Source organism: Ornithorhynchus anatinus, chromosome 18, assembly GCF_004115215.2.
Source record: "Ornithorhynchus anatinus isolate Pmale09 chromosome 18, mOrnAna1.pri.v4, whole genome shotgun sequence".
Classification (NCBI taxonomy): Eukaryota; Metazoa; Chordata; class Mammalia; order Monotremata; family Ornithorhynchidae; genus Ornithorhynchus; species Ornithorhynchus anatinus.
Genome location: NC_041745.1, coordinates 8,293,086 through 8,437,264, shown reverse-complemented (window position 1 = coordinate 8,437,264; position 144,179 = coordinate 8,293,086). Strand labels below are relative to the sequence as shown.

Below are 144,179 nucleotides of genomic sequence, written 5' to 3'. Positions count from 1 at the left end.
CTCTGTGCCAAACACTGTGCTGAACTGCACTAAGTGCTCAGCAGAATTAGTAGACAGGATTCCTGCCCTAAAGTAGCTTGCATTCTAGCAGAAGAGACAGACACAAGCAACTAAATTTGAATTAGTGCCTTTTAATCATTCCAGGAAATTGTAATGACTGTGCATATGTCTGCTAATTCTGTTGTACTCTCCGAAGCGCTTGTTTTCTGCACGTAGTAAGCGCTAAATAAATGTCATTGACTGATTGATTGGCACTCCAAATTTTCATTTTTAAAACCCTCTGATGCAAGCAGCACTAGCTGGAGAATAGTCTCAGAATAAATCACATATCGAATTATGGACCAATCCAATTGACTATCTGCCTTGGAAGTGAAGCCTGAAGTGATCCATTTATTGTTCCCTCCTCCAATAACCAACTTTTTCCAGCATCAAGGGAGCATGATTTCTGTTTCCTTATATTTCTTTTGTGGCTCTCTACTCAGGAGGCAGTTGCTCAATTAATGCCCTGCTTTTTTTTTCCTTCCAAAGGCATGTGAACCTTCTGTGGAAATTAAAATCAAGGGGAAATTTTTCAAAGGATAGCTAGAGGCAGCTGCATCACATATACTAAATGATACTCCACTCTACCACTTTCAAGGTGCAATTCCACAGCAGTGACCCTCTTATCAAGAACGGGCTTTACAATGAAGCCTTGTAGTAACAGATCAAAGAACTCCATTTATTGACCCATATCTGTATTTAATTGTTCAGCAATTTCTCCCCACATACATCCACAGATCAACTTCTTGTTTCCTCTGTCTCCCCTGCTTCTGCTAGAGCAATCGTTTATCTGACCTAGAAACTATGCCTTGCTGCGAGGAAATTCTACTAAAGAAACACATACCTTTGTTACTAGTATTTAACAGGGGGTTTGCTCAAGAAAATTATTTTTTGGTTTATTAGATGGGAAGGCCAGAACAGATTTGATGGTCTTATAAAAAAGAAATATTGCCTAAAGAAAACATGTTAAAAAATGATAAGGTGTCCTGTAGATTGTAAGCTCTTTGTGGGCAAGGTACAGGTCTACCAATTCTGTTATACTGTACTCTCTCAAGCGCTTAGTACCATGCTGTGCACATAGTTCATGCTCAATAAATACGACTGACTGATTGATAATAGCTGATTGTGCATGTCTGCTCTGCTGCTGTTGTTTTCACAGCTAGCAAAGGATGAAAGGAAGCATATCTTCATGTATGCTCCTTGCTGAACTTCTCTGATGGATGTTTCATCTATCTTTTGGGGCTTATAGTGTTTTGAGGGAAAATTCTGAAACCATTGAAAGGTGTTGTACTCCTAGAAGCTTTAGGAACCTAGGAGCTGCCAGGTGGTTTAGGTGTCCCGAGATATGCAGACCAAATGGCAAGAACACAGCTCTGCAGCTGAAAATGCAACCAGAACATCAGCTTCAATTCCTCATTAAACAAGACAGAAAATAGGATGGAGTATCACCGTGAAGAATGACAGGATAATTGGGGAAACCTTTGAAATGAGAAGCAGGATGGCCTACTGGGTAGAGCACGGGTGAGGGAGTCAGAAGGACCTGGGTTCTAATAGCAGCTCTGCCACTTTTCTGCTGAGTAACCTTGGGCAGCTTGTCTATCTCGCTCCCGACCTCGCACCCGCATCCTTCTTCTGGCCTGGAACGCCCAGCCTCTTCAGATCTGACAGACAATTATTCTCCTCCCCTTCGAAGCCTTATTCAAAGCACATCTCCTCCAAGAGGCCTTCCCTCTCTAAGCCTTCGTTTCCCCTTTTCCCATTCCCTTCTGTGTCACCCTGATTTGCTCCCTTTATTCACCCCTCCCTCAGCCCCAAAGCTCCTAAGTATATATCTGTAATTTATTTATATTAATGTCTGTCTTCCTCTCTAGACTGTGAGTTCGATGTGGGCAGAGACTGTGTCTACCAATTCTGTTCATTGACTCATTCAATCATATTTGAGTGGTTACTGTGTGCAGAGCACTGTACTAAGCACTTGGGAGAGTACACTATCAAAATAGACACACTGCTTGCCCACAGTGAGCTTACAATCTAGAAGAGGAAAGGAAAGTTTAGTCAGGGAAGGTCTCTTGGAAGAGATGTGCCTTTAATATGGCTTTGAAGGTGAGGAGAGTAATTATCTGACGGATTTGAGGAGGGAGGGCATTCCAGGCCAGAAGTAGGACATAGATGAGAGGTCGGTGGTGAGGTAGATGAGATTGAGGTACAATGAAAGGGTTGGCATTAGAAGAACAAAGTGCGCGGGCTGGGTTGTAGTGAGAGAGTAGCGAGGTCAGATAGGAGCCGGCAAGGTAATTGAGTGCTTAACAAATACTATAAAAAAAATTTAAAAACAGTTCAAGAAGGAAAGAGAGCCACCTTGAACAGAGACAACCTAGAGTTGCCTAATGAACCCTGGATAAAATGTGAGCCAGAGAGGCTCAACCTGGAACAGCCACCACGTGGGACTCACTCAAATACCAATAAAAAAAATTAGGTTACCCAGATTTCTACAACCCGTAACAGACGTACAGACTTCAGGTTTTCAGCAAAAGGACAAAGCCCTGGAGCATGTGTAACTCCAATTTGTTTGCCTGCGTGTATTAATACACATATGCAGAACTGAAGACCTATCTATGTTAACCGTTAGATAAATGAGAACAAGTGCTGCATTTTTTTTTTTAATTCCTAGATTTGGGGTGGGGGTGGGAGGGGAGGTCAATAAATCCCTGTTCACTAAGCCAAATAAAGTTGGAGGTGGCAAGAACGGGACACAGTGAATATGTTTGTTCGGTCAGAGGGTGGAACCGACTGGCTTCTGCTTTGAAGTGCCGATTTTGGAGGCATCAAAGTGCACGTGGGAAATGGTCCCGCTGATTACCTTGGGCTCCAGAGTGCATCCCGAGAACCTGGCAGCCTCTGCCCTCCCTTATCTGATAGCGCTCTCCCATTCCCCCTCTTCCCCCCCCCAACAATGTCCGTAAATTAAATAGACTTCCTGAAGAGCTTGCTGTGGGCAGGGAACTTGCCTACCAATTCTGTTATATAATAATAATAATAATTTTGGTATTTGTTAAGCGCTTACTATGGGCCGAGCACTGTTCTAAGCGCTGGGGTAGACACAGGGGAATCAGGTTGTCCCACGTGGGGTTCACAGTCTTAATCCCCATTTTACAGATGAGGGAACTGAGGCACAGAGAAGTTAAGTGACTTGTCCACAGTCACACAGCCGACAAGTGGCAGAGCTGGGATTCGAACTCATGAGCCCTGACTCCAAAGCCCATGCTCTTTCCACTGAGCCACTCTGCTTCTTCACACATATTGTAGTGTGGCCTAGTGGATAGAGCCTTGGCCTGGAAGTCAGAAGGGCCTGGGTTCTAATCCCGACTCCACCACATGCCTGCTGCGTGACCTTGGGGAAGTCACTTCACTTCTCGGTGCCTCAGTTACCTCATCTGTAAAATGGGATTGAGACAGCAAGTCCCTTGTGGGACATGGACCGTGTCCAACCCAATTTGCTTGTACCCATCACAGGGCTTAGTACAGTACCTGACATATGGTAAAGGCTTAACAAATACCACAGTTACTATTATTATTATTTAGTCTTCCAAGTGTTTAGTACAGTGCTCTGCACACAGGAAGTGCTCAATAAATACAATTGATTGATATAGATGGAGCCAACTTTGTAGGTGCAGGAATAAATGCCTGGGCAGTTGGGCTAGTCAACTGAGCATGGAGAAGCTGGAAATTAATCCACCCATCAGTAGTATTTATTGAGCATTGACTTTCAATCTCATGTGAGCAGCTCCGCTGTTCATCTTTCTTAAAGTGATTTCATTGATCGTCGGTGAGCCATTTGGCTCTTTGAAGACAAAATGACTGTAAGCTCCTTGAGGGCAGGGATGTGTCTACTTCCTCTACTGCACACCCCTAAGCGATGCTTACAGTACTCTGCACTCAGTAAGTGCTTAATAAATACCATCAATTAATCGAAAAGCAAATCATAAATTGGAATCAATTTTTCCCAAATCCCCACCATCCTCTGACTACAAAAGTTTATGATTATGGAATTTTGCCTGTGCATCTGATAGGGACAATCCCAGAATTTGAGTCATAAAAACATGTGGCACTCAGGGCTTTTTACTTTTCCCCGTTAAATCGGGGTAAGAAAAAGAGGCAATCTGTGAAGTACTTCTAAATTAAAGCAATCACCTCAAATTGTCAATGCCCATGAATATCTGCCAGTAATTTTTCATTGCTCTTAAGAAATTTATTTCAAATGGACACCAGAGGAAGGTCTTTCGCTACTCTCTCTCCTACTTTCCCTGGATCCTGGTGTTCCATCTTGATCCATGAAATTTGGGGGTGGGGGGGTTACTAGATAGGAGTAGGCGGGGGGAGGGGTGCTCACCTTTGAATTAAGTGGAGTGCCTCTGAAGTTACTCTCTCTGGGAGAGAAAGTGGGCTAACGCATTCATATCAGGTGAAAGGAATGGAAAATCATTTTTGCAAGAGAAAGTTATTTCAAAATTCTGCAACGTTGCTACTTTTAAAACCTTTAAAGATAACTCAAGGGGAATTTCCCAGCCTTTTCTTGGGAAGTAGATTGTGATCTTGTATGTTTCTAGATGCATTTTTTAAAGAAATGCCATATGAAAGTTTGATTAGTCATCAAACAATTGGAGAGCGCAATAGACACAATGAATCACTTTAAAGTCCAACAGAATTAGAGAATTATGTACCAACAGGTATTTCCTCAAGCACTGAGCCATGTGCCATTTTACTCTTAGGATATTATCTATAATTGCCCATCCAAAAGAAACCCTGTTTGTTCTTTCAAGACAAGAAATCTGTTTGCTACTGCCCAGTTCCTCTTGGTCATGAAAAGCAGTGTGGCTTTAGTGGAAAGATCACAGGACAGGGATTCAGGAGACCTAGGTACGAGTCTCAGCTCTACCACTTGCCTGCTGAGTGATCTTGGGCAAGTCCCTTCACTTCTCTGGGCTTCAGTTTTCCCATCTGTAAATGGGGACACAATACCCATTCTTCTTCCTTCCCAGAGTTGGAGGGAGCGACTGTTGAGTACATCAGTGCTCCATACACAATAAACTGTGAATTGCAATAGTTAACACGTGCCCTTTTATAGACTCATTCTTTGATTCTGAACTTGAGACTACTGTGCATTAATAGAAGTTCCTCTCTAGATTGTAGAGTCCTTGTGGGAAAGAAACATGCCTACCAACTCTGTTGTATTATACATTCTCCCAAGTGCTCAGTACAGCGCTCTGCACACTGTAAGCGCTCAATAAATACCACTGATTGATTGATTGGGCCACCCCTCATTTATGGAAGCTGCAGAGGCATTTTCCATCTGGGAATTTTCCAGTGAAAGGAAGCATGTGACATAGGACGTGAAGCTTAGGCATTCATCCTCCCTGAGCGTCCTGATTCAGAAGCCCAAACCTTCTTCCGCTGGAAAAGGAGAGAGTAGCAATTTAAAGGAAAGGAAACTTCTTCCTTTCAAAATCCTCACCGAACAGCGAGCAAGAGGGCCACCCCCATGGTGCCCGACCTACAAGTTCCAAACAGGGCGTTCCTCCCCATCCCCCCCCAAAAAAGACTCTTCCCCTGCAACCCCCAACCAGAAAAGCTGGAGTCTGAGTTTGGAGGAAGCAACCGTGTTGCCCTAAATGTACACTCTTCCTCCCCTCCCCCCGCCCCACCCTCCTCTCAGGTTTAACACGCTGTTCAGACCGCAGGAATTCCATCACCTTTCCGAGAAGGCCACTTTCCCATTTTAGAAGGAATTTACTCTTTCAGGGGCCGCCGGCCTCCTTTCCCACGCTTGCGGCTCGCCGGTTCGGAGGCGCGTGGGTGTGCTGCAGTTTCGGTCAAGTAGGTAGGCCGGGTTTCTACCTTTGAGCCCGCTCGACACACAATGCTCAGCGGGATTCCCGGCATTCCTGGCATAGCAGCAGAACCACAGCTCTAGCACAGCGGATGCCAGGGACCCGCTAGCCCGGTGGGGCTCTGCCCCGGCCTTTGATTTCCCAGCCAGAGGTTAGGACCTATTTATGTAAATCCTCCACCGGCTGGGGGAGGTGAGGGGGAAACGAAGCCATCTTGACCTCCCGGTTTTCTCTGTCCTAATGGGCTCAGGTATTTTTCCCTGAAAAGCTCCGGTCACAAAGAATTTGGCTCAAGAAGAGGGCAGGCGGGAGGTTTTGTTTGAAAGAGGCTCCATCCCTTTGGAGACCACCCGGTCGTCCATGGAGGAAAAACCGTGACCTGACCGGCCTGTTTGTAGTGTAGACAACGAGCCCCCAATCTCCACCTTTCGGAGGGAGGGTGCCAACGGGAATGGGAGATCCCTACTTTTTACAGCAGACATTAACAAGCGTAAACACAGGAGCAACAGCTGTGTGAGACCCTTAGGGATATTTCATTTCTATTAACACCAGTTAGAACAAGATCTTCGTCTCGAGGCACCCTGCCAACATACGGAAGAAGAGCAGGAGTCTTTACATAACAAGAAAAGCGACGCTTAGGACAGGCACAAGAAATAGGGCTGGCTTTTCACTCTGTTTGGGGAGCCGTGTGGACGGCCGTGGCCTTATTCTAGGAGCCCACTTCTGGATTGAATAAAATTTGGCAATCTCCCCGCCTTGGGGAAAGACTCAACTGAAACCGTTTTGGACCGACTGATCTAGAGTCTATTCTTCAAGAGGTTTCCTCCTATTAGAATGGAAGCTTCCTGTGGGCAGGTCTTGGGCTATTGTTGTCAGTCAATCATATTTATTGAGCGCTTACTGAATGCCAAACCCTATACTAAGAGCTTGGGAAGTACAATACAACAATAAACAGACATTCCCTGCCCACAGCAAGTTTCCAGTCTTGCGTAAGTCTGCATATGTGAATTCCCCAAATTCATGCATTAGGTTCATAAGTGCTTAGAGTGCATTGCATATAGCAGGAGCTCAAAAAATATCTTTATTTCTACTATTACTACTATTACAGACAGCACAGCTAAATACGACTGAAAGACGATCGAATGACTAAATGGAAAGAGTCCAGGCCTAGGAATCAGAGGACCTGGGCGCTAATCCCGGCTCTGTCATGTGTCAGCTGTGTGACACAGGGCAAGTCACTTCACCTCTCTGTGCCTCAGTTACCTCATCTGGAAAATAGGGATTAAATCTTACTCCTGCCTATTTAGACTGTGAGCCCCATGTGGGACTTGGACTGTGTCCAACCTGATTATCTTGCATCTACTTCAGTGTATAGAATAGTGCTCGACACACAGTAAGCGCTCAACACACAGTAAGCGCTCAATAAATACAAGTGAATGAACATAGTAAGCGCTTAACAAGTTCCGTAATTACTACTTCTACTGTCACTACTGCTCTGGCTAAACTGGCTTTGGCACAAGACCAAAGGCATGTATCCATCCTCAGCCCGAACAAAGAAAGACTCTTGAGAAGGTGGCACAAACACTTCAGTGATCTCCTGCATACATCTTCCGGCAACAAAAATAAAGCCCTGTAAAGCCTAGAACCTTGATCTTACCTGTGTATTTTATCCACATTGCTTAGTTTAGTGCTCTGCACACAGTAAGTGCTTATTAAATACCATTATTGCAACTACTACTACTAAAATGCAAAGCTATGGCCTTTCCTGTGGAGTCAGACCCTAAGTTCTGAGGAAGTCACCGTCCCAGGAATGTTTATATGGAGACTCTCAGAGTCTGTACCCTCTCCTGCCCCATCTGTACCCACTGTATGTCATTTCCTTCCTGGGTCACGCACGGAGAGGTCTTAAGGCCATCTGTTACAAGCTACTTATCCCTGAATTCCTTCCTGCCAAGAGCAAAATTGCACAAGTCTTGAGCCCCTCCCAATGTGGGAAAGAACTAATCGTTCTCTTCTGTTCCCTTTGGCATCTGTGAAGTTCTCACCTCTGCTGTGAGGGAAACCCAAATTACCAAGCACAAAAGAGGCACTTTAAGGGTAGAAGGCCTAAACACTATTACCTACTGAAGCGGTAGACACCACTTAAAATATTCTGACCAAGTGCTTCAAGGAGTCTTCAGAAGGTAAAAACAAGAATACCCCATTTTTCTAAGAGTAGGACAAGGACTATGAAGATTTACCCATCAGAGGCACCTCAGAAGTTATGTATTGGCTCCCTTTTTTGTTGGACTCCGGAAAGCTGCTTGGGTTAATCCCAAAACATTAGCCACCTGCTTTGGATTGGCACTTCCGGAATGGAGACCATTGGATACAAAAGAGAATAGATGCAGTTCGGGGTTAATGTTGAAAATTGGAAACGGGAATATGACGTCCACCATTTTCCTAGCCTAGTAAGTGAGCACGGAATAATCAAAATTATTGGGGTGCAGAATGGCCACACTTTCAGAGAGAAGCCCAAGAAATGGCAGATGGATACAAGAATGGGTCATTGTAGCAGGATGGAGCTGTGGTTAGAGAAAGAGGGAGGGGATGGGGAGAGTGGAAGGAGGGAGATTGAAGAGGGGAGGGGAAAAAGAGATGATAATAATAATGATAATAGTATTTGTTAATAACGATGGCATTTAACAGCCTACTTTGTGCCAAGCACTGTGCTAAGCACTGGGGTAGGTATAGGATCATCATGTCAGGCATAGTTCCCATCCGTATAGTCTGTAAAGTTATGTGGCCAGGGGGCATGTCTACCAACTCAGTTATAGTGTATAACATATATTATATTCATATATATTGCATATTGTAATACACAAATACATATTGTATTCATTCAATTGTATATATTGAGCTCTCACTGTGTGCAGATCACTGAACTAAGCACTTGCACGAGTAAAATACAATACTGAATAGGCACATTCCTTGCCCACAACGAGCTTACAGTCTCGAGGGACTCTCCCAAGCACTCAGTAGAGTGCTCTGCACACAGTAAGTGCTCAATAAATGCGATTGATTAATTGACTGTGCAGTGGGAATCACAAATAAGGGAAGAAATGGAAGAGTGGGAGAGGGGAAAAAGGAGAAAGAATCATTAGACAGAAAGAGAGGCAGAGGAGAGGGATATGGGGTGGGAGGAAGGGGAAGAGGAGAAGGGCAAAGAGGTCCATCCCATTTAATTAATTCAATAGAATACAAAAATTCTGAATACCCTATTCCCGGCATTCTCGAAGCGGCATCACGCTCGACAGGATTTCCAAATGCCAGCAAGCATCAGCTCATCTAAAATAAAACATCTACCTCTTCAGCACCGATCCCTCTAGTTTCTTCCCACGAGCTTTACTTCCAGGCTGCTGACACTCCAGAAGCAAAGGCAACCTAGCAGACGTTAGATGCCGGCAAGGGTGGCATGGTTCGTGGCAAGAGCTGGCGAGGCTGGCAGGTGGTGAAGGAGCAGCAGAAATCAAATCATAGGCCCAAAGCCAGGGATTTTCCATACGCCAGAGGCCTGGTAATCTTTGGGCTGCCATCAAGTGGCTCTCAAGTATCTGAGCCCCCAGGCTTTGCGCCTAAGAAGGAAATTCATAACCAAGGGTTTGCCTGCAAGATGAGTCAGGCAGGCAGGAATAGATGGCCAGATGTTCTCTCGTTCAAAGTGGAAAGGGGGCAGGAGCCAAGCCTGTGAGCAAGAGAAGGTGGATGGGGGAGTGAGTAGGGACAGAAATACAAAAAAGGAGACGGCCATCAATGGAGAGAGAGACAGAGAGGTGGAGAGATAGAAGAAGGGAGAGAGATAGAGATCGAGAGAAAGAGGAAACAAAGGGAGAGAGAGGTGGACAAAACCAGGTTTAAATTAGCTGGGCTCATATGTAGGGTTTTTATGTTTTTTTCTCTTGCCAGTTTTATTCAGGGCTTTCTTTGCCTTCCTAATCTCCTCCTTCTCTTTCTAGTTATTCCCCAGCCTTCCTCTCTCTTCCCACTCTCTTGTGCTCTATGCGATTTCCCTTTTGCTGTCTGGCTTTTCCACTCCGTTCGCGTCTACGTTTTTTCTGAGTTCCACGTACATGTGTATCTAAAAATGGATCAGGTATATGTCCAACTGGGGTGGGGTGAGGGGGAAGGGGAACAGGCACAGACCTCAGTAGAGGGGGCTAACGGAAACATCACAAGTCTGAGAGAAGGAGTCTTGGATTCTAAGACCAGTTCTGCCACCTGTCTGCTGTGGGATCTTGGGCCAGTCACTTAACTTCCTCATCTGTAAAATGGGGGATTCAGAGCATGTTCTCCCTCCACCTTAGACTGTGAACCTCTTGTTTGATCTGATTCCCTGCTGGGACTCTCCCTTGATCAATCAGTGGTACTTGTTGAGCGCTCAGTGTGTGCAGCAGAGCACCCTTGGAGGCACTTTCTTTGTTTTATAGTATTTGTTAAGTGCTTATTATGTGCCGGGAACTGTATTTAGCACCGGGGACACGAGCTAATCAGGTTGGACACAGTCCCTGTCCCACATGGGGCTCACAGTCATAACCCCCATTTTTCAGATGAGGTAACTGAGGCCCAGAAAAATTAAGTGACTTGCCTAAGGTTACACAGCAGACAAGTGGCAGATCTGGGATTAAAACCCGGGTCCTCCTGACTCCCAAGCCCGTGCTCTATCCCCTAGGCCATGCTGCTTCTCACAGGGCTAGGGAGAGTTCATTAGAACAGAGTTCTGGGTTCTTTCCACCAAGCCACTCTCCTGAATGTTTCAGAAGGTGGAAAGGCTGAATGAGAGCAGATTTGGTAGGAGATGTCACCCATAAATCTTACTGGAAGCAAGGGATTGGGGCAATGACCTCCTCACATCCCTTCCTGATCTCAGAGCAGAAGGTTAAGCAACTCAACCTTTCTGTTTAGCCTTCATAGGGCTCGGGCCACTCCTTTTCCTCTCAGGCTTAATGTTTAATAGTCCTCCCAGGAAGGTTGGGGGCAGGGAGGGTCAGAGGGGGAGATCCTTGCTCTGAAGTTAATCCATTAACCCTTCTGTGGGGAGGAAGCAGCCACCTGTAGCAGAAGCCTGTTCCGCCCCAGATTTCTCTTTTTTAAAAAAATATTTATTAAGCACTTACTACATGCCAGGCACTGTACTAAAAAGCTGGGGTAGATGGAACCTAAGAAGTTTGGACCCAATCTATATCCCAGATGGGGCTCACTGTCATAATCCCCATTTTTCAACCTCAGTTAACTGAGGCACAGAGAAGTGAAGGGACTTGCCCAAAGTCACAGAGCAGACAAGAGGCAGAGTGGGAATTAGAACCCGGGTCCTTCTCACTCCCAGACCTGTGCTCTAACCACTAGGTCACACCACAAACTCCCTCAACATTCCTTCCACAGAGGCACTGGGGTGTCACACAATCCCCTCCCAGAGTTCAGTGAGTTTTCCCTGGTTCTTCAGGCATTTCATGTTAACAAGTTGACTGTTGAAGTTTGGCCCCAGAGGCAAACAGTTGTCTTTTGTTTCTGATTCACTGGAAGAACAACTGTACCGAGATTTTTTTTTTCTCTCCAAATGGAGACATGAAAAGAAAAAAAAGTGTTATTTGTTCTCTTGAATTTCGATAGCTCTTCCCACAGGATCAATTTCATTAGAGGAGTCTATGCAAAGTAAAATCTGGCACAGATCTGAAACTCCCCCTGTTGGCATGCGCTGGGTTGGCAGACAAGGCCGGCTGGTAGAACCCAGCCCTCTCCCAAGGACGCTGATGCTCTCCAGTGGGTTTTCGGAGCTGGGCGGAGGGAAAAGAGAGTGGACGGGATGTACGGATCCAGGTGGATAAAAGAACGCCTAGAAGTTGGGTAGCGTTGAAACAGATTCACTTGAGGATTCAGGGGAGGTTGTTTGGCCAACAGTAAACCAGGCGAGGGAACTGAGGCACAGAGAGGTTAAGTGGATTGCCCCAGGTAACAGCAGGTCATTGGCAGAGCTGAGATTAGAATTCAGGCCTTCAGACTTCCGGGTCTGTGCTCCTTCCACGAGGCCACGGCCTTCCCATTTGTATCCCCACCCTGGCGGCCCTCCCGGCTCTCCACATCCACCTCACCCATTCTTAGCCCCTCCACTGATTGACGTGAACCCCAGGACGCCGGAGATTCTACCCAAACTGGACCCACTGCCTCGAGCCCTGCTCCCCCTAGAGACAAACTGCAAGGGAAATTGCTCAGTGAAGCTTCACCTAAAGGAATCCTCATAGAGAGAAGTAATATGGCCTAAGGGCTGGAGCACGGGGCTGGGAGTCAGAGGACCTGGGTTCTAATTCCTGCTCCACCACTTGTCTGCTGCTTGACCTTGGTCACGTCACTTAACTTCTCTGGGCCTCAGTTTCCCCATCTGTAAAAATGGGGGAATCAAATCCAACTCCCTTCAACCTAGACTGTGAGCTCCATTTGGGACAGGGATTGTATCCAAACTGACAGCCTTATATAATAATAATAATAATAATGTTGGTATTTGTTAAGCGCTTACTATGTGCCGAGCACTGTTCTAAGCGCTGGGGTAGACATAGGGGAATCAGGTTGTCCCACGTGGGGCTCACAGTCTTAATCCCCATTTTACAGATGAGGGAACTGAGGCACAGAGAAGTTAAGTGACTTGCCCACAGTCACACAGCCGACAAGTGGCAGAGCTGGGATTCGAACTCATGAGCCCTGACTCCTTATATCTAACCCAGTGCTTGACACATAGTAAGTACTTAACAAATATCACAAGTAATTTATTAATCAACTAGGCCACCCCATTCACGCTTCATTCACCGGCATCACAAATCCAGGAAGTATTTTGGAAAAGTCTTTGGAATGTGCTGGCTATCCCTAACCCTAAGCCCCACACACCATTTCCAGAAGAGCTGAGCTTTTCCCGTGTTAACAAAATAGCTCAGAAACACGGTGGACAGCCAGAATTAAGCCCAGTGTGGGTTTCTTCTTTCGGGGGAAGTATCAGAGAAAAGCTCACTGCATTGTGATGTGGACCTGGTTTGGCTGAGTCACTGGTATGACTGGCAAGAATACTCGTCTCCCAACCTGCTGTGTATACACAGGCAGGCCAAACCAAACAGAACAGAAGCTGGTGGTAGTTGGTTCCCACAGTAGTGCCGATCTAGGTCCTGGGCAGATTTGCTAGCATTCTTTCCAAACTGGAAGGCAGTGTGGCCTGCTGAATGGGGCTCAGCACTGGGAAGATGGGAAAGCTGGGTTCTCATCCCAACTGTCGCTGAGCTGCTGTGTGACCTTGGGCAAGATACTCAACCTTTCTGTGCTTGTTTCTTCATCTGTAAAATGGAGATATGATTCCTCTCTCTCTGCCCGCCTCCCCCCCTCCCCGCCCCATCCCATATTAGGACCTCCACATGGGTCAGGGATAGGGCTTGGTCCCTGAACACTCCTCTGAGCCCCATCCAATCCCTTTGTAGCTCCCCCAGCCCTATGTTTATATTTTAATGGTATTTGTTAAGCGTTTACTATATGTCAAACACTGTTCCAAGTGCTGAGGTAGATACAAGTTAATTAGGTTGTACACAGTTCCTGTCCCACATGAGGCTCACAGTCCAAGTAGGAAGGATAATAGGAGTACTGAAATAAGAAGAAGATATGTGACTTTCCCAGTCACACAGCAAGCATTTGGCAAAGCCAGGATTAGAATCCAGGTCCTCTGACACCCAGGCCTGTGCTCTTTCCACTAGGCCACCTGCTTTTCCACAGAACCACACAGAAAGCACTTAATAAATATCATTTTCTAGTGTCACTTCCTCCCCTCCAATGCCCCTCTCCCCACCACTACTGTACTGCTGCTATGAAATCAGCAGGTGCTAAGGCTTTTATGAAGCAATGGAGATCTAGGGCACGGGAGTTAAGAGGGTTCTCAGACCAAAGTGTCCACCCGCTCCCTTCTGCATGCTGCTGGAAATGCACTTTCCTCAGCCCCCCAGAAAAAAAAAAATCCGCACCTACATAGTTCTCCAGTTGTTAGTCATTCAAATAGGGTAAATATCCCACCCCCAAAAAGCTCATATTTGCCAGTGAGTGAGTCGGGGGTTGGGGGGAGGAATTGCAGCCAAAATCAGCAAGGGACAGGTGACACCCCAAAACCATCCACGCCCCACCCAGACGCCAGCCCCAGTCACTGTCTGGGGGAGCTGCGGAAGTGACTCCCCCTCCCCACCCCCCTCCCCGATGCTCCGGAATGGACTTCGTGGAGAAAACCCACTGGATCGGGTTGGGTGGGGGTTGCTGGTTGGAGGGGGGCTGACTGCCCTTTTACTTGGCCTAAGGAAAGTGCAGCCAGGGAGGGGGTGGTCACTTAACACTTCCCTAGTGCTTAGAACAGTGCTTGATTCATAGTCAGTGCTCAACAAATACCATAAAAAAGAAAACAGGGGATAACCGAGGCTCACATTTGGTCCTTTTCTGGCTAATGAATCGCACCTCTTCCAGAAGGTCTTCCCTGATTAATTCCTCACAGGTTATAGCCCCACCCACCCACCAATTACCACTTCAGCCCTTTTGCATCAGCTACCCACTCATGTACTTACAACCTCAAGAAGCACTTCTGTACATTTCTTACACACCCTACTCCCCAAGCAGTAATTTACCTACATATCCACTTTTTCTTCTTCCTCCAAACTGCAATGTTATTTGCATGTCTGTTTCTCCACAACTAGATTGTCAGGTCCTTGAAGGCAAAGATAGCATGAACTACTCCTGTGGTACTCTCCCAAAGACTCAGTGCAGTGCTCTGCACACAGTAGGTGTTCAATAAATATAACTGATTGATTAATTGATGAGAGACTCATATAAAAGTCTGCCTCCCCCTCTATACTGTAAACTCAATGTGGGCCAGGACCGTGTCAACATATGCTGTTATATTGTACTCTTCCAAGAGCTTAGTACACTGTTCTGCACACAGTAATCACTCAATGAATAAATAATAATAGTTATAATGGTATTTGTTAAGTGCTCACCATGTGACAGGCACTCTACTAAGGACTAGGGTGGACACAAGCAAATCGGGTTGATCACAGTCCCTGTCCCACATATGACTCACAGTCTCAATTCCCATTTTATTAATTCAATAGTATTCATGGAGCGCTTACTATGCGCAGAGCACTGTACTAAGCGCTTGGAATGTACAATTCGGCAACATTTAGAGACAATCCTGACCCAATGACGGACTCACTATCTAAACGGGGGAGACTGACAGCAAAGCAAGACAGAACAAAACAACATCATCAAGATAAATAGAATCAAGGAGATGTACACCTCATTAACAAAATAAATAGGGTAATAAATAATATATACAAATGAGCACAGAGCTGAGGGGAGGGGAAGGGGGAGGAGCAGAGGGTGGGAGGGAGGGGAAGGGGGAGGAGCAGAGGGTGGGAGGGAGGGGAAGGGGGAGGAGCAGAGGGTGGGAGGGAGGGGAAGGGGGAGAAGCAGAGGGTGGGAGGGAGGGGAAGGGGGAGGAGCAGAGGGAAGGTCGGGGGATGAGGTACAGACGAAGTAACCGAGGGACAGAGAAGTGAAGTGACTTGCCCAAGGTCACACGGCAGACAAGTGGCAGAGCTGGGAAGTAAATACGAATGATTGATCAATTGATTGATTGAACAGAGGGCTACGGGAATAAAGGCAGGTAACAAATATACCAGTAGATGGCAGTGCATATCTATAAATAATAACGTTGCTATTTGTTAAGCGCTTACTATGTGCAGAGCACTATTCTACGCGCTGGGGAGGATAGAAGGTGATCAGGATGTCCCACGTGGGGTTCACAGTCTTCATCCCCATTTTACAGATGAGGTAACTGAGGCACAGAGAAGTTAAGTGACTTGCCCACAGTCACACAGCTGACAAGTGGCAGAGGCGGGATTCGAACCCATGACCTCTGATCCCAAGCCCGGGCTCTTTCCACTGAGAAATGAGATCGACCTTTTCGGGATCAGAGTATTTTTGACTGATTTTTGAAGCTGTCACTTCAGTGGCAGTCAGGTTTCTGGGTCATCATGGGTCATCAGATTGGCTGTGTCACATTGGGGAGCATCTATAAGCAGTACGGCCTAATGAGTAGAACGTGGGCCTGGGAGTCGGAAGGACCTGGGTTCTAATCTTAGCTCTGTCACTAGTCTGCTTTGCGGCCTTGAGCAAGTCACTTCGCTTCTCCATTGCCTCTGTTAGCTCACCTGTAAAATGAAGATTAAGGCTGTGAGCCCCACATGGAACATCGACTGTGTTTACCACGATTAACTTGTATGTACCCCAGCACTCTGTTCGGTGCCTGGCAAATAGTAAGCACTTAAGAGACACCATAAAAAAGCAAACAAACACAAAACTCTGCTGATCTAAACAGGGCACGGGGTGTTATGGGCTAAGTACTCCCGGGGGTAGGCTTCCTCCCGCCATAAACTCGACAACATCCAAACTCTTTTCCCCTGGGCAATGAAAGAAGCAAATTGACAAATTTGAAAGCCAAAAGGAGAAGGAAGTACAAGGGGGGAAAAATGCACTTTGGAGTCATTTCTCCCATTTACCCAGAACAGTTTTAAAGACCAAAATCAAGATTCATTATAAAACAAATGAAAGCTTAATCGTTCCCAAATCCTTTCACTGATTAAGGCAAACTGCCACTGTCCAGAAATGGCCTTATCATTAGGCGAAACAAAGGGAGTTCTTTATAGTTTGTTATTAGGTGGACTTACAGGAAATATTTATTCAATAAATCAAAAAGAGCTAGAGTGTGGAAAAACCGTGAGGAAAGTTAGCCTACCTATGAATGTCGAAAACTACTTCTTTCCCGCTGCTGCTTTTCCCCTTTGATTCCTTCCCCTTTCCTTTTCCTGGGTCCTCCCTCCAGCTCTGGGCCACGCCCTTTCCCCTGCCTTGCCCCGACTCCACTAAAGTCAGTCAGCCAATCGTATGTATTGAGAGCTTACTGTGTGCAGAGCCCTGCACTAAACGCTTGGGAGAATACAATATGGCAATAAACAGATGCATTCCCTGCTCATCCGAGCTTACTATCTAGAGGGGTCCAAGTTTCTAGTCATCTTCGACTAGATCCTATCGTTTTGAAGTCTCACCTCACCTAGTATTCAGCATGCACAGCTTAACATCTCTGAAAGGTTGGAGATGCCGGCGGATGTGAGATCATTTTTGCTTGTGCACATGATTAGGTGCTGGAAACATTCAGCAGAAGCAAAAGATACAGGGTCCCCACCCTGGAGGGGCTTACAATCTAATGGTCTTTCTACCTTTCCTGGTTTGCCTCCCCCTGCTTGTCCCCCCAAAAATCTTGGTCTACTGTCCCCACCCCAGAGTAGCTCTGGCCGCTAAAATTACATCTGCAAAAAAGTAAGAAACATAAACAAATGAGGTTGCTAATTATTGACAAATAATGCACGTGTAATTTGCAGCTTTGCAAATTTGCAGCTTTGCAAATTACACGTGAGGCTCGGTTTCAATGCAAAGCTGGATTTGCAGGACATCGCCAACAATTAATTTGATATGGGAAAGTTCTAATTAGGGCCAATTACTTTTTACCTTTCCAACAATCCACTTATCCATTCATTTGACGATTCGGTTAAGGGGTAAACAACTAATATTTTCTGGCATGATTTCTTCTTTAAAAACCTCCAATGACCCTGTTCAGAGAATCTGCAAATTTCCCATTTCTTTCTACTTGGCTTCTACCTTTTGAGCCATATTGAGAGCTGAGAAACAGGACAAAGATATCCATAATGATTGACTATTTTCTAAAGACTAATGTCCACATTTTCTCCTTTCTAGACATTTTTTTCCCAAATAATGTTCCTTGGAAAACAGTTCACCCTAAGCCTCCAGAATTGCTTCTCTCCTGCTCACATATCTTATTGCACAAGGCTCTGTAAGTACCTTCACTCTGTAATTAGCTTGATTGTTTTAGAGTGTCTGTTTTTCAAAGCCACATTTGTTCCCTTTGTACAATTTTGGGGGTCTATTTTTTCCAAATGTGAAATTTGTAAATGGCTTCACTCTTGCTTTGAATTGCTTCTCTGGCTCAGAGTTTGACTCACATTCTAAATGAAGTGCTGATGGGAAAATAATGACGGGGGCCTGAGCATTTCTGGAACACTTCAAGTGCCTTAAAGTGGTGGGAACGTTTTAAAGTGTTTTAAGCACTAATGGTTGGAATTTCCTGAGCTTCTTCTGGCTATATGCACTCAAACTCCAGGGAAGTTAAGGTGGAAATAACAAGGCAGAAAACCTTTCTAATCAATAAATAAGTAAGAAAGAAAGAAGGAAAGAAGGAAAAAGGAAAGAAAAAAAGACAAGAAGGAAGGAAGAAAGGAAAAAAGAAAGGAAGGAAGAAAAGAAAAAAGAAAGAAAGGAAGGAAGGAGGAAGCCCGCTCTCATCTAAAACTAAAAGAGAGGGGAGGGGGTTCTAACCCAAATGCTCATTGGACACCTGATTTTTTTTTAACTGATAGAATCCCTATTCAGTATTTCACGTTGTGAATTTTTAAAATTTAGAAATGTTGTGTTCAGAAAGTGGTAAAACTGGTCATGAAGGAAACTAGATGGGAAGAAAAACCTATAAGAATAGACATCCATAAATTGAGTCTACCAACTCAAAGGGCTGGAAAGAAACCCAAAGGGTAAACTAGCCTCTCTCCTCAGGGTAACCTAGCTTGTCTCTCCCCAACCTTCAGACACAGGGCTCAGTGCATAATGGAGGCACCTAATAAATGCTACATAATGAATTAAGGAGAGGCCATTAAACTTTGGACTTCAAGAAGCAGCATGGCCTCCAATATGCAAAGCACTACACTAAATGCTTGGAAAAATACCCAGTTGGGAATTAGACATAGTTCCAGGCCTCCAAGGGGTCCTCAGGCTAAATATAAGAAATGTAGGGTGTTGACTACTGAGTATTGACTCCAAGGAAAAGGCTTGACACAGGGTTGGGGAAGGATTCTCTCCATTGTCCTTCCTGAGATCTGTATTAAATCTCTGTCATATTGTAAAATGCTCTGAACCAAGTAAGTGCTCAATAAATACCACTGATCGGTTGATCTGGAACCTAGAGGTTATACATGTGTCTCGTAGATAAACACCCTGCTGCTTTGTTTGTAATAATCAACCAGTCATATTTGTTGAGCACTTACTACCTACTACTATTGTGCTAAGTGCTTGGGAAAGTACAATACAAAAGAATTAGCAGACACATTCATAAGAGAGTTCCTTGTCAATAATGGCAAACTGGGATGATATAGGTTTCCATTACTTCTCCAAATACAGCAACTTCCTCCCCCCGTCCCCCAGAAATTCCACATGACTGCACATCTTAAATCTAAACAGTCTCAATCTTTTTCCCATGGGATCAGGGCAAGACAAAGGTGAGAAATGTGAAAATTCCTTTCTGGTCAATGATGGAAACCTCATTTTCCAAAAGGATTAAAAAAAAAAAAAGACAGGTTATTTATACATCAGTAATTGCTCGCCTGTCATGCGCACCCCTAATGAGAAGAGGAATTTGGTATCTGTGGCCACACACTTCAGTCAAGGTGCATTTATAACACTTCCGATGTGGGGCAGGGAACTCTTTGAAGATCCTCTTAAGAGGCAAGGTAAATAATCCTTGACAGCAGTGGTGGCAGAGGGGGAAACAAGCCATTTTGGTATTGGTTCAAAGCCCAATTGGATGAAGTCGTCCTGGGGACAAAGCCGGTGGGAGGTGGCCCAGACAGGGAGAGCACTGTAGGGCTCCCAGAGGCTGCACTGATGACGTGACTGGGTTTCTAAGAGCACTATCCGAACACGGAGAACTCTCCCCACCGGGCAGAAGTTCCTGATGTCCCCTGGTTTGAAAATAATGCAGTAGATAGTGAAACTGAATCCATAAGAGGGAAGTCTTTGAGAGACTCGCTTTCACTCTTTGTCCACTGAAATGCAGTCAGGCCCTTTTCTTCTGCTTTGCCAGTCTGGTGCTTATAGGCCTCTAGACTGTAAGCTCCTTGTAGGCAGGGAACATGTCTACCAATTCTGTTACATTGTACTCTCCCAAGTGCTTAGTACAATGCTCTGCACACAGTAGCTCAATAAATACCACTGACCAATTGGTGCGCATTGCTCAAATAACAATATTCAGGAGGGGTAAGATTCAGTCATCCCAGTAGGTCCTGAGAAGCCCCCTCCAACTTTGCCCCATGTGGGACAGGGACTGCGTCTGATTTGATGAACTTGTATCTACCCCAGAGCTTAGTAGAATGCTTGCCTAGGTAATAAGCATTTAACGGTTTGGACAAAAACTAACTCTCTTCCCCTCTTTAAAGCCCTACTGAGAGCTCACCTCCTCCAGGAGGCCTTCTCAGACTGGGTCCTCCCTTTCCCTCTGCCCCTCCTCCCCTTCCCATTCCCCCTACTCCCTCCGCTCTACCCCTTCCCCTCCCCTCAGCACTTGTGTATATTTGTATATATTATTTATTATTTTATTAACAATGTATATATATCTATGATTCTATTTATCTATTTTGATGGTATTGATGCCTGTCTACTTATTTTGTTTTGCTGTCTCCCCCTTTTAGACTGTGAGCCCATTGTTGGGTAGGGATTGTCTATCTGTTGCCGAATTATACATTCCAAACGCTTAGTACAGTGCTCTGCACACAGTAAGCACTCAATAAATATGATTGAATGAATGAATGAGAGACTGAAGCATCAGTCAATTAGTCAATCAATCAATGGTATTGACTGAGTGCTTACTTCGTTTAGAGGACAAAGTGCTATGGTAAGTGCTAAAGAGAGTCCAGTCAAATTGTTTGATCTGAGTTCTGCCCTGAAGGAGTTGCCAGTCTAGTGGACATCATTACAGTCTAGTAGAAGAGCTTACAATAGTCATTTTTAAGTGCTGCATCATAGAGGCAGTGGAACTGACTGAGCTATAGAACACCCACCAGAGAAGAACGTCACTTTGCCCTCCTCGTTCCGCACTACAGTTTTAGAGGAATCGATTTCTTTGCTCCAAGAGCAGCTTTCTGTCAGATTGTTAGCCAGGCGCTTACTACAGCACATGTGGAATTAATAATAGATCTGGTTGTTAAATGGGTAGAAAATGAATTATTATTCACTAATGGGAAAAAGCACTCTTGTTTTAGAGCAAATGAACTGAAATGTTCTGTTGAGTTAAACACAGTTTCAGGGAGTCTTACACAAAAGCCTTGGGAAAGTCAGAAAGCTTTCCTTGGGGATGCCGTCCTCCAAGAATGCTCTCGAGGAAAAAGATGCAAAGGAAATCAAGACATTGGAAGAGAAATTAAAATAACGAGAATTGCTACACTGCTCATCTCATGAAAGTCAAAGAACTCAGAAATTATCATTCATCCCCATAGGGAATACAAACTATGTCCAACCTGATTGGCTTGTACCTAACCCAGCGCTTAGTATAGTACCTGGCATATAGTAAGTGCTTAACAAATACCATATGCACAGTGAACCCAGGACTGTAGGTCCCGCAAATGGCCTTTCTAATCACTTGCCCACCTCTGGGATGAACTTCACTGTCGGCGGCACCTTCTTATAAAGACAATCACGCAAACAGCTTAAGCAACAGAGAATTGGTCTCATCATTATCTCCTGGAGTTTCTTTCTAAATGCCACACAGTTTCACCGCGGTTTTCATGGGCCATAACAGTGAATCACGTTAGGACAACATTCGCTGGGGAAATAATGATCAGTACAGAAAGTGATAAACTCGACTGCAATTAACTAGAGCCTCATAAAGTCATCAAAACATGTAATAATACCTTGCTTTTCACATGCTCCTTTCTCGAGGGAGCTCAGTGTTTGTCACTGGCATCTCATGAATTCTCAACATTGTAACGATGTAGGGAGAGAAGGGGTTATTTCTTCTCTCCCATTTTACGGATGGGTGGGGACTGTGGCTAGGAAAACTGATCCTCCTAACCTCTCTGGGCTTCAATTTCCTTATCTGTAAAAGTGGGGATAATTATACCTCACAGATAGCGAGTCCCTCCAAGAATAGGACTCGGGTAATGGAGTGCTCTTCCCCAGCATTTAGTAAGCTCACTGTGAGCAGGGAACATGTCTACCAAGTTTGTTATAATATCCAATGTACTCTCTAAGCCCTTAGTACAGTGCTGTATATACACTAAGCGCTTGTAAAATACAATTGTTTGATTGAATGGAACCCTGCACAGTAAACAATAAATACTATTGAATGAATAAACACTTACTGAGTAGAAAATCAAGGCACTTTTTGCCTACACTCCTGCCTCAGGGTGCAATCGATCCATTAATCCACGGTATTCATTGGGCACTGTATTGAGCACCTACTCGGAGCAGAGCACTGTACTGAGGGCTTGGGAGAGTGTAATAGAGTTAGACATGACCCCTCAAGGAGCTTACAGCCTAGTTGGGGAGACATTAAAATACATTCCAGCAAGTTTAATGTTAGGTCCATAAGTGCTGTGAAGAGGGAAGGTAATAATGTTGGTATTTGTTAAGCGCTTACTATGGGCCGAGCCTTGTTCTAAGCGCTGGGGTAGACAGAGGGGAATCAGGTTGTCCCACGTGGGGCTCACAGTCTTAATCCCCATTTTACAGATGAGGTCACTGAGGCACCGAGAAGTTAAGTGACTTGCCCACAGTCACACAGCTGACAAGTGGCCGAGCGGGGATTCGAACCCATGACCTCTGACTCCAAAGCCCGTGCTCTTTCCACTGAGCCACGCTGCTTCTCAAGGAAGGTGGGATTAGTACCCAAATGCTAAGTGTTCTGGAGGTGACTGGCTTAGAGGGTGATTGGGGTTGGCTATCAAGGTGTCATATGCAAATGAAAGGGAAATAAGAAAACAAAGACCCCCCCAACCAATGGACGTCTAGCTTTTTTTCTCTTTTTTTAATGATATTTGTTAAGCTCTTACTCTGTGCTAGGTAGACACAACGTTGCCAGGTTGGACACAGCCCCTGTCCTGCATGAGACTCACAGCCATAATCTCCATTTTATAGATGAGGTAACTGAGGCATAGCGAAGTCAAGTGACTTACCGAGGGTCACACAGCAGACAAGTGGCAGCGTCGGAATTAGAACCCAGATCCTTCTGCCTTCTAGGTTCATGCTCAATCCATTAGATCACAATGCTTCAGGCAGGTTGTCCAAAATGAGACCCCCACAGTACTTACGTACATATCAGTAATTTGTTTATATCATTGTCTGTCTCCCCCCTCTACACTGTATGCTCTTTATGGACAGGGAATGTGTCTGTTATATTGTTGTACTGTATTCTCCCAGGTGCTTAGTAAAGTCCTCTGCCCACTTTAAGCACTTAATAAATACCACTAATTGACTGACTGAGTTTTCACCCTCCAAACAATTCAGGGACTGAAACCCCTCCAAGGACCTGACCACCTTCCCACTCTTTTTTATGTTTAGCAGTGTTTGAGTACACACTCAGTGTGGAAATATATATATAATTCTAACTCTCCAGAATTATTGAATTCATTTACAATATATTTTTTATATATTAATTCTGGAGTTAGAATCATTTGGCTCTTATGACCGAGTCCCAGCAGTGGGAGGCAGCGTACCCTAATGGAAAGAGCCACAGGACTGGGAGTCAGAGGGGCAAAATTCCAATCCTACACCTGCCTGCTGGGTTGGCCTTGGGCAAGACCCTCAACTTCTTTGTGCCTCAGTTTCCTCATCTGTAAAATAGAGATGCAATATCTGTTCTCCCCCCTTCTTAGGCTGTGAAATCCCCCATGTGGGACAGGAACTGTTCCTGATCTAATTATGTGTATTGACCCCAGAACTTGGCACAGAGTAAGTGGTTAATAAATACCATGATCATTATTATCATTACCCTCTTTCCCTAGGTAATCTGAGATGGAAGCCCAATTCTACTGATTGAAGCCATTTCCAATGGTGACCGGCTCACGGTCTCCCCATACAGATCGCTGAGGAATTTTTCAAATGCCCTCCACCTTGGCCCCTGAAATCAATCAACCTGTCAATCAATCAATTGTATTTATTGAGAGCTTACTGTGGGCAGAGCACTGTACTAAGCACTTGGGAGAGTACAATATAATAACAGTCATATTCCCTGCCTTTCTGTTCCCTAGCTATTTCAGAAGTGAAAGAATAAATAACCCATTAACCAATGAGGTCAGTCAGACCTAACTGCATAAAGTCTATTAGAAACCAAATTTGACAGAATAGTCCAACAGAACCTAGTAGGACCCCCTGCATCAGCCAAAGAAAAAAAATTCTTCCACTTTTCCTACCCCGCAAGAAACGGAATCCTTCTCTCCTAGTTGGTTAAAAATCTGAAATGAATGGGTGGTTTCAAACCCAGGGTGCCTGCCTGCTCCTTTCCGCTTCTACCGAGAGAGTGGGAGAGAGTGGTTGATAAGCATTTCAGGGCTCGGTTTTAACCTTCTGTGAGGCCTGGAAACCTGACCCCATAGGCTTGTCTCCTGTGTGACCTGACTAACCTTGCAAGTGACAGCTTTATTATAAATACCCAGGAATCATGAAGTTGTCAGTTTCCCACTGTCACAGCTAATTAACTTCTAGGAAAAACCCTGGGAACTATTTGACTTCAGCAGCCCAAACAGGGCAAGGTATGGAACCTGTGGCTTTGTCCCCAGGGAAAAGCCCCTCTTCCCTCCAAGGCTGAACCACTGATCGGCTCATTCATTCATTCATATTTATTGAGCACTTAAGTGCTTGGGAGAATACAATACAACAATAAACAAACAGACACATTCCCTGCCCACAGTGAGCTCACAGCTAGTTAGTTCATGACCTCTGCATGCTCCAAATCTTGCCTCTCTTCTCTGTACCCCAAATGAGGAAATTGGTACTCAATCAATCAGTGGTATGCACTGAGCACTTACTGTGTACAGAGCACTGTACTAGGGGATTGGGAGAGTTAGACACATTTCCTTCACACAAAAAGCTTACAGTGTAGAGGAGATGGGCATTATTATAAGCAGTTTACGGAGTGCTGTGCAAGTGTTGTGCTGTGCTGTGCAAGTGCTGCGGGGCTAAGGGTGGAGCGAATACTAAACATTCAATCAGTCTGTCAATCATATTTACTGAGCGCTTCGGGTGCACAGAATACGGAGCTAAGTGCTTGGGAGAGTACAGTATAGCAATAAATTCATCATCAAAGACTCATCATCTTTCCCAAGACTGGAGATTTTGCTATTTGCTCTCTGCAGAGTGGCCTTGTGGAAAGAACACCGGTTAGGAGACCCGGGTTCTAAAACTGACTCAGTCCCTTGTCTGCTGGGTGACCTTGGGCAAACCGTTTAATTTCCCTGGGCCTCAATCTTCTCATCTGTAAAATGGGAATTCAATACCCATTCTCCCTCCTACTTAGATGGTGGGCCCCAGGAGATTCAAGGAGAGTGCCTGATCTTCTTGTCTTTTATCTACCCCAGAGCTTGGCACATGGCAAGTGCTAACAAACACCACTACTATTACTTGCCCCAGCTCCAAAGGGAGATCAGAAAAAAGCTTTTAAACAAATCCCTTTTAAACAAGTGTTAAAAACCGGTGATCAGCAAATGATGAGTCAATCAAACAATAAACATGTGAGAAATTCCTTCTAATAGACACCCAAATCATGCCTCCTCCCAAGCATAAAGAAAATCCAGTTTGAGGGTTTTGACTGAACCCCTTCATTCATTCATTCATTCACTGCCAGCGCTCAGTACAGTGCCGGACACTTAGTAAATGCTTAACAAATACCCTAATTACTATTATTATTACTGCGTGCAAAGTACTAAGTGCTTCAGACAGTACGATATAAAAATAAACAGATACATTCCCTGCCCATTTACAGCCAAGAGATGAGCTTACAGTCTAGGGAGTTTTTAACACCACAATATTCCATCTTGACTAGGAACATCCTCTAAAGCGAGGCTTCAGGTTGATGTGGCATCTCTCTCCACCATAGGGCCCTAAAATAAGTCATTACAACCACCTTCCCCCGCTTGGCCCAGAAAGCATATGTTCAAAAGAAGGCTACAGTACGCCCCATACACAGAGAGAGACACCCTGCCCCCCACCCAAAGTCCCTCTCGCCCAACTTTCAAGGCCATCCTAAAATCAAATCTCCTCCGAGGCCTTCCCGAACTAAGCCTCATTTTCCCTACCTGCTCTTCCTTTTTTTGTCACCTAAGCACTTGGATCTAGCCCTAACCCTTTGAGCACATGGTACTGGCCCCCATCCTCAGCCCCAAGGCACTTATGTAACATATCTTTATACCCTGTGATTTCCCCTACCTGTATTTATTTTAAAGCAAGGCTGTAAGCTCCTTGAGAGCAGTGATATTGTCTACCAATTCATATCATACTTTCCCAAGTGCTTAGTCTAATGCTTTGCACAGAGTAAGTGCTCAATAAATGCCACTGAATCAACATATTGAATGACTGGCCACTGTAACGATACTTTTCAGTCTGTGATTTTGACTCTCAAACCAAGTGAGAATGGGGCTCTGAGATCTAAGCCCCGGTGGTAGCTGGGTTCCTGGTTTAACTCTGACAATATTCTACTCCCAGATGCCGAAACAGACGCAGACCATAAATATACACTGGGGCTTTCTCCTTGAGCTCCCATTTTTAACAGATGAAGTCTTGGTACCACCAGATACTTCTGGAGGGAGGAAATGGGAGTTCACTGCTTATTTAAACAAGAAATTCCTCCAAGATTAAACAAAGTTGGGAGTCAAGGTAAGGAGTTTTGAGAAGGAAGCTGGCACCTCATAAGGTCGTTTTAATAAGAGAGTTCCTCTTTCCACACAGATGGAATCTCGGAGCTTGGAACAGCCATTTAGAGAGGACCAGCTTTTTGCCTATTGTACCTTCTATGATGGGTTACTTTTCTGAGGGAGGAGTGAGGAGGAGATATTCTGTGGTCTAGTGATAGGGTATTTATTGAGCACCCTTTGGGTGCAGTGTGCTGTAATAAGCGGCTGACGATAGTGCAATCCTGACATTTTTTGTCCACTGGTATTTGTTAAGTGCTTCCTATGTTCCAGGCACTGTACTGAGTGCTAGGGTAGATACAAGCTAATCAGGTTGGATACCAGCCCTGTCCCACATGGAGCTCACAGCCCTCATCCCCATTTTACAGATGAGGTACATGAGGCACAGAGAAGTGAAGAGACTTGCCTAAGTCACACGGCAGACAAGTAGCACAACCTGGGATGAGAACCCAGGTCTTTCTGACTCCCAGGGCTGGGCTCTACCCTGCTCCTCTATTGGTTGAGTGGAGCCTTTGGAAGAAGTGGGAATCAAGGTTCCCCCCCACCCCCCACCCCCGGAAGGAAGTTACAGCCTAGGTACCATCCAAAGCCATCCTGGAACTGGAAACAATCATCATCAAATGAAAGCATTCTGTAATTTTCATCCTCAATGGCATTTGTCAAGTGTTTAATAGAACTATTCCCCAATCTTGAAAATAATAATAATAATAATAATGAAACTGATGGCATTTACTAAGCATTTACTTTGTTACTATGTTCTGGGATAGAATAAGATCATTAGATCAGGCCCAAAACCTGTCCCACAACAGGGCTCACTGTCTAAGAGGGAGGGAGAAGAAATATTTTACCACCATTTTCCAGCTGTGAAGAGGTAGGCACAGAGAGGTTAACCGCCTTGCCCATGGTCACACAGCAGGCCAATGGAGGAGCCAGGATTAGAACCACCTAGGCCTTAATTCATAGGTCTCAGCTGTACTACGTTTTTGGTTTGCGGCTCTTCAGTTCATGAGGCTTGCCCGCCTGCGGTCTAGCGGGGTGGACTTGATCCGGAGGAAGCCAAGCCAGGAACTCTGAGAGACCTGGGACAATCCATCAAAATGGAGCCTGTTGCAAATAACTGCATCCTATCCATCACTTGCAATCCACAAAACACCAACATAGAGGCCCCTGGTGGGAGCTTCACATCCCACATACTGAGTAGATCCATCAATGGTATTTACTGAGCACTTACTATGTGGAGAGCACTGTACTAAGTCCTCGGGAGAGAATGACAGAATTAGTAGACACATTCCCTGCCCATAATAAGCTTCAGTCTAGTAGAGACTAGATTTGGGCAAAATTACCCTACTGGAGTGGAAAGTGGTATGACTATTTGCTGTCCTCAAGATTGTGAAAAATACCTTGCTGGTGGGGTGGACGGGGTGATTTTCTTTTTCTTTGAGGGAGCTCTTGCAGAAGACAAATTAATGGACCCCTCCAACACACCCACCTATATCCCCCCCCCCCCCCCCCCCCCCCCGTCACAGAAACAGCTAAGCACAATGCATGCTGCCCTCATTTGGCTTTTGTGACCCATTGCCTCCTGCTTCCTTCATGGAGGCCTGCCTTTAAACCAACACCCAGGTTTTCAGATAGGAGGCAGGAAGGGTTGGAGAACAAGGCTGCTGCTGCTGCTCTGTGAAGGAACTGCCTCTGTTTCTGGAAAAAGACCACCTCTGATAAAAATCAGGGAACCTTTCCATCATGCCACACTGCCCCTCAGCAAGGCAGTGTAAATTCCCCGGCAGGTGTGGAAAAAACGGTGTTTGAGGAAAAGTTCTCCCCCCGTTTGTCGTTTTTGTGGGTTTGAGTCCCTCGGCGCGGAAGATTTCTGTCAAGCGAAAGAGGTGCGGGCTGCCTGTCGAAACAGGCCTCGGCCAGGAATGTGCTAAACAATCTAGAGGAAAAGCAGCTTCTGTGTCTATCCCCCAGGTCGTGAGGATACAGTATGCGGCGCACAGTAAGCACTCAATAAATACCAGTGGCAGTGTGGTTTAATGGAAAGAGCACGTGCTTTGGAGTCAGAGGTTGTGGGCTTTAATCTCAGCTCTACCACTTGACAGCTTTGTGACTTTGGGTAAGTCACTTAACTTCTCTGTGCCTCCATTACCTCATCTGTAAAATGGGGATGAAGACTGTGAGCCCCACATGGGACAACTTGATTACCTTGTATCTACCCAAGCTTGGAACAGTGCTTGGCATATAGTAAACGCTTAACAAATACCATCATCATTATTATTATTGATTGATCGAGAGAGAAGCAAACCAGAACTGTGCTTTCCAATCTCATTCAATCAATGATATATACTGGGTGTTCACTGGGTAGGGAGCACTGTACTGTTTGGGAGAGTCCAAATCATGAGTCAGTAGACACTATCCCTGCCGACAAGGAGCTTGCACACCAATGGTGGAATTGTGCTGTTTGTTAAGCACTTACTATGTGCCAAGCATTGTTCTAAGCGCTGGGAAAGATACAAGATAATCAGGTCCCAAATGGCGTTCACGGCCAGATACTGAATCCCCCTTTTGCAGATGAGGGAACTGAGGCACAGAGACATTGAGTTGCCCAAGGTCACTTAGGCAGAGCCAGGATTAGAACCCAGGTCTTCTGACTCCCATGCCCCTGCTCTTTCTACTAGCCACACTGCTTTTCAAAGAGTCCTAGGCTTTGTTATAGGGTGGCTGCTTCCTCTCCTGAACTCTCCCAGCTCAGCATCCCTCCCTCGCCATCTATCTCTAGCCCTCCTTCTCCTCCAAGCAGCACAGAGAAAGCTTATTTGAGTTGTCACAAGGGATCTTCTAGGCTGTAAATTCCTTGTAGGCAAGAAACACGTTTACCAAATCTGCCCACCATGCCAGGAAAGGTGAGCTCTTTTACCTTCTCCTTCCCCACTTCCTTCTCCCCTCCCTTTCTTCCTGCCCCTTCTTCTTCTCTTCCCTTTGCCCCACTTTTTCTCCTTCCCCCTTCACTTGCCCCTTCTTTTCCCCCTTGGCCCCTCAAATCCATTCTAATAATAATCACTGTGGTATTTGTTAAGCACTTACTCCATACCAAGCAACATCATCGTCAATGATGCTTACTGAGCACTTACTATGTGCAGAGCACTGAGCACTTTCCCTGCCCATATTGAGCTTACAATCTAGATTCTACAGTTCAACTGTGTGCAGAACACTACAGTAGCTGCTTGAGGACCATCCAGAAGTACGATACACAATCTCTACTATGGAGCACACACACCAAGCATCACCAACAAAGAAATACTGGAAGCCAGGTAAGAGTTTTGCTGGCATTGAAAGCAATATCGAGTTTTTCTAAAGGAAAGATTCCCAGCAAATAGAGATTATTGGCTGAAGAGATACCACAGTAATGTAGCTTATTAACTCCAATTAATGCTTTTTTCCACTAATTATAGTTCTGGCCAACAGCAACAGTGTTTTAGAAGGAGTTGGAAGCTTTACAGAGCTAAAATGCATGGCAGGGCTATAATTGGGAGCAAGATTTTGTGTTTTGACCAAATGAATCGAATAAACTAAGGTCCTAGGATATCAGGTAATTGCCCTGTATTAGAAGCTTTGGTCTTTCCTCCACGACGGTAAACAAATGAATCCCCAGGAGCTCTTTTTTTCTTCTTTTTTTGTGGTATTTGTTAAGCATCTACTATGTGCCAGGCACTGTTCTAAGTACTGGTGTGGATATGAGCAAATCAGGTTGGATACAGTCCTTGTCTCACATTGGGCTCACAATCTTAATCCCCATTTTATACTTGAGATAACTGTGGCACAGAGAAGTAAACTGACTTGCCCAAGATCACACAGCGGACAAGTGGCAGAGCTGGGATTAGAACTTTGGTCCTTCTGAATCCCAGGCCCCGGGGTCTCTCCACTAGGCCTCGCTGCGTATGAAATATGATCTAGGTTCCTGGCCGTCTATGAGATCTTAATTCATAAGATCTCCTAGAGGGTGGGGAGTTTAGTGCCCACGATGCCAGAAAGGCTCCTCATGAAAGATGTATCCCTCCAGCTGAGGCTTCCACTAAGTAGCCAGACTCGCTACTTTGGGGAGGAGTGGGCAGGAAGTAGTCTACCTGCCCCACCCCTCTGAGTGGGAAAGGGGCCGATGGACATGTCAAGATGGCAGTTCTGTCCTTTGGCTCCTGCCAGCAGTCAGTCAGTCGATCGGTCAATCGTATTTATTCTGTGCTTACTGTGTGCAGAGCACTGTACTAAGCACTCGGGAGAGTACAGTCTAAGAATATAACAGACTCATTCCCTGCCCACAACGAGCTTTCATTCATGTAGCCCCTGCCCGGAGAGTGGCAGGATCCTACTGCCCTCTCTGAGGGATAGGTCCCTCTGGATCTGCTCCTCCTCTCCCGCCCACCCCTTCAGGATCCGGGCAAGGGGCAGCAGTCCAGCCCAACTGGGTGGATGAGGGGTAGCTCGCTCTCCCACAGGATGGGGATGTTCAGAGGCAGGGAGCAAGAACAGCCTCTACAAGGTCAGCTATGCCCTGGCCAGGGAGCCAGAAGATCTCACTGGCTTCTCATTCCCCAGGTGCCCTGGAGGGAAAGTAGGGAGGGAAAACAGTGTGGACTAGTGGGGAGAGCCAAGGCCTAGGAATCAGAGGACCTGAGCTCTAATCCCGGCTCTGCCAAGTGTCTGCTATGTGATTTCGGGCAAGTCGCTTCACGTCTCTGTGCTTCAGTTCCCTCATCTGTAAAATGGGGATTAAGACTGTGAGCCCCATGTGGGACAGGGGCTGTGTTCAACACAATTAGCTTGTATCTACCCCAGTGCTTAGAACAGTGATTGATACTTAGTAAGTGCTTAGCAAACACCACAGTTATTATTATTATCATTATTATTTCCCACGTGGGCCAGATCCTGAGCAGCAACAGTGATGAAGCAGAAAGAGGAAGAGGAGGAGGAGGAGGAGAGGCGAGCAAGACAAAATAGCAGTAGGCACAGTGATTTACCACTGGCCCCTCTCCTCCCACTTCCCAAATGACTCAGATATATTTTATAAGCTCTCTCTCTCTCTCTCTCTCTCTCTCTCTCTCCTTTTCCTTCTCCTTTTCCCACTTTTTTCTTTCCTCCTCTCCCCCAACCTTCTGTTTAAGCTGTAGGGTTGGCTCTTTGCACACCCACTTCTCAAAGTTTCATCTACTACAGTCCTTGCCTACAAAATGGTATAGAACCCCCGATCCAATATCAAGATGTTGTTGAGAGCTGGTTGACTGGATTCAAATGATTTCATTTGTTTTATTAGAATCTGCTAGACATATACGATCATTAGTCACATTTCCATGATGAGACCATATGCCATCCCGGATTAAATATTTCAACTGTCGTTATTGCATTAAATGATTTTCTTTTGATGACTATTTAGTTTTCCTTGGCATAAGTTGGGTTTGTAATTTTGTTAGTGGAGAGAGATATCCATGTTTGAAATATTTCATTTTGAGCAATCAATAGTGCTCCTAAAGACCATTTTTATTTGATTTGAGGGTGTGGGGACTGTTAGATTTCCTATGTTTATTCATTCACTCAATCTATAAGGTGTCTCCTTTCCAGTATATATTGTTTTAGGGTCCTAGGTAAGGGTAGGGAGCTGCCGGGAGGGAGAGAGGAAGAAGCATGCCAAGGTAGCATAGAATTATATCTCAACATATGATTTTTCCAGAGTGTTTGTTTGAAGTTCATATATGTACCCTTCCCTTCCCAAAACATGGCTCATTCCCACATATAATCAGTCACTTGTTTCTGAGCTTTATATCCATCATGTCACAGTAAGTGCTTATACTCAGAGGCAATTCAATTCTTCAAGTAAGAATATGAGGCATACATGTAATGTATACATTATATATTCCTAAAATCCATATTATGTTAGACTGTAAGTTCGTTATGGGCATGGAATGTGTCTGCTAATTCTGTTGTACTGTACTCTCCCAAGCGCTTGATACAGTGCTGTGCACATAGTAAGTGCTCAATATATACCATTCAGGTTGGCGTCACACAGAAAGTGATTGGTCTACATCTAATTTATCCAATGTTCTGTGTGGTCACCACAAAAAATTTTAATAGCCTAGGCTAGTTTTCTAGCCTATCAAGTAGACTGGGAAAAGGGAGGAAGTAAGGGATAAACACTCTGACCAAATTATTTCAGATTAGGGGCTTGTAAATGGATGAAGTTTCACTATTTAAGAATCATTTCTCAAGTTATAAGGAAAGCTGGTCTGGGTTCTGGTTGGAAACAAATCATTTTGCTGAGAAATAAGAGAGATGATAGAAAACTGTTGGAAATAATGGCAATACAATGAATAATCAATCGCATAGTACACAAACACACACATAGTGAAAAAAATCTTTCTAGAAAGATAATCTAAAAGCTTTCAAACAGGAAACCAAGGGGAAAATTCAACTTTCAAAAAGGATTTGTACAAGGATAACCTGGAAAATGTTCTTCTTTCATGTAAAACAAAAGAAGGGTAATGACTTTGAAATAGATACTTCAATAATAATTCAGCATATCCTACATTCATTTGTAGCTGCCAAACCCACTTAACTTTAATGCCAGTTAAAACATGGTGGATTTTCCAATATTTTATAACCATGTCTGTGAAGAACTGTGTGTGTGTATGTCTGTGTATGCATTTTAGACCTCTGAGTTTTTCAATCATCCCATTTATTTTCCCTTTGTCTAAATTAAGGCCTCTTAGGAGCCTGACTCTCAGATAATTCAAAGCTGTTGTAATTCCTGCAAAGCACTGATTGACCAGTGTCCATATACCCAGCAGTGACAAAATGTGAGTTATTCCAGAGTAGTATTGGAAGCACTCAGAAACATTCCAGGTTGAGGGTAACCCTCAAACATTCTTTCCAGGCAAAACAGTACTTTGGGGAGCCTTGAGATCTGATCTTTATGCCCTGCTCTGTACTTTATCTTGCTCACCTTTAGTAAATTCAAAAGGTAGTTAGTTAGCTTTGCCTATTCCCTTGAGCTAGTCAAAGTAAAGCGGAGCCGGTGTATAATTGGTCTTCACTAAAAATTTATATCACCTGTCTGGTCACATTTGCTGGACTTGTGGCTCAGTCCCGTTAAAAATAGCTCCGCTCACCACGGGCTTTTCAGTAGATGGGTTATGGCTGCCCTTGTCTTCAATAGGAACATGACTACTACAATTACACATAATTCCAATGATGTTAATCTTCATCTCCAAGTCCTTTCTGTGAGAACTTTCACGGACTTAACTCGGGGGATTTCTAAGAGTAGTAATAATTATGATATTTGCTAAGTGCTTACTCTGTCAAGGGCTGGGGTAGATACAGGATAATCAGATTGCACACAGCCCCGGTCCCACATAGGGTTCACAATCTAAATGGGTAGGGAGAACAGGGATTTAATTCCCATTTTATAAATGAGGAAACTGAGACCCAGTAGCACAACAAATGAGTCCTGGAGTTGCGATGACAACTCAGGTATCCTGACTCCAATCCTGACCTTTTTCCGCTAGGCCACACTGCTTCTCAAAGCAAAGATCACCAGTGACTGTTTATGGTTAATTCCTGCCTTCCTTTCGGCAAAAACCAAAATGTAGTGGTCTGACTGAATTTGCTCCTTCTCTTCGATATTAGCAACTAATATTTTGAGGTGTGGGGTTTTACTTTCCTTGTTTTTATTGTTTTGCTTTTATTGTAAAAAAATGAGCACAGAATCAATAGGTAGATGCTTAGATTGTAGAAATAATATCAATTGGCAGATGGGGGGAAAAAATCACCCAACAAAGCCATGGTAAAGTCACTAGATGGTGAGATGAAAGGCCAGTAGCAATTTAAATGTAAAAATGCACACAATGGGCCCAATTCATATGAAATTTTTCTATCATCATCAGCTAATATTCTTGTTCCTAACTGGGGCTCTTATTTACTTGAGTGTCTGCCCATGGAAAAGCTTTGTAAAGGCAAAGAGGACTCAGTGTAGGTGTACGTGCAAGTGGAACCCAGCCAAGAAGCAGGGGCTACACTCTACAGAGAATTTCCACCCTCCATCATGGGTTGCTGTCCACCACATCAAAAAAGTTGTGTGGGAAATTTTCCAGGGTCTGTTTTGAAAGAGTGTGAAGTACTTTAAATATTTAGCAGACTACAATAAATAATGGAACCTTAAATATACCATCACAGTCCCCTCATTTTGGCGCTCAGGATTCTCTGAGAAGAACAGCCCTTCCTCCCAGCTATGGCCTGCCTCAGGGAGGAAGATGAAGGAAAGAGAACGTACTGTACTCTCCCCAATGCTTATTACAGTGAGTGCTCTGCACATGGTCTATGCTCAATTAATACCATTGATTGATTGATTCTGACATCAATGTGTGAAACTTGTTCGCTCCGTTTAGGGTAGGGTGGGAGAGAGCTGGCAATGTTGTACTCTCCCAAGAGCTTAGTACAGTGCTCTGCACACGGTGAGCGCTCAATAAATATGAATGAATGAGTGATTGATTGAATGAATGAATAGCCCTCTTGGGCCTCTCTTTGAGGCTCCCCCTGAGTCAAGAGGTGAATGTGGGCTGCTTCTCTCCCCTTTTACCTCCAAAAGGACTTGTATATCTGCTCTCTGGACCTGCAGGTTGATGATCGGGCCAGGGGACGATTCAATTAATAGTATTTACTGAGCTCTTAACCGAGCTCTTATCATGTTCAGAGCACTGTATGCCGGGTTCAGGAGAGTATGCTAGAATGATGAGAAGCAGCATGGCCTCCTGGATAGAGCATGGGCCTGGGAGTCAGAAGGATTTGGGTTCCGATTCTGGCTCTGCCACTTGACTGCTATGAGATCTTGGGCAAGTCACAACTTCTCTGGGGCTCAGTTACCTCATCTACACAATGGGGATGAAGACTGTGAGTCCCCCGTGGAACATGGACTGTGTTCAAAATGATTAACTATGCCTACCCCAACGCTTTAGTACGGTGCCCGGCATGGAGTAAGTGCTTAACAAATGCCATAAAAAAGCCCAGTTTAACTCTGTACGTGAACACTAAAATCCTTTTAAAACTGACCGACTCTTCTAAAGGAAAAAAAGTCCAAACCATTCATCTGAAGTTGAACTAATCATTCACCTAGAAAATTTGTGTTTCAGATCAAAGTGATTTTTTAAAAAAGTTATAAGCATGGGGAAAAAAAAGCTTCCTCAAATTCCCTATTGGAAAGGGGAAAAGATTTATTTTTACAAACTTCTTTTAGGATTAAAAAAGTCACTCTTCAACTGAGAGCTCGCATTCTGAATTCCAGTATAGATCATATTTATAAGCCCCTGGAAATCACATTCATAAAGGACACATTGATAGACTATTAGTTTTAGCAACTCAATTGGTTCCACTCCATTTCTGAAAAATGAATTTACCCGATAATACCCACCTAAAATATGGACCCATTAAAAAGTGACAAACCCTATCTCTGAAGCGAAAGCTTGGCCATCTTAGGGCAGGAAACTTACACGTTTCCTCTTCACCGCATGGTCGTTTGGGGCAGGGAATGTGTCTGTCTATTGGTATGCTGTATTCTCCCAACCGCTTACTATAGTTCTTTGCACACAGTAAGCACTCAATAAATATGATTGAATGAAGAGCCTTTGAAATCTTCTCCCCAACTGAAATGCACATTCTGTCCATCCCAATCACCAGAGTGCCAACTAGAACAAACCAAAGATGGGAGCAATGTGGCCTAAGAGAAAGAGCATGGGTCTGGAAATATCAGAGGAGCTGGGTTCTAATCCCAGCTCCGCCGCTGGCCGGCTGTGTGACTTTTAGCAAGTCACTTCATTTCAGTGGGCCTCGGTTTCCTCTTCTGTAAAATGGAGATTAAATAGATGTACTCCCCACTACTTAGTCTGCGAGTCCTGCCTGACCTGATTAACTTGTACCTCCCCCATCATTTAGTACAATGCTTGACACATAGTAATCACTTAACAAATTGGTATATTGTTAGGCATTCATCTTCTCTGCACCTCAGTTCTCTCATCAGCAAAATGGAGATTCAACACCTGTTCTCCAAATTAGATTGTGAGCCCCATGTGGGACCTGAATCTACTGTATCTCCCCAAGAGCTTAGCACAGTCCTTGGCCCATAGTAAGCACTTAACAAATACCATTATCATTACTATTATTATCATCATCACCATCGTTATTATTTTCTCTATTTGGATCCCTTTGTGACTCCGATAAAGCTAAAGAGAGATTCCAAATGGGTAATGCGATTAAGTGATTTTTAATTGAAAAATCAATTCAAACTAATAGTAGTTATTATTATGGTGTTTGTAAAGTCCTTACTATATTCCAAGCACTTTCTAAGTGTTGGGGTAGATACAGGTTAATCAGGTTGGAGACAGTCCGTATCCCACACGGGGGCTCACGCTCTTAATCCCCATTTTACAGATGAGGTAACTGAGACCCAGAGAAGTGAAGTGACTTGTCCAAGGTCACACCACCACCATGCGGCAGAGCCGGGATTAGAAACTAGGTCCTTCTGATTCTCAGGCCCATGCTCTATCCACTAAGCCATGCTGCTTCTGTTAAGCCATGCTGCATATCACTTAGCAACTTCCAAAAACTTCAAAAAAATTCAAAAAAAACTACCAAGAGATTTTGCTAACTGACCCAGGAAGCAAGACAAAGCCCCAGATGTCCATGGGAACACTGCATCTGGCTTATACTCAGTTCCGGGGTTCCAGGTTTTGCCCTGGCTTTCTGCTCTCTCCCAGTGGCCTTGAAAGGTCCTGTGAGTCAATCAGAGGTATTTATTGAGCATTTACTATGTGCAGAGCACTGCTATAAGTGCCCAGGACACTACAACATAACAGTGTTAGTAGACATCTTTCTTGCCTACAAGGAGTTTACAGTATAGTGGGGGAGATAGACATTAAAATAAATTTTGGATAAACGCACCAATCTTTTCCACCCTTCTCACCTTGGACATTATCTACACAGACCAGGCCACTACCCCTCCCCACCTCCAAAGCCTCCCTAAAATCCCACCTCCCGCATCAAGTGTTCCCCAATTCCCAGCATCCCAATTCTTATCAACCTAACGGCCACCTCTTGTATTGATGCATATGCCTCAGTATCCCATCCACAAGACCTGTCAGGGTCTTTTGTTTTGTTCAGTTTTGTTTTATGGTATTTGTTAAGTGCTTACTATGTGCCAAGCTCTGTATTAAGTGCTGTGGTAAAATACAAGTTAATCAGGTTGGACACAGTCCCTGCCCACAAAGGGCTCACAGTCTTAATCTCCAATGGACAGATGTGGGAGCTGAGACCCAGAGAAATTAAGTGACTGGCCTAAGGTCACACAGCAGACATGTGGCATAGCCGGAATTAGAACCTAGGTCCTTCTGACTCCCCGGCTCATGCTCTATCCATTAGGCCACGGTGCTTCTCAATTAATTACATTTTGGCTCACTATTTTAGTGCAGAGAATTGAGAATTCGCCCAAGACTCTTCATTTTTCCCCATTCAGAGAAAATGTGTTAGAGTGAAAAATGAAAGATCAGCTTTAGCGGTGCATAATAACAGGAAAGGGCACTCTCCCGAGTGCATAATACAGTGCTCTGTACATAGGAAAAGCTCAATAAATACCATTGATGGATTGATTCCTTGTTGGGTGCAGGTTTCAATCCATGGGTTTTTAATTGTCAGAAGTAACAATGCCATTCTCTTTCTCCCACTCAAGGTGGGGCAGATAGACACGCACCTAGTTTATCTGCTCCCCAGTACATTCTGCAACCAGGCCCCTCCCTAAGCCCCCCTCCTGTAACCCTGGTACCCGATCCCCTGACTCGAGACAGGACCACATGTTGTTTCAAAATCATACCTCTTCTCGGACATTTCCCTGTCACTGCTGTATGAATGTGTGCTCCTGAAGCCGTGAGATGTCACCATATTTCACATTTTGAAATCTTTCTGGACTTAAAAAGAAAACAGGGGGTGTTACCAAACCTCATAGTTCACATTCCAGTGGGAAAATAAATGACGGTGGAGCAAAATTACTGATAAGACTGTGGGCGGATCTTCGTCTTCTTGGAATAGTGTGCCTTTGTAGTGCCATTCTACCACGGCAGCTGGAGGGGAAGGTGTCTTTGTCAACCAATCGATCAGTCATATTTATTGAGCACTTACTATGTGTAAAATGCTGTACTAAGTGCTTGGGGGAGTGTACTACAAGAGAGTTGGTACACACATGCCCTGCCCATGAGGAGCTGACTTGTCCTGGGAAAGTAAACTCTGGGAACACTGGTTGTTCTATCTTCTCCTTTGAGAAGAGTCTTTCTTTCCCCTGGTTCCTCAAGGCAACAGACCTACACGAGCTTAGCTCCTCAGTCCTTACTCTGCTAATGGGTGAGTTTAAACTCTGTAACCCCTCTACCACTTCCCACAGGTCTTCAGTCAGATTTATTTTAGAATTTAGAGCCCAGACCATGTGGGACAGTAGTTGTTCCGTAACTAATTGGACAATACCTAGAACAATGCAATAGAACCAGCTAAACCTTCTAGGGTTCTTCCAGTAAAATGATCCTAACAGGACGGTCTCTGTGACTCGAGATTTTCAGCCTAAGTTGATGTAAGTGAGGCCATTCAGTTCTGTAAGAGGGGCAAGGAAAATGAAATAAATCCAAGCTTCTCATTCCTAAAGGGAAAAAATGCCAAATACTCCAAGTTGGATTTTTTTATTGCCCGTTCCCAGAATGAATCTTCCAATTTCCTGGCAAAAGCCAAGTGCGATTAAAGAACGCGACAGGGGTGCGCCGTGGGTTTTAAAGTAAGTCATGCAGTAAGAACAGCATCATATCCCTCAGAACACACAAATAGGGCTTACATATTTTTCCAGCTCCCTTATAGCACCCATTCATAGGTAAGGAAAATTGCTCAGAAGCAGCAAGTCATCTTTGTTGTTGATCTACAAAGTTACGAGGGAAAAGCTATGTCCTACCTCCAGCGGGGCATGTGTTCGAGCTGTTTGTGCAGTGGTGGTGAAGGTTTCCGTGGACACAGTGTACAAGGGGGCAAGAGAGTCTCTCTCAAAGACACACTCATGGAACTAGTCTCCCTGCTGGCAGCGGCCTTCTGGAACAGAAAGGCAACTCTACGGCTCTGTTGATCTAAAGATGACGGCAATGGGTACCGGAGCCATTTCATGCCCCACTGATCTTCCCTGTTGTCCCAACCTGCTGCTCCCCTCCCCGCCTTCCAAGAGCCATGAGATTTCATGATGCCATTCTCCCTTCACCCTTAGGCTTCCACCCTGCCCCCAGCGCTGTGCCCTGGGGCAAATTCTACCTGTGAACTAAAGCCATTTTATCCCAGCAGGGTTCGAACTGTCTTTTCTAAGGGTTTTCCAAGTCTTAGATCGATTCTGAAGCCACTTCAGACACTGTAGGTGGTAAATGTATGAGTAAGGGTAAGGACCTTCTTTTGACCTAACGGGTAGAGGATGGAGTGTCAGTCATTCTTAGATCCTTTGGCTCACACCCGCCCCTGCTTGTGGACAGAATCTTACCATCAACAGGGTCATCTTCAAAGTCAATCAATCAAATCAATCATTTGTATTCATTGAGCATTTACTCTGGGCCAACCATTATACTAAGCATTTGAGAGAGACACAATCCCTGCCCTCAGGTGTTTCTCTGTGTGTGTGTGTGTGTTTATGGTGAGGTGGAAGGAAACAGATCTGTGCATTGCCATCAGATGAGACACAATTCTTAGACCTATTATTTAAATGAATAGTGGGATTATTCATTCATTGATTCACTCAATTGTATTCACTGAGCACTTACTGTGTGCAGAGCACTGTATTAAGCACTTGGAAGAATACAGTAGCAATAAGCAGACATATTCCCTCCTCTTGGAGGAGATGTGTCTTCAATAACACTTTGAAGTGAGGGAGAGTAATTGAGAAACTCTGGATACAAATGACAGTCCTCTGAGGTAGATGAAAGGAGTTATAAATGCATGACTTTATATCACAAAAAACTCCAAGCACAGACTTTCTTTTCTAAACCCAGGTGCTGAGACTCAGATCTAAAGACTCGGTCTGGGAGTCCAATTTCTTAACAATATATTAAACCCGGATACCCTGTTAGTCCTTGATGTGTTGGGTGAGACTAATAGATCGTCTTATTTATTATGTTTTCAAGGTTTTGAAACTTTGTATTATTCTACCCTTTCCAAACACCACTCCCATCGTGAACTTGGATTAACACAGTGCCTTTTCTCCAAAAAGTGGTTGCAGTGTTCACACCTATCATCTCATTCAGTCTCACCACGAGCCCCAAAGTGCCTAGGGGCAGTTTTTATTATGTGCACATATGATAAGGATGGAAGGACCAAGAATACACCTATCCACTGTGACTACCTCCCTTTGATACAAAAAGTTAAATTACTTTTATTTTCAGGAGAAAAATCAAAGGCACCTAATAGGAATCTTGCACACCAGGCAAGAAAAGCAACTTGGCAGACAATTTTCATTCCCAAGACCTTGAAAATAATGTTGCCATATCAACTTCGTTCAGCCTTTTCCCTCCTGGATCAGGCTCTAACCAACAGATTATTATTTTTTTTTTCCATCTAGCCTTCTGAAAAGAGAAGAGAACAATAACAAAAGAATTTTGAAACGACAAGGAAATCGTTCACAGAAGCTAAACAGCTCCATCTATAGGCCTAAACGTTCGTCCTCTCAAAGCAAAATAAAAACAGCCTCATTCTGTTATTCCAATAAATGTCCACTACAAGGGAACATCATTACATGGTCCTTGTCTATGCAACGTCTAGGTCCTGACATTCTACTGGAACAAATCTTGCTCAATGAAAATGCTTCCTGAGTCCAAATGAGGCTTCAGAGAGAGACTTGAAGATCCTCTAAACTTACATCGTGACAGGTCAAGAGAGTCGGCTATGGGCTTTACCCTGGGTACGAGCTGCCCTCTGCATACGACTGATATTGTTTGAAAGCGGTGTTCGGGTCCAAAACGAGATGAAGTATAACGATCATGAACTAAGGATCTGATAACCCAGTTTGCCAAGTATATGATAGAGGAAGGGGAGGAAGAGTTTAAGCCTATTTAGAAGAAATGAGCATTCACTGCAGTGTGTGTGTCTCTGTAGTAGGGAAGCAGCATGGCCTAGTGGCTAGAGCATGGCCAGGGAGTCAGAAGGACCTGGGTTCTAATTCCCACTCCGCCACTTGACTGCTGTGTGACCTCGGGCAAGTCACTTCACTCCTCTGTGCCTTTTACCTCATCCGTAAAATGGGGATTCAGATTATGAGCCCCATGTGGGACAGGGACTGTGCACACAGTCTAGAGATGGAGACAGACATTAATATAAATAAATACATCATAGATATGTACATAAGTGCCTACCATTAAGGCTAATGGTCAGGAGTTTGTGTTTCATATAGAGAGGAATGGGTAGCTACTGCAAGGTTTTAAGGAGAGGAGAGATGGGTGCAGAACATTTTATAAAGATGATCTCAGCAGCAGACTGAAGTATAAACTGGAGAGGGAAGAGGTAGGAGACAGGGAGACCAGTGAGGAGGCTGATACAATAGTCTAGCCAGGATATGACAAGTGCCAGGACCAGGGTGGTGGCTGTTAGGATGGAGAGGGAGGGGAGAAGCCAGGAAATACTGTGGAGGAAATACTGACAGGATTTAGCAACAGACTATGAGAGTCGAAAGAGAATGAGGGAGAGTCAAGGATATTGTCAAGGCTTCAGAGACAGGGAGGATGGCGGTGTTGACAGCTGAATTAGGAAAGTTAGAAACGTGTATGTGTTTGTGTGCATGTGTGTACGTGCATGCATACATGTATGTGTGTGTGTCTCACTCCTTTCACTTCCTCCTCCCCGCCCAGGACTTCCACCGCCCACAGGACTAGGAATCAGGAGATCTGGGTTCAAATCCCAGCTCTGCCACAGGCAGACCTTGGACAAGCCACTTAACCTCTCTGGGCCTCTCTTTTTCTCAACTGTAAAATGGTGATGGGGTAGGAAGGGACTGTGACGGACTGTGTCTAATCTCAGAATTGTCTATCTACCCCAGTGCTTAACACATCGTAGGTGCTTAATAAATCCTATAATTTTAATTTAATTATGTTTAAAAAGGCTAGGAAGGGTCCGGTAGTTATAGGTTGGTGTTAGTTTGGCAGGCATATCTGTCAAAGAACAGAGTTAAGGTTTGTTGGATGAGATTACAGCCAAGAGGCTCTGTCCCTTAATCAATATCTCTTTTCCAAAATGTCACTTAATAATAATGATCGCCGTGGCATTAAACACTTACTACGAGCCAAGAACTGGGGCGCCTACAAGATAATCAGGTCCGACAGAGTCCCTGTTCCTCATGAGGCTCACAGTCTAAGTAGGAGGGATATCAGGGATCAAATCCCCATTTTACAGATAAGGTAAATGAGACAGAGAGAAGTTAGGTGACTTGCCCAAGGTTGTACAGCAGGCAAATGGCAAAGTCAGTAAAGTGCCTGGCACAAAGTAAGTGCTTAACATTAAAAAAAAAAAAAAGCCAGGATTAGAAGTCAGATCCTAGGCCTGTGTTCCTTCAACTAGGCCATGCTACTTAGTGAGCTCTGTCTTCATTCAGGAAAGACACTATCTTCCTTGGGGAAAGAATAATTTTGTTTCAGTTCTACCCTTATACCTACAGTTCAGGTGATTAGAACCACTTATCGTTTCTACATAAATGTGTAATCTTCCCGGTCTTTCTTGTGGGCAGTACTGGGGCACAGTTTTTTCAGTGATCTCGCTAAGGTAGCTGGGAATTTCCTTTTCCACCAACTATTGTCACAATTCCACTGCAGAATTTCCACTGGAGGAACATGGGAATTCTGCATTTTTAAAAATCCCAATAGACATTCGTTTTATCCTGAATACACTCTGACATCGATTCAAATAATTTTTGTTTTCATCTGGGGAAGTCAGCTTAACAGTGACAAAGTGCCATAAGGGTCATGGGTTCTAATTCCAGCTCCATCACTTGTCTGCTGTGTGACCTCGTGCAAGTTGCAAGTCACTTAACTTCTCTGGGCCTCAGTTACATCACCTGTAAAGCGGGGATTGAGTCTGTGAGCTCCGCGTGAGACAGAGACTGTGTCCAACCCGATTTGCTTGTATCTACTCCAGCGTTTAGTACAGTGCCTCGCACATTGTAAGTGCATACAAAAAACCACAATTATTCATTATTATTATTATTCATCAAGGCAGTCATCAAAAAAAATCTCTGGGACTACTCAGAAACTTCCAAATGAGCATTTCCAGGGACAAAGTGGAGGGCAAAGAGCAGAAAGAATGTTGCTAAGCAATTACTCCAGAAGTTAGGAGAGATAACTCTTTCCAAACCAATTTTTGCTCTAAATCCTTCCAGATGAATAGATGGCATTGACTGAAGGTTAGCTTTGCCCCTCTAAGAGGTAATGATAACAATAATAATAGAAGTATTTGCTAAACACTTACTATATGCCAAGCACTGTGCTAAGGATGGGAGTAGATACAAGATTATTAAATCAGACACAGTCCCTCTCAGACGTGGGGCTCACAATCTAAGGAGAAGGGAGAACAGATGCTGAATCCCCATTTTATAGATGTGGAAACTGCTCTCCCTTTCCTACCTAACCTCAGCGATTTCCTACTACGACCCAGCCTGCCCACTTCACTTGTCTGACGTCAATCTGTTCACCGCACCTCCGTCGCATCTGTCTTGCTGATGGCCCTTTGCTTATGTTCTCCCTCTGACCTTGAACTCCCTCCGCGTTCATATCCGACAGATCACCACCCTCCCCATCTTCAAACCTCTGCTAAAACTACACCTCCTCCAAAAGGCCTACCTTGAATAACCTCTCATTTCCCCACTTGTTCTCCCTCCCTTTTGCATCGCCCTACACACCTAAATCTGTACCCCTTATGCACTCTAATTCTCACCCCATCCTTAAGCCACCTGATACTTACCCCATCCTAGCCCTATAGGACTTAAGGACATACCCTTATACCCTGACGTTCTCCCCATCTGTAATTTATGTGTGCCTTCCCCACTAGACTGTAAGCTCCTTGAGGGCAGGACCAGGTTACTAATCCTGACTCCGCCACCAGCCTGCTCTGTGACCTTGGGTAAGTCATTTAACTTCTATGTGCTGGCTCTTGTACTTAGGCTGTGAGCTCTGGGTGGGACAAAGATTGGGTCCAATCTGAGTATCTGTATCTACCCCAGTACCTGCAACAGTGGTTGGCACTTAGTAAATGCTTAACAAAACCACAATTGTGGTGTACTCACAATGTAATGCCCTGCCGAGCCCTGTTCCCTAAAACCTAAATTGGGGCTGAACGCCCATTAAGTATGAATCCACATTACTAAGGCACAGTTTGAATGAGGCCCTGGATTTTTCAAACCATAGAGAGGTTTACCTCCATCTCAACCTCCTGAAAGTTTGCAATCCCCTTAATTTACTTCCTGCCTACTCAGTACTTAATATGTTATCGATGAATTAACATTCAGTCCCCTTTATGGAGCTATTCTCGTGTACCCTAAGTGAATGATCATCACTGAGATCTACTAAAACAGCAGAGTGAAACGGAAATTTATTTATGCAGTTCTGCTAACCCCTTGCCCTAAAATGCATCTTATATGTTCTTTAAGTCTATGGCGGAGATGCCATTTTCAAGATAATGCACCTATTTGATAAAGTACTTTGTACTCTTGGAGCACAAGAGTGGAGGAGCATTTCAAAATGTTGAAGATGAACTCTACATTTCTTCCATTCACAGATGGGAGTGTTTGCATGAAATCAGGGTTTTCCCAGCTAGCCGTGGCAATTGAAGTGGGCTTGCTAGCAGTGTGTGATGGTTAGCAACCTTGGCTAAGTCCCCACACGGTTAACGGGAAGTTCTGAGAAGTTTTCTAGAACTGAAAACCTGCTTGCTCCTCAGGACCCCTCCCCAGCTGAAAGCTGCCTTCCAGACCATGTCAGTCATCTGTGGGTGATTTCAGCTACCGCACAGCCAATTCCTGGAGAGAAATAGGGCAAAGAAGTGGGACTTGGGAAGGTTTTAAAAAAGGCTGTCAGACAAGAAGTAAGAAGCACCCCTCCACCCTGCTTCCGAAAGGGTAGAAATGAGTCACGGCCTTTCACAGGAGTCTGCGGTGATCGGTGTAAAAGATCAAGGATGTGTAGGCGGTGTGATGATAGAAGATCTGCTAAGGGAAGTATTAGTAGCGTGATCCCTGCTTTCAAAGAGCTTACTATCTAGCTGGGGTATCAGACACTAATATAAATTACAGAGAGGAGGAAGTAACAGAAAATGAAAATATGCACATAAATGCCACAGTGAGCTGTGAGTGTTTAAGGGCCTACGTGAAATGGAAGAGCTAATGTGGCAGGAGGAAAGAAATTGGTTGGGGAGATGAGAAATAAATTGGCGAAACCATCCTGGAAGAGATGGGATTTCAGAAGGACTAAATAAATCTGTGAATCTGGGGTCTGCAGAATGTGAAGGGGGAAGGAGTTCCGGGTAGAAGGGAAGGTGTTAACAAGAGATCGGTAGTGGGAGGGAGAAGAACAAGATGGTGAATAGGTTAACTGAGGGGTAAAGTGTGCAAGCTGGGGTGCATTGGGAGAAGAGAGTGGATAAGAGGGAGAGAATTGAGTGAGTGACTTGGAAGCGACGGTCAGAAGTTTCAGTTTGATGTGGAGTGGAACAGTCAGCCACTGGAGGGTTTTGAGGCCTGGGGAGACATGAGCAGAATGATGTTTTAGAAAAATGAACCAGGCAGCCAAGTGAAGTTCGGACTGGGGAGCAGAGAGTCTAGAGGCTGGGAGTTTAGTGAGGAGGGGTATGCAGCCAGGGCATGACAAGGGCCTGGACCAGTTTGATGATGTTGGAATGAACAGGAAGGGGTGGATTCTGGAAATGGTGCGGAGGAAAATCTGGCATGATTTGACGCAAGAGTGAATAAGAAGCTTGAAAGAGAAGGGGTGGGAGGCAGAGGAACTGCCAGTGAAAGAGACTGAGAAGGATCAGCTACGAAGGTAAGAGGAAAAATGGGAGAGAACTGTGACCCAAAGATCATGGTTCGATGATGGTTCCAAGAGAAGGTAGTGGTCCAAATGTCAAAGGCAGCTGAGAGACCAAGGGGGATTAGGACAAAGTAGAATCTGTTAGATTTGATAAGAAGGCGGTCAATGTCACAGCACAAAATAGGTAAATACTATTATTTAATCCTCTGATTTTCTCCATGTACCGCTGTCCAAATCACTGAAAATGGTGTCACAGCTATCCACTCATGTCTTCCTTAAGTGATAGACAGGACTGAGCTTCTCATTACATATTAAGTCAGGCTTCTAAATTCCCAAACCAGGGCTTGGTTGTAAAGATAATGCCTTAATGGCCACTTACACAGACCGCTCTTCTCAAATAATGAAACATTTGCAAACAACGCCCAAGAAAAGGAATGGGGCAAGCAACTCTTTTGGATGCCAGCAACAGAGAAGTTGCAATACCTCACTGCCTTTCTACTAGAATCCAGCCTGTACTTTTTCGCACCTCTAACAACAACCTACTCACTGTACCTCGATCTCATCTGTCTCATCACCGACTCTCACCCACGTCCTGCCTCTGGCCCGGAACACCCTTCTTCTTCATATCTGACAGACAATCACCCTCTCTATCTTCAGAGGCTTATTAAAAGCACATCTCCTCCATGAGGCCCTTATCTCCTCTTCCCTCACTTGCTCTGTGTCAGCCTTACACTTGAATTTGCACCCTTTATTCACCCCTCCCTCAGCCCCTCACCACTTATGTCGATACCGTAATTTATTCATTCACATTAATGTCTGTCTCCCCCTCTAGGCTTTAAGCTGTTGAGGGAAGCGAACCCCACATACTGTATTCTTCCAGACTCTGTACACAATGCAATGCTCTGAACACAGTGAGTGCTCAGTAAATTCAATCGATTAATTAATTGATCACTTCAGAAGATACATGGCATGAGGTGACTCAGTTTCAAGATTCAGCATTTAGGAGTCCTTAACACCTAATTACTGACAGCACTGCTATCTTCCTTACTAAATAATCCAACATAACCACTGATTGTTTCCATACCAGTTCCCTCTCCATGGCTCCCTTCCAGGGGCCAAAATCCTTAGCTTTCACCTTAAGGATATCTCTGTATTCTTTCTACCTCTCTAGATATCCAAGACTTCTTTGGCAAACATTAGGATCCCTGGTGAAAGGAAGGCAAAAGGCTACCCTCCAGAACCTCTATCTTCATACTTTCTTCCTCCAAAAAGGATGAGATCTAAAACCTGCCAGTTCTTGCCTGATTGGGACTATGGAAAAGATGAGCAATATGTCCTGATGGAAAGAGCACGGGACTGGGAATCAGGAGATCTGGGTTTTAATCCCGGCTTCACCACCTGCCTGAGTGACCTTGGGCAAGCCACTTCACTTCGCCTCAATTTCCTGGACTGTAAAATGGGGATTTAATACCTAGTTGCCTTCCTGGGACAGGGACAATGTCTAATTCACACTGGAAAATTTTTCTCAGCCCTCAGTATAGTGCTGTGCATACCCAAAGTGCTTAATAAATACTATTACTACCCCTCCTACTTCTCTTCCTTAATGTATTAGCCCTATGTGGGACAGGGACGCTGCCCAACTGATTTTATTGCATCTATCCCAGCACTTAATATAGTTCTCATTACAAAGTAAGCACTTAGATATTATCATTATCATTGTTGGTAAGTCTGAGGTCTCACATTTATTATTATTGCTATCATATTATCTAAGTATAATAATAATTTTTAAAAGATGAGAGACCACAGACCTACCAAGAACTATACCAGATGGGTTTGCAGGGTTGCCGCTTTAACCATCCACTCTTTTCACAGAAAGATTTTCTCTTGCCATTAAAAATCCATTCCCAGGATACTTCATAAATAAAATCAGGTTGAAAGACTGTACTGATTTTTTGCTTGTTTTTTGTTGTTCCCTGAAACCTTAGTTGGCTATCTTGGTTACTCCTCTAGACTGTCAACTCCCTCTAGACTGTAAACTCATTGTGGGCAGGGAATGTGTCTGCCAACTCTTATACACAGTATTCTCCCAAGAGCTTAATACAGTGCTCTGGACACAGGAAGCACTCAATAAATACCACTGAATGACTGATTGATTGGCTATAACTCTGGAATATTCAACGCCTCTTTGTAAAAAAAGCAAACCAAACGAAACCAAACAAAAAATCCCATTCAAGCCAGGAACAGTTTTGCACTGAAGCAAAGAGGGATTGATAGAGGTCATAAGAGAAAGAAGCATCTTAAGCGACTATACCAAGACAAAGTCCCAAATGTCCCTGAAAAGATAATGTCTGTTATTAATTCAGCAACTTTGAGCTGGAATTTTGGGAACAGCACTTTCCAGTTGGGTATCATCCAACAGATGCAGTCTTTTGATTCCTCTCCTGGAATTATTTGTAAACCTGAAGTTAATGGAGATGATGAAGCAAAGAACTGATAATAGCACTTTGTTCAATCTGAGAGCTCATCACAGGAAATGGTAACCCAGCAACAGGTAAAAGTGTAAAAGGAGTGCAGGAATTAGGGACCTATCCTACCAATTATCTTAAGTAGTGTCATTTTTGATGCAATTGAACGGCACTCTTCCATCTCTTACTAATATAGTGACACTTCACTTCCATTGAGAACAAAACAAGAGATCAGGTATCTTTGATCCTCGGACTGTATCTTCAAGTTCAGTCTAGATGGGACGAAGTTTTAGCTTCCAAAAATCTTCAGAATTTTCCTGAAAGTGAAGTTGGTTCAACATTGGAGTGGGCTGTTGAGGGAGGCTGTGGCATATCTCTTCCTGAGGTCGTTAAAAAATAGGACAGATTTTCTGCTGTTTGGGTTGAATCAAGTGTCGTCCAGCATAATAAAAATAATAGTGCTGTTTCTTAAGTGCTTGCTACGTGCCAACTATGAGATAATCAAGCCAGACACAGTCCCTGTCCCCTGTGGGGCTCACAGTCTAAGTAGGAGGAAGAACAGTATCGAATCCCCATTTTACAAATGAGGAAACTGAGACTCAGAGAGGTTTACTTACCGAAGGTCACACAGTGGGAAGTTATCTCATCTGTAAAGTGGGGATTAAGACCCTGAGCCTCATGTGGAACATGGACTGTGTCCAATCTGATAAACCTGCATCTACCCCAGCGCTAAGTATAGTGCATGGCACATAGTAAGGGCTTAACAAATACCATAAAAAGTTGGCAGAGAAAGGATTAAAACCCAGGACCTCTGACTCCTGGGCCTGTGCTCTTTCCTTAGACCACCCAGCTTCAACAAAGGGAAGGAGTGATTGATGATGATGTTGTGGATGGACTGTTCCGGGGTGGCCCAGTGGAAAGAGCCCGGGCTTGGGAGTCAGAGGTCATGGATTCTAAACCCATCTCCACTGCTTGCCAGCTGTGTGACTTTGGGCAAGTCACCTCACTTCTCGGTGCCTCAATGACCTCATCTGGAAAATGGGGATGAAGACTCTGAGCCCCACGTGGGACAACCTGATGACCTTGTATCCCCCCGGTGCTTAGAACAGTGCTTTGCACATAGTAAGTGCTTAACAAGTACCACCATAATTATTATTAAATGACATTAACGATGTGTCTATATCTATGATTCTATTTATCTATTTTGATAGTATTGATGCCTGACTACTTGTTCTGCTGTCTGTCTCCCCATTTTAGACTGTGAGCCCGTTGTGGGGCAGGGATGGTCTCTATCTGTTGCCGAATTGTACATTCCAAGCGCTCAGTACAGGGCTCTGCACACTGTAAGCGCTCAAAAGATGCGATTAAACGAATGAATGAAAATGACAGCCTTTCTTGATTCCACGGAAATCATTGATTTGAGTTGATTTTTCCTTCGGCCATTCCCTGATTCCAGCAGGGGGCAGCAGAGGCCGGCCAGTGATACTATCAACCAAGACCCCTAGAAATCACATTTTCCAAAGGGAATTTTTAAATTCCTGCAGCTCTGCATCGCTTTTGCAGGAAACGAGGCAGACCTCTGAGATCGCCTCAGCACTGTCTCTAAACATGCAAAGCCCAAAGGGAAAGTAAACATGGTCAAGAAGCGAATATGGGTTTCCGGGCATGATAAATGGGGTCATTAGAAGACTCATCTAGAGATCACTGTTCTCACACTGCATTATTTGAAGGCGAAAACTCATTAGGGGTCCTGTTCCTAATACTCGGCCAAGTCTAGTCTAGAGACCAAATAATAACTATTGAGTCACCTTGGAATGTGGCCCTTACATCAATTAAAGTAAGTCTTGCTGCTTCTAATTTTTTAATGGTATTTGTTAAAACACTTACTACGTGCCAGGCACTGTACTGAGCACTGGGGAAAACATACAAAAGAATTAGGTTGGACAGAGTCTATGTCCCACATGGGGCTCACAGATATTAATCTCCATTTTATAGATGAGGGAACTGAGGCACAGAGAAGTGAAGTGCCCTGTCCAAGATCACACAGCAGAAAAGTAGCAGATCCAGGATTAGAACACAGGTCCATCTGATTCACAGGCCACACTGCTTCTCTAATTCATTACAGAGGGATGATTTTTCAAAGACTCAACAGCCATAATGTTTCACATCTTTGGACTCAGAACTGAGGGTAACTTCTTGCTGAGCCCTTCCTTTAGTGAACACCAATAATGATGATGATGAAGTATTTATTAAGGGCCTTCTTTGTGTTAAACACTCTGCTAAGCACTGGGATACAGGATCATCACATGGAGATGGTCTCACCATCAAAGAGGGAGGGAGAAGAGGAATTCTACCCCCGTTTTAAAAATGAGGTAACAGACACAGAGAAATGAAGTATTTGCTCCAGATCATGAGGAAAGCAGGTGGCAGAGAGAGGACTAGAATCCAGGTCTCCTGCCTCCCAGTCCCATGCTGTTTCCACTAGGGAACACCACCTCCCCAAGAAGACTTTAGTCAATGGCTCTTAAGTCAGAACTCCTCTTGCCTGGAATCAAAAATGAGGAAAGCGTTTGGGATGGTGAAAAGACCTAGGGTTTAAAATGATGGAATAACAGTCAAAGGGCAACTGTATCTTTATTTATAAGGAGATAACTGAACTTATTGCCTCAAATGAACATTGGATGGCATTTCTCTCTGGGTTTTCTCATTGTCACACTGATTAATTTGAGTGCTCTTCCAGAGGTCTGGGCTCAGATGCTCTATTGAGATCAGTTTCCAAGCTATCAGTTTGCTACGGTTATCAATCAGTCAATCAATCATATTTATTGAGTGCTTTCTATGTGGAGAGCACTGTACTAAGAGCTTGGGAGAGCACGATGTAACAGAATTAGCAGACACGTTCCCTGCCCACGACTTTATAATCTAGAGGCAGAGACAGACATTAATTTGAATAAAATCAGCGGTATTTTTTAAGCACTTACTATATGCAGAGGACTAGGGAGCGTACAATACAACAGAGTTGGTAGACATGTTACTGCCCAAAAGCACCTGACAGTGTATTAAATCAATAAATTTAGTATGCAGACCTGAGTCTACCTCATTTCAATGAAGGGGATTAATACACACTAAAAAAAAACAAACAAACCCAGAATGTTCCAGGCAATAGAAATAATGAAGTTTTCTAAATGACTGTCCTTGTGTTGATTATAAATATTATGATTCATTTTCTACTCATCCATCAGTCTGGGTTTGTTGCAACATGAATTGCTTGAAGTCTGGATCACTCTCAATTTGCCGGTCCTTATAATCTAGTCTACGGTCTCAGGACCAGGAAGGGAAAGTAAGGAAATTTGATCTGACGGGGAAGAGGCTGAATTTTAGTTGAAATTGTTTTTTGGAATGGCTACAGATTTCATTGATATGCAAGTTTCCTTTTGCCCTGGACCAGGGATCACCAAGATTTAGCAGTTATGAAACTGGAAATCCCCTGTATCCAACATGTTGGCAACACACCCCCATTTATCTCTCTTTTCTTTCAACGGCATTTCTAGAGTGTGCATGACTTGCTGTTGGCCCAGGGGGAAAACACTGCTTTAGGAATACGGAGGCATGGTTTCTAGCCCTGGACTTGCCGACTAGTGTTATGCCATCTGCGATGAACGTTTCATGGCTTCATGGTTAGCACACATGCCTGGGAGTCAGAAGGACCTGGCTTCTAATCCCAGCTTTGCCATGTGTCTATTGTGTGACTTTGGGCAAGTCTCAATTTCTCTGTGCCTCAGTTCCCTCATCCATCAAGTGGGGATTAAGACTGTGAGCCCCATGTGGGACGGGGCTGTGTTCAACCCAATTTGCTTGCATCCACCCCAGTCCTTAGTACAGTGCATGGCACATAGTAAGCATTTCACAAATACAACAGTTATCATTATTGTTATTATTATTATTATTATTCAGCAGCCGGGGCATGCATTATTCCTCAATGTAGACGGGCCCAGCAGGAATCCTGAAAAAGAGATGTCTCACAGCGGGGCAAAGGCCACAGTGGCTACCATGGCAACCACCTGCCATGCTGTATCACGACAACCTTGCTTCGGCACTAAGCTGCTATCACTCTGACTGTCAGGGGGTCATCCCGTAAACCACCTTTATATACACTTCCCACTGTGCAGCACCTCTGCCTATCTGCCTTCCTGCCTACTGACTCACTGCTTCCGGTGACCGGAGCAAAACAACCAGCACTCAAACAAACCTCTCCTGGCCCATTTTGGACCCTGGCGGCTCAATCGATCGATCAACGGTACTTATTTAGCACTTACTATGTGCCAAGCATGGTACCAAGGGCTTGGGAGAGGACGATATAACCGACTTGGTAGACACGTTCCCTTCCCACAAGGAGCTTAAGGTCTTAGGCCTGAGATTTGTCTGTCAACTGTAGACTCAGTCACTATCATTAAGTGCTTACTATGTGGTAAGTGTTAGGATAGATAAGAGATGAACCAGTCGATGAGTTCTTTGTCATGTCTCCTACTGGCCATGAAAAAAATATTTTACACGTGTAGATACACCCCAAAGGACCGTTTTCTGTCTTCAATTGATACATCAACCAATGGCATTTACTGAGCTCTTACAGTTCATAGACCACTGTACTAAGTATCTGGGAGAGTACGATGCAATAAAGTTGGTAGAAACGATCCTCATTCAAAATCCCCTGAAAGCCTCGCAATCTGCAGGCAACGATCAGAGTGAGGGGTTTGGCCTGGATTCATGTGATAGGATGTAAATGAATGAATGACTTCAGCAATATCCTAGTATTCAGGATTGCCTAAACATGTCCTCATTCCTTTCCAAACATCATCTCATACATCTCCCAGAGCTTAAAAGACAAAAGCTGAATTCCCCCACGCCTTTCCCCACTTTCTCTTCCTCTGCATAATCCCTGAGGTTATTATTTTACAGACATTAAAAAAAATGCCAAAGGGAAACTTTGAAACTAGAATAGGAGTTTTGTTAGGTCTATCGTAAGTCACCTAATATACCTGACTCACCTTCCGCTCTAAGCTTGATCTTCTGTTGGAGAAGTAGCGTGGCCCAGTGGATAAAGCATAGGCGTGGGAGTCAGAGGGGGTGGGTTCTAATCACAGCTCCACCACATGCCTGCTGTTGGACCTTGGGCTAGTCACTTTACTTCTCTGGGCCTCAGTTACCTCATCTAAAAAATGAGGATTAAGACTGTGAGTCCCATGTAGGACAGTGACTGTGTCCGATCCAATTACCTTGTATCTACCTTAGTGCTTATAACAGTGCTTGGCACATAACAAGCGCTTAACAAATACCACTGTTATGATTATTATTATGATTATTATTAAATCTATTGTACTGTACTTTCTCAAGTGCTTAGTACAGTGCTCGGCACACAATAAGCACTCAGTAAATCCCATTGCTTGGTTGACTGGGGGGCACTGGGCTAGCAGGAGAAGAACAGAGAGGGGCCGAGGTTACTCTCCTGGAGAATTCTCAAAAGTGGATCCGAACGATGACAATTTTGGGAGGAAGTCATTTCCACTGGGGCTGAAAGCAAGCCATTCCTTCAGGGATAGAAGAAAGTGAGAAATACATGACATCTCCACAACTTTCCCCTATCCAGAGCTAATAAGGTTTGGCTTTTTGGAAAAGAGTTCCGGCACTGTCCACAGATGCGTTAAGGAAAGATGTAAGTGGTCTAGCCCAACAGTCAATTGGCAGGCTTTGGCATTTCTAAATGTATGCTACGAATTGCCACAGTCTGTGGGGTATTGCATAATGAATGGGGAAGCACCTTTGAACTCCATTCAAATAAAATGCTGCATACTGAGCCAACCATTAATGAACTGAAGAATTCCCTGAATTCAGGAACTGAGTAACGCAACCCTGGCATGACATGAGATTCTCTGCATCACAACTTAGACAGAATTGCTCACTGTTTCTCAAAACATATGGTTGCCTAGTGCTAAAAATAGTAATATTCCTAGTATGCTGAGAAGCAGTACAGCTTAGTGGAAAGAGCACAGATCTGGGAGACAGAGGATTGGGGTTCTAATTCCGGTTCCGCCTATTGTGTGACCTTGGGCAACTCACTTAACTTCCCTGTACCTCAGTTTAAATCAGTCGATCAATCGTTATTTATGGAGCGCTTACTGCATGCAGAGCATTGTACTAAGCACTTGGGAAGGGATAATATGATAGAGTTGGTACACTAGATCCCTGCTCACTGACAGTCTTCATGGAGATTATTATTAATCATATTTATTGAGGACTTACTGTGTGCAAAGCACTGTTCAATACCTGTTCTCCTTTTAAGGACAACTGTGCTTTCTGAAAGACTAAATGAGGTCACCTGACTAAATTTGGTTCCTCAATCAATCATATTTATCGAGTGCTTATGATTCTCATGCTGCAGTAGAAATGCATACATTCTGCCCATTATTTTCATGATGCCAGATATTTTGTATCCATTCATGTTTCCAGCTCAAGATGATCATCCAGGAGGTGCACTTATAAAACATAAAACAAAAACAAAAAAAAACAGGAAAGAGAATGATGGAAGCAGTTCCTATCTGCTTTTTCTCCTTGACCCAAAGGGCAGTTCAATAGATTTCAGAGAATGGTGTAGGAAGGAAGATGGTTTTGCATCTTTGTATCTTTTCTGCGAGAAGAGATTTTCCTCTATCTTCAAATCTGAACTCTGAAAGTATTCCTGTTAGGGTGTTTTTGCTCTTGAAAAGACAAGTGTGTGGGTATGTAGGCACAGTCTGAAATACACACATTCATCCCCTATGGACTGTAGGCTCCTTGTGGGAAGGAAACATGTCAGCCAACTCTCTTGTATTGTACTCTTTCAAGGACTTAATACAGTGCCCTGCACACAGTAAGCACTCAGTAAATACCACTGACTGATTAATTGATTATAGAATTTAAAGTCCCAGCAATCTTTCTCTTTCCTCACACCAGAATTTTAAATGATCTGTATAACTATCTGTTTGGGACTAAATGTTGAAACACTCCAAAAAGATTGCTCAAAATCTGCTGCTGGCTTCAGATTCCAGTCACAATCACTGTTTTTCTCATCCACTGTTCAACAGACTCCGAACCCCAGTCCTTTCTCGCTCTCCCACCCTCTGCTCTTCCTTATTTTCCACTCTGCCCTGCCTCCAATCTACCTGCATAAAACTATACATCTACAGTGTGACTTATTGGATAAAGCACGGGCCTGGGAGTCAGAAGTCTGGGTTCCTGACTCTGACACATGTCCAATGTGTGACCTTGAGCAGATCAGTTAACTTCCCTGGGCCTCAGTTACCTCATAGGAAATAACAGTGTGAGCCCCATGTGGGACAGGAACTGTCTACAACTTGACTAACTTGTAACTACCTCAGTACTAAGAGCAGTGCTGGGCACAAAGTGCTTACAAGTACCACAATTATTATTATTACTAGCAGATAATAATGGAGGTGATCTAACAGTGGTGGCTTTTCAGACTTTGCTGTAGCTTTGTAAGCACCAGTCAAAAAATCTTAGGCAACCGGGGCAAGAAAAATTTCAAGTCTAAACCCACATCTGGTCAGACAGATGTCTGCATGCAGTAGGGAAGATCTGTGGAACATATTTTGAATCCCAGAAATAATTCTGAAGTTAAATGCTGCACAGTTGGAATACCAAACAAAACATATGGGGCGGGTTGTTGGACGAATACTCAATTCTGTTTTCCTTCGGTCAGGACTGACCCAAGGACTATTCGGTATTTGTGTGGTGAAAAGACCCTGAACACAGTTACTTTTTTGGAGCGGTATATCATCTTGAACAGGTGACGTAAAGATATATTTCTCACGCGTAGCTCAGAGAGGCATTGAAACAATGTGATTTTCGTCCAAAAGAATTAACAGCCAGTTCAATTGCAAAGCTTTTTCTTGGCCACATGTTGTAGAGCAGAGGTATTTACTGAATACCCTGGGTGCACTGTACTAAACACTTGGGAGAGTACGGAGATCTTATGTCAACCAGGCAAAATTCTCTGAGGTGAACACTAGTCCAGCACTGCCACAGTGATAGAAAGTCAATTGAGTCTAGACACGGCTCAAACCGTGAGCTCCCGTTTGAACACACTGCCATTGACTCACGTGTCCAAGGACAGTGTACCGGGTCATACCTCTTTGTGGATTCAGTGACTCAAGAAGAAAAAGGTAGAGCAAGTGGCATGATTGGAGTACGTAAGCCCCTTCCATCTCCTCAGAGCAGGGGCGGCACAGATAACACAGGAACAGAGAACACAGCCAGTTGCTTTCAGTAGTCTGAAAGAAGGATGAGCACAATTAGGCTCATGTCTAAGTAGTTTAAAGGGACTGCTAATTTAGATTTGTGTTCGTTTATCAAACTCATTTAGCCCCGTACCTGCGCTCTTAGCGATCGGACCCTCTAGACTGCAAACTCCTTGTGGGCAGGGAATGGGTCTACTAATTCTGTAAGTGCTCTGTACACAGTAAGCGCTCAATAAATATGATTGATTAGACCCCCTGCCTTTATCCAAGGGTCTGGAAGGCAGTAGATCAGGGCTCTAGTCTCCGCTTTGCCACCAGCCTGTTGCAAGTCACTTGTGTCCTTGTCACCATCTGTAAAATGATGATAAAATACCTGCTCTCCTTCCCACATAGACTGAGAGACCTATGTGGCATCGGTATTGTATTTCTTTTGGGTATTACTTCAGCACTTAGCCGAGCTTGGCCCATTCACAGGACAAGCTTAATAGATACCACAATTATTATGGTCACAAAGGAAGAAATCTAAATGAGGCAATAAAATGCAAATGACTATAAAGGGGAGACAGCTTGGCACATGCAATTACTATGGCAAAGAGGTAAAAGCTCTTGGGCCATTACATCCTACATTAGGACAGTCTCCACTGAAGTGCTTGAGGAACAATCTGCTAATGGCCTTGTATGTCATTTGTAAGCACACAAGTCAGCCCAATAATCAATTGATGGTATTTACTGAGTGCTTACTATGTGCCAGGTACTGTTTTAAGTGCTAGGGTAGTTACAAAGTAATCAGGTGGGATACACTCCATGTCCCATATGGGGCTCACAAGTCTTAATCCCCATTTTAGAGATGAGGTAACTGAGGCACAGAGAGGTTAAGGTGACTTGCCCAAGATCACACAGCTGACTGGGCAGAACTGGTATTAGAATCCAGGTCCTTCTGACTCCCAGGTCTGTGCTCTATCCAGTAGGCCCACACTGCTTCTTGATAGGTTCTCAAAAGGCCCTGACAGGTAAAGCAATTTATCCAAGATCTTATCATTGATCAGAAGCAAAGCTTCTGGGACTTTTGACTTCCACCCGATACCCAATGCTCATTTTCATTGGGTAAGGCTGCTTTTTATTATACTTTTAATTCCTTTCTATTTTCTAGTAAGAATCCTGCTTCAGCTGTGGATCTAGATTTGTTTCTGATAGCCTGAAACATCCAGAAGTTAAGGATTCTTGCTCAGAATCCAGGAGACCTAGTAAATAAATGTATTCCCTCCCACTCAGAATAATTTAAATATTTTCCCAAAGAACTTACTCCATCCTTGTAAAATGAGGAATCATTTCACAATATCAATGACTTCCTCCAGCACTTAAATGCTTTGTTTAAAAAGTATTATTGTGTTCTTTTGTGGAACAAAAAGTATTTTGTTTCTTTAATCACAATTATTTGCTTAATATTTATAGTTCTTGAGTTGCCAAATATTTGGTGTTGAGTCTCATCTCTGATGCAAACTACTGAAAGTACAAAATCTACATTCACATAACTCTATATAACACACTTCCTGATTTTTTACATGTTTAGAAAATTTACTGATTAAAAGGAATTTATCAGCCACTTACTGTTTGGTATTTATAAATATAACTTTTTGTGTTTTTTATAAGAATTGGGGGTAATCCAGGACAAGCAACAAAGAAGAAACAGGTATTTGTTTCTGTATAAAAACACCCTGCATAGGAATTTAGGTACCCTGTGCAGCTATTTGCAGGAGTGCCCCATTTCAATTAAAATTTATGATCAGACCAAAATAATTCTATGCTTGTCAAATACCCCAGTCAGGCCAGGAGAGGTCCAGACCCTAAAGATTGTCCTGGCATGCCAGAGAGATTAAAAGAAAACAAAACCCAAAACTAGTTAGCTAGTTTCTCACTGGCCTCCTTTCTGATGTTCCCTGGATTATTATTATTATTTCTAGAGTAGTAGTAGTTTTTGTGGGCCCTTACTATGTCCCGCGCACTGTACTAAGCACTAGGGTAGCTATATATGATAATCAGATTAGACGCAGTCACTGTCCCACATGGGGCTCACATTCCAAGGGGCAGGGAGAACAGGTATCGAATCCCCATTGTACAGATGAGGAAAATGAGGTACAGAGGAGTTTAGTGGCTTGAACTATCATTTTAGTTTCAGGCACAAATGAACTTTCACAGGACATAACTTTAGGGTAAACTTCTTGTCTATATTATTAATCAATCAATTAATCAGTCATATTTATTGAGTGCTTACTGTGTGCTGGACACTGTACTAAGTGCTTGGGAGAGTACAACACAACAATATAACAAACATATTCCCTGCTCAAAACAAGCTTACAGTCTAGGGGGGGAGACAGACTTTAATATAAATGAATTAATTATGGATACGTACATAAGTGCTGAGGGGGTGGTGAATAAAGGGAGCGAGTGGAGGTGATGCAGAAAGGAATGGGAAAAGAGGAAATGAGGGCTTAGTCAGAGACGGCTTCTTGGAGAAGATGGGCCTTTGATAAAGCTTTGAGGGTGGGGAGAGTAGGGATGGGTTGACCCTCTTTGGGCTGGTGATCTTTTAAACCAGGATAGGTACAGGCTATTTGGGTGGCCTAACGGCAGATTGAGAACACCACCTTGAATCTGTAGAGAACCTGCATTTTTTTTCCAAAACACCTACACATCAACGATCTCATTTTATCTTCACAACATCCAGTGAGGTGGGGAGAGGCCCGCATTATTATCCTCATTTTACGGAGAGGTTAAATTATTATGGTACTTGTTAAGTACTTACTACGTGCCAAGCACTGTTCTAAGCACTGAAAGATTTACCTAAGTTACTCTGGCAGGTCAGTGGTGGAGCTGGGTCTCCCGATTCCCAGAAACATGCTCATCTTCTTACACCATGCTGCCATAAGGTTTCAGAGCAAGGCCATAAACCTAACCATTTCTGATCATAATAATAATATTGATGGTGTTTGTTAAACGTTTACTATGTGCCAGGCACTGTACTAAATGCTATTGGGGGGGGGGGGTTACAAGTAAACTGAGTTGGACACAGTCCCTGTCCCCAAGTGGGGCTCAAAATCTCAATCCCCATTTTGCAGATGAGGTAACTGAGGCACAGAGAAGTGAAGTGACTTGCCCAAGGTCACACAGCAGACAAGTGGCAGAGCCGGGATTAGAACCTATGACTTTATGACTCCCAGATCCATGCTCTATCCACTCCACCATGCTGCTTCTCTAAAGCTCATAAGGATCATGTCTACAAACTCCGGTGTACTCTCCCAAGCGCTTAGTACAGTGTTCTGTATAAGAGCCAGGAAAAATAGCTTTTGGCTTTCACCATTGGGTTTTGGGGAGTATCCAAATCAATTATATTTATTGAGTCTCTAGACTATAAGTTCATTATGGGCAGGGAGCGTGTAAGCTAGTTTTGTTGTATTATACTCTCCTGAGAGTTCCATATAGACCTTTGCACACAATAATATATCAGTAAATACCATTGATTGCTCTGCACATAGTAGGTGCTCAATCATCCTCAACAATGGTATTCACTGAGTGCTACCTTTGTGCACAGAAATAAATAAATCAATGGTACACATTGAATGCTTACCAAATGCAGAATACTAAACACTTAAGTGAGTACAATACGATAGATTGGTAGGCATGCTCCCTGCCCACAACAAACTTACAGTTTAGAGACTCAATACGATTGATTGATTGATTGACTGGGGAATTGTCCTCAGAACCTCACGGTGAAGCCAAAAGCCATTGGGAAGCAGCATGGCCTAGTGGATAGACCAAGGGCCTGGGAGTCAGAAGGACCTGGGTTCTAATACCAGCTCTCCCACTTGTCTGATGCGGGACCTTGGGCAAACCACTTAATTTCTCTATGCCTTAGTTACCGCATCTGAAAACTGGGGATTAAGATGGTGAGCCCAATGTGGTTCAGGGACTGTGTCCAACCTGATTAGCTTGTACCTTTCAGTGCTTAGAACAGTGCTTATTTCATTTATTTGTGTATATTAATGTCCGTCTCCCCCTGTAGACTGTGAGCTCATTGTAGGCAGGGAATGTGTCTTTTTAATGCTACACTGTACTCTCCCAAGAGTTTAATACAGTGCTCTGCTCACAGAAAGAGCTCAATAAATGACTGAATGAATGTTTTGCACATAGTAAGGGTTCAATAAATATGATTGATTGAATGAATGAATGCTTGACATATAGTACATGCTCAATGAATGCTGTTATTATTATTATTATTATTCTCCTGGCTCTCTAACCATTACATCTTCCACTCTCAGCTACATCAGTAACCATCACCAGTGTATCCTGAAGCCAAGAAGGCAAAAGTCCACTTCCCACTGCCTCTCCTCCCGGCCCATCCCACATCCCAGCAAGAGTCACTCCAGCACGAGCTAGGACAGGAAGAGGATCGAGCTGGAGCATGCCCAGCCCCAGGCTCCAGATTGGAAGAGGCAGACAAAAAGTTTCCCCCCAACGCTGGGCCCTTCTTCAAGGATAATAATAATCATGGTATTTATAAAGCGCTTGCTATGTGTCAAGCACTGTTCTAAGCATTGGCAGCTACAAGGTTCACAGTCTTAATCCCCATTTTACAGATGGGGTAACTGAGGCACTGAGAAGTTAAGTGACTTGTCCAAAGTCACACAGCTGACAAGTAATGGAGCTGGGATTAGACCCATGACCTCTGACTCCCAAGCCCATGCTCTTTCCTCTAAGCCACGCTGAACCCCTCCCACTTCAGAACACGCCCCAGTCAACCCAACCCTAAATAGGTCCGTCTGTAGAATCATCTCTCGGCTTCCAGGAGGACACCTCTGACGGTGGAATTCATCAGCGAGGTCCTGTTCGGCTGTTTCTTTCCTGAGACCTGACCCTAGTCACCCCGCCTCTCACTCCGACGGCCCAGGAGGGCCTGGTTTCACTTCCTTGCTTCATAACTTGACCCTCCCAGGAAGTGATAAATTCCCCCACTCAGTCCTTCCATTTCCTCTCCCACAACGCCCCCATCTTTCCTATGCTGCTTCACTCTAACCCTCAGATCCCACTTCCAGAGGGCCTCGGGCCCCAGACCCTTTTTCTCTGCTGCCTTGCTGCTCCAAGCTACCACTGGGCACGGGTTCTCCCAGGCCAGAACCCACGTTCCTGCCAGAGCAGTGCTCCTCCTGGGGCAGAATTAGGCCTCTCTCTGCTGAAAGCTCCTCTCCACCTCCTCCCAAGTCCCATTCCCATTATGATTGAGGCTGTGAGCCCCATGGGAGACAGGGAATGCATCCAGTCCGATTTGCTTGTCTCCACACCAGTGCTTAGTATAGTGCCTGGCACATAGTAAGCGGTTAACAGATACCACCATTATTATCTCTGCTGGCCAAAGAACAGGGCTGTGTGCTGGGGGGGACCTGCAGAAAATACAGAAAGTACTGACCCTACCCTCTAAAGGAGAGGACAGGTTGACATCAGTGGACAAAACAAAATTCAACAGGAGGGGATCAAAGGTAGCAAATAATGAATAGAGGTAGATAACTAAATCAATAGTGAAAACACAGGTAAGCGCACTACAGTGTGTAACATGACCAGAAATCTGGAAGGATCAGTCAGGGAGTGCCCCTCGGAAGAGGAGATCCTTGCTACTCATACTGTTTTTATTTTGCGTATTCGTCTATGCCTTTTTGTCTTAGCATTTGGTTTCATCTCTCCTTATGAGTCTGTTGCTTCTCCCCAGTTTTCTACTTGGATTGTGAGTTTCCCTGAGGGCCCAGGACTATGTCTAAATAATAATAATAAAGATACTTAAGTGCTTATTATGTGCCAAGCACTGTTCTAAGCACTGGGGTTGATACAAGTTATTGAGGTTGGACACAGTCCCTGTCCCACATGGGGCTCCCAGTCTCAATCCCCATTTACTTGAGAGGTAACTGAGGCCCAGAGATATTATGTGACTTGTCCAAGGTCACAAAGCAGACATGCGGCGGAGGAGGAATTAGAACCCAGGTCCTTCTGTCTTCCAGCCCCATGCTCTTTCCACTAAGCCACACTGCTTCTCAATTCTAATTCTAATCCTCACCTATGCATTTTTTCCCAATGCTTAGTCCAATGCTCTGCAAATAATAGGTGCTTAATACATACTATTCCCACGGGGGAGAAAGAGAGTCTCCTCACACTGTCAGCAGTCTCTCTTCCCCTCCCCATCTCTTCCTAGCCCTTTCAGTAATTCAATTACTTATTGTGCTTATGCAATTTATAAATATTTATGTCCGTCGCCCCTAGCTCCTTGTGGGCTGCTGTTGTACTTTTCCAAGCATTTGGTACAGTCCACTGCACCCCGTAGGCACTTAATACATGTCATTATTATGATTGATTGAAGCCTTCCCAGACTAAGCCCCACTTTTCCCCTTCTGCAACTCCCTTCTGCATCACCCTGATGTGCTCCCTTTGCTCTTCCCCACTCTCCCTGCCCGACAGTACTTATATCTGTAATTTTATTTACATTGTTGTCTGTTTATTTGTACTGATATCTGCCTCCTCCCACCCACTCAGACTGTGAACTCGCTGTGGGCAGGGATTGACTCTCTCTATTGCTGTACTGTACTTTTCCGAGCACTTAGTACAATGCTCTGCAAAAAGTAAGTGCTCAATAAATACAATTTAATGAATAATATAACATTTATTAGAATATTGATAATAATAGTGATAAAAATATTAAGCATTTCCTGTGTATCAGCTGTATATTCCTGTATATACAGCTTCCTGTAGCTGTCAACCTCTGCAGATTGAGTCAGAGAGCCCTCACCAAACTCTCTTGGGGCATAGTTGTTTTGACCTCTTAATATCTTCTGTTTCCTTTGGTAACCTCTCTCTGTCATTGTTCCTAACTTTCACAAGGTTACATAATCTTGATGCAAGAGGGATAGATGAACAAGCTGCAAGGGGGACATATGCCAAGCAAATTCAGAACTAGAGGATTGGCTTCCTGACACTGTCCTCCCCTGGCTTTCCTTCTATCTCTCTGGCTGCTCACTCTCAATCTCTTTCGAGGGCTCCTCTGCCCCCCACCGCCTAAATGTGGGAATCCCTCAAAGCTCAGGTCTGGGTCCCCTTCTATTTTCCATCTACACCCACTCACTTGGAGAACTCATTCATTCCCATGGCTTCAATTACCACGTCTATGTGGTAGATTCTCAAAGCTACGTCTCCAGCCCTCATCTCTCTCCTCCTTCTTTGCAGTCTAGCATTTCCTCTGTTGTCAGAACACCTCTACCGGACGTCTCCTCCAACATTTCACACTAAAAGAGTCCAAAGCAGAATTTATCTTCTCACCCAAACTCTGCCCTCAACCGGTCTTTCCCATTACTGTAGACACCCCACTATCCTCCCTATCGCACAAACCTGTAACCTCGGCATTATCCTCAATTCATCTCTCTAATTCAACCCACATATTCAACCTGTCACCAAATCCTGTCATTTCTACATTCACGACATCGCTATAATCTGCCCTTTCCTCTCCATCCAAAACTGCTACTAGGCTGATCCAAGCTCTTATCCTATTCTGCCTTGATCGGTGTGTCAGCCTCCCTTTCTGCCTTCTGTCTCTTCTCACTCCAGTCCATACTTTACTCTGCTGCCTGGATCATTTTTCTAAAAAAAGTTCAGTCCACATCTCTACACTCCTCAAGAATCTCCAGCGGTTGCCCATCCACCTCCACATCAAACAGAAATTTCTTACCAGCTCACTCCCTCCTAACTCACCTCGCTGATGTCCTACTACAACACGGCAAGTTCACTTCACTCTAACACCAACCTACTCACTCTACCTTGATGTCATCTACCTTACCACCAACCCCTTGCCTGGAACTCCCTCTCCCTTTATATACGAGACTACCACTCTCCCCACCCTCAAAGCCTTATTAAAAGCACATCTTCTCCAAGAGCCTTTCCCACACTAAACCCTCATTTCCTCTACTCTCTCCCTTTTACATCACCCTTGCACTTGAATTTGTACCCTTTATTCATTCATTCAATAGTATTTATTGAGCGCTTACTATGTGCAGAGCACTGTACTAAGCGCTTGGGATGAACAAGTCGGCAACAGATAGAGACAGTCCCTGCTGTTTGACGGGCTTACAGTCTAATCGGGGGAGACGGACAGACGAGAACAATGGCACTAAACAGCGTCAAGGGGAAGAACATCTCGTAAAAACAATGGCAACTAAATAGAATCAAGGCGATGTACAATTCATTAACAAAATAAATAGGGTAACGAAAATATATACAGTTGAGCGGACGAGTACAGTGCTGTGGGGATGGGAAGGGAGAGGTGGAGGAGCAGAGGGAAAAGGGGAAAATGAGGCTTTAGCTACGGAGAGGTAAAGGGGGGATGGCAGCGGGAGTAGAGGGGGAAGAGGAGCTCAGTCTGGGAAGGCCTCTTGGAGGAGGTGATTTTTAAGTAAGGTTTTGAAGAGGGAAAGAGAATCAGTTTGGCGGAGGTGAGGAGGGAGGGCGTTCCAGGACCGCGGGAGGACGTGACCCAGGGGTCGACGGCGGGATAGGCGAGACCGAGGGACGGCGAGGAGGTGGGCGGCAGAGGAGCGGAGCGTGCGGGGTGGGCGGTAGAAAGAGAGAAGGGAGGAGAGGTAGGAAGGGGCAAGGTGATGGAGAGCCTTGAAGCCTAGAGTGAGGAGTTTTTGTTTGGAGCGGAGGTCGATAGGCAACCACTGGAGTTGTTTAAGAAGGGGAGTGACATGCCCAGATCGTTTCTGCAGGAAGATGAGCCGGGCAGCGGAGTGAAGAATAGACCGGAGCGGGGCGAGAGAGGAGGAAGGGAGGTCAGAGAGAAGGCTGACACAGTAGTCAAGCCGGGATATAACGAGAGCCCGTAATAGTAAGGTAGCCGTTTGGGTGGAGAGGAAAGGGCGGATCTTGGCGATATTGTAGAGGTGAAACCGGCAGGTCTCGGTAACGGATAGGATGTGTGGGGTGAACGAGAGGGACGAGTCAAGGATGACACCGAGATTGCGGGCCTGCGGGACGGGAAGGATGGTCGTGCCATCCACGGTGATGGAGAAGTCTGGGAGCGGACCGGGCTTGGGAGGGAAGATGAGGAGCTCAGTCTTGCTCATGTTGAGTTTTAGGTGGCGGGCCGACATCCAGGTGGAGACGTCCCGGAGGCAGGAGGAGATGCGAGCCTGAAGGGAGGGGGAGAGGACAGGGGCGGAGATGTAGATCTGCGTGTCATCTGCGTAGAGATGGTAGTCAAAGCCGTGAGAGCGGATGAGTTCACCGAGGGAGTGAGTGTAAATGGATGCTCACCCCACCCTCAGCCCCACAGCATTTACGTATATATCCATAATATATTTTAATGTCAGTCACCCCTCTAGATTGTAAACTCGTGGCTCAGTGGAAAGAGCATGGGCTTTGGAGTCAGGGCTCATGAGTTCGAATCCCAGCTCTGCCACTTGTCGGCTGTGTGACTGTGGGCAAGTCACTTAACTTCTCTGTGCCTCAGTTCCCTCATCTGTAAAATGGGGATTAAGACTGTGAGCCCCACGTGGGACAACCTGATTCCCCTATGGCTACCCCAGCGCTTAGAACAGTGCTCGGCACATAGTAAGCGCTTAACAAATACCAACATTATTATTATTATTATTAAACTGCTCCATGGTCAGGGAACATGTCTAGCAACTTTTATGCCATACTCTCCCATGCATTTAGTATAGTTTCTGCACATTGTAGATGATCGATTAATATGATCATTTGGGCAGGGAATGTGTCTACCGACTCTATTGTACTGTACTCTCCCATGCATTTAGTACAGTGCACTGTACAGAGCACTCAAATACCATCGATTCCATGGCTTCAATTTCCACTTCTTTGTGGTTGATTCTCAAAGTTACATCTCCAGCCCTCATCTCTCTCCTCCTTCTCTGCAGTCTAGCATTTCCTCTGTCGTCAGGACACCTCTACCGGATGTCTCCTCCAACGCTTCACATTTCACACTTACATGACCTTAAGCTGGACAAAGAACGGGCCAGAAGGTTCAATTTGCAGAACTGGTGTATTCCACCCCTGGACATTTATGTGCCACTGCATTAAGTTAAAAGTGGCTAGTCACCTGATTTTTATACCAGTCTGGTTTTCAGCTCACCTTCCCCCTTGACTAGAATGGGTTGGGTCCTGGAATTTGTAATATTTTGCTCCTATGTTTGAATGTGGCTGCATTAAGTATCAGGTGAGGGGCTTAGCTTGGGTTATGGATTTACCTAACTCTGTTCTGAGCTGTCCAGTGGATTTAGGAGCAGCCTGGCATTACCAAACTTAAAGCAGCTCCCGGGGAAGTTTTATTGTAAAGGAGCATTGCCTAATGGATAGAGCACGGGTCTCGTGGTTAGGAGGACCCAGGTTCTAATCCCAGCTCTGCCACTTGTCTGCTGTGTGGTCATGGGCAAGTCACTTAACTTCTCTGTGTCTAAGTTACCTCAGCTGTAAAATGAGTATTAAGACTGAGCCCCCTGTGGGACAGGGACTGTGTCCAACCCAACTTGCTTGTCCCCATTCCAGCACTTAGTACAGCACCTGCCGTAGAGTAAGCTCTTAACAACTACCACAGTTATTGCCTATAAGCGTAGGCAGGGCAGGTTTAGACTAGAGGACTCCTGAGAGAGCTTCCATGACGCCTCTGTAGATAGAGTTGCTCTTCCAGGGTGTTTGAGCTCAGTCTTGGTGCCACCTCAAATTGCATTTACCGCCCTCTATAAATGGACACTTAAGAGGGTCAATTTTTCTACTTTTCCACCTGAAACAATTCAAAGGCCAAAGAGCAAACCCAATAATATTAATTGTATGGTTTATTAAGCCTCTACTTTGTGCAGGCGCTGGGGCCCGTACCATAAAAATTGGATCATAATCCCTGTCCTACATCAAGCTCACAGGTGGAGAACAGTATTTTATCCCAATTTTACAGATAAGGAAACTGAGGCTCAGAGAGATTATGTGACTCGCCCAAGGTCATAAGTGGAGGGGCCAGAATTAGAATCCAGATCTCCTAACCCTTGGGGCAGTGCTCTGTCGGGTAGGCCACACTGTTTAGGTTCCAGCAATACAGTTGGTTATAGTTTGGGGAAGCCTTAGGGGGTGCTTAACTGGTGATGAAAGAGGATAATAATAATAATAATGTTGGTATTTGTTAAGCGCTTACTATGTGCAGAGCACTGTTCTAAGCGCTGGGGTAAACACAGGGGAATCAGGTTGTCCCACGTGGGGCTCACAGTCTTAATCCCCATTTTACAGATGAGGGAACTGAGGCACAGAGGAACTGGGGTACAAGTATGTAACTTTATGTTTCAAATGTTACTGACATAATTTCCCTATGACAATAATACCACAATCTAGTCAATCATTAGTTTAAAAGAACAGCCTCCTAGATCATATTATGTGAACGTCCAATGTCTGCAACATAAAAGAAACTTACAAACCAAAAGTGCAGTTTTGTATTCCTAGATGAAATGAAAAACCCAGAGGTGCCAGGAATATAAACTGCCACTTTCAAGACAATCCCTGGCACCAATGAAACCCTGGCTCCTTGGTGACCTATTAATCAGTGACCCATCAATTGAATTCAAGAAAACGTAAAGTGTTTATGAAGAGGCTGACCGCTGTGCTTCATATGCACGGGGGACCAAAAGGGGAAATGGGATTTGAACTAAATTGGGAAAGGATCTGATCCCATAAAAGGCATCAGGATGATGAAACAACGGAGCTACAGTGGAAGGTGACAGATTCTCCAACCCTGATCTGGATGGTTCAGGATATTTACCTGCCTGGAGATGGAGGGATGGATTGGATGACCACTTAAAATTCCTTCCAGCTATAGCATACTATCCCCTTCCTTAAAAAAACAAATCCATCAAGAGATAAGGGTTTTGACACTCAGTGTGCTAGGCGCTTGGGAGAATACGATAAAGTAGGCAGATACCAGCTATCAGGGAGCTTGCGATCTACTTTCTGTTAGAATTACATTCCAATTTTTGTTCAGTTAACCAAAAATGGGACTTTTTGGCAGGGCTTTTAGCCTTTTACTCTTGCATCAGCATCCAAGCCCAGAGTGTTGAACAATAGAGTGGCCCCAATGGTTGAGTCATTCTCCAGCCAAAGGAAAGGGACTGGATCAGCTCATTTCTGGTCATGCATTCATGCAATCGTATTTCTTGGGCACTTACTATGTGCAGAGCACTATACTGAGCGCTCGGAATGTACAATTCGGCAACAGATAGAGACGATCCCCGCCCAACTACGGGCTCCCAGTCAGAACGACTTTCTCACTGGTCCTTTCTCACTGGGTATCTCGGATTTCACCGTGGTCCTCCCGAGGATGTGAGGCCCTCCGGCACCTTGAAACCCCTTTCTAGGAGAACTACCCACCTCAGGAACAGAGAGGGCGAGTCAAAGACTCCAGGCCACCCAGCAGAGCCCCGACTAGCTCCGGGGCGGCTTCTCCGGATCTCCTTATCATTTTTTGTCCCACTTCGGTTTTCGGGATCGTGCTGCGTGCCGAGGTTATTAGCCCCCCTGCTGGCCTCAGTTTCCCGGGACCGATGGGCGGGGGGTGGGTGCGGGGGGGAGGGAGAGTGCGGGGGCGGGGCCGGGAGGGGCGGGCCGGGGCGGAGAGGAGGAGGTGGAGGAAGCTGCGGTGGGGATGTCACGGGTGACTGGGACCAGGCAAATAGGGAGGGCAGGGTGCGGGAGGGCGGCAGTCTCCACGGTGACTGCAGCAGCAGCAGCGGGAGCAGCAGCAGCGGGAGCTGCAGCGGGAGCAGCAGCAGCGGGAGCTGCAGCGGCTGCACAGCAGCGGGAGCAGCAGCGGCTGCAGCATCGGGAGCATCAGGAGCCGCGGCCAGCGGGGCCAGAGGCGGAGCAGCCCGGCGGCCGGGGGGTGCCTGGCCCTCGCTCCGGCGCCCACCATGGGGCCCAAAAGGTCAGTGGGGCAAGAGGGGGCGCCGACCAGCAGGGGGCGAAAGTGGGGTGGGGGGGGTCGGCCACAGCGAGCCCCCCCCCCCCCGGGCCGAACCATCTGGCAGGGGGAAATGGGGGGGGGAGAAGATGGGGGGCTGCCCACTTCGGGGGAGGGAGGACAGGGCGCGCGAGGGCACCGGCCCGAGCCGGGCCTCGCGCTGCCCACCTGAGGGGAGGGCCAGGGTGGTCGTGACTGCTCGGCGGGGCACGGTGGGCTGCCCCTTTTCTGAGGGGAATGGGGGGCGGCGGCGAGAGGAAGGGAGAGGAGAGGAGAGGAGAGGAGGGGAGGGGTCCGTCTTCGCCCCGCTGCGCCAAGGAGAGGCGGGAGAGCGAGGCGGGGCCCGGCTGGGCAGAGACCGCCCCACAGCCTTACCTGGCGCCAGGGACTGTGGAAGTCTGCTGAAGCCAACCACGCTCCAAAGGACCCATTCGGACCCTGGGCCCCGGCCTCAGTTTCCTTTTTCACGCTTTGCCTTACCTGGCGCCAGGGACTGTGGGAGCCTGCTGAAGCCAACCGCACTCCGCAGCAGAGATTCGGACCCTGGGCCCCGGCCTCAGTTTCCTTTTTTTTTTTCCTTTTCACACTATGCCTTACCTGGCGCGAGGGACTGTGGGAGCTTGCTAAAGGGAACCACGCCCCTCAGCAGAGATTTGGACCCTGGGCCCCGGCCTCAGTTTCCTTTTTTTCCCTTTCACACTATGCCTTACCTGGCACGAGGGACTGTGGGAGCTTGCTAAAGTGAACCTCGCTCCTCAGCAGAGATTTGGACCCTGGGCCCCGGCCTCAGTTTCCTTTTTTTCCCTTTCACACTATGCCTTACCTGGCACGAGGGACTGTGGGAGCTTGCTAAAGTGAACCACGCTCCTCAGCAGAGATTTGGACCCTGGGCCCCGGCCTCAGTTTCCTTTTTTTCCCTTTCACACTATGCCTTACCTGGCACGAGGGACTGTGGGAGCTTGCTAAAGTGAACCACGCTCCTCAGCAGAGATTTGGACCCTGGGCCCCGGCCTCAGTTTCCTTTTTTTCCCTTTCACACTATGCCTTACCTGGCGCGAGGGACTGTGGGAGCTTGCTGAAGTGAACCACGGTCTGCAGGACCAATTCGGACCCTGGGGCCCGGCCTCAGTTTCCATTTTTACTCTACGCCTTAAAGGCCTTTTAACAGGAGAACTAACTTGAGGTAGTGGGCAGGGCGTAGATAGTAGGTAGTGAGGTAGCCTTGGGGGAGTTTGAGAAGCAGCAGGGCCGAATGGACAAGGGCCCGGGCTTGGCAGTCAGAGGGACCTGGGTTCTAATCCCAACTCCAACGTTTATCTTCTGTGTGTCCCTGGTTTAAGTCACTTCACTTCTCTCGTGGCTCGGTGGAGAGACCCCGGGGCTTGGGAGTCAGAGGTCGTGGGTTCTAACCCTGGCTCCGCCACTTGTCAGCTGTGTGACTTTGGCCAAGTCGCTTCTCTGGGCCTCAGTTCCCTCTTCTGGAAAATGGGGATGAAGACTGCGAGCCCCACGTTATATCCCCCTCCAGCACTTAGAACAGTGCTTTGCACATAGTAAGCGCTTAACAAATGCCTTAGAACAGTGCTTTGCTCATAGTAAGCACTTAACAAATGCCATCATTATTATTAACAAATACCGTCGTCGTTATTATTATTCTCTCAGCCTAAGTGGTGGAAAACGGGGATGAAGACTGTGAGCCCCACATGGGACAACCCGACTACCTTATATCTACCCCAAAGCTTGGAACAGTGCTTGGCACATAGTGAGCACTTAACAAATACCATTATCATCATGTAGCAGACACTGTACAGAGCACTAGGATAGACCCAAGATGATCAGGTTGGACACAGTCCCTGTCCCACATGGAGCTCACGGTCTTAATCCCCGTTTTACAGATGAGGTAACTGGGCCACAGAGACGTGAAGTGACTTAGCCAGGGACACACAGAAGATAGTGGAGGAAGTGGGATTAGAACCCAGGTCCTTCTGACTGCCAAGCCCTGGCTCTATCCATTAGCCCCTGCTGCTTTTCATAAGCCCTTTGCCCCCAGGCTCACTTTGGAGTCTACACCTGCCCAGCCCCATCTACATGTAACCAGCTCCTATCCTTATCACCTATTGCTTCCACCTACCTGGAATTTATTTCAGTGTCTGTCTCCTCTGCTCCTTGAGGGTAGGGATTGTTTCTGCTTACTGTACTTTTCCCAGCCCTTAGATCAGTGTTCTTCATGGGGTAAGAGCTCATTATTATGGATCGGTTGATCTAACAGGTGGAGGGAGGAGGCCTGTTCCTTCTGGGTAAGGAAGGCAGGTCCAGAGGCTCTACTGAGGCAGTTTGCCTAAAGAAGGCAACCTGATTAGCGTGTATCTACCTCAACACTTAGTACGGTGACTGGCACGTAGTGATTAAGAACAGTGCTCAGTGCTTAGAACAGTGCTTGGCACATAGCGCTTAACAAATGCCATTATTAATATTATTAATAATAACAAATACCATTTTAAAAAAAGATGACCAAGTTGATAAATTGGGGTTCTATCAAGAGCAAAGCAAAAGAAGAAATACCACTGGGGAGTTTTCTTTCCATGATATAGAAGGAGGATGAAAATCTAGGAAATATCTGCCATATTCCCACCTTTCCCTTTCTCCCTCTCCTCAAGAATCATTCTGGAAGTACAGTCCCCCTTTCTACATTTCTTCTTCTTTCCTTCATAAGAATCAATATGGAAGTAATCAATTAATGGTATTTGTTGTATGTAGAGCACTTGGGAGAGTACAATACAACAGAATTGGTAGACACAATCCCTCCTGATAATGAGCTTACAGCCGAGAGAGAGAGGCAGACATTAATATGAATAAATTATGGATATAAATTCCAAATTATGCCCTGGAACCAGAAACTGGGAAATTCCAGTATTGCACTGTAGTAGACCCAAAAAGTAGTTCAACTGCTATTTTTTCTTTCTCCCATATTGCTGTGCCTATTTCTGCTGTCTTTGGTAAATATTACAGAATGACATTTTACATCTTAAAACCTAAGACATCGTGCCTCATTGACTGAATGAAGATAGGTGAATCATCTGGTTCCACTCCAATGTTTTTAAAGTAGCGCAGCGGTAATCAGTGGTATTTATTGAGTGTTTACTGTGTGCAGAGCACGGTACTAAGCATTTGGGATAGTACAACAAAATAGAGTTGGCAGACACATTCCCTGTCCACGATGAGCTTACAGTCGAGAGGGAGCTTGCAGCCTGAAGGGTACTGTTAATTTTACTCCACCTTCTCTTCTAAATTAGCCCAGGTGTTATTTTTCACTTGTTTCTTCCTCTACTGACATAACTTTGACAGGTTGCTGACTGGTAAAATTTCACCGTGTATGTCTTGGGTAGGGTACAATACTGTACTATTACCACCATGGCGTTCTTTGTTAAATATTTACACTAACTATAATATTTTTTTCCCTTTTGTTTTATTACAGTACCAGACTTCTGTTAGTGCTTCTTTGTGGTATCAGAGATGGTAAGTGCAAAATAGTGTATGCATATTTTAATTTATTGTGCATATAGAGTCTGATATAGTTTTATTTATATTAGTGTCTGTTCCCCCTCTAGACTGTGAGCTTGTTGTGGGGGCAGGGAATGTGTCTTCCAATTCTGTGGCTTGTACTCTCCCAAGCACTTAGTAGAGTGCTCTGCACACAGTAAGCGCTCAATAAATATGATTGATTACTAAATGATTTGTGTGTCCACAGTCATGTAAACTCCCTCAGTAGAAACAAACAAACAAAAACCAAAAAAAAACCCCACTCCAAAGTGGCAGGCAACAAATTAGTCAGCCCAAAAATGAATATGAGGAGATCTTGTAAAGATCCTCAAAGGTAATAATAAAGTATTCTTCCGGCCTATCAACAAGAGGCCAGGTAGAGTATCTGGGAGGTTATTTGATGAGTATGAGGTAAGATACACTAGGAATTAAAAGGAGATACAGATAATCTCATTGAATTCCTCAGTAGGCATTCACAAGAACTTAATTAAACTGGGGTAAATTCACAGGATGTTTTAGACCAAAATGATCAACCAAATATAAACAAATACTAGAAAAAATTGTCCTACCTCCCACTCTCCACCCCCAGAGAAAATTGCAAGAACCTGAATGGAAACTGTAAGATTCAGACAAGAGTGTGTAACCTATCTTTTCTAACAGCCACTGCAATGTCCATCTTTGAAAAGACTCCTAGAAGTGGGAGGGAATTCAAGACTAGTGCTTTTCTCCAGTAGCTGACAAGTTGGTAAAATCCTCAAGAATCACAATTTGGGCACTAAGGGACTAAATATAGGGTTAAGGAGGAAAAAGAACCCAAGAAGCAACGAAAGGATGTAGCTACCCAGAACAAAATGGGAGAAAAAAAAATCTTCTTGCTCCATAGTCTTTCTTAGACTATGCTAATATACTAATATTCTCCCTCCTACTTAGATTATGAGTCCCATGTGGGACAGGGACTGTTCCAATCTGATTACCTTGTATCTACTCTAGTGCTTAAAACAGTGCTTGACACGGAGTAAACACTTAGTAAATACGATTGTGATTATAATTCTTTTCAAGAGCCCCTTGTAATTAATTATGTCCTTAATTAGAAATTTTAGAATTTTAAAATTCTTCTTTTGTGAAGTTGTAGTGATAGTAAAGGTATTGGTTGAGCCCCCATTGAGTGTGATACACTGTACTAAGCGGTTGGGGAAACCACAACAGAAGCATAAGACATATTCCCTGCCCACAAGGGCCTTACATTCTAATTGGCTTATTAACCCTTGGCTCAAAGCACCTATGGTAACAGACATGTTGAAATACGTACTATCTAGTAGCTTGAATAGTAAAATAAATAATATGAAATTGGAAGGCAGACTTGTAACATTCATTTTTTTATATATTTACAGTTATTAGCGAAGAAAAGGAAGTCGTTGGCATAATAGGAAGCAGCGTTGAACTAAGCTGCATTAATCCTTCCCTGGAGCAGTTTGATTTGAAAACCCTATGGGTTTACTGGCAAACAGCAAGTCCAACTACCGTACTAAGAATGTATTCTCCTGGTGAGAATTCCAGCACTTTTGAGGATCCTGGATATAAAAATAGGACACTGCTAAATATAGAAAATATGAAAACAGGGGATTTTTCTCTTGTTTTGTCCAACATCAGTCTGCAAGATGAACGGAAATTTGACTGCATAGCGGGAAAGAAAGAGAAAGTATTCAAGAAATTTTTCAGCACCACAGTCAGACTCGTAGTGGCAGGTAAGAACTAAAGAGACAAAAATAGAATGAAGAGTGAGAATGGAGTGGACAAAATACAGACTCGGGGGGCCACATCCAGCCCACTACTAAATCCATCCAAAGCAACAGTCTACGTAATATCATCGTTGTACAGAAGATTACCTGTATCAAGTTTATTAGCTTGTTTTATTGATGTTTTAAATCTGGGTGGCAATAATATGAAGGGTTCTTTATCCAAGAAAAGCTAAAATAGTTTTGTTAATGGGTATTGTACATGTCAAATATTCTATGTCTAACCCTCTTCGGCTTACAAAAACTCATTAAATAAGCCTCAGCCCAAATAATTACCCACTTTTGATGGAGAAACTTACAAAGGGAAAAAATGGATGGCTTTAGAATTAGCTCCATCCTCTAGAATTAAGTGTAGATTATGAAAGCAAGTCAACCCAGAGTCTTCTGGATCCCAGAAATCATCCAGCCTAAAAGGAGAGGGCTGTGGATGGGCCACCACACTTCAGTGGCCTCAGGTTCCCTGCAGTGTAACCACAATGCCACACAGTGGAAGTTGCTAGTTAAAAGGTCACCCGGCAGCTGGCCTGGCACTTTGGATGGACATTGGAGGACTCAAAATGCCCCCCCCACAAACCCCTAAGAGGCTTTCCTTTTCTTCCCCCCCACCACTCCAGGAGGTCAATTTGGACCTGGATTGGGTTCATCCCATAATTGTCCAAGAGATGGAGGGTCAGGAGGAGCATGTGCTCTGAGTATGCCACTTCCTCATCATCAGTGGTATTTATTGAGTGCTTACTGAGTGCAGGGCACTGTAATAAGCACTTGAGAGAGTACATATAATACAACATAGTTGGTAGACATGTTCCCTGCCCACAGTGAGTTTACAGTCTAGAGACAAGCTCACAGTTCTCCTTGGCCAAATAACCACAGGGTACTGGGACATGTCCAGGAGTCTCTCCAATGTTTCCAGAAGTTGGGGGTGTGGGATAGGGTCCCTCACCCAAAGGGGCAAGACCTTCAGCCATGATCGATTATTAATAATAATAATAATAGTGGTATTTGTTAAGCGATTACTGCATGCTGGGCACTGTACTAAGGGGTGGGGTGGATACAAGCGAATCAGGTTGGACATAGTTCCTGCCCATGTGGGGCTCCCTGCCTCAACCCCCATTTTACAGATGAGATAACTGAGGCACAGAGAAGTTAAGTGACTTGCCCAGGGTCACATAGCAGACATGTGGTGGAGCTGGGATTAGAACCCAGGTCCTTCTGACTCCCAGGCCCATGCTTTATCTATTAGGCCACCCTGCTTCTCCCTTAATAGGTTTCATTCCTTAAGATAAAGATGAAGATCTCAAATATGTACACATTCAGTCCCTAAAGAACTTTGACAGGATTGCTGCCACTCTCATTTGCTTCTGCAGCTAATTCCAGCACACCGATAATAAGCGGGCCTACTGGTACAACTGTCAGAGAAGAAGTAATCTTCGTCTGCAATGCTAGTGATGTTTATCCAGAGCCAAATGTCTACTGGATAATTGGACAAGATGTCCTCCTCGATCCAGCTGCCCAAAATCATAACATCTCCAAGAATGAGAGAGGCCTGTACGATGTCTTCAGCACAGTGAGGATCACGTGGACTTCTAACATGAGAATAGGATGCTCTATAGAAAACCAGAGACTAAAGCAAAACCTAACAACTTTCATAAAACCAGGTTTGTGGAACGGTTGAGTATGCATACTATCTCTCAAAAGGAGGTCACCCTGGTGCCCAAAAAATAGAAATTTGTGTCTAAAACAATACCATCCTTTAGGCATTAGACTCCTTCTACGGTTTCTTTTCCACTAACCCACAAGAACCCTTTGTGTATACCAGGAAGCCAATGTTTTGTGGGTGTTTTAATGCCAAAGAAAAAAACCTTTCCATAAGAAAAGTCATTGATGACTTCACCCTCAATAAAACAACTATTGAATGTTGGCTACCTGGTCCCCTGCTCTCTCTCCATAAGACTAGCTTTCTTTTGAAGGAGTGGGTCTCTCCCTGGGCATAGGAACAGAGGATGGTATGCATTCTCATTGTTGCTGCTTGGAGAGATTGTTGAATGACAGGCAGTCCATTGAAGTAGAGCTGTCATTTGGGACTCTCAGTTGAATTGACTTAACACAGCTTTTTTTTTTTTCTTCGAAACACTAAACTGGAGGATAAGCGGGTCACACAAAGCATGAATTGAAAGCTGTAACAGTCAGTAAATTTTCTTCCTAAATTCAAAATGGTCAACACCAATCCTCCAGCTGGTAAAATCCCATGAGAATTCTATACTTAGAAGAAAAGAAATTGTCCTGAAATCATATGCCAGCAGACTTGGGAGAGAGGAGGATGGGAATAAGAAGGTGGAGGGGAGGGTGAAGGATTATGAGAAATTAGGAAAGCAACACTGTTTTTAGGTATGATTCTTTGCTTTCAAGAAATATTTAAAAATGTTTAAAAAATATGATGCTGGAAGTTAAATACCTCATATGGCACTTGGAGATACATGGGAAAAGCACTTTCTTTCTTTCCCAAGTCTTAAACTTTTTCTTTTTTCCAGAAGATCCTAACAAGCTGCCATCTATCGCCTCTACAAATCCCACCAACTCACCTGCGCTGCCGGTAACAAGAAGTGTTACCACTCTTGGGGTCTTGGGCATTTTGGCTGTGATGGTGGGTGTCGTGACTGGCATCTGGCTGTGTAGAAAGAAATATCACCATCCATTTTATTCAGGTAACTCAAACAATCCTACAATTTTCAAATACATTGTCTTATTTAGAGTCTTCTAAAAGTCTAGGTATTTTGAATCTCTGCACATACAGTGAATTTGTCCCTTTTCTTGAGTGCTCATGTATGAAGGCTGCAGTGCCCCATTTAACAAGCCCTATCATCTTTACCGTAGAACATTCAGGCTGCATGCAACCAAAAATTGTGAAAACCTTTAGTACTCCCCTGAAAATTAACAAGTAAATAGCAACAGTCATAGAATTCATGGGCATCAAGTTGTCCGCCTATGCATCGTTCAACTGCAGTTATTCCTAGGATGTTTCTCTCTTCTGTGTGCAGATACATGGATCCAGGCGAGGAAACAAGTTTAGGTTTCCTTCCCTGAAATCCTGGGGTGGGAAGGTGGGGGCAATTACTATCCTTCTACTCATGAAAGGGGAGAGTTAGATAGTCTTAGGCTATTTTTTTCATGTTGTAACTACTGAATATAATTTGATTGTTTTAACAGGTGGACAGCGAAAAGGAGAGGTGACAGAGCATGTACATTATGCTGGTAAGGAACAAAAAAACGAAATAGATTAGAATTCCAGGCCCTTGAGGGAATTACAAAATAGAATTTTGAAATTTTGAAGAGGATTATGGGTGTCTTGACCTTCATTAGCTCCCTTAAAAAAATAGGTTGACACTTAAGATATCTTTTCTGCAAATCTAGAATTTAAAAAAAATGCAAATTGAATATTTTTGTCACGTGTTTTAAAAAGTGAAGAGGAAGTTGTGTGTATGGTAGACAGATCACAAGTTTAATCATACTTGATTTAAACAAAATTCAGGAAATGATTAGTGAAAACATGAAAGGAGAAGTACTCTGAGCCTCTAAAGGTTTTACCTGATATTGTAGGGTACCTGAGTTAATAATGATGATGGTATTTGATAAGCGCTTACTATGTGTCAAGCACTGTTCTAAGCACTGGGGGAGATACAAAGCTAACCTAGTGGGCAAAGGGATCCCTGCAAGCACAGGTGCCACAGTGACTTCACTGGAAAGATCCTATTTTGCAGAAAAGCAGTGTATTCAGGCTGACCGTACATCCCAGTTTAGTTGGGGCCAGCCGAGACTTTTAAGTAAGCCTTGAACAATTTTAGTTAAATGTACAAATAACCTGGAATTGGGGATCTCTGGACGAAACTGCTCAGTCTGTATTGCACTAGTTGTTGTTGTTTTTCCCCTTCCATCAACTTGTCACTGCTCAGCTTAAATGCTTGGACTTGCAGATTACAGCATCCCCAGATCACATTAGTTTAGGTTCTTCAGCTGCAATGGGGACCACCCAAAATGCCGAGGGAGTCGGGGGAGGGATGTTAGCTCACCCCTCACTTGCAGGGTCACGGAGAGGAAAGGGGAAGATCTGCAAGTGTGAGGTGGGGTGGCCTGATGTCTGTTTTTCACCAAGAATAAGATGGTCAGGTCAAGTAGCCATCCTATCACCCCTTAAAACCATCTCCATGTTCCCAGTCTAAAAGCAACTGTGCTGCCTCCCAGAAAATAAATAATAATGTTGGTATTTGTTAAGCGCTTACTATATGCCGAGCACTGTTCTAAGCGCTGGAGTAGGCACAGGGGAATCAGGTTGTCCCACGTGGGGCTCATAGTCTTAATCCCCATTTTACAGATGAGGTAACTGAGGCACCGAGAAGTTAAGTGATTTGGGAAAGGAGGGTCTCTCAATTTTGATGTGAAGTACACTGAGGAAATGGAATATCGATCGCAAGTCAGTCCTTTATTCCTTAGTCTTTTCATGCAACCCCTACTTTTTTGTTTGTTTTTTAAAGATCACGTTTGAAGGGAAGCCTTCAAAACCGAAGATGGAGCTGCTGGTGAAATGGTGGGGCAGCTCGGAGCAGTGGCTGTTTGTGATGCAGTCTTCCTTCTGCGTAGAGAAGGGTCAATGGTTCCCACCGTCTTTGACTGGAAGAAGGAAATTCACGCTGTCTTTGCCTTTCCACCTGCCAAAATCATTAGACTTAGAATTAGGGGCCTTGAAACAAATTCTCTGAGGCTGGAGCACTGTCAGAATCTCAGCCCGTTCCCTTGGCCAAAAGTGTAATCCTGTTTCCCAGCAAAAAAGGGCAAAGGATTCAGACATCGAGTGCTATCGGCAGCAGGAGAATCTAAGAACTCTGTATCTAGCCGCCTTCTCTTCTTGACAGCAGGACATGTAGCATCCTGGCTGATACAGAGGCAGCATACAAACAGGCCTTCATTTTTGTTGACACTGGTCCCCCCACACCATTCCCCATGTGCATTCTTTCCTGTTGAGGAAACTGGACAGACCAGATGTGAGACTGTTCCAGTAATATCCCTAGTTAACAATTTGGAATTAGACCTTTTGGAAGGTTTGCGTTTCTAGAGCCAAAAGGAATGGGACAAAAGCTAGGTCAGAAAAAGGCAATAGCTCCATAATCAGTGGGGTATCCCTCTGACTTTTCCATCCGGAAGTAGGTCTTTCCTTGCCTGCCCAAACTATGTGCACTAAGGGAGGCTTCCTGGGGGCTGTGAAATGGTAGTGAGGAGGTAGGAGCAGAAAAAGAAGATTGTTGCTGGGGCCTGGAACCACTGCCAGAAGATGAGGAGCCTTGAGAAACCTTACCCTGGTGTGGGCAAAATCTCAACAGCAGCATCTGGAACCTCAGGTCAGGATTCCCCCTCCAGAAGCTAGAAGATGGAGCAAGTTCCTTGGACCCAGAGGGAACTCACCCTGGGCAGCAGCCCCTAAAACTCAAAAAGGGGAGAGGGGGACGTCTGAACGGTGAAGAAGACCGAGAGTGTGGAAAAAGAGCAAGACCCAGGACCGTGGAAGGGAGACAATCCAGGAAGGAATGTTATCATTGGAGACAGGATTGAATTCTACATTCAAAGCACAGAACTTTTCAAAAATAGTGTGATTTGTGTATTTATGTGTGGATTTGAACATGATTCTGACAATAGGGCCAGCTGGAGTGGAATGGTATGGGACATTAGACTTCATTGAAATGTATTGTCTTATGAGAACTTTGGAGAAGAACTGAGAAAAACTGTTTCCTGTTTTGCTTTGGAAAAAAAAATCCCCCCCCCCGAAAGACCAATCTGTAGATGTTTTTCAGTGGGGGACTAAAACAGCAACTGGATTGTAAAATATTTTCCCTTTGAACACACAATTAAGTTCCTTAAGGCTATCTGGCACTAAGCCTTGGAAAATAATCTTGTCCCAGAAGAACTTGGAGAAAATTGTGACAGGAAAAGAGGGACATCAGTAAAGAGTCTGGGATTTGCCAAAGGGAATGAGCCAGATTTTTTTTTTCTTTTTAGAAAATATATTGACATCAGTGTCAGTGCTGCCAACAGAGCTAATATATAACAAATGATAGATGCCTTGCCTGCCCTGCCCATAATGCTATGAATCCAGTGTGATCAGTCAGTGAAAGTAGCAGTAATACAGGTTAGTTGGACGCAGCTTAAGCCGCTTACATTTTTAAAGGGGGAAATAAGCTTTTTCCAATCCACTTGGTCATTTGTGTTTTGAGGTCCCATTTTGGAATCCAAGTGAAATTGGGAACAGTGTCTGCTGCCTTGAGTTCCTCCTCGAATGAGGAAGTCTTCATTTATGGTTTGCTTCATTGCACACTGCTCCATTTGAAAAATAAATATGGACGAGAGCATGTCCATTAATACACTGGATTCGAAGAGCCAAGGGAATGCTCATTCAACTTACATTAGTTTGCCTCAAAATAAACACCACACCCCGACACTGAAGATAAGTTTTTAAAGGTTAAATTTAAGTTGAAGCTGGACTAACTACCTCAGGAGAGAGAGAGATCACCCTATAGAATGGTGTCTCGATCCCTAGTAAAAATGAAGGCATTCAAAAGAAGAGAGGAAGACTCTTGATTCCGGGATTCTTAGTTGTTTTATAGCATTAGCCACCGAGGCCTGGTTTTATTCCTTTTAACGTGAAGATGATTTCTTTTGTTTCTTTTAATTTGGGAAGTGGATAGAGATCAGCATTCTCAGTGTATGCGGCATTATAAGCTTTACCACCTTAAACTGCTGACCCAGCTAAGTCGACAAGTCTCATTAATGCACTCTGAAGCAATTGTAAAGCCCAGGAGCTGACCTAGCCTTCTGTTCTCTGGCTTCTTACAGAACACGCCCTCTCCAAATATGTTTCATGTGCAAGATCTTGGCATGCAGGTCTGTGAAAAAGAGTTAGCAGCAGAGAGCATGTTAGATTTGTCAGCTTGTAGTTCTGAGCTCCAAACTTTGCAGTTAGGTACTATATCCTTCTGTGTAGCTCTCGGTTCATCGGTCTTTGTTATAATCCCTGGTAGAGCCAGAGTTACTATGTAAGTAGCAGACCCAGATGAATGTCAAACTGTTTACCATTTTGACTCCCGTGTCTTTCTCAATGGTAATTCATACCTGACCCTGAACCACATCCACGATGAATTCAGCGATGTTTCGACACAGTCGTTAATGGTCTGATTCAGACACTTGTTGTTCCTTCTATAGAAGGCTATTGTATTTTTATGATTGTAAAACCTGTACGTGTGATCATTTTTTCTGGTATAAAAGTTTTATATGGATTGGGAGTTCCATGCCTCATATTCTCCCTGGAGAAATCTGAGTTCCAGCTGCATGCACCTGTTTGTTCCCTTTAAAGGTGGGATCGGGTCCGGTCGGGGAACTTGGGCATCGTATTAATGTGCAGAATGAAATCTGGCTCATAACATCTGTTATGGATGAAGGGAAAATAATATCTATTTAGGGGGAACAATCCTTTCTCTGGGGTGGCTTTGGGACAAATGTCTCTACTCGCTGAGAAGAACTGTTTTTCGAAAGCTCACCTGACAACTTAGTCTATTTCACTTTCTTGTCCTGCGTGAAGGCAGAGGGCAAGGCACACCATGCCAGTAGGCCAGCCAGTATCTGAATGACACCCAAAGTTTAGACCTGTTGGGGGGAAAAGGGCCAAGCTTTGTCAGTCCAGAGCCAGGGATTCTACTCCTGGAAGTGTTAGGCCTTGGGGACCTGACAAAGTCAGCAAAGGTTTTTTCTAACAAACAAAGAGGTGGGTTATCTAAAGAGTTTAAAGGCAATGAGGAGTTACTCTATGGCTCTGTGGAGATTGGTGGCCACCTTTTCTCCATCTTCAATGAGGCAGAACAAGAGAATATGGGTAGAAATGGCAGCATGATCAATGATATTTATTGAGCACTTACTTTATGGTTAGGCCCCATACTAAGCTCCTGGGAGAGTACAATACTATAGAATTGGTGGACCCATTCCCTGCTTGTAAAAAGCTTACAGTCCAGAGGAGAGAGAGACACTAAATAATTTATAATATATAATTTAAAGATATATAAATAAGAGCTGTGGGTTTGGGGGTGAACATCAAGTGTCCAAAGGTCACAGATCCAAGTGCAAAGACGACACAGAAGGAAGAGTGAACTGGGGAAAAGAGGGCTTAACTGGTGAAAGTCTCTTGGAGAAGATGTGACCTTAATAATGCCTCGAAGGTGGAGAAAGTACATAAGGGATTTGGAGATGAGTAACCATTTTCCAGTGGGACCAGTTGGAATGGTTTAGAGAGGGAAGCTGTGGAGAAAAAAAGGAAACATTGCTACCTCTAGCTCAGTTTGGACTTCTGAACCAGAGAAGGTGGGAGAAGAAAACTTTCCACTGGTGTCTTTAGGTGGGCTGCAATGGATTGGGTTTCCACTGCTAGAGGTGGCAGCAGGCATCACCAGTGGAATAAGAGAACAAGTTCTAGCAGAGAGCTGATTGGATCCATCAGTCAATGGTATTTATTGAGCACTTACTGTGTGCTGAGCAATGTGTACTTGGGAGAGTACAATATAACAGAGCTGGTAGACACATCCCGTGCTAGAATCACTGGACCTTAAAGCAGATCAGAGTTTTGAATCCCCCAAAATTGGGGTGAAATATTTTTCTCAGCATATTCTTTTTTCTCAAGTTCCTCTGTTCAAATTTTAGTGGGATTTTGGAAGAGACATGGCTGCAGACAAAACCAAGCCACCTTGGGTGAGTTCCAGAAACTCATCCCAGCATTGTGAGAATAGGTTCTGTAGACCCCAGGTGCTAGGTGACCTGACTGACCCCATAGCTTCTGCCTTGGAGAGTAGTTCCATTCCCACAATGGGATTCTCACTCTCACCTCCCTTTGTTTACCACTTGTTGCCAATAACTACCCCATTTGCAGCACTCTTGGTTAGCAACAATATTTTTAAAATTCCACGCCACTCCTTCCATCTACTCTTTGGGCATGTAAATACCTCATTACAGCCAAATCCCAGTTATTCAGGGCCTGACCTGTCAGTGGATCTTCAGTGATCTTGACTTCTTCTACTGTCCACTCGATCACTTCACTGCTCATTACCAGTTCTGCAAGTGGGTCAAAGGGGAAAGAAAAGTGTTAAAACCCAAACAAGTGAATTGGGCTAACCACTACAGCCCGGGAAAACTGGTCAGGGAAGAGGTTGAAACTGTTGAATTGGAGGCTTGGGGTTTATGGGTTGATCGGCATGGTTCCCACTGTCCTCTTTCCCACTGGTGGGAGTGGAGATATGCTATTCTTCATTGCAGCCATAGTTTACCTGCAATATATCATCCCTAATGGTTACATGAGCAGCTTTATAAACACCTAAGAAAACAACCAAATTGGAGTCCAGCCTGCCCTACTGTGTTCCTGTAATCATAATGATGTTTATTAAGTGCTTACTATGTCCCAAATTCTGGGATAGATAAAAGAGAAGCAGACTAGACACCATTCCTTTCCAACATGGGAGTGTCAGTCTAGGAGGGAGAGCAAGGTAGTTTATATGGCCTGTTTGGGGTTGGCTTTTTTCAGCATCCTAGCTTGCCCCAGGGCTTTTCATAGGTTTCCCAACTTCTGTTTCTGATTAACATAAAATCATGACTCTCAGATAGTGAAGGATAAGTTCACTTATCCAAGCGCTTAGTACAGTGCTCTGCACGTAGTAAGCGCTCAATAAATACTATTGAATGAAGTTGAAAAATAAATGTCTGATTGGCTTTTACTCCAGTTTTTCAAACTCTTTTCCATAGGCTGCTGCTTGGAGGAAGAGATGGAGGGGAAGGAGAGAAGGGGAATTTCCTCTGACAGTCTTAAGCATAATTGAGCTATGGAAGTAATAGTATTTAAAAGCTAACTGTGTGTAAAACACTACTAAGTGCTAGGAGAGAATACAGAGGAAGAAATTAGACATGATCACTGTCTCTTGGGGGACTCACAGTCTAAGAGTCCAAGTGGGGAAAAGGACCTTCAGGAATGATGAAATATTAAAACCCAACAGACTAACGCACAGAATAAAAGCAGAGTCAGTGCTGTGGCTAAAGGAGCAGAATTTCAGGCTCCTTGAGGCTCAGCATTCAGGGCATACTCACAGTCACCACTCTTTCTGGGGTTTTGTGGTCTCATTCTGTGGATGTGTGTGGGATCAGCTTTCCCCCTTCCCATCCTTGGTGGGCCCAGCACATGCTGGGAGCAGGGACCCTCAATGGTGGGAGGGAAAGAGAGAGCGATGAAGGGGTCCAAGAGCACGTGGGAGTGGCTTTATCCCCAGCCCATAGGGCAGAGAGCTGTATTTAAGATCTAGGTTTCTCAAGTCAACCCTCCAGATTTTGGAAGTCTTTTCCACTGAAGGGGCCCTGTTCCACCATGTTCAGGAGGAAGGGAAGGAGAAAGCTGCTCTTCCACTCTGCAATACTGACTCAGGGAGCGGTTCCAGCACCCTCTCTGCTTGGTGAAGAAATAGTCTCAACTTGCAAAAACTGAAAAACACGGTAGCCTTGTCATATCATGTTTAGTCATCCCATCACCTGCATGCCCTGTGGAGTACCACATCATTACTAAGCATTACATCATTTCTGTACTGAACATATGCATATACTCATTCCTCTCCATGCAGGGTGAAATCAATTAAAACTATCACACCACCTTGCTTGTTCTCCCAGGGGTGGAACTAATCAAACTTTTATTCAGTAGCAAATTTGGTTGCCTCCAAGGTAATTCATTACAATGCAGAGTTATTTATTAAGTGGGGACCATCAGTATTAGGAGAAAAATGCAGCCAAGTAAGACCGTGGGCAAGTTGGTCCAGAATAGTGGTCCATCCTCATGTTTCGTTCCCCAAGATCCATAACTCTTCCCTCAAATAATCCATCAGTAATCTATTTTCCATGAATATCTTTAAGCCGTTCTTGAGCCATTTCCCATTTTCTCTATCATTCAGGAAATAGTGTTGACTGAGCACTTCCTGGGTGCATAGCACCATACTAAATGCTTGGTGAATATAATAGAGGTAAAAGACAGAATCCCTTCTCTCCAGAAGCTTGTGTGGAAAAACAAATGACTAAGGAAATGGTGTACATCCATCTCTACATAGAACACAAGCGTTACAGTGGTTGTGGGGCGATTTGACTGGGGCAGTGGAAATCGATGGAGCACACAGAAGATTAGGAGGGATGGGATCTGGTGGATTTTAAGGGGCAAGGATTTCTGAGTGGCGGGGTGAGGCGATAAGGGTATGGGCAATGGGTCAGAGACGAGAGAATCAAAAGCAAGGTACAGGATAGATGGTTACTTGGAAAGAAAAAAGAGAGCTCGTTGGAAAGTCAGAGTGGATAGATGAGGGATGAGAGAACTGAAACGGGGTCTTGAATCCCAAGGCCAGGAAATGGGTGAGCTATTGAAGCTTTCTCTGGGGTAATCGTGGTAGTCATAGATGATGTGCAATGAGTAGGTGTGAGGGCTATATTCTCGAGGGGAACCTCTAATCCTGGATTGTATAAAGGGGGATGAACTAGAAGGAAAATTAGATGAATCATTATCATCATCATTATTTATTCAGTGGTGTTTACTGATGGCTTAACTTTGCGCAGAGTACTGTACAAAGCATTTGATTGTCTACTGTGTGCACAGCACTGTAACAGGCATTTGGGAGCAAACAAGAGAGACAGAAGTCAAGGAGCTCACCATGTAGGCCCAGGAGCTGTATTCTCTGACAGCCCTTTTTTCATTGCACCTGCATTCAACAACTACTCGTGATGATAGAATCGATATCACTGGGAGAGGCTGAATACCTGATGGAGATGGGTACCTCGTTTGGAGAGGATATTCCTCATCAGTCAAAGGTTTCGGAGCCAGATAACTGCTGGAATTAAACTTCCCAAATCTGCTCAAAGCTAGAAGTGAATGTCTGGTGATTCCATACAGCTCCCCAAAACAGTGAGCTGAGGGAACTTCACCTTATGTGTATAGTCTTTGCTCTTTGACTCCTGACATTTTCCAACTCTATTCTGACTTGTTTCATGGGAAGTAGCATGGCCTAGTGGGAAGAGCACAGACCTGGGAGTCAAAGGATCTGGATTCAAATCCTGACTCTGTCACCTACCTGCTGTGTGACCTTGGGCAAATCACCTAACTTCTCTTCAACCTCAATTACCTCATCTTTAAAATGGGGATTAAGACTGTGAGCTCTATGTGAGACAGGGATGGTGTCCCATACAATTATCTTGTATCTCCCACAGTGCTTAAAACAGTACCTGGCGCATAATAAGCACTTAATACCATAAAAGAAATAAACAAGAGATTCTCTCTTAAAGACACTCACCTTTATGGGAGCAGTTTCAACACCTGCAAGGTCATTTTTGAGCAAAAGACAACTCTACAATGACTCTCCAGAGGCCTAGAAGAGTAACGGAAGAAAATCAAAGGGTAGTTCTCCTCAGATTCAAGACACAAATCTCATTCTCGATGGGGTGACTGGCCAGAAACCAATCAGGAAACACTATTATATGCAATCATGTAATTTACAGTAAGTCTGGGGTGGTGCTTAATTTATAATGAGAGAGGTGCCAAAGCATTCATGTTTAGATATAATGCAAACAACAATGAAAAAAGCTCTCTGCCAATTCCAGGAAGACCATTGCCCAGTCCAGCCCTGGTAAATTCAGGAGTGGCCTAAGGTCTTCAACCTCCCTAACTGAACATGTTTTGGAAGATTTGCTCCAGGTGACATAAATCCAGTTTCAGACATGTCATTTCTGAAAGGCTGCACATCACCATTTTTCCCCCTCCTGGCAGGTTTACTGATTTTAATGGCACAGATCAGCTTCCTGCTTTTTTTAAATTATTCTTTAAACCATCCATCTATTAAAAGATTCTAAAGCTATATCTTGAGTAGAAATGCAACTCCACTTATAGGAAAAAGCAAGCAGAATTGCATGAAAGAATTATCCCCTAAAACTTCCTTTCTGCCTCAAAGAGGAAGCCCTGCTTTCACAGCCACCCCAGCCTTAAAGGGGACTGGAAAGGACCATCTAATTCAGGATTTCCCTAATGTCACAGCATTCAGCTCTTCCACTTGGGGAAAATTATCTGGGACTCCCACCGTGGCAGAAAATGGAAAGAAGGCGGCTTTATCTGAGAGAGAAAATTGGAACTTTCCTTTGCTCAGGAACTTGTCTCTTTTCTGTTCCTGCTGAATCGGGTCTCCGTTGAGACATGGAGAAACCACAAGTAGTTCCCTCGCTGAATACTAACACTAAAAGGCTAGAAAGTTACATTAAATTAGGGAGGCTTGTCTCATCCTTGTGAACTCCGCCCCTCAAAGAGTCCCAAATACATCCCAGAGCAATTTGGAGTTTCTGCCCTGGTGATACAGAGGAAATGAAAGGAATTTTCCCCCTGCACTTTCCCCTAGAAGAAAGCTGCCTACTCAGAGCAATAATAATAATATTGGTATTTGTTAAGTACTTACTATGTGCCAAATGCTGTACTTAGCAATGGAGTGGATACAAGCAAATTGGGCTGGACACAGTCCTTGTTCCACAGGGGGCTCAACAATCTTAATCTCTATTTTACAGATGAGGGAACAAGGCACAGAGAAGCGAAGTGACTTACCCAAAGTCACCCAGCAGATACGTGGCAGAAACTCAGGTCTTTCTGACTTACAGGCCCATGCTCTGTCCACTAGGTCAGGCTGCTTCTCTGCTCCGTTTCCCTTTCCACAGAAATGTTTGTCTTTTCCTGCTAACTAGATGAGCTACTTTCCTCTAGCTAAGGCTGAAATAGTGAAATGGGTTCTGCCACTTGAAGCTGTAGAAGTTTAGAGTTAGGTTTTTTATATAAATACATAGTATTTGTTATGCCCTTACTGTTTCAAGCACTGTTCTAAGTGCCAGGGTAGATACGACTTCATTAGGCAATGAAGAATAAGCAGTGAAGACATCAGGTTTTAGGGAGGAAGATGAAGGGGGCACTGAACTGTACTTTCCAAGGGCTTAGTACAGTGCTCTGCACAAAGTAAGCGCTCAATAATTATGATCGAATGAATGAATGAACTGGAGTCTTCAGTTCAGAGTTAAGAGTTTGGAGCAGTTGGTGGGGGGTGGGTATTCCTGAGGAAGAGAAGAATTGCTGAGCAGAAGACAGAACTGAATTTTAGCAAGGCAGAATGAATTTGAAGTGTCAGAAGTCAGCCCGATGCCTGAGTTTTCTCTGCCGAAACTTGGCTACCCCATTGGAGGCTTGTAGGAGGTAATTCAGGGCTGGGGGTTGGTGGTGCAAGAAAGATGATTCTTTACGAAAAGGCAGGCCTTGAAATCAGGGAAATCTAAGCAGACCAGAAGAAGATTGTATAGAGAACTACATAAAAACTAATTCTTCCCAAAATGATCTGTACCTTCATTTCAACAAAATTCTCCAGGACCATTCATTCAGTCATATTTACTGAGTGCTTACTGTGTGCAGAGCACTGCACTGAGCAGTTGGGAAAAGCCACCCACAGCTGTGTTTCAAGAATCAACACTTTACCCAAATCTCAGACTGACCTTTTCCATAAGACACCAGAAAACCCCACGCAACTTCACTTAGATATGAAAACACTTTAGACAGAGTGGAAAAAACCCGAATATTTGATTTTATTCTATGCATGAAGCGGAAAGATATTTCCTGTAGCCTTAAAAAAAATCAGAGGTTCCCTTAAAGCCCCCATCCTTTTCAGAGTGCACCAATGCCTAGATCTGTGGATCTTTTGGTCCAAATCAGGGGGCCCCTTAGGGTAGGTCAAGTCTTAAGGTTCCTGGAGGGTTGAAAGTAAGCCCAGTTCCACCCGCATCTGCCAGTTCCCTAGAAATGCCCCACTTTCCAAATCTCAGAAGCACTTCATAATAATAATAATAATAAGTGCTTACTATGGGCACCTTAATAAGCACTGGGGTAGATACAAGATAAGTGGATTGAATACTGTCCCTGTCCCACTAGGTCTCACAGTCTTAATCCCCATTTTACAGTTGAGGTAACTAAGGTACAGAAAAGTTAGCTGACTTGCCCAAGGTCGTGCAGCAGACCAGTGTGTAGGAAGCAGCATGGCCTAGTCAAATCTCAATCACATAGAGCAGCTGTCAGGATTTGTCAGAAAAATAATAATGAATAGTTATAGCACTTTTAAAGTGCTTACTATAGGCTAAGGTCTAGGGTAGGTCCAAGATTATCAGTTCTCCTATAATGCCAGGGTGGGCTTTCTAATAGAACCTCACATTAAAGATAGTTCATGCTGTATTTACTGTGCCTGCTGCCTGACAGGCAGTTTCCTCTGACACTGTATTGTGCTGTAGCCAAACAGGCTCACACTGTTCGAAGAACAATTCCTATTTCTGCCATCACAATGCAGCCAAAAATGCCAAATGAAAACCTGTATTGAGGCAGACCTGTGTGGAAAAGGGCTCAGTGTGTAAGGGAAGTGCTCAATAAATACCATTGATTGGTACAATTTTAGTGGGTACCCTTTATCTAGGGCTGTCAGGATGAAAGAGGAACTGTGTTCACCCAAAGATGAAGAGAGAGAGATCACATATCAGTGCGAGAGAAGGTGTGAGCTGCTCATATTGCCTGATCATTCTCCTAGCCACTTTGACCTTTGATATTGTCTACTCCCCTTGACCTTGGAGATATGAGAGTCTGCAGAATAACCCTAAATGAATAATCCAGCTATGTCTACAGCCATACTTGTTCTTAAGCATTTTGCACTGCACTTTCCTAGAGTTTACCCCTTTATGCTTATCTATCTTCCAAAGGGTCTTTGGAAAGTCTTCGTAAAGATTTGCATTTTTAATCTTTTGAATAAAATGAAAATCAATCAATAATATTTACTGAGCATCTACTGCATGCAGAACATTGTACCAGGCATTTGGGAGAGCACAATAGAGGTAGAAGACACAATTCCCTGCTTTCAGGGAGCTCACAGTCTAATGGGGTGTATTTTCAATTTTCTCTTGCTTTTACTTAGTAATTATTTTAAGTACAGTTAACTTAGCTGATGTTTAAAACCTTCTGCAAGAACCTGTTCCAGCTGACTTTCTACACACACATAACAAGGGAAGCGCTCTCGCGGGATGCCTTCTGATTTAAGCCCTGATTACCTATCAATTAATCAAGCAATTATATTTATTGAGTGCCAGATCTGTGCTCAGCACTATACTAAGCACTTAGGGGAGTATAATAGAGCTAGTAGACATGATCCCAGCCCTCAAGAAGCTTAAAATCTAGCAGATAATAATAAAAATAATAGTGGTATTTGTTAAGTGCTTACAGTGTGCCAAGCACTGCGCTAAGCTCCAAGGTGGCTACAAGGAAATTGGGTTGAACACAGTCTCTGTCCCATGTGGGGCTCACAGTCTCAATCCCCATTTTACAGATGAGGTAACTGAGGCCCAGAGAAGTGAAGTGACTTGCCCAAGGTCACACAGCAGACAAGTGGCACAGCCAGGATTAGAACTCATGACCTTCTGACTCCCAGACCCGCTAGGTTTTGTTCTCAAATAGGAACTTTCTGCAAGTTCTACTTTGGTCTTTGAAGATTATTGTAGTCAATATCTTTCATTTGGTAAAATACCTCTACTTTAATTATACGACCAGTAGCTGAAAGTGCCAGGAGGAGGGATTTCGGTGAAGATGGAGTTTCCAGGGGTAGAGCTCATGGTGGAGAAAGAGTCGGCGGGATAGACAAAAAAAAAAGGCAGGAAAGGGAGGCAGAAAGATACAGAAACAGGCACAAATGGGCCCTGCCTTCAGTGTGAATCTGGACAATGACATCTGTGCTTCTATCACATAATAAATACCTCATACCGACCATTGAGCCTTCAGTGTCTGTGTAAAGTACCATCAACCACTGAGGTAGGTAGAGCATGGAATTATTAAATCATTCAATCAATGGTATTTATTGAGTGCTTATTTATATTAATGTCTGTCTTCCCCTCTAGATTGTAAATTCATTTTGAGCTTTATACTGTTAAATTATACTCTCCCAATCACTTGGTACAGTGCTCTGCACACAGTAAGTGCTCAATTCGTATGTTCGACTGATTGAATGACAGGACACTATACTAAACACCTGGAAGAGTACAATATAACTGAGTTGGCAAGACACATTCCTTGCCCATAAGGTGCTCACAGACAACAGGGAGTGACGGACAATAAAATGCTTGATGAGGAGCTTGCTGCTAGGGTTTATGTCCATTTCAGAACTAATAGACGTTTGACCCGTCAAATCTTTGTCCTCTGCAACATAAAGCGCTTTTGCCGATTGGGAATTTCCATTAGTCGAATTGGTCTCTTTTCTGTCAATTGTACGCAGGTGCTTAAGTCTAATCTTCCTCTACCCTTCATCAAGCTACCAAGTTTCTGTTTACTAAACTTGAAAACCGTCTTTTCTCATAATCACTACCCTGTTATATTAAGGACCCATGACTGTCAAATGCAGTGGGCTTTGTCTGTGTGCCCTTAACCTAGAAAACATTTCTGAAAGTTTGGCCTCAGGGGAGAGGGCGAAGCTGACTGCAGTCCGGTTGAATTTTCCAATATCCACAAGAATTTAGAGTTAAGTCAATAGCTTTGGGATGGCTTACACCAAAGTCACGTGGCTTGGTGGATAGAGCACAGACCTCAAAGTCAGAAGGACCTGGGTTCTAATCCTGGGTGCACCACTTGCCTATAGTGTGACCTTGGGCAAATCACTTCAGTTGTCTGGGCCTCAGTTACCTCATCTGTAAAATGAGGATTAGGACTGAGTCCAATGTGACACAAGGACTGTGTCCAACCCGATTTGCTTGTATCTAACCCAGCGCTTAGTGCAGTGCCTAGCACATAAGTAAATAATTAACAAATACAACAACAATATCAGGAGAAAGCGCTGGGCTGCAAATCATGGGAATGAGAAACTGTACACTGAGGGCCAGTTACTCCCACATATCTCAGGGATTTTGAGGTGCAGTAGACCTGAGTCGCTCTACCTACGTAGTGCGTTTTGAACTCTTCTAAGAGAATATATGGTATTGTTATCGGGGATCCTCTTGACGAGCAATTGTTTGCCCACAGAAAATGCTGTGGTTTCAGCGTTGTGGTTTTCGCAGCTATTAGTCAACAGATTTGTTTTGAACATTGAATAAACAGTTGGCCTTGTCCCCATCCGTACTGATTTCAGAAGTTTTATCATTCCCAGGAGGTGGCTTCATCACCCAAGGTGATGTTGGAGGCTGGCAGTCGGTAGCGATTGGGGGAGCTCTTGATTACTTACTTATGGAGCCTATTAAGTCCTGACTGGTTGTTGAACACTAAGTCCTTGGAAAAATACAAATTCAGTTGGTCAGACACAGGCCCTGTCCCATTTGGGCTCAGGATCTAAAGTGCAGAATGGCAAACAAATAGAGAAAGGAAAGGAAAGGTTGTAGAGCCAATATATATGTATACGTATACATATATATATGTAATATGTATACAAATATTGGGGCTCTACAACCTTTCCTTTCTCTATCTGTATATATTTATATCTATATATAAATTCAGGTCTATATATTGGTTGAGACCTGAGTTAATCCTAATACTGAATGGTTGAAAAAAAGAAATGCATGCAATTTCATCCTGAAAATCATTATGTTCACATTTCAGTGGGGTATTTCATCCTGATCACTTCCCATCTGAGAGTGGATGCTGCTTGACCCTTCCTCATCATGCAACATAGAAGATTGCTTGGCTTGGTTCTCCCTTGACTCAGTGGATATTCATATACCGCCTTTGTTTCCCTGCAGACCTTCTCTCTCCAGAGCAGCCATCCTAACTCAATAGCATTTAATAGTAACTTAACTATTAACTAAAGTTTAATAATAACTTTAATAGTAATTTAATAGTAACTCCTACTATTCCCTTCATTATCACTAGCACTACTCCTTTTACAGCCTAAAATGTCGATAATTCGTTTACAATTTCAGCCCCTGGAATTGCTTATTTTACCTGTCTCCCTATGGATGTTTGTTTCTTGGAATGGGGAAAGGAAGGAGACATTTGGTCCTTATTACCTGGAATTTGGTTTCAATTACCCTGCTCTAAGGCTTTTGACTGATCCCCTAGCCAGGGGGGTGTTTTGCCTGCATTTACCAATCAATCAAAATCCCCACTGCATCAGGGGGCAGGGGTGTGCATAGAGACACCTCTCCAGGTGGAGAAAATATCCCAGTGGGCCCTAGATTTCACTGGTGGTATCCAAATGGAGACCCAGGAAAATGGTTGACTTCCAACTTGAACGTCTATAGCAACTGCTCTCTGAGGCAGTCGAAATGGCTTCCAGCAGTGCTTGAAAACAGCCTTGAATCAATCAATCACAACCAATCAGTGGTATTTATGGAATGCTCGCTGTATGCAGAGCACTGTACTAAGCGCTTGGGAGAGTAAAAGGCAGCAGATTTTGTAGACTCGATCCCTGCCCACAAGGAGCTTACAGTCTACCGGGAGAGACAGGATTCATTTATCCTTAAATGAATTAAGGATAATCAATTATATTTATTGGTGGTATCTGTTAAGCACTTACTGTGTCAAGGACTGTTCTAAGCCCTGGGCGAGATACAAGATCATCAGGTTGGACACAGTCCCCGTCTCCATGGGGCTCACAGTCTTAATCCCCATTTTAAAAATGAGGTAACTGAGGCACAGAGAAATTAAGTGACTTGCCACAGGTCACACAGCAGAAAAGTGGCAGAACTGTGATTAGAACCCAGGCCCTTCTGACTCCCACACCTGTGCTCTATCCACTAGGACATGATTGAGTGTATACTGTGTGCAGAGCACTGAACTGAGCGCTTGGGAAAATACAACAGACACATAGCACAGTAGATATGTTCCCTGCCCACAAGTAGAAATAGTAGAGTATTAAGAAATTTAAATATTTACATAATTGATGTAGGGTTGGGGTGAGTATCGAAGTGCTTAGGGGGTGCACAGCTAAGAGGACTAGCTAAACAAATGGCCAGATGGGTCAATATTTAAACAATGACTTTTAAAGATTACCCTCATTTGGTTTGGAGGGGTAGTTTGTTATGTCATGTTGAGTTTGGTTTTTTCTAAGCATTATGTTCCCATTATGTTCCTCTACTTGAAGTAAAGAATTGGGATTATTGCCAGAGCAAGATTATTCCAGTAAAGCAGGGATTGGCAATGGAATTTATTGGCCAAGCTGCTCGGAGAGTGTAAATGATCTGAGATGAGATTAAGAAAAGTCAGTGAAGCAGGAAGTCAGTTGATTTATTAACATCCGTTGATGTAGTTCCCAAAAATCCCCCGTCAATGAAAACGTTTTGGTCTCACAGGAGCGCAAATCCCGATTGCGAGTTTGGTCTTCTCTCCCCAGGGTTTGAGTGGCATCTGAGCCTTCACACTGCTTGAGGCATAGCTAAAAAAGTCCTTTACGGTTTCATCTTTGCTATTTGTGGCAACCAAAAAGTTACTAATGTATATATACACACACATGTGTGTATGCACATATATAAATATAAAAAAGCATATAAAATCAGTACCAACAAGGTCTGTTTTTTAATTGCCATTTCAGAAGACCCAGTAGTGAGCAGGCTGAAACCCACAGACCATATGAGAGGAAATACATATGACTGCTCTTGCAATCTTCACCAACCTGCCCGTCAAGCTTCCTCTTTGTTTGTCTTTGCCTCTTCAAATCACTGACGTGCAATTTCTTCAAATTAAAAGAAATATTACCCCTAGATGGGATGGCCTCATTCCTTAAATTCAATCGTTCAATCAAAATTTATTGAGCAACTACTATACTAAGCATTTGGGAGAGTACAATAGAGTTTTATTTCTTTTGTTATTTATATTTGATTTGAGAAGCAGCATGGCATAGTGGATAGAGCATGGGCCTGGGAGTCAGAAGGTCATGGGTTCTAATCCCAGCTCCACCACTTGTCTGGCTGTGTGGCCTTGGGCAAGTCACTTCACTTCATTGTGCCTCAGTTACCTCATCTGTAAAATGGGGATTAAGACTGTGAGCCCCAGGTGGGAAAGAGACAGAGACCGATTTGCTTGTATCCACTCCGGCACTTAGTAAAGTGCCTGGCACCCAGTAAGGACTTAACAGATACTACAATTATTATTATTATTATTATGTGCTTATGATGTGTCAAGCTCTGTTCTAGGCATTGGGATAGATATTAAATAATCTGGTTGGACACGGTCCCTGTCCCACATGGGGCTCACAGTCTAAGTAGGAGGGAGAACAGATTTCGAATACCCATTTTACAGTTGTGGCACAGAGACGTTCAATGACTCGCCCGAGGTTACACAGCGGACAACTGGCAGAGCTGGGATTAGATCCTAGGTCCTTCTGACTCACAAGGCCCGTGCTCTTTCCACTAGGCCATGTTGTAGAGTAGATATGATCCCTGAACCCCAAGAAAAATAAGAAGCTCAAATGATCAGGGAAGATAATAAAATAATATACAGACAAGAGGAAGAAGGAGTTAGTACATGAGTTAGTGCTTAAAGTAATCAGGTGTGCCCACTATGTACACATAAGTACTGTTCACAGTTGGGAGTATAACAGTGCTCAGTGTTTGGGGGTGTGGAAGTGCACAAGTCATTTGTTGGGGGAAAATAACTTGGAGAGATTAGAGATTAATTGGGGAAGGTTTCTTCGAGGTGATGGGATTTCAGGAAAGGTGTGAAGATCGGGAGTGGTGTGGTCTGTTGGATTTGAATCAGGAATGAGTTCCAGGCAGGAGGAAAGGCATGAGCAAGAAATTGAAAGTTTAAAAGAGGAAACATCCTAAGTCATTTTAAAAATGGAGTAGCTCCTTCAAAAAATGAATTAATGAATTAATCTCAGCGAGACTCTATGTGCTCTGATTTTAGTCCTCTAGACTATAAGCTCCTTGTGGGAAGGGAAAGTGCCAACCAACTCTGTTGTACTGTACTCTCCCAAACAGTTCAGTGCTTGGCACAGAGTAAGCATTCAATAAATACCACTGATTGATTGATTGATTGAGAAGAGAAAGGGATCTGGAACTGAGCCTTGAGGCTCACTCACAGTTAGGGAGTGGGAGGCAGAGAAAAAGCCAGCAAAGGAGAATAAAAAGGATTGTCCAGAGAGATAGGAGGAGAACCAGGGAAGGACTGGAGCTGAAAAAACAAGAAGGGAGGAGGTACACAGTGTCAAAACAGCCGAGGGTTCCAGGAGGAGTATAGGACCGAGTAGAGTCCATTAGATTGGGCAAGGAGAAGTTATTGGGGAACTTGGAGAAGGTGAGTTTAAAAAATCTCAAGAAGCTAACACAAGCTTCAGGGCAAAGGCTTAGGGTTTGTTTGGGCTTTTTTTTCTTTTTTTTTTTCTGGGAACATGGTACAAGTCAATTTCTAGTGGTGGGGTAAAATGAGTAGTTAAATAAGCAGGCTATTGTTGGATTGAGATTTGTTGCGGAGGGGGAGATGGGGGGAGATTTATTGTTGCGAGCAAGATAGATATTATTGCTGCTGCTACATATCCCTCAGATATTATTGCTGCTGCTACATATCCCTCAGTAAATTTAAAATTGGTTTCTGTAGGATTCCGTCCTACTTCCCTGCCTCTGTTCTTTCTCATTAACAACACATGATCTCAGGGGCTCCTGCCGCTAAGTCTGGGCAAGGGAATGACAATGGTGACAGAAATGAAGAAAGAGAGTGTGTGTGCCAGTTTGGGTGTGTGTCTGTGAGAGTGTCTGTGCATGTGCACCCCACTAGTCTTCTGATTTTTTTAATATTGTTAAGCGCTTACTGTGTGCCAGGCCCTGTTCTAAGTGCTGAGGTACCTACAAGCCAATCAAGTTGGACCTAATCCATGTCCCACATGGGACTCAGATATAATCCCCATTTTACAGGTGAGGTAACTGAGGCACAGATAGGTTAAGTGACTTGCCCAAGGTCACACAGCAGGTGATGCAGCCAGAATTAGAACCAGGTCCTTCTGATGTCCAGGCCTGTGCCATTTATACTAGGCCACATTGCTTCTCTTTGTATTATCCTTCCCCTTTTCGTCCCCGTCTCTCCATCCATGAAGCAGTGTGGCGAAGTGGAAAACGCACAGGCCTTGCAGACAGGAGACCTGGGTTTTAATCCCGGCTCCACCACTTACCTGCTGCGTGACCTTGGGCAACTCCTCTGTGCCTCAGTTTCCTCATCTGTAAAATGAGGTTTTAATACCAGTTCTCCCTCCCTCCTACACTATGAACCCCATGTTTGTGTCCAATCTGATTGTACTGTATCCACTACAGTGGTTGGCTCACAGTAAGTGCATAACAAATACCCAATAGAGAAGCAGCGTGGCTTAGTGGAAAGAGCACGGGTTTGGGAGGCAGAGGTCATGGGTTCTAATCCTGGCTCCGCCACTTGTCAGCTGTGTGACTTTGGGCAAGCCACTTAACTTCTCTGTGCCTCGGTTACCTCATTGGTAAAATGGGGATTAAGACTCTGAGCCCCATTTGGGACAACCTGATTACCTTATGTTTACCCCAGCACTTGAGAATGGTGTTTGGCACATAGTAAGTGCTTAACAAATACCATTATTATTATTAGAACTCTCTACCTTTTGCTTGTCTCTTTTTATGATTTCTTTATGATTTCCCATCTCTCACTCTCTCTCTTTCTCTACCTTAGTCCTTTTCTGCTTCTCTGTTTTTCTGAACTGCCTTTTCAGTCCCACTCCTTTCCCGTTTTGAACTCCCCAAAAGGGTCACTTTAAGGTTATAATAAACCACCAGGCCAGCAGCTCAGAAATCCCCTCATAGCAAAAGGTCCCTGAGGTTGTTTTCAAGAGAAAATGTTCCAAAGTGGAGAAAGGGTACTCGGGCCAGGATTTACATGGTTACATATTAGGGTTATCCCCAAGTCATTTCAGGGTACAAATTCCCTTTGAACTCAGAGGATACCGGAAGCTGTTGTGCAGGATCTTCAAAATTTATCCAGTGGCCTGCTAACTAGGTAAGAAAGAGGCCCAAGAGTCGGGATGGAAAAATTCAAAATGTGGAAAAAGTACAGGCCTGAGGTAAGCCTGCCCTCTAATCTATAAGCTCACTGTGGGAAGGGAATGCGTCTACCAACTCTGTTGTACTGTTCTTTTCCAAGCACTTAGTACAGTCCTCTTCACACAGTAAGCACTCAATAAATATCAATGATCGATTGATTCAGAGGACCTGGGTTCTAATCCAGCCTCTGCCACTGCTGTGAGACTTTGGCCAAGTCACTTCACTTCTCCATGCTTCAGTTTCCTCACCTGTACAACAGGGATTTCTTTAAACTGAGTCCCATGTGGAAAAGGGGCTCTGTCTGACCTGGTTGTCTTGTATCAACTCCAGCATTTGTCACATAGTAAGCATTTAACAAATACCACCATTATTATTAAATATTATTAAATACCACCTTTCCCCTAGGTCCGCATTCTAAATATAAGGGCAGAACATAACATCAAACTGTGGTCTTAGAAAGGAAAAATACATTTCAAAGGAACCGTCTTGTGGTGGGGACAGAGAGCCAGCCAAATTGCCTCATCATTATTATTATTAATCATATTTATTGAGCGCTTACTGTGTGCAAAGCACTGTACTGAGAGCTTGGGAGAGTTCTCCAAAAGGGCACACATCACCTTCTCCACATCCATTTCTGTTCTGAGAGAAACGTTAGATCATCTTAGATCATCTTAAATGGTAATTTCCTCATCATAAATAAGATTAAAGTAAATAAAAGAAAGGGACAGTCTGGAAAAGAGAGGAGAAAGGAATAATGAGGAAATGACACAAATACAGGCTTATTCTCTCCCCATTCCAACCAGCAGAACTTTCTAGTAGATTAGTAGCTGAGGGGAGTGACTCTCTGCTTTACCAGAGTATTCTACAAGGAGCACATAATAGGTCAGAGACTGACTAAGCTATGACTCCCATGACATATGATAGGCTTCTGGGTGACTTTTGTCCTTTGGAGTCCCCCAATTAGGGTAGCTGTCCATAAAGTCAGGCTGACTTCATGGTCCCTGGAGAAACACATCCTCCCACTCTATCCCTCCCAGCTTCTCTCCATGCACATACCCCTCCCTTCTGCTCCAGCTGATGTCTCATTTACCCAGTGGCTCATGAGGGCAGGTGAGGAAACAGAAGCACAGACTATTTGCCTCGTCGCCATCCATTGCCTCTCTTCTCTCTATGGACCAAGGGTGGCTTTCTGAATTGCTGGATCACTCGTTAGTCAGTCAGTCAGTCACACCTATGTACTGAGGGCTTACTGTGTGCACAACAGTGTCCTAAGACTCGGGAGAATATAACAGACACTTTCCCTGCCCACAACGAGCTTACCGTCTAGAAAGGGAGACAGACATTAATAGAAATATTAGCGTTAATATAATTGTTCCTAGCCTCCAGGAACCTGGGCTAGAAGAAGACAGAGACAAACTGGAAGACAGGAGACAGTGTCAGGGGGCTGGAGGAAGAGAATTCCTCTTCCCCATGGCCTGCCCTACCATCTACAGCTCACCTCCTCAGCCCAGCCCGCAAATTTCAGCTTGGGCCAGATGGTTGCCACCACCCACCAGCCTCTTTGCAGGCAGCTGCAGCCACCTGCCCCCATCCCCACTCCACAAACTGACCCACTGGGCCATAAATGGGAGTTTACAGTGTGGCCAGATGATATGTTCCCCATCACATCAGAAACTCCCGTCCCATAGTCCGGGAGGACCAGGTGAGCCACGGTGGCGAAGGGGGAGGTGATGATGGCGGAGGAGGCTCCTGCCCAGTGTTGCCATCTCTAAAGAAGGACACGGCCAGAACAGATGCTACCACTACTTCTACAGCAATTCCAAGCATTTAGTATAGTGCTCTGCACACAGTAAGCACTCAATAAATATGATTAACTGACTACAACAGTGGGGTTCAGTCCTGCCACTCCAATCCTTCTGTGTCCAACCTTAGACCTAGCTGACTGTCAGGCGATGGGACAGAACCCCAAAAGGTGCCACCAAAAGGAGACCTATTGGTCACCTCAGTCTAGCTCAAAGGGTGTTGCTGGACTTGAAACATCTGGATAATTTGTCTTTGGAAAAATAGTTCCAAAAAAACAAAGTAAATCTTTTTTTAATTGGAAAGCATCCTCTGCAGAAGGGGAAGAAACACGTCTTCCAAAAACCCTAGGAATTCCATGGAGACTGAAAAAATTAAAAAACACAAACATATGACAGCAACGGAAAAGCTAACTGGAATTTTTCCCAGTTAACTTTTCAAAGGAATTAGGCGCATGATTTTTTAGAAGATGAACCTCTGGAGTGAGTCTGACAAGGATCTTTATCTAATTATATATTATACATTATTGATTCATATTGTTATCTACCTCCCCCTCTAGTCTGTAAGCTCCTTGTGGGTAGGGAACGTGTCTACCAACTCTGTTGTAGTGTACTTTCCCGAGAGCTTAGCCCAGTGCTTTGCACTCAGTAAACACTCAATAAATACCATTGATGAGGATGATCAGAAAACAAACATTATCCAGATGAGTAATAAATTGAAAAAAAAACCTTAAGAGGAGAAAAAACACGATTAAATATGGACAAGTTCCAATTCTCCTGAGGAGTATTTTTAAGATTTCATCTGAAACCAACACGAATTTCCATACTTTATCCTTCGCGGGGGCCAAATCAAGTTTCTGTCATCATCAATGACGTGGAATATTTGGGGTTCAGAGCCACTAGTCAGGCCTTCAGCTAAGGGCAGTGCTGAGTTACTGGCACTGTAAACATAGCAGGAGGAGATCGAGTAATCACATTAATAATAATAATGATAAAGATTGTGGTTTTTATTAAGTGCTTACTCTGTGGCAAGGCACTTAACTAAGCACTGTGGTAGATACTGGATAACCAAATGAGACTGAGTCCCTATCTAACATGGGGCTCACAGTCTCAAGAAGAGGGAAACAGCTATTAAATCCCCATTTTACAGATGATGAAATTGAAGTATAGAGAAGTAAAATGACATGCCTAAGTTCACACAAAGTACCCAAAGGCTCATTTAAGCAATAGTAGTATTCAGTAGTGGTAGTATTTATTAAAGACCTTAGCAGAGCACTGTACTAAGTGCTGGGGGGCAAAAAAAATGTGGGTGAAAATTGGACAAAGTCACTGGCTTCACAAGGGTTTCCAAACTAAGAATAAGGCAGAGAGGTTTGGGTATAGGCACGATAGGAATGATGAAATAATGCCAATACAAAAACAACATTAAAGGCAGCCGAAAGTCCAACAAATCCAATAGTAAAGAGAAAGAGTAGGAGCCTCAGGGAGTGGCAGCACAGGACATTCCACATGATACACCTGAGGATCAGGTGGAAAAACCTGTGTGAGCTGACAGAGTGAGGCAATAAGCAGCCAGTGAGAGACAAGCACCTTCTGGTCCTGAACTACCTTAAAGAAGCAGCATGGTCTAGTGGATAGAGCACAGGCCTGGGAGTCAGAAGGACATGGGTTCTAAACCCAGCTCCTCCACTTGTCTGCTGTGAGACAGTCGCTTGATCACTCTATGCCTCAGATAGCTCATCTTAAAATGGAGATGAAGACAGTAAGCCCCATATGGGACAGGGACTGTGTCCAACCTGATTAGCTTGTATGCACCCCAGAGCTTAAAAAAAATGCTTGGCACGTATTAAACCACTTAACAAATACCATAAAAAAAGGTCTAGCAAAGGAGTTGCTTAAGTGTGATCTGGGGAAGAATTGGGAGTTGTTATATTTGAAGCGTGAAAGAGGGCTCTTAATTTATAAAAGAATTTCTGTGTGGCACTGAACCTGTCTGGAGCTCTGTTTGTTCACATCCAGAGGACAAAATAAATATCACCAAGAATCTGCCCTTAATAGGTGGGGAAATGTCAACACTGGTTGAGGAACCTTCAAGAGCGGGGTACAGCACCAGGCTTTCACTTGAAAGCTGCCCCTTTCTCCTGGATCTCACAGATACCATCACAACAGGGCAGAGGATGGAAAGACCCCATTCCTCCTAACCAATCTTGCCCATCCCCACCCATGGAAGTTATCCTGCCTCTCTGTTCGGCCCTCTTCTCTATTTAGTTACATCCTCCTTATCACTCTTATTTTTGACCACTCTCATAAATGTTTTTACAGTTGTCTCCCCCATGAGCTTCTCAGGGGTAGAGGCTACTACTTTTCTGTATTTCCCAAGCAGCTAGTTCAAAGCACCACATAAAATTGGTATTTAGTATATGCTATTCTGACTACCACTTTGGCATGGGCCTGGGGAGACCCAGAAGCCTTTGCTACTCCTGAGTCTTTGGTCAAATCCCTTGAAGTTGATCCACATGATAGGTTGAGACATCCTTCGGCGGCCCACCACACTACTGCTTCTTCTTGTATGGCTGTTCAGATAGAGATTCTCCATTGGCTTGTGAGGAATTAAGGGTTCCCCCGGTCCCTCCGCCACCCACCAGTTTGCTACATGTCACTCTGGGTAAGGCTAGACAAGACTAGCACATGTGGTTTTTCTCCTTCGGTTCTCAGGGGTTGTTGCATGCCTTCACCAAGAATGCACTTCTGGTCTTGGTCCCAAAAGAACTAGGGCAGGGGACTGTACGGGGGGGAAGCTGGTGCTGAGAACAAAATAAAGAGTGCAAAAGGATTTGAACCCTTAATTCACCCCACCCTCAGCCCCACAACGCTTATGTATATAGCCATTATTTATTTATATTAATGTCCGTCTCCCCCTCTAGACCGCAAACTGGTTGTGGGCACGGTTTACCAACTGTTATATTGTACTCTCCCAGTGTTTAGTACAGGGCCCTGCACACAGCAAGTGCTCAATAAATATCACTGATTGATTGATCAATGGATTGACTGACTGAGTGTTCCTCTCCCCTGGAAAAAACCCCTTCTGATCTCTCCCCCCATTTTTCCTAACCAATCTTGCTAATTACCAACCATGGAAGTTATCCTATCTCTTTGTCTGGCGTACTTCTCTACTTAGTTACACCCTCCTTATCACTCTTTATTTGTGACCACACTCTTAAATATTTTAATGGTTTTCTCTCCCACCAGCTTCTTGTGGGTATGAAGCCTGTTACTTCTTTTTCTGCATTTCCCATGCACCTAGTACAGTGCAGCACACAAAATTGGTGCTCACTAAGTGCTACTATGACTACCACTTTGGCATGGACCTGGTTTCACTGGCTATAAAATCCATCAACCTCTGCTTCAGGCCTTCCTTATAACTTCCCAGATTCATCATGTTGATTCGCTTCTTCCATATCCACTTCCCCCTGCTACTGTCTGTCGCTCTCTCTCTCACACACACACCCCCGACCAAAAAAAATCTTCCCCCAAAATATTCTAGTGCCTTCACTTATTCAGCTTGGATCTCTAGACAACTGTACTGTCTACGATATGACGATCACTTCCTTGTCCTCCCTTCCCTGAAGAAGCCAATTCTTCTGCCTTTCTCCTCTTCCTTGTGTGTCTCCGGTTCCCACTCACTCCCATTGGCTCCTTGCCTGGGAGTTACAATAATTAGGGCATGAATTAAGGTTGTTGGGGGAACGGACCCAACGAGCACTGCTGGGAAAGGCCAATCTATCCCACATGTGCCTGCAGATTTCTAGCCTCAATGTTCCCAGAGTGTGGGGGAGGGAATGGAGAGAGAAAGCCCACACCCAGATCAAGCCAGTACATAAGAGAATATCGATTGCAAAGTGGCATGCGGAGATTCTGGTTTAACCTTGCCCACGCGGGCCCTACCTTCAGTAAACTGGAGCTGTTGCCAGCAGCTTTATAGAGGACCCAGCACCACCCCACCCCCCCAGACTGGGCACTCTCTGGGAAACCTGAGAGTTAGAGCAGCCCAACTGGGAGCCTCAGAATTCCTTAGATTAACATCGCCTGTGGTGATGGAAATTTCCTTGGGGCTGAATGGTTCTGTTCAGCAAAGCTTGAAGAGTTTTTAGAGATGGAGATTTTATTTCCTGCTGTGTTGGTAGCAGTGAGCAGGAAGGAAAACAAGCATGAAAAATGAGAAGGAGGTATTATCAAGAGGTCAATCTTAGGGCAGCTTTCTTCAAGAGTTCAAAAGATTCTGCTGCAAGACACAGGGAGACTGTATGTAGAATGGAAGACAGTCACCCAACTGGGCTGATTTATGTCCTCCCAATATAATAACAATAATAATAGTATTTGTTAAACACTATGTGCCAAGCACTGTACTAAAAACTTGGGAAGACACATCATAATCAGGTCCCACATGGGGGCTCACAGTCTTAGTAGGAGGGAGAACAGGTATGAATCCCCATTTGTAGATGAGGGAACTAAGGTACAGAGAAGCATAGTTACTTGTCCAAGGTCACACAGCAGGTACATGGCTGAGCTACAGACATCAGGGAAATCTAGTGACCCCGAAACAATCCCTTCGCCGTGTGTCCTAAGGTTTTTTTTAGGCAACTGGGGACTGTGTCCAATCGGATTATCTAGTATCTACTCTAGTGTTTAGCACAATGTTTGGAACATACAAAGCCCTTTAAAAAATGGGATTTTACTTTAAAAGACTATGAAGCAGGGCATAATGGAAAACACATGGGACTGGGATTCAGTTTCAAGCCCTCGCTCCACTTTTGGCTTACTGTGGGACCGTGAGCAAATCACTCAACCTCTCTGGGCCTTAGTTTCTTTATGAAATGGGGAGAATATAGATTGTGAGCTTTGGGTGGGACAGGGACTGTGCCTGATTTTGTAACCTTGAAACTACTCCAGCACTTGGCATGTAGAAAGCTCTTAATAAATGCCATAATTATTATTATTAGTTGGGAAAAAGTATAAGATGAAGTTCCTTGTCTGCTCCCGATTCAAGGAGGGAGAAGGTAAAGGAAGGTCTCGAGCGACCCAACATCCCTAGGTGGGTGTTTGGACCACAGAGGGGAAAAAATACAGGAAACTCTTCGATCTCCCCCAGGGACCTTCAGCACTTGCAGTAGAGCCATTAGCCCCCTCCCCAGCCCTCTTCCCGCCTGCTCCGGCTAACTATGGTTATGGTTGTGTGAGATGCAAAGGAGGAGAGTGCCGGGCCACAGTTAACTTTCTGTGTGGGGGTGGAGGCATGGGGATAGCTCTTTGCTCACCCATTATGATCAGGATCCTCAGCACATTATCCCCAAACTAGGACAGAGAACGTTTGCTAGCCCGACATTCACAGAGAGGCCGGCGCTCACTCACCATAAGGCCCGTGTTGTTGGGGAGATCCCTATCCTAGTCATTTTGGGGCTGGGATCTATCAGTCCCATTTCTGCTGCTGCTGGAGCTGTTCCTCTCAGAAACGCCAACACTCTTCCAGTACCAAAGAGACCAGCACTCTCTCCCCATCCTTTCCCTTCACCTTAAAAAACTCCCAAGAAGGTTCATTACACAGGGTTTTACTGTTAAACCTGTTTTGATTTCCGGAAATGCGAGCGAGTGCGCATGCGCGCGCACACACACACACACAGAGTAAGCCAAAAATGAGGAAAGCACTGAAAGTCTGTGGCAAAGCATGGGCAGCAAAATCGTCTTGGTAGTGCATTGCCAATTCCCCTTGGCTCTTTCGTGAAGAGTCATGATTTCTTGCTCTGCATCAAAATGAGTTTTCACTGTGGATTTGCCAAGTGGGAAGGTGCCAGCCTGCCCAGGAGCAGTCAAGGATAGCAGGTTGCAACACCAGCCATCGATCTACTTCTGACTTCCCAGCAAACTAACACACTAATGCCAGCAATGCAAATGCCGGCTTCAACAGAGACCCCCCCCCCATTGAAGTTCCTCACATTGTACTTGGGAGAGTACAATGCAACAATAAACAGACAACATTCCCTGGCTTCAATGAGCTTACAGTCTAGAGGGGAGACTGAGCAGCTTCCTCTTCCCTGCTGTTGCCACTGTTTCCATGGCTGTGGGCTCATGAGGTCCGCTCTTGTCACCTGGTTGATGGGACCTGATGAATCCCACCGGAGGCTTTTCAGGTAGTGTGATGTCCTACCTGTTTCAGGACGTTACCCCGACCGTTCCTGACCGTTGTCTTTGGCTCTGAGTGGGCCTTTGTTCAGCCTTGCTGTATATCCTGTTTACCTCATACTCAAAATGAAAATCTGGCACCTGTGACATTGCTTATACCAAGAATTACAACGGACCGAGTCCTAGTTCATTTCTTATGAAACCTGTTCCTGGAAATTGTGAGTTTTATAGATTTCGTGAGAGTGACCTGACTCCCTCTTTTATTGTTATTTGTTTTCTATATTGTACTGTATCTTATGAAGTGTGTATGTGTGCTTTGATATTATACTGTTTAGCTGCTCTGATCACTGAAGCCCCCCCACAGCTGGCCATCATGAATATCAACTTTCCTGCTCCAAGAAGGTAGTCTACCCCTGCCTCTGTTCCCAAAAGAAACAGAATGGCCTAGTGGAAAGAAAGCAGGCCTAGGAGTCAGATGACTTGGGTTCTAATCGTGCTTCTGCCACTTGCCTTCTCAGTGACCTTGGGCTAGTCACTTCACTGTGCCTCGGTTTCCTCATGTACAAAATGAAGATTAAAAACCTGCTCTCCCTCCTACTTTGACAGGGACTGTGTTCCAACCATCCCAGGACTTGGCCAGTAGTAAGCACTTTAAAACACCACAATTATTATTAATATTATTCCCTCCCACCCATTCCTTTATTCTACCACTACTAAAAACGAAGTTCACATCACAGTTGGCGTCTTTTCCCAGAGTCCGGGACCACAGAAGCATTCTAGCTTTTGGCTCCAGACCACGTGAATTTCATCTCTGGTCAGAGCTGAACACCATCCAGCCAATAATTGGGCCGGCAGATAAACTGGCAAACATTTGAGCCAATAAGACAAACGTTCAAGTAAGAGGAAAGGGACATCAGGAGGCTTCAGCAGTACAAAACATGTTCTCATATAAATGACGCTAAATGGACTGTGAGATGGGATAGCAACATACTGTAGTGCAAATGCCATTTTTTTATTCATTCAATAATATGTTTGAATGAACTGTGATAACATTTTCTAGCACAAATTATAAAAGCCACATCATTCATTGACTGACTGACTAAATCTATTACCCCTTACCTTGATGGGAAAAGATAAATAAGTGATGCACATTCTTTCCCATTGCCAAGAACTAATAAAATCTGTAAATAAGTAAAGAAGGTTGTCCTCATCTGCAGCATTTTTCCCTGCCTAAGCCCATTTAAACTCTTAGTGCGATTGGCTGCGGAAGCCCACATCACACCATGGCACTTTTGCTAAACTTTGACAAATGGACCCAACTCCACCCTCTATCCGGCTACCCTTCGCCATTAGCACAAGTTAAAAACAAACTGAAATGTACAATGAATTATTCCTTTTTCTTCCTATCATAAAGCCTGTTAAGGAGCAACTATTCGAGGATAAAGGGCAAACCTGGGAAAATGAGCCCAAGTTAGTCTTGTTGCTGGTTAACGGGAAACAAATTTTCTTTTTTTTTTTTAAGGTATTTGTTAAGTGCTTACTATATGTCAAGCACTGTACTAAGCACTGAAGTAGATACAAGCTAATCAGGTTGGACACAGTCCATGTTCCACATGGGGTTTATAGTCTTAATTCCCATTTCCTGATGAGGGAACTGAGGTATAGAAAAGTTAAGTGACTCGCTCAGGGTCACCCAGTAGGCAAGAGATCGAGTCAATATTGGAATCCAGGTCCTCTGGCCAGTGCTTTATCCAGTAGGTCTTGCTGCCTCTCATCTTATCTCTTCAAAGAATCCAAAAATGATGCGGTCGCTCTGTGTTTCCCTCAGTGAAATACCTTTTCAGATCTCACAGCCTTTTCCTCCTCTTAAAATACTTTTCACCTCTGCCTCATTTTTTCTCTTAATGTTATCTGTTAAGCACTTACTATGTGCCAAGCACTGTTCTAAGCACTGGGGTAGAGACAAGTTAATCAGGTTGGACACAGTCTCCTGCCCCACATTTTGCAGTTGAAGAAACCTAGGCACAGCAAAGATAAGGGACTTGCCCAAGGTCCCACAGCAGGCAAGCAGTGGAGCTGGTATGGAACCCAAATCTGACTCCTAGGCCTGTGCTTTTTCTACTAGGGACATGCTGCTTCCCCATCCTGCCTCTTCCATTCTTGAACCACGATGTGCCTAAAATACTGAAGTTTCAAGTCTAAAAATCTGTGTAGTGCTGCTTTGGAAGAAGCAGCTTTTCAAAGATACAGACTCCCTCCTCATTGCCAATTGCTGGTATATTTTGTAGGATGCTAAATGTAATTAAAAGAAGACCAGGCTCTGATTACTTTTGACATGAGTTGTAAGTTTTTGGAATTTTTTTCATGAAAAACTATCGCCCACCCACCTTCTCCCTTAGACCAAAATTTGCCAATGTTGGCCAGAGTTTACGGGGCCTATCAGGAAATCTCCTCCGTTCCCCAGATATGCATAGCTGTCATGGCAAATGGCACGTAAATGGTGAAATTCCATATCCTTCAGACAGTAATGACTGGAGTCCACTTGCATGTCTCTTCCCCCCAAAAATCTAAGGGAAACTTCCAGTTATTCTGGCCACCTCTGATATCTTAGAATGCAAACACACAATCAGCACCTTCAAAAAAACCTCACCTAAAGATAAATTTGATTCTCCTTTTCTGCAGCCCCTACCTCTTTGGCCACCTTGCTGCTGGGGGGTTTCCACCATTTATCTTTGGGGGTTTCCAGAACTGGTTTGTTTTTTAAAAAGCACCCGCTAACCCACCTTCCAACTGGTAGCAACGGCCACCATCATCATCCTCTGTGGTTGAACGTGGTGTAATCTGATTAAATGAATCAATCTATCATGATCCTTGTTTTAGAGTGGGTCCAGGGAACCCACTTTCATTTCCTTGCCTTATTTTTCAAGAGAATCATCTAGTAATCCAAACGGTTTTTATGTCTCATTAGAGTTTCTAAACCTATTTTGCTTCTGCAGTCACCAAGATTTATCTTGGAAATTCTCTAAAGGGTTCTGAAGATTTCTCCCTCAATCTATTTAAAGTTTTTGTTTTGTTTTGATGGCATTTATTAAGCACTTACTATGTGCCACACACCATACCAAGCGCTGGGATAGACATAAGCTAGTAAGGTTGGACACAGTCCACGTTCCACAGAGGGCTCACAGCCTTAATCCCTGTTTTGCAGATGAAGTAACTGAGGCACAGAGAAGCTAAGGGACTTGAACAAGGTGACTCAGACAAGTGGCGGGGAGATTTACCTCATTTGAAAAATGGGGATTAAGACTGTGAGCCTCATGTGGGACACGGCCTCTGTCCAACCTGATTAACTTGCATCTCTCCCAGCGTTTAGCTTAGTGTCTGGCCAATATTAAGTGCTTAATAAATACCATTAAAACAAAACAAAAGTAAAGGCCACCCTAAACAAACTGTTCCTTCTCCATTCCCTCTGAGCTGGTATAGCTTAAAAAAGCCCCTCCATTCCACTTCCCATTGTTCCCTGCTCTGAAAAGTTCCCAGAAGGCATTAGTCCCTCCATTTTAGATAAAAACATGGAGAAATTCTCTACTATTGGCAGATACAGAGACACATTACCCCAATTAAAGCAAAGGGGGCGGGGGGGGGGGGGGGGAGAAAACATTATTCCAGCTTGTTTTCTATTTCCAGGATCGAATCTGGCAGATTAGCAGTCTGCATTTTGTGGCTCTGAGAGTTCAAGGGAAAAGACCAGTTCAGTCTGTTTGTGTCTGCCGAGGGCAAAAAATATTTTGGTGGATTTCTCACTGGAAAGTAATTTTGAGGGGGAGCTGAATCGACTCAAGGCAATCCTAATTCTAGGTGCCAAGCTCCCATTAGTGGAAACTGCTCCCCACTGGCTAGGTGAATGCATTTTTAGTCAGTCAATCGTATTTACTGGGTGTACGGTGGTCTATACTCGAGCCCACCCCACAGACCCAGAGGTCAGTGCGCCTGCCTAAATAAAAAGTAGCATCTGGGATGTTTCCACCAACCCATTCCTGAGCCTTGTCTCCCTCCTAGGGTGGCTATGGGAGGGAGTCCAAGGACACAGAATATTCTTTTGCTGACCCCCGCCCCCACAATACTGGACTCGGGCCAGACCAGCTGAAAGCCAGATTGCCTGGGATAAATCCTGGCGAGTGGCCAGCCTCCTCCCAAAACATCATGGTCCGGGCAGTTCTCAGAAGCCGGACTCTAGAAACAGAGGGAGAGAGGCAGCCCAGAGCGACCAGTATGCCCAGACACCAGGTAGCGGCCGACTGATTCCTGGGTCAATCCGTGGTCAGGCATGAGGTTGTTATATCATGGAGGAAATTTCCTGCCTGCACCAACCTAACCTAATGCTTGTGACTCCTCCTCCCACTGCCTGGATGATGATGTTGTTTAGAATGCCAGACCCAGCTCTCCCACTAGTCTGTAGTAAGGACGTGGGCAGGTCATTTAAATGCTCTGGGTCTCAGTTTCCTTGTCTGTCAAATGGAGACAATAAAGCCTGACACTTCCAGGGGTGATATGAAGGTAAAATAAGTAAAATAATAAAGTGAGATAGCTGATTAAAAGAGCTGGACAAATAAAGACAACAAATACATTAAGTATACCGATCCAAAAACAACAATAATAATAATAATGATGATGGAATTTGTTAAGCATTTATCATGTGCCATGCACTGTACGAAGCACTGGAGTCAAAACGAGATAATCAGGTCTCATATGGGGCTCACATTCTGAGTAGGAGGAAACACAGGTAGCAAATCCCCACTTTTGCAGATGAGGGAACTGAGGAGTTAAGTGACTTGCCCAAGGTCACATAGATGAGTGGCAGAAATGTGATTAGACCCCAGGTCCTCTGACTCCCAGGCCCTTGCTCTTTCCACTCTACGGTGTGCTGCTTCATCATTATTGCAACAAGGTTCTGAGAGTAGACTAAGCTCCTGTTCAATATGGGACTCCATTTGCAGTAGTATTAAGAAGAAGAAGAAATATACAAATACCGTAAAATATTTTCACCCCGAGATTAAGTCTTGCCTTTGTACATTTTAACGTCCCATTTTCTGGGTCTGAGTCTCTGAATGGTCTCGGGCCATGTGAAGTTGCCCAATATCATGGTTTTAGAGGAAAGAGTACAGAACTGGGAGCCAGGAGACCTGTGTTCTAGTCCCGGCTCTGCCAGTTGCCAGCTGTGTGACCTCAGGAAAGTCACTTAGCCTCTCTGTGCCTCAATTTCCTCATCTGAATAATGGGGATTAAATACCTGCTCTCCCTCCCACTTAGACTGTGAGCCCCGTCTGGGACGGGGACTGGGTCCAATCCGATTATCTTGTTTCTACCCCAGCGCTAGCACAGTGCTTGGCATAGCGTGAAATGATAACCAATACCGCACCCTTCAAAATTCTCAGAGCTAATGGACCGGACAGGGATTGCCAGAAGGAAACAGGGCAGAGGGCGGCAGGATCATCAGGATGAGGGTCTGAAAACTTGAATTTCAGAACTATCACAAGGTCCCTGGAGGCCTGAGAAATTTCTTCGCATTTCCATTCCCCTCTGTCAAATGAAAGTACTCAGATAATCCACTTGGATATGCTATCTCTTAGACTGCTCTGATTCCTTTGGGGGGGGGGGCGGTGGCGGGTGGCAGAGGAGAAAGAGAACTCTGTAAATCATCAGTGAGACTGATGAGGATATTCCAGAGTGACACTAGCTAAATATGCTATCTGAGTGGAGCAGAAATCACCCTAGGAATTTTATCTTCCGCAACTGAAAATTAAAGCAAGGAACAGGCCTTTCGACCCATAGTGATCATGCAACCTCCCCTCCCAGACCGCACGCTGACCCAAGGGGAGAAAGACATCAGTAAAGACACTTTCGCTTCCACAGCTCTCCTAGTTTTGTGGTGGGTGGAAATACGCTATGGAAAAATCATCTTGAAAGTAAATACTAAAGCAAAAGGCCTGAAGCCCAGGGGTTTTCCGGGAACATAAGGAAAAAATCAATCAGGCTCAGCCAATTTCTATTTCAGAGAAAAAGAAGGAAGTCTCTCGTTCAGTGGGCTGGGGCTTTGGGAGGGGTGACTGCTGAGCTCTCCTCCGTGGGTTTTTTACATGGCCTTTGGCAATCTACTTCACACAGAGACCCGGGTCTTTTTTAATGGAATTTGCTAAGCTCGCACTTCGTTCCAGGCACTGTTCTAAGTGCTGGGGCAGATACAAGCCAATCAGGTTGAGCTGAGTCCCTGTCCCACACGAGGCTCACAGTCTTAATCCCCACTTTACAGATGAGGTAACTGAGACCTAGAAAAGTGAAACGACTTGCCAAAGGTCACCCAGCTGACAAGTGGTAGAGCCAGGACTAGAACCCAGGTCCTTCTGACTCCCAAGCCCGTGCTCTACCCATTAGGCAACACTGCTTACAGGAAGTGAAAGAGGGTCAAGGCACCAGTTAGCGCCACACTCTGGAATTATCTGGAGGCAGGAGGTTGGTTCGGCTGGTTTCATGAGATCCCTTCCACCTCTGTGGTTTTAGCATTCTAAAATACCTTTAAAAACTGTAGTCTCTTTTTCAGTTGTCTAGTCTTTAAGACAGTCCTTACTGTCAAGCAAATTCAGAAATTTCAGATAATGATGCTGGCCATGAGTGTCACTAGGAACTCTTTGTCAAAAGGGATGGGAGTTCAGGTACTTTTATTATAGGGAGAGTCGATAAAGATACAGTAGTTCAGTAAGTAGTCAACCAAAAGGGAGGCATACCTTACTTGGCCTCTCTCCCTCCCCACAATCACCCCCAACCAATGGATGCCTATAGGAACAGGGAAAAGTGAGTGGCAGCAGGGAAGCTCAGGGGATGGGGAAACAGATGAGGAGGCAGGTTGGGAAATGTTCCTGGGATCTCACTGGACTATGGATCAGTGTCCTAATTGGAGAGGGTGAAGAGTGGACAATCCACTCATGGAAACCCAGCTTGTGACCTTGGGGAAGTCACTTAACTTTTCTGTGCCTCAGTTACCTCATCTGTAAATTGGGGATTAAGACTGTGAACCCTATGTGGGACAATCTGATTACCTTGTATCTACCCTAGCGCTTAGAACAGTGCTTGGCACATAGTAAGTACTTAACAAATACCATAATTATTATGTTTTGGCCTGAATCAAAGCAACTGAAGTCAAATAGCCTAAAAACCAAAATCCTCAGTCAAAAAATCAAAATCAGCTCCCATCTGAAAGGTCAGAAATGGCTGAAATGGCATGGAGGGCACAGAAGAAAAATGTATTTTGACCTCTAAAAATTTTTCCAGAACTCACAGAGTTAGACCATTTTGTTACTTTTGGTCTCTTTCCAAGTGTTTAGTGCCTAGCATCCAGTAGATGCTCACTCAGTAAATGCCACTGATTGATTGATTGATTGATTGATAGCTGATTTGGCTTTAGCTGCTCTAATTTCAGTCCTGTGCAACTCATTCCTAGTTCTGGGCTCCTGGGGTCACTTAGTCCATCCCCTGCCTCCAAGAACAACTGCACCTGGAGCATCCTTTTAAGTTCTACCGAACGATGTCATCTCAGCACCTTCCCTTGATGCCATCCCTGTTCCTGAGGATCTACAGCTCATTGCAATGGTCCCATCCAGGATTCAGGCTTTTGTGGCAATGTATGAAAGTTTTTAACTAAAGTTTGTGGTACTTCAAACTTCCAATTCTCAGCCTCTCTTGGTATGGATTCCTAAGCGACCTCAGACAAGCTCTTCAGGTGGTTGAAAACTTCCCATATTAATTATGGTATTTACCAAGCACCTCCTATGTCCCAGAGCACTGTGCTCAGTACTGGAGTGGACTTGAGGTAATCAGATCGGGCACAATCCTGTCCCACCCAAAGCTCAAAATCTAAGAGGAGAGGAAAGCAGATAGCCCATTCGATAGATGAGAACACTGAGGCCCCGAGAGGTTAAGTGACTGGCCAAGGGTCACATAAAAGAAAACTGAGAAGCAGCATGGCCTAGGGGAAAGACTATGGGCCTGGGAGGCAGAGGACCTGGGTTCTAATCCTGCCTCTGCCACTAATCTGCTGTGTGACCTTGGATAAGTCACTTAACTTCTCTGCACCTTAGTTTCCTCCTGTATAAAATGAGGATTGAATCCTACTCCCTCCTACCTAGACTGAGCCCCATGAAGGACAGGGACTGTGTTCAATCTGATAACCTTGCATCTACCCCAGCACTTAGAGAATAGTGCTTGGCACATAGTAAGCACTTAACAAATACTGATATTATTAGAACCCAGGTCTCCTGACTCCCACTCCCAAATTCCTTCCACTAGACCACGCATACTCCCTTGAAGGAAAAAAACAAAACAAAACAAAAAACAAACAAAAAAACCACTCGCCTCAAGCAGACCCAGCAAGGTACAGATTACCCCAGGAGCCATTTATCAGGACTCGGATGGCCAAAGGAATAGAAGATTACATAATATTAATTACCATCCTAATCATGGAATCCTGCAACATGGGGGTTTTTTTAAGGTCAGAAGCACCGAGGAACTGGAAATCTATTTCTGCTTTTACATTTATGTCTGAATTATTCTCTTTTCTATTCAGTGTAACCATGGGCAATCTCAACTGTTTTGCGCCAACAGAAAATTCTCCCTCCTTTTCTGTCCTGACTCACTTCCAAAGACCTAGCCAGGAAGGATAGAAGCTCCCAGCATATTTCCTCCCAAGCCTGTTGACACCAAGAAGGCAATCAGAAAGCTCAAACTCAGATGACGGTTCTCCTCTCTGTCAAGGGTAATCTGTTGCTTGAAGGAGGAAAAATGAAAAGTCAGGAGGAGTTTCCATTCTGCTTCCCAAAAAAGCCCCAAAGTCCCCCGTCTCTTCCAGTTCCTTGTACGACTGATAAGGAAGGGGATTTCTTCTTCCTGCTTGGCTGAAAATGAAGGGCAGAGCTATAATCTTCTCTGATTTTGACCCCTTTCCTCGCCCCCATCAATTAACTAACTCAATTGTGCCACCTTCACATCTTAGCCAGAGGACTTACAGGGCTGACACTGGGAAACAGTGTGGCCTAGTGGATAAAACATGGAGCTGGGGAGCCAGAGGACCTGGGTTCTGATCCCAGTTCTGCCTGCTGGGTGACCTGGGGCAAGTCACTTAACTTCTCTGCACCTCAGTTTCCTCAACTGTAAAATGGGGATTCAATACCTGTTCTTCTTCCTACTTGACTGTAAGCCCCATGTGGGACAGGGACTGTAACCGGTCCACACTTAGAACAGTGCTTGACCCTCAGTACGCACTTAACAAATACCATAGAAAAGGTTGAGAGGGAACAATGCCCAAGTCGGGGTTGGCAGCTACTGAGAGGGCTACATTGGCAATCACCTGCTGTCATTGGCACTATGGCACAACTGTGGACACTCTAGCCAGAAATTGGTTCTGTAGGCAAAATTCTTTCACAGCGTGTGGCATTCCTGCCCCTCAACTCCCTTGTTCCACCCACTGCCCCGGAGGGAACATGACTGGCAGAAACTAGATGGGTTGAAGTGGGACAACGATCAATCAATCAATAGTATTTACGAAGCGCTTACTGTGTGTAGAGCATCGTATTGAGCACCTGGGAGAGTACGATATAATAGAGTCGCTAGTTACGTTCTCTGCCCACAACAAGGTTACAGTCTAGAAGCGGGACACAGATATTAATATAAATAAATTCCAGATAAGTACGTAAGTACTGTGGGGCTGAGGTGGTGGGGGTGGTGCGTGAATAAAGGGACCAAATTCAAGTGCAAAGGCGATGCAGAAGGGAGTGGGAAAAGTCAGGGAAGGCCTCTTGGAGGAGATGTGCTTTGAAGCAAGTTTGGAGGTGGGGAGAGTGATCGTCTTCCAGATATGAAGGAGGAGGGTTGTTCCAGGCTAGAGGCAGGACGTGGGCGAGAGGTTGGTGATGACATAGATGAGATTGAGATACAGTGGGTAGGTTGGCTTCCGAGGAGCAAAGTGTGCAGGCTGGGTTGTAGGAGGAAAGCAGTGAGATGAGGTAGGAGGGGACAAGGTGACTGAGTGCTTTAAAGCCAATGGTGAGGAGTTTCTGCTTGATGTGGAGATGGGTGGGCAACCACTGGAGGTTGCCAGTGGGGAGTGGGGAAACATGGACAGAATGGGCAGCAGAGTGAGGTGTGGACTGGAGTTGGAAGAGATGCGCAAGCAAACCAACAGCACTACCCGTAATTCCTTAGCACAATTTATCGATCCCTAAGTCTCCTTCATGTCATTATCACAGGGCTCTGCATGCCTTAGGTGGTCAATAGATCCTCTTGATTAACTGACTGATTAGAGATATACCATTCAATTGCCTAGCCCTAATGTTCCCTTTAGTAACCGATCATTCATTCCATAGCACTGATTAAATACATCTACTGTGTACAGAGCACTGTACAGAGGATGAGAATTAGATGGGGTTCTGGGCCCAGGCCCCCTGGGCTCTCAATCTAGGGATGAGGGAAGAGGGGGATTTGAAACCTTTATTCACCCCTCCCTCAGCCCCACAAGCACTTGTGTCCATATCCGTAATTTCTTTATATTGTTGCTGTCTCCTGCTCTAGACTGTGAGCTTGATGTGGGCAGGGAACATGTCTACCAACTCTGTTATACTGTACTCTCCCAAGCACTTAGTTCAGCGCACTGCACCCAGTAAGTGCTCAATAAATACCATTGATTGCTTGATCGATTGATTGTAATCAGCACACAAGGAGAAATGGAACGATGAAAACACGAACTTGACTTATAAAAGATAAGGTCAATGATAAGTACAATAATAACAATAGACAACAAGAGGGCAGAGCCACAGCCACAACTTCCACTCCGTTCTGCCTTACCCTGACTTGCTCCCTTTATTCACCTCCCCACAGCCCTGATGTCCATAGCTGTAATTTATTTATTTATATTAATCTCAGTCTCCCCCTCTAGACTGTAAGCTCCTTGTGAGCAGGGATTGTGTATTATATTGTTATACTGTACTCTCCCAAGAACTTAGTACGGTGCTCCATGCACAGCAAGCGCTCAATAAATACGACTGACTGACTGAATGACTAACTATAGCCTCCTCAGTGGTCTAAAAGTTGGAAAGACTCCATGCCTCTGCTGCTTTTTCATCTTTCCTGGGCTGGAGCAGAGGGTTATGAGAGGTCCCGATGGCATGGGGATTGGGCAGTCTCTCCCCAGCTCAGGCTTCAGTGGTCTGGTGTTAAAAGGGCTGCCTGGAGCCCTCCCCGCTCCCCCCACCCCCCAGCCTGCTTCCTCAACCCTGGACAGTTGGGGAAAGGCCGTTAAGGAATGTCATCTGAGAACTGATCCAAGCCCTCCTTGAACTTTGGACTATTTAGGGCCTGCACAGCTTCTCGTAACGAATTCCACATGTTCACCGATGCTGTGGCAATACTCACCCCCTCGAACACTCCCAAGTCGGTAGCTGGTCCAAGTTCCACCCCGGGAATCCCCGGCCACACAACTGCCCATCATCCTGGTGGGTGCCTGCGCTGGAGAATCCACAGTGCCACTGATGTGAACTAAATTTGGGTGTTTTGGGAGGTTTTTTTAATGTGGTATTTGTAAAGCGCTTACTATGTCCCAGGAACTGTTCTAAGTGCTGGGCTAGATACAGGCTAATCAGGTTGGACAGTCCACAGCCCTCATTCATTCATTCAATCATATTTATTGAGCACTTACTGTGTGCAGAGCACCGTCCTAAGCGCTTGGAATGTCTTAACCCCCGTTTTACAGCTGAGGGAACTGAGGCACAGAGAAGTAAAGTGACTTGCCCAAGGTCACACAGCAGACAAGTGGCGGAGCCAGGATTAGAACTCATGTCCTTCTGACTCCCAGGCCCGTGCCCTATCCACTAGGCCACAGCACTCTTCTGACTAGTTCAACTCAACAAGTTCTGTCTGTCAACACACACCTTCTCCTCCTCCTCCCTTCCTCACCCTTGGCTCTTCTGTGTTGGTATTTGTTAATAATGTTGGTATTTGTTAAGCGCTTACTAGGTGCCGAGCACTGTTCTAAGCGCTGGGGTAGACATAGGGGAATCAGGTTGTCCCACGTGGGGCTCACAGTCTTAATCCCCATTTTACAGATGAGGGAACTGAGGCCCAGAGAAGTGAAGTGACTCGCCCACAGTCACACAGCCGACAAGTGGCAGAGCTGGGATTCGAACTCATGAGCCCTGACTCCAAAGCCCGTGCTCTTTCCACTGAGCCACGCTGCTTCTGTGTAGTTACCTCTCATTTCCCTTCACCACAACTTCGAAGATCCCAGTTAGAAATCGATAAACAACTTGGCAACACACCTCCCTTGCCATGCCGCTGGGAGCTTATCTCTAACAACCTCTGTTGGACTTCCCCTTTGGCTCAGTGACCCAAGTTTGGCTTCACTCTCTCTGCTTGGCCTGGCCACTCTACTTTTACATTCCCCGGGGCTTCCCCGCTTGGATCCACCCATAAGGGATGGCCCCAGCATCCTGGGAAAGCCCCAGACAGCACGAGACCAGAGGACAACAGTCTGGCTCTCATCCTGGCCCTGAGGTAGAGAAAAACATCTGTGAAAGTGGCTCTGATCAGGCACCTCCCCCTCCTGAAGGACTTTGGTTGGTATCAATCGTTTGCACTTCTGGTCTAATAATAATTGGGGTACTTGTTAAATGTTTATTATGTGACTAAACCCTCATTTCCTTTTCTCCTACTCCCATCTGTGTTACCCTGACTTGTTCCCTTTATTCACCACCCTCCCCGGCCCAGCCCAGCATTACTTATGTCCATATCTGTAAATTATTTAATGTCCCTCTCCCCCTCTAGACTGTAAACTCACTGTGGGCAGGGAATGTCTCTGTTATCTTGTCCTCTCCCAAAAGCTTAGGACAGTGCTCTGCAGACTGTGAGCCTGTTATGGGAAGGGGTTGTCTTCTCTGTTGCTGAATTGTACTTTTCAAGCTCTTAGTACAGTGCTCTGCACACGGTAAGGACTCGATAAATACGATAGAATGAGTGCAGTAAATGCTTGATAAATATGATTGATTAAGTCCCAAGTTCTGCACTAAGCAATGGGCGATAGATACAAGACAATGAGTCAAACGAAGTCTCTGTTCCACATGGGAGTCACAATCTAAGGAGGAGTACGAACAGGTATGTTAATCCCATTTTTACTATAAGGAAACAGATGAGGCCCAGAAAAGTTAAGTAGCTTGCCCAAGGTCATGCAGCAGAACCAGGATCAGAACCCATTAGAACCCAGGTCCTCTGTCTCCTGGGTTCATTGCTCTTTCCACTTGGCCACACTGCAGACCGACACTATCGTCAGTGTCCGCTGTTGAGTACTTCTAAGTGTCGTTACGCTAGAGCCAATGTGCTGACATGAAAAGGTGGGGGTTATATTTCCAAGGGGAGTTATGTGATTCAGAAATAAGGCTTTGAATCTTCCCCAGATCCAACTCACCTTCATGCTGGGAAAATTTGGTTTTCTCCTAGGAGGCTTGCCAAAGGGATGAAGAACATGAGTAATTCTTCAGAGTTGTTCAGTACCAACCCAAGCTGGAGGCAGAGCGGGAAAAAGTGCTCTGAAATGGCCACCCATTAAATGCTAATACAGTGCTTTGCACATAGTAAGCGCTTAACAGCCATCATTATTACTAATAGAAAGAACATGGGCCTGAGAGACAGGACCTGAATTCTAAACCAGGCTCCACCACTTGTCTCCTGTGGGACTTGGGCAAAGTCACTTTTCAGTGTCTCATCTGTAGTTACCTCACCTGCAAAAGGGGGATTAAGACTGTGAGTCCTAACTGGGACAGGGACTGTCCAACCTACTCGTGTCTATCCCAGTGTTTGGAACATGATAAGTGCCTAATAAGTACCAAATTAACAAATACCATATTAGAGCTTGGGTCTGGGAATCAGAGGACCTGAGTTCTAATCTGGACTCCTTGGCTTGTCTGCTGTGTGACTTTGAGCAAATCACTTAACTTCTCTGTGCCTCAGTTACCTCATCTGCAAAATGGGGATTAAGACTGTGAGCCCTATGTGGGACAGGGACTGTGTCCAACCTGATATCTTGTATCTACCCTGGTGCTTACTACAGTATCTGGAATATAGGAGGAGGAGGAGGAGGAGTGGTATTTTTTAAGCCCTTATTGTGTGCAGAGCACTGTGTACTAAGCACTGGAAAAAGATCTCAGGTGGGAATTATACAAGGTCCCCGGCCCTCAGGGGCTCACAATCTGGGAATATAAAAGGAGTGGGGAAATTGGTGATAGACATCTAAAGAAAGCTGCAAAAGTAAAATCAGTAAAGCAGTATAAGGAAAGGATAACTACACAAAATAAAAACAAAGTAGAATAATGTGACTAGAGGAGCAGTTTCGGCTGCTTATGAGTCAGAGTCCAACAGTTGCAGCTGCAGTCAGAGTGGCAAAGTGCAGGGATTCCCCCTGCTATAACCTTCTTCGTTAAGCACTTCATCGCGGGAGTGATGTTTGAGTTTCAATACTGGCATTCCAGTAGTGCTCACACTCTGGTCTGTGGCATGTGCAGAATTGATCTTAGCTCAGACACTTCCCTCCTTCCACACTCTTGTCAGCATCCCAAGGGTGAGAGGAAAAAAATGGAACTGGCATGAAAAGTGGAGAGGAAGAACAAGGCAGGAGGTGGGGCTGGGCCCTACAACCTTTCTTCACTGGGCCACACTGCTCACTGTAAGCAGGGAACGTGTCTGTTATACTGTACTCTCCCAAGAGATTAGTACAGTGCTGTGCACACAGTAAGTGCTCAATAAATACGATCGACTAACTGGGCCATACCACAACCTGTCCCCACTGCCGCTCCCACTACAAAATAATTTTGGCACCAAAACATCTGTTCCAGCTATTTCTGTTTGACTAGAACTGAGTTCCGGCCTGCTCTTTTCACCCTTGCTTCTTCCCATCTCCTCAACCTCTGAAATACTTCACCTGAATAGAAGAGTGAGAATCAAAATGCATCCCGGCTAGACTACTGTGTCAGCCTTCTCTCTGATCTCCCTTCCTCTTCTCTTGCCCCGCTCCAGTCTATTATTCACTCCGCCGCCAGCTCATCTTCCTGCAGAAACGATCTGGGCATGTCACTCCCCTTCTTAAACACCTCCAGTGGTTGCCTATCAACCTCCGCTCCAAACAAAAACTCCTCACTCTAGGCTTCAAGGCTCTACATCACCTTGCCCCTTCCTACCTCTCCTCCCTTCTCTCTTTCTACTGCCCACCCCGCACGCTCCGCTCCTCTGCCGCCCACCTCCTCACCGTCCCTCAGTCTCGCCTATCCCGCTGTCGACCCCCGGGCCACGTCCTCCCGCGGTCCTGGAATGCCCTCCCTCCTCACCTCCACCAAACTGATTCTCTTCCCCTCTTCAAAACCCTACTTAAAACTCACCTCCTCCAAGAGGCGTTCCCAGACTGAGCTCCTCTTCTCCCTCTACTCCCTCTACCATCTCCCCTTCACCTCTCCGCAGCTTAACCCTCTTTTCCCCCCATCTCCCTCTGCTCCTCCCCCCTCCCTTCCCATCCCCTCAGCACTGTACTCGTCTGCTCAACTGTATATATTTTCATTACCCTATTTATTTTGTTAATGAAATGTACATCGCCTTGATTCTATTTAGTTGCCATTGTTTTTATGAGATGTTCTTCCCCTTGACTCTATTTATTGCCATTGTTCTTGTCTGTCCGTCTCCCCCGATTAGACCATAAGCCCGTCAAACGGCAGGGACTGTCTCTATCTGTTGTCGACTTGTTCATTCCAAGCGCTTAGTACAGTGCTCTGCACATAGTAAGCACTCAATAAATACTATTGAATGAATGAATGAATTCTCTGCTTGGCACTAGATGAATCATAAATTTTTAGCCTCTTAGCACAGGGGGTCTTTTTGCTGACTGGGATGTGGATGTTAGCATTTTCAAAGTTAAATATTTACATTTAAAAATCCAATTCAATTGTTTTCTTTTGGATACATTTCATAGCAGTAATGGCATTTATTGAGCATTGGCGCAAAAGACAGTATTCGGTAGGTCGTTCCCCTCCATAAAACGCTTTGGAGATCTTATCTTCTCCCAGTCAAATGGAAAAAGAAAATGTGCACAAGAAACAGCTGAATGAATGGTGAGGAAGGAAAAGAGCCGGGGCGGGTGGAAAGGGAATTAAGTTGAAAGAGGAACTGATTTTCATTCTCATTGTTTTCGTCACAAGAATACCACAGTAGGGAACAGAATTTTAACCGGAGTTCTCTTCCTGCTGAACCAGGGCTTCTCTGACATCAGAAAAGGAGTAATCAAGAATTTCAGTATAAGTGGAAACATTTGGCAAACATTTCCTCTGCCTCAGGTTTTCCCACTGAACCGAGAACTCCAGGGAAAGATGGGAGTTAGCTTACATAAATATACTTTCCCTTTCTTGGCTCAGTGATGAGCACATACTCTGACAGCTCCCCTTGGGAGATTTACTTTAGCGTGGTGACCCAAATAAATAAGAGAGGAGAGGCAAAGGAAAGTCTCACTGATTTCCACAAGGATGTCTGGGAAGTAGACCTACTGATTATCTGCTGGCTGAATCTGTTAAGTGGCAGTGCCTAGGGAGTTTTAGCAAAACATTTAAAGACAGGACTGGCTCAAAGCTAAATCCACCCAATAGTCTTAGTACTAGACCCTAAACTCCTTCAGTGCAGGGATACTGTCTACCCACTGTTGTAGCGTACCCTCTCAAGTGTTCAGTACAGGGCTCTGCACACAGTAAGCTTTCAATAAATACTATTGATTGATGGACTCACTGACGGCGGTGCTGAGAGATGTGCACTGGCATCACAATAACTAACAGTGTAGACCCCAACAATTATGGCATTCATTAAGCCATACTAGATGCTAAGCACTGGGGTGGATACGAGGTTATGAGATTGGATACGGTCCTTGTCCCACGTAGGGCTCACCATCTATCTTAGCCTCATCTTATAGATGAGAAAAGTGAGAGTCGGTGGGTTTCGTGACTCACCCAAGATCACACAGCAGGCTAGTGTCTGAGCTGGGACTAGAACTTGGGTCTCCTGACTCCCGGGCCCAAGCTCTTTCCAACTAGACCACACTGCCTCCCCTCTCTTATCCTTGCACCTGTAGCAGATTTAAGAATTTTCCACCGGTGGCTAATCGTCCTCATCCCACTTTAGAGGGGCTTCTCCCTTCAGCAAGTACTTAGATAGACTTGGCCACCCCTAGCTCGGATATACCTCTACATCGATTTTTTGTACCTTAGGTATTTAGTCAGAGATTAAACTAGTGAGACCCTATACATGATGACATTGTACGACCAATTAGTAACTGTCCACCTGGACCTAGGATGGAGCTGACCCCAGCGGGACCCCCGACCCCTCCCCACTTTGCTCCAGAGCCACTGCATTCCACTCCCAGGTTCCCGGGAACACTGGCACTGCTTCTGAACTATGGAACTCCATGGCAAGAGCTGAGCTGGAGGGAGGCGGGGCACTCAATGTCCATAACGGACAGGAGAAAGACCACCCAGACCCCAGACTGTCCAGCATAAAACCTGCCAAATGGTCACCCTAGAAGCCAGCCAGCTGGCTCGAGGTCAGCCCTGCCTGACCCAGCCTGACCCATTCCCTAGGCTTATTCCCATCCCGCAACTCCAGACGCACACCGTAAGTCTCTGTATCCTGTTGGAACTAATTGAGGAAGTGTTTCAGAGCACCCTAAAAATCATTCATTACTCTGGGGGCTTTCAACACAGTTCCACAGGCAAAGAATGCTAAGTATCCCAGATTTCCTCTTTAGAGTGCATTCCTTTAGTAACAAATCCCCTACATCGTACCCTAAAATTCACCCCTTCAGATTCCTTAACAGAGGGACTGCAGATGGCATCAGGGCAACCAAGGACCCAGTGTGGATTGGAGTGTTGGTCACACAGTGGTGTGACAGGCTCTCTCTCTATACCCCTTTCATCCCCCCTTCTCCTCCCACCACTACACACACCAAGTCTCTCACACCAGCAGAAGCACTCAGACACAGACATGCTCACTCAACCACATCACCCACACAGGCACACTTAGTCACTAACTCCCACTTTTCTACACACCAGCTATGTGGACCCCCTTCCCTCTTTCTCCCTCACTCATTTATCAACACATTCATCACACTTTCATTCAGCCAAACACACAAAATCAACAGCTACACCTACAATGTTCACATTCACTCACACACGGAAATACTCCATGGGAGTCAGTACTATGACATCAGGTTAGAAGGTGGCCAAGCAGGGTCTTTGTCTCTTTGGGGCCTTGTGTCCTTAAGGGGTCACTGGGGAGGGAAGAAATAAGAGGAGAAGGTAGGAGATAAAGAAAGAGGGAGGGGAAGAAAGAGAGAGACAAAAGATAAAGAAGGAGAGAGAAAGAATAGGAGGGTAAGAAAGAAGTGGGGAGAAAATGAAAAAAGAGGGAAAAGAAAGAAAGAAGAGGACTGGAGAGAAAGAGAGGAGGGGAAAGAAAGGTGAGAAAAAAGAGGAGAAAAATACAATTAGAGTAGGGGAGAAAATGAGAGACATAGAGAGGGTGAGAAAAGAGGGGGAGAGGAATAGAGGGTATTGATGGCTCACCTATAACGGCCACTCGGATATACCTGCTGGACTCCATTCTACTCACATGTCCCACCCAGTCAAATTTTGCTGAGCTCAACAGCTCAGTGATGGTGGATTGTTACATAAGACCTCATTCTTCCAATCAATAGATGGTATTTATTGAGCACTTACTGTGTGCATTGTTGGAGATCCTACGTTGCCACTGATGACTTTTAAGTAAGTCTGATGAAACTACCTAAGAAGACAGAAAGTTGTCCTGGGATAGGTCTCAGTGTAATCAATTAACTACTATAGTATTGTAGACCTTTTTGTAGGATGCTCTATTCTGCTTCCCAGTCCTCAAAGGGAATTCTGGACTTCTTCATTCCATTTTCTACTTCCTTGTCTACTCATGCATTGTTGTACTACCTAGTTAGCAGAATTGATGAGCTGCATTTGGGGAGAACTACTGGAAAGAGCCAAGGCCTAGGAATCATGAGATCTGGGTTCTAATCCCTTCCCGCCACTTGTCTGCTAGGTGATCTTGAGCAAGTCACTTGAATTCTCTGTGGCTTAGTTTCCTCATCTGGGGATTAAATGGGCATTAAATATCATTAGTTTCTCCCCCTTCCTCTCTCAGGGTCGCAACTGGAAAGTCTCGACTACAGGAGGGAGAGTCAAGCAGAGGCATATCCACTCCATTCCTGTCTTGGGCAGTGGCTAGCAAGCGGAAGGCAATCTGTTACAAGTCAAAACTCACCTGTGCTGGGCAACGGTGGCATGGGAGAGAGTTGAGGGAGGAAACTCAAGTTTACTGCGCGGAAGGAGGCAATGGTAAAACACTTCTGTATTTTTACTAAGAACACTCTATGGATACACTACCAGAACGACTACGGGTGGAGGTGGGGCGTTCTGGGAGAGATGAGTCCATGGCATCGCTACGGGTTGGAGATACTCAACAGCATAAGACAATTTTCTCCCCCTTACACTGTGAGCCTCATGTAGCACAAGGACTGTGCTTGATCTGGTGGCATTGTATCTACCACAGTAATTTGAATGTAGTATGTGCTTAAAAAATACCATCATTATTATGAACTATGAGATAAAATCACAGTGTTAAATCTAAAAAAGATTTTTGAAGTGAAGAGGGGGTGTTGGTTGTTCACTTCTCTGTCATTTGAACAAAAACCAGCCTTGTTTCCCTAGGGCGAATGCTGTCTGAAGCGAATCCTTATTCAACACTGCACAGCTGGCTGCTTTCCAAGATACTGGCTTTAAAAGTTTCCATCCCACAGTGAACACAGAGATAAACCTAGAGCAGAGGCCTCTCCTTTCCTTTCCAGAGATCCAATTGCAAGTTTACCCCCATCCTGGCACGATTGGAAATTAGGAAGAGCCCTTGGCAAAATCAGTCTTCAGGTTGACTAATTAGGAGAAAGGCTGACCTTTCAAAGTCATAAAATACTTCAATAAAAATCAGGCTCGGCTCTGGAAATCCCCCCAAAAGTCCCTTTACAGTTCTGCTGACCGACTTCCTTCACAAGAGAGACCTGAGGAGTCCGAGGGCTCTTATTTGTTAACCTAATAGTCAAGGGTCCCTGCTGTGTCCTTCTCTTGCCGAAACCCCTCTTCCAAAGTCCCAATGGGGCATGTGGCCGGATCCAGCTGGTGGCTGGGGAGGCCAATTTCAGATGAGTGTTCAACCCCTCTAGACTGTAAGCTCATTTTGCGAAATGAATGTGTTTGTTTATTGTTATATCGTACTCTCCCGAGCACTTAGTACAGTGCTCTGCACACAGTAAGTGCTCAATAAATACGACTGAATGGTCGAATGACTATCGTCTATATCACTTCCCACACCACCACCAGGTTCTGAAGAGGAGAAGCTCCCTGCCCCCTCTTCTCCCCTGCCAGAAAGAAGGGCTCTACTACGTAAAACGTAAATGAACTCCAGGTTTACTGACTAAACGCTTATTTCCTCTTTTCCCACTCCCTTCTGTTTTACCCTGATTTGCTACCTTTAGTCTCCCCTTCCTCAGCCCCACAGCACTTAGTACATATCCAAAATTTATTTCTATAAACATCTATCCCCCGCAGACTGTAAGCCGACTCTGTTATATTGTACTCTCCCAAGAGCTTAGTACAGTGCTCGATAAATATGATTGACTGATTGACTATAATAATCATGGTATTATTAAACACCTACCATGTGCCAATCTGTGCTTAGCACTAAGGCAGATCATCAGATCCAACACAGCTTCTGTCCCAGTTGAAGCACCCAGGCTAAGAGAGAAGGGCAACCGGTATTTTATCCCCATTTTATAGATGAGGACACGGAAGCACAGAGAAGTTAAGTGACTTTCTCCATCACACAGCAACTGATGGAGAAGTACCTGGAGGACAAGAGCTGATCGGGGCTGTGAGAAGTGGGATAGGATGGATCCTAGAGGGAGGATCAGGTACCCAAGGAGTTGACACAACCCCTAATCCCCAAAGAAAGGGGAATGATTGTTATCAATCAATACTGCACTATTTCTGGCTTTCCCAGATCAGGCAATAAAAATAATAACGATAATAATAATAATGGCATTTGTTCAGCACTTACTATGTGCCATGCACCGTACTAAGCCCTGAGGTAGATACAGGATAAATAGGCTGGACACAGTCCCCATCCCATATGGGGCTTATAATGTAAGTAGGAGGGGGAATAGGTATTTAAACCCCATTTTACAGATGGTAAAACTGAGGTGCAGTGAATACAAGTGACTTACTCGAGGTCAAGCAGTATACAGGTGGCAGAACAGGGATTTATTTTCCTCCCAGGCCCGGGTCCTTTTCACCAGGCCACACTGCTTTTCCTCACAGCAGAGCTGCGCTCACCGCCACAGAGTTGAGCTGGGGGAGGCACGTGAGGAGACTGAACAACGGCAGGATATTCGAACAACTGCTCTAGGGAGACCTGAAATAGGGAGATTGAAAGCAAGAAGGGCAGAGGAAATGTTTTAAAGGAGGGGGTAACGCAAAGCCTCAGACAAGATTGCATCCCAGCTGAAATCTGGGACTGGCCTGCTGCGGACAGGACCCGCACCTCATGTGTTAACGAGAAAGGAAACGCTCACTTAGAGCCAAAACTTCATAGAGGATGAGAGACAAGGAGGCAAGAGAGAAAACCGCGCCAGGCACTGCGAACGTCAAACGTGACAACATAATAGGGAACAACATCTGTGGGTGCAGAGTGAGGTCAGGACCTTGGATCCCACATTGTGGAGCCTCACATGTCCTCGTAAGTGAACTTCATGGTGGTGTCTTCTTCGAAGACGACGGACAAAACTTTAGCCAAGAATCCCTTGTCATGTCCCTGATAGGTAGCACTAACATTCTCCCTGGCCATTCCTCAAGTACACACCATAAACCCAGGTTTCAGAAGACACGCCCCTGGATTGGACGTTTGGCTGGGGGCAGGGTGGAGAGATACAGAGTGACATTGCCCCTTGCAATGGAGTGACTTTTTAGAAAGTCTGCTCACCTGGCGTGGTACCCATCAAGGACGCGCTCTGCTTTTAGAGCGTAAGCATCCTGTGGAGAAGCAGCATGGCTCACGGGCCTGGGAGTCAGAAGGTAATGGGTTCTAATTCCGGCTCTGCTGCTTGTCTGCTGTGTGACTTTGGGCAATCACTTCTCTGGGTCTTGGTTACCGCATCTGTAAAATGGGGATTGAGACTGTGAGCCTCGGGTGGGACAGGGACTGTGTCCAACACGACTTGCTTGTATCCCCCCAGTGCTTAGTACAGTGCCTAACACACAGTAAGTGCTTAACAAACACCATTATTATAAACAGGTCTTGGGCTTCCTTTAGACTGTAAGCTCATTGTGGGCAGAGAATGTCTCTATTAACTCTGCTCTACAGTACTCTCCCGAGTGTCTAGTATAGTGCTCTGCTCAAGCACTATAAGGGCTCAATAATACTATTGATGACAGTGATGCTGAACAATCCCAAAAGCATAATACAGTGAATTGTATTCAGTAGGCGAGCAAAAAATACGATTACTTCTACTCCTGCCCGGGGCAGAGGCACCAGAAGCTTAAACACCCAGGTCTACTTTATCTTCAGTTGTGGAGACAGTACAGGTTTGAAGCTATTTTTTGCATGTGCTCCTGGAACCCCAGCAGGGACCAGTAACTGGGTTACAGCGATGGGGTAAACAATCCAAGTGTGTGAAAAGGAAGGAAATCAGACAGTAGCTATTGCTGCACGACAGAGGTGTTTATAATGGTAGACTATTAGCTCGATGTGGGCAGAGAGCGTGTCTACCAATTCTGTTGTGTTGTACTCTCCCAAGGGCTTAGTGTGGTGCTCTGCACAGAGAAAGTGCTTAATAAATATCACTGATTGATTATTACAATTAATCACTGGAAGAGAGGCAGCAAGGAAGAGAGGCAGCAGAGCATATTAGAAAGAGTAGGAGTCTGGGACTAAAGGAGGATCCTGATCCTGGCCCTGCCACTGCCCTGCTGCGTGACCTCAGGCAAGTCATTTAGCTTCTCTGTGCCTCGACTTCCTCATCTGTAAAGTAGGCATAAGAGACCCACTCTCCCTACCTTATATTGTGAACTGCTTGTGGGATAAGGACTGTCAGATCCCACTGGTTTGTATCTAACCCAGCCCTTAGTATTATTGACACCTGGTAGGCACTTCATAAATGCCAGGATTATTATACATCAATCCTATTTTATTGAGTGCTTAATGTGTGCAGAACACTGTACTAAGCACATGGGAGAGTGCGATATAACAGAGTTGCCAGACACGTTCCCTTGCCCATAGAGAGCTTACAGCTTGGAGGGAGAGACAGGCATTAATAGAAATAAATACATTTCGGATATGTTGATAAGTGCTGTGGAGCTAGAGACTTTTATTATTAGTAGTAATAGTATTAGTCTGCTGAGAGCAAATTTCAGAACTAGGGAGAAATAAATGCTTTCAAAACCAGTCTACCATTTTAATTCCTTGTTTACCTCATGAATTCAGAACACTATTTTGATAGGGAAGGGCAGGACAAACCCCCTCATCTCCATCCCCAAATGCAGCAGAAGTAGAAAGGAAGGACGGGGAGGATTTTACACTGCTTGACTTTTGGTTAAAAGTCTCTGCGAGAATCTCTTCGAGGTCCTGGCAGAGGAAGCTCTGCCTCTGGATTTTGCTTACTCCACTTAAAAGTGGGTGAAGTCTCTTTGCTGTGGGATATACAATCAACCAACCAGTGGCATTTGGAGTGCTTCCTGTGAGCCTAGAACTGTACTAAGTGCTTGGGAGAGTACGATGCAACAGAGTTGGCAGACGTGTTTTCTGTCCACAGGGAGCTTACAGTCTAGAGGACTGTACGCTTGAGCCCACTTGGACTCAGAGGGAATCCAGGCATCCCCAAACTGTAAATTAATTACCTAGACTATAAATTTGTTTGGGCAGGGAAAGTATCTGCTAATTCTGTTGTAGTGTATTTTCAGTACAGCACTTAGTAAGCACTCAAACAATACCACTGATTGACTGACCCTATCACCTGAACCAAATCCAAGCCCGGGCCACTGTCGGCTGCCGGCCGCATCAAAATCATCATGGAAATGCAAATCCCATCGATATGGCAGATTATTTTACTGGAGGGGGAGGACACACCCCAGAAACGTTTCTTGGGTGGAGCAACCGTTCAGTACCACTTGCCTTTAATCTGATGGACGAAGTTCAAAGTGCCATTCGAACTTTCACATGAAGGAAACTTGGCGTGGGCATTCTTGGACCTGAAAGTGTCCCTCATTCGTGTGAAAGGGGCTAGGCCTTTTCCAAGCTCCCCTAAAGCATTTTAATTGATGACGATAATGATGACTGTGGCACTTACTAAGCATCTACTAATAATCAATAATAATCATGGTACTCGTTGAATGCTTCCTATGTGCCAAGGACTGTACTAAGCGCTGGGGTAGAGACAAGTCAATCAGGTCGGACTCAATCCCTGTCTCTCACGGGGCTCACAGTTTATCAATCAATCAGCAGTATTTATTGAGCACTTACTGTGTGCAGAGCACTGTACTAAGTGCTTGGGAAAGTACAATGTAACATAGTTGGTAGATGCGATCCCCGCCCACAAGGAGCTTACAGTCTAAGACGGAGGGAGAGCAGAGGGCCAGAGAGGTTAAGTGACTTGTCCCAGGACACGCAGCAGACCAACGGCAGAGCTGGGATTAGAATTTAGGTTTCCTGACTCCCAGATCCACATCCTTTCCATTAGGCATAACAAGTCATGGCCAAGGAAAAAATATTTTCCTGGCTGGAAAGAGCTCTACTCTTGGTAAAAAGGGAAAAAAAACTGCTTACAAGTGTGAATCCCCTGAATTTTCAACCTCGAGACCCCTAGTGCTTATCCTACATCAGCCTAGGGGTGCGTAGGGGGGATACATGGGCATAATTTGAGCACTAAAGACTTCTTGTTTCTTAAACTTCCTGTTTCTGGCCACATCAGAAATACTATGAGAATGTCATGTGAAGTATTTTGGTACTTCTGCTTCTGGTCCAAAACTGGGAAGTGCAGAGATGCATGAAAATAAGACAGAAAAGAATAAGATTATCTTTTATCAAGGTGGTTGGGGTGTCTCTTAGCTGGGAGTGAAGCTCGCACCTGGCTGTTGGGTTGAAATATGGCACTAGGCTTCTCCCAGCTCGTTCTCCAAAGCTCCCGGAACCACACTAAGTCAGGGATCACCACTGAAGGCTTGCTGGTCTTCTAAGGACACATCAGGCTGATACCTTCTGGACCGGTCTATGAATCATAGAAAGCAGGGTGGCCCAGTGAATAGAGCACAGGCCTGGGAGTCCGCAGGATCCGGGTTCTAATCCCTACCCTGCCACTTGTCTGTGTGACCTTGGGCAAATCGCTTCACTTCTCTGTGCCTCAGTCACCTCATCTGTAAAATGAGGATTAAGACTATGAGCCTGATGTGGGACATGGACTAGGTCCAATCTGATTACCTTTTATCTACCCCAGGACTTCGTACAGCGCCTGGCATTAAGTAAGCACTTAACAAATACTACAAAAAGCAAGGTATCGATGTTGGGGACAGCCTTAGTTTCCTCTTAGTAAGAGGGGGGTTAAATCCCTGTTCACCTTACTCAGACTCTGAGGCCCTCTTGGGGCAGGAACTGTGTCTGACCTCATCATCGTCGATGGTATTTATTGAGCACTTACTAAAGTGCAGAGCCCTTTATGGAATACTTAGGAGAGTGCAGTGCAGAGTGGACAGCCACGTTTCCCGCCCACAGCGGCAGAAGAGACCAGTTCCAACACAGCATGAATGCACAGAGAGTGTCCCCATCATGCTGACGAGTTAATTATCTGCACACCCGGCGCTGTTGTCTCTGTCTCATCATCCACTGGCAGCTCCTCCTCAAAAAGTCACTCCTAATTGCCATGTGCCAAAAGGGTCTGTTAAAGAGGAGGTGAAATGACTCCTCTGCTGGCCCCCATCCCTCTCTTTGCCCCTCACCAAGTCTTCCGTGGCCTTTATTGAGCACTTACTCTGTGCAGGACACTCTATTCGGCACTTGAGAGGATTAGGTGGAGATAGTAGGCATAGCTCCTCGTCCCCAAGGACCTTAGAGTCGAGTGGAGCTGCCCGGCAGAAGACGGCTCCCTCTCTAGACCGTAATCTTGTTATGGGCAGGGAATGTGCCTGCCAACTCTCCTCTTCCAAGTGCTCAGTACAGTGGTCTGCACACAGCAAGTGCTCAATAAATACCAATTACTGATGTAGCTGCATTATCAATAATAATAACAATAATGGTAATTGTTAAGTGCTTACTATGTGCCAAACACCATACTAAATGCTGGAATGGATACAAGCAAATCAGGTTGGACTTAGTCCCTGTCCCATATTAATGTTGGTATTTGTTAAGCGCTTACTATGTGCCGAGCATTGTTCTAAGCGCTGGGGTAGACACAGGGGAATCAGGTTGTCCCACGTGGGGCTCACAGTCTTAATCCCCATTTTACAGATGAGGGAACTGAGGCCCAGAGAAGTGAAGTGACTTGCCCACAGTCACACAGCCGACAAGTGGCAGAGCTGGGATTCGAACTCATGAGCCCTGACTCCAAAGCCCGTGCTCTTTCCACTGAGCCCGTGCTCTTTCCACTGAGCCACGCTGACTCACAGTCTCAATCCCCATTTTCCAGATGAGGTGACTGAGGCACAGAGAAGTTAAATGGCTTGCCCAAGGTCACACAGCAGAAATGTGGCAGTCGGAGATTAGAACCCACGACCTATTATGCTGAGACACATGGATAAGGCCAGAAGGGTTTACTCACAAGGCCCAGGAATTCTGGGGTCAGCTGTCCCTCTGTTGCTGGGGGTCCTGGTCCATCCCCTACCACCCCCTCTCCCCTGGTGACATTCTCCCATTTCCACAGGCTCCGGGTACTTGGGCCGGCACCGCTCTACCCCAGGCTGCTTTCGCTGTCATTCCGATCTACCCGAGTAACGCTCATTTCTCTCCCGTTGTGATGACAGCCGAGAGCCGGGATTTGGTTAAGTGCTGTGACGGGTGTGACGGGGGAAAGAGGGAGAGGGCGTGAGAGAGGAGGAGAGGGCATGAGAGAGGAGGAGAGTTCAACTAGAACCATTCTACAGTGACATGACTGGGGCTTGGCTTAGCTAGGGCTGGACTGGGACCAGCCAGGCCCCAGGCTTTTAGCCTCCATATGGCTCCACCTGGGAGAGTACAATAGGCTTACTATTTATTCATTCATTCATTCAGTTGTATTCATTACTGTGTGCAAACCACTGTACTAAATACTTGGGAGAGTACGATATAATCAATCAATGGTATTTACTGAGTGCTTACTACGTGCAGAGCACTGGACTAAGCACTCGGGAGAGTACGATACAACAGAAATAACAAACACATTCCTGGAAGCGGCATGGCCTAGTGGATAGAGCACAGGTCTGGGAGTCAGAAGGACACCGGCTCTGCCACACATACCCTGCCCACAGTGAGCTTGCGGTCTAGAGACAATAGCAGATCACTAAGACTCTAGTCTTAGTGGACACAATCCCAGCCCTCAGGAACTTACGATCTAGCTGGGGAAATAGGCCCTAAAATAACTTACAGGTAAGAGGATGTAATCGAGTTTATAACTGCTCTTATGTACCGATCCATATTTTCATTTCCATCTCCTCCTATATAGCAAAAGATCCTTTCGGGCAGGAATATGTCTACCAACTCCATTGTATTGTACTCTCCCAAGTACAGTGCTCTGCATGCAATAGGTGCTCAATAAATACCATCAATTGACTGACCGATGAGATGTACGTTAGGGCCACAGAGGTTTACCAGACTTCACTGGAACGTCGACTTGTGGCAAAGATAAATTCAAGTCTGAGCATACTTAGGGCAGCTTTGTAGAAATTTGGAAAGATTAGACTTTGTGAAACCTGAGACATTTTCTTAGTAGGTTGTGCAACTTAATAATAATAATTATGGTATTTGTTAAGCACTTACTGGGCGGCAGGCACTATACTAAGCGCTGGGGTGGATACAAGCAAATTAAGTTGGACACAGTCCCTGTCCCAAAGTGGGGCTCACACTCTCAATCCCCATTTCACAGATGAGGTAACTGAGGCACAGAGAAGTGAAGCGACTTGCCCAAGGTCACCCAGCAGACAGGTGGTGGAGCCGGGATTAGAATCCATGACCTTCCGACTCCCAGACCCGTACTCTATCCATTATGCCAGGCTGCTTCTCATGCTTCTTAAAAACTTCATCACTTTCAGAAACCTTAAGTTTTCAATTATTTCATGGAGGCTAATAATTAGTAACTTCACACCTCTGGGAAAAAGGCTAGGTCAAGCTTTGCTATACCACAAAATCTGTCTGATTTGGTTAATTCCCGGATGGAATCCCAACTTTTATGGAAAGCACAAGAATTGGCTTAATTCCTCCACCATGTAAAATTACCCTCTTTGCTTCTGCCTGTTGGTTTGAATTTATTTGATGCCATCTCCCAGTATCAATCAGTGCTATTTACTAAGTGCTTCCTGTGTGTAGAGCACTGTACTAAGCACTGAGTTGGTAGCCTGCTTCTCGACTGTGAGATATCCTCTGATGATGATGAGAAATGGATCTGTGGCACCCTCAATTCTGACTGGGAGTCAGGAGACCTGGGTTATAATCCCGACTCCATCCCTTCCCTTTTGGGTGATCTTGGGCAAATCATTTAACTGTGCCTCAGTCTTCTCAGCTGTAAAATGGGGATCGAATAGCTTTTCTTCCTCCTTATACTATCAGCTGCTGTGTAGAACAGAAACTGGGTCTGATCAGATTCAGTGGTATTTATTAGACTGTGAGCTCCATGGGGTCAAGGACTATGCCCAACCTAATTAACTTGTATCTACCCCAGTGCTTAAGACAGTGTTTATCACATAGTAAGCACTTAATCAATAAAATAATAATAATAATCTACTCCAGTGCTTAACACAGTCCTTGGCATGCAATAAGAGCTTAATCAATCAGCTAATGATATTTGTTGGAGTGCTTACTATGTGCAGAGCACTAATAGTAACCGCTTGGGAGAGTACAGTACAAATGAGTTGGCAAGCACATTCCATGCCCACAAAGAGCTTACGGTTTAGAGCGGGTGACATTAATATTGACAAATACTTTATAAAACATAATTTAAAGCTATGTACCTAAGTGCTGCAGGGTTGAGAGTGGGGCGAGAATCAAATCCCTAAAGTCAGTCATATTTATTGAGTGCTTACTGTGCAGAGCACTGTACTAAGCGCTTGGGAGAGTAGAATATAACAATAAACGACACTTTCCCTGACCACAATGAGCTTACAGTCTAGAGATCCCTTGAGTCAAATACCATACTTTTCCATGTACTCAGTATAGTGTGCACTGTACCCTGTGGGTAATAATAGCAGTAATAGTATTCTTTGAGTGTCTACTGTGTGCAGAACACTACAATAACACATTGGGGAAAAAATACATAGGTGAGAGTTAGGCATAGCCCCTGCTCACCGCACCATCCCCGCCTCCAGAATTACTAGTGGTACAGCTAAAGAGCCATCCCTTTCTAATGGCTAGACTCCAAGCTTTTTTCCTGGTAGTGTAAAGTTGTTAATCATTAGCCCCCATGAAATCATTTACAGCTTGAGGTTTCTGAAAGTGGTGAAGTTTTTAAGTTGCGTGAAAATGTCTCAGATTTTAGACTGTGTAATCCTCCCCGGTTATCTGCAGAGCTTCCCTAGGCGTGCTCAGACAGGGATACCATAAGCTCACTGCGTGCAGGGAACTTCTCTATCAACTCCGTTATATTGCTATATTGAACTCTCCCAAGTGCTTAGGACAGTGCTCTGCACACAGTGTGTGCTCGATAAATACGATTGATAGGATCAGTCCCAATTCTGGGATATTTGGACATTTTTCCCCGAATAGTCAAGTTAACCTAAAAAAATCCAGGACTGTCCCAGGACATATGGTCAGCCTACTTCATTCGGCTTAGAACAGAGCTTTGCACTCAGTCGAGTGCTCAATGAACACGACTGACTGATTGATCCGAGCCTCAAAAAGAACCAGAAACTTCGACAGGATGAAGTTGTGATTTGCTTGCAGAGGCTTGGGTGATACATAAGATTGATCCCGACTCCCCTTTCTCAAACCGGCCTCAGTGTTCCCCTTTAGTGACCGAGGAAGCAGCTTTGAGAAAGGGGAATACGGCCAGTGACTCACACCGCTTGCTGACAGATAAGGGCAGGGTGACTGAGAAGTGTGTGGGTGTCACACCCGGGCTTGGTTTTGGGGTTACGGTGTATGTATGTGTGGGTGGGCTGGTGTTGTACTGTGGTTGGGAGAGAGAGAAAGGTCAGAGGGGTGGAGGAAAAGAAGTGGGGAGCAGAGAGATCTAGCTATGACCGTGGAGCTATGACTCTTCCCACCCAACAAGCTACAAGCATCCTCTTCAGAGTTTGAGAATCAGTCACCTCTTTGGGTGGTGGTGGTGGACTCATAAGAAGAGTAGCAGTGGCATATATTGAGCATCTGCTGAGTGCAATGCACTGTGCTAAGCACTTTGGAGGTACACCAGAACGAGCCATGTTTCCTGATCGCAAAGAGGGACATGTTCCCCCTTCCCAACGGGTGAGGCAGATATAGAACTTGAAAGCTCTCTGAGGGCAGGGATCCGGTCTGTTGTCCTCTCCCAAACATTTAGTACATCACCCTGCCCTGAATAAGCACTCGATACAAACTACCGACTGAATGATGGAAACACAGACTACGGGGGTGTCTATAAATACGTAAAACTTAAGTGCAAGAGGAGGCTGACGAGTTGATAAAAATCGGGGTTTGGACATATCTCTGGTTCCAAATCAATCCAAAGAACCCCAGAGTTCCAACCTGCCCCACCTACTGTTCTAGCTCAGGATCCTTAAGACCCTGGGGGGCAGCCAGCATGGTCACTGTGGACATTGGGAGGGTGGTCTTCAGTGGCCGACGGAGGCAGAGGGAGAGGAGAGAAGGGAAGGACGCCATGATGGAGCCCGCTGTACTGCGGGAGGGGAGCTCCCGGGACCCCCGGGACCACTGGTGACCGGTGAACCACTGTCCTAAGCTTTGCTAAGAATCAACAGACGTTCATTCAGACACAGTCCCTGGCTCCCAGAGAGCTCACAATTAAAGCGGGGGAGGCCAGCACTCCAGGAGAAAATACCTTGCTAAATAAACAGATCAAAAGCTACTTGGACGGTATTTTTTTTTATAGTATTGGTTACTCGCTTACTATGTGCCTAGCAGTGGTCTAAGAGCTGGGGTAGATGCAAATTTATCAGGTTGGACGCAGTCCCTGTCACACATGGGACTCACAGTCTAAGTAGGAGGGCATAGGATGGAATCACCATTTTACAGATGAGGAAACTGAGGCACAGAAAAGCTTCTCTCCAGCCACTTCCCCACAGGTGCTCAATAAATGCTAGTATTACTTCTATTAGCACCCAATATTACTAATGTTACTCCTGATAATATACCAATATAACTACTCCCACTATTCCTGCTGCTACGACTGTGACCTTCTATATACTTCTGAAGGGCTGGAGAGCAAGGCTAGGTGGTGATCCAAGCCCCCGAAGTTGAAACAGGCTAATGGGGGTGGGAGATGAGCGGGCGAGACAATGAAGAGGGGAGGGGGAAGGCTGGCAGGACCCTCCTGCTACCCCAACCTTAACCCTCACTGCCCAGCATCCAGTGTCCAGTGGTATTTTTTAAACACTACATTCCAAGTGCTTAGTAGAATGCTCTGCACATAGTAAGCGCTCAGTAAATACTACTGAAAGAATGAAGGAAACACTAACTGTAGGCCAAGCACTGTGTTAACAGCTGGGTGAAACACAATATCAGCAGATTGGACGCAGTCCCTGTTCCGCAAGGGGCTCACAGTCTAAAGGGGCTGGGAGAGCAGGTAATGGATCCCCATTTTACAGAAGGGGAAACGGAAACACAGAAAACCTGAGTAACTTTTCCAGTGTGACATGCCACAGTCAAGTGACAGAGCCGGGATTAGAACCAGGGCATTTTTACTCCACCGGGCCCCGCAGCTTTATGTGTCACGATGTGGGAAGCAGCATGGTGGAGTGGCTACAGCACGGGCCTGGGAGTCAGAATGTCATGGGCTCTAATCCCCGCTCTGCCGCTTGTCTGCTGTGGGGCCTTGAGCAAGTCATTTCATTTCTCTGGGTCTCAGTTATCTCATAAAATAAATGATAGGATTTGTTAAGCGCTGTAAAATGGGGATTAAGACTGAGCCCCATGAGGGACAGGGACTGGGTCCAACTTGATTTGCTTGTACCCCCCCCAGCACAGTGCAGTGCCTGGAACATAGTAAGTGCTTAACAAATACCACGTTGTTATTATTATGATGATGGGAGTCTCAGAGTCCCGGGATGTCAAACAGATTAAAAGTCATAGCTCAGGAGCAGTGAATCTGTTCTGGTTCCTTCTGATCCCTGCGTCATCTCTGGGGTCTTTCCAACGGAAAGCAGCCGAGGGAAGGGATGAAGGGAAGGAGAAGCACCTAGTCACCGGTCACCTTGGTCAGCTTCTTTCCCGGGAGCCATTCCTCGACTGTAAGCTCGTCGTGGGCAGGGAATGGGACTACCACTACCACAGTAAGTGCTCAATAAATACGGTCAAAGGATTGATCCTGTGGGTTACACTCCTCCCCTCGGTCCCCCGCCCCCACAGCTGAAGACTAGAGGGGAGATGGCACGGCTCTCTGAGGGAAGCCTGCCAATCCCTCTTTGCACAACGACACGAAGAGTCACTCCTGGATGAAGCCAGCTTCCACCCCTCCCCGCCCATTGCTTTCTCACTGAGTAGACTCACTGAGAAGCAGCGTAGCTCAGTGGAAAGAGCATGGGCTTGGGAGTCAGAGGTCATGAGTTCGAATCCCAGCTCTGCCACTTGTCAGTTGTGTGACTGTGGGCAAGTCACTTAACTTCTCTGGGCCTCAGTGACCTCATCTGTAAAATGGGGATTAACTGTGAGCCTCACGTGGGACAACCTGATTACCCTGTATCTACCCCAGCGCTTAGAACAGTGCTCGGCACATAGTAAGCACTTAACAAATACCAACATTATTATTATTATTAGACGGGGAATCTGCGGGATCAGAAGTCTGGGGGAGACACAGGCCCGGGGCTCGGCAACGGCCCAAGTTATCTTTGGAAAGGGATCTTGATTTCGCTTTTAAAGGCAAGGGGTGAGCTATCGTTTGGCCGGGACAGAGCTAGCCGGTGATGGTTACAGCAAAAATGAACTCTGTTTGACCGCCCGCTGTCTTGGAATATGAGCTGGGAAGAGGCCAACTGTGGAAAACGGTTCGGTGGCGCCCCTTGGTGGCGAAGGGCGAGTCTGACATGGGCTCTCTCTCCCACCGAGGTGACTGTACCAACCTCCCCTGATCAGACAAGTCCACTTACTGAACGTCTACTGAGTGCTAGGGGAAAGTTTAGGCTAGGGGAAAAGGTTAGGCTAGGCGTAAAGGCTAGGCTGGGGGAGAAGTTTAAGCCAGGGGAAAAGGTTATCCTAGGGGAACATGTCAGGCCTGCCCGGACCGCACCGTTCTAGGCGCTTGGGAAGTGCGGAATGACGAAGGGACCCGGTCCCTCGCCACCATCTCGATCCCTGCCTCTCGATCCCTGCCGGGAACTGTGCACAGCAAACAGATAGAAACGGGCCATTCCCTTCAGGCTGAGATCAGTGAGAATACTACTAGGCACACACACCTGAACGGACCACCGGACTCTAACATAAACATTCATTTAGGGACTTTCCAGATGCCTTGGCTTCTCCGTTTCTCTCTGAAGGTGAGAGAAGGGAAAAGAAACTCAGAGTTTTGATTCTGCTCCTTAACTTCAACAACAGGTGGAAACGATAAGCTGAAATGAGGGTTGGGGATTATCTATGGATTTCATTTCTCTCATCTGCTACCACAGATGCCCGGCAGCGAGGGCCTGGCTAAGTTTTCCCAGTGTTGGTCTGGGTAGTAGAAGTAAGACTTACCGCTGTCGAGGAACGAGGCCTAGTGGAAAGAGCTCTCAGTGGATAGAGCCCGGGCCTGGGAGTCGGAGGACCTGACTCCACCACCACTTGTCTGTTGTGTGACCTTGGGTAAGTCAGTTTTCTCTGGGCCTCTGCTCCCTCCTCTGTAAAATGGTAAATAAGACTGTGAACCCCAAGTGGGACATGGACTGGATCTAAATTGATTAGCTTGTACCTACACCAGTGCTCAGTACAGTGCCTGGCACATAGTAGGCCCTTACCATTTAAAAAAACAAAGCACAAACCACCTTCAAGCCGGGAGGCCTCCCTCGTAGGGGTGACCGGGCCGAGGCAATGAAGGATAGCGGCTGTGGTGGGGAGGCGTAGGTCAAACGTGTCATCCTTGCCCAACTGACAATCGGTCCTCAAATGACAGGGCCCTTCTCCCTTAAAGCCCAAGGCACTATAGGAAATTCTCATTTATAGTCTTGATGTCTTGCGGGACTATCTGTGTTAACTCAAACTTCTCAACCTCTTCACCGAGTCCAAGGCTTTGGGGACTTCCAGGTCTCCCCTCTCAGTTCCTAGCGGGAGCAAACACATCCACCTGACTCGACCACAAGCATCTCTCATTGCTTGGCTGGGGCCAGCACCTCCCTTCGGGGAACCAATCCAGGAGGACCACTTTTTTGTTAAATGCTTTCTATGTGCCAGGCACTCTACTAAGTCCTGGGGGAGATATAAGCTAATTAGTTTGGACACAGTCCCTGTCCCAAATGGAGCTCACAAAAATTCTTATCCCCATTTTCCAGATGAGGTGACTGAAGCACAGAGAAGTTAAAGACATTTGCTCAAGGCCACACAGCAGAGAGATGGTGGAGCTGGGATTAGAACCCAGGTCCTTCTGACTCCCAGGCCTGTGTTCTATTCACTAGGCCATGCTGCTTCGCATGAGTGACTGAATATTTTGGAATGTGTCCCTGTGTTGAGGGGTGCTGAACTGGATGACTGTGGGTGAATAAGCTGTTGCTTTGATTATCCCCATTCATGATCATGAGTTTATCTACCTTTATTATATGTTTCTTCTTTGAAGAAGACGCCTTCTTCTAAACCCAGCTCTTCCATTTGCCTGCCATGTGAACTTGGGCAGATCACTTTAGTTCTCTGTGCCTCAGTTTCCTCCTCTGTAAAATGGGAATTAAATTACCATTCTCCCTCCCCCTTAGTCCTGTGAGCCCTGTGAAGGACAGGGATGACTATCCTGTATCTATCACAGAACTTAGAACAATGCTTGGTACATAGTAAGCAAATAAATACCAAAATTATTATTATCATTGTTAAATTCACCTGAGTGGTTGAAAAAGCCAGCACTGAATATATTTTTCTATGTCCTACGGGTTTTCCCCATTTGGCTTATACCAAGCTGGCATTAACTTGCCATATTCAAGAGTGTAGAAGGCCTAATAGATGGATCAAACATTGTGTTAAAACTCCGAATTCTTTACCTACCAGCTGTCCACGAGGCTCATCCTCCTGTCTTGCCGCACTCCAGTCCATACTTCACTCTGCTGCCCGGATCATTTTTCTACAAAAACATGTTCAGGACATGTTTCTCCACTCCTCAACTCCATCCTTCTCCACATCAAACAAAAACCCCTCACCATTGGCTTTTAAAAGCAGTCCATCACTTTGCCCCCTCCTACCTCACCTCGCTACTGTATTACAACCCACACTTTGTTCCTCTAATGCCAACCTTTTCACTATACTTCAATCTCACCTATCTAGACACATCCTGCCTCTAATCTACAACGCCCTCCCTCCTCAAACCCAACAATGTCTCTCCCCCACCTCAAAGCCCTACTGAAGACACATCT

The 144,179-nt window shown here is 45.0% G+C and overlaps 1 protein-coding gene and 1 long non-coding RNA gene across 4 annotated transcripts; one reads left to right on the top strand and one right to left on the bottom strand.

Annotated features, from left to right (window-relative positions):
• Positions 1-70,459: 70,459 nt before the first annotated feature.
• Positions 70,460-83,322, top strand: ICOSLG (inducible T cell costimulator ligand). 2 transcript variants are annotated; one of them, XM_029083478.2, is made up of 7 exons: positions 70,460-70,628; positions 74,140-74,180; positions 75,596-75,949; positions 77,365-77,655; positions 78,529-78,702; positions 79,205-79,249; positions 80,527-83,322. In XM_029083478.2, exons 1-7 carry the CDS (start codon positions 70,615-70,617, stop codon positions 80,535-80,537), a joined length of 930 nt encoding a protein of 309 aa, XP_028939311.1. In that variant the 5' UTR covers positions 70,460-70,614; the 3' UTR covers positions 80,538-83,322. The 2 variants fall into 2 exon arrangements, with proteins under 2 accessions (XP_028939311.1, XP_028939310.1); XM_029083477.2 differs by having other exon boundaries at positions 70,464-70,628; positions 78,532-78,702.
• LOC114818269 lies at positions 80,454-143,885 on the bottom strand. 2 transcript variants are annotated; one of them, XR_005661038.1, is made up of 4 exons: positions 143,815-143,885; positions 88,387-88,461; positions 85,064-85,135; positions 80,454-80,700 (listed from the first exon to the last, which is right to left on the bottom strand). It is a non-coding gene; the product is annotated as an uncharacterized LOC114818269 (long non-coding RNA). The 2 variants fall into 2 exon arrangements; XR_003766123.2 differs by lacking the exon at positions 143,815-143,885 and adding an exon at positions 130,255-130,346.
• Between the last annotated feature and the right edge of the window lie 294 nt (positions 143,886-144,179).

Coding starts and splice junctions, on each gene's coding strand:
- ICOSLG (XM_029083478.2), top strand. Junction 74,181..75,595: donor TCTTTGTGGTATCAGAGATG/GTAAGTGCAAAA, acceptor ATATATTTACAG/TTATTAGCGAAGAAAAGGAA. Junction 75,950..77,364: donor AGTCAGACTCGTAGTGGCAG/GTAAGAACTAAA, acceptor TTGCTTCTGCAG/CTAATTCCAGCACACCGATA.